Below are 144,179 nucleotides of genomic sequence, written 5' to 3'. Positions count from 1 at the left end.
AGGCTCCTAGTGAGGATTGTATGCAGAAGTTCTGACTTTTGATTTCACTGTGCTGAGAGAGAAATAATAAATTACTGTGTGTAACAAATTATAAAAGTGAAATGAGATTTTAACTATAATTGTGCCAAAGATTTGCAACAAAATCCAAAAGATCCGCATACAAAATTCACTGGGGTATTTTGTTAAAAACATGAAGACTTAGTAGGTTTTGCAAACTTTTTCCAGACAACCTGTGCCTGATTGTGAATCAACCTGGGAAGATTTATGGTTTCATGTTTCAAGTGGTTTTGACATGATACCAGCTGAAACTCAGTGGTTTAGATGAAATGTTGTGGCTTTGTTTAAAAAAAAGTTCAAACCAGTTAATTAATTTGCAGTAAAGAATAAGTGGGTTTTTGTTTGAACCCAAAACTCAATGTGAAACCCCATGAGAATCGAAACTGAAAAATAATTGTTCTCATGAACCTTGGTGAATGGAAACTGCCAAGTTTCCCACAGCTCTAGAGCTCTCACTTTAACTCTTGTGAAATATGAATATAATATATATAAATATCATGGGACCTGCCATCCACTGATATCTCATAACAGGTTCATTTGCCAGGCTTCCCTTTTATTAGTTAGGCATCTGAAATCTGGATTTTGCTGCATATAGTGCTGTAGTTAAGGAGTGCCAAACCAAAAGACCAATGGTCTCTTTAGTCTAGTATCCTGTCTCTGACAGCAAATGAGGACCCTACTCAACTTCTAGAAAAGACAGTGGAAATGGACAGACTTCCCACTTCAGAGTGGCTGGATCAGGCCCTTAAAGGCATAACCAAAACCCTCCTCTTCCTTCTGCCTCTCTATAGTTTACCTCTTGTGCAACACTGTTAATGAAGGGGAGTGGGGTGGAATTCTTCCTGACCTGCATCTGGTGATCAGCTTATGGCCTGAAGCAGAAGGACTGAGAGCCCCTTGTAACTTTAATCCTAGCTAAGTGTAACTTCATATGCTGTTCTCATTCACATAAAAGCCTCCTGTAGAAGTGTGCTTCTGGGTTTGATTAATAATATACTTCTTTGCCTCGTTATGAATCAGCAGCAGCACTTACAAATCCTGGAGGTGAAAACTTCAGCTGTTTAGATGGCTGCAGACAAAGCCTTGGTCTTTACTACTCACGGCACAGAGTCAACAGTTAAACGCGATGAAGACTGTGCTGACTGAGGCTATGTCTACACTACAGACCTTACAGTGGCACAGCTGTACTGCTGCAACTACATTTCTGTAAGGTCTCCCGTGTAGCCGTTCTGGGCAAGGGTGACCAGATGTCCCGATTTTATAGGGACAGTCCTGATATTTGGGGCTTTGTCTTATATAGGTGCCTATTACCCGCCCATCCCCGTCCTGATTTTTCACACTTGCTATCTGGTCACCCTACTCTATGCTGATGGGAGAGAGCTCTCCCGGCAGCATAATTAAACCACCCCACAATGAGCAGCGGTAGCTATGTTGCCGGGAGAGCATCTCCTGCTGACATAGCAGTGTCTACACCGACGCTTTTCTTGGTGCAACATATGTTTTTTCATGCCCCTGACTGACAAAAGTTTTACTGTCAAAAGTGCTAGTGTAGACATAGCCCAAGACTCAGGATGGTATTGCTGGGGCAGAGGGAAGCGACTTGAATTGGGAAGGGGTAACTTCTCTATCAAGCCGTGGCGTATGTCCTCTCCTTGCCAAAGAGGTTCACAGTTGTTGGGTACTGTTGAATCCCTGATGGCTGTCATTTTCCCAAGTAGCAACAATGATTCCTGCTACTTAAAAATTTGCAGCTAGGTAAGGAGCCCTTGCCACAGTCCTCCACGCTTTGTCTGCCCCTGGTTGTATGAATGCAATGCAATGCATGCAGCCATTGAAGACCACTTGCTAGCATTATGGTAGCCCACCTGCTTAACAGAGCAGTCAGTGAGAGGCCTGGTACACCTGTGCTCCATGAATTGCAATGTCATCCCTATCTGTTTCTGGGTGCTATTCAACGTGTTGATTCTAATCTATGTAACCCTATATACTTTGGAGCATGGCTGCCTTAGGGAACACTTCTCTCCCCATGTTCTACCATGTTGGTGGTGGTGCTTTTGCTGACAGTCCCTCGGTGCACTTTTGGGGATTGCAAGTACTACAGTTAGTGGAGTCCCTTGCTGAGGAACAAAGGTTTACAGCTCAGAGAGCTGAGTGAGGCACACCTCTTTGATCAGTCAATAGCTTGACCATGGGAGATTGCTGAATTTGTGCTTATTCTGGGGTAGTACAGCCTGGGTAAGGAGCTGTTTGGGCTTTCCTATGGCGCTGTATTTTCTCCAGGTAATATGGATGCTATGCAATAGCTGCACACCCACAAAAATGAATCAATAACAACTTAACCTTTTCTATCCAGTGCTCTCTTGGTACGGTCATTTGAGTGAGTAGGATTTGGCTGCGTAATAAAAAGAGAAGTGACCTTTGTACAGAAAGAAAGGCTTTTTATTACATTTGATAAAATTAACCAGGTGCTGTTTTGTAAATGCCTTAGTTTGGTAATTTTTTACCCTGTAATTAAGATAAAAGAAAACCATTAGTTCCTACTAACTGCAGCAGTACACAATTGCTTCCTTATTATGAAAGCCAGTAAGTAACACAGTTAAGCACAGTTAAACTTCTTTTGCTTAATTCCAGTTTAGGTTTTGCATAATTATTGCATGATCAAACATAAATAGTAGTTAGAGCCTGGCCATTTCCCATCTGAGTAGTAAAGAATTAAGAGTGTGCCCTAATACATCTGCTGGTTTACTGTTACATTTCTTTTTCTGGGTTGTGTTTGTTTTCCTATAGTAGCTGAATACTGGTTTTTTTTTTTAATACACCATGCTCTTGAACCTGCTGAAGGACCAGTTTATTGCAGTACAAGCATAGCTTAGCTTAGCACAGACTTGTCCTTATTCAACATGGCATTTTAACTATTATTCTGCAAAAGCAACATCGAAGGGTCATTAAAAAACAAATCATCCAATAAGCAGATACCTTTGCTGAGGTAGTGCAGATCCAATTTGAACCCTGCATATTGCTCATAAATCAAGACTCCTGTCTACTCACATTCGGATCCTGGTATATTTGCTACTTGTTTTTTTTTTTTTTTTAAAGTGGAACTCGAACGACTTGCTCACGTATCAAATTACGCTCCCATTCAGACAGCGAACTGTTACATCCATTCTTAAACATGAAACAAGAAAAACTGTTGTTTTTCTAAAATACAAGCAGTGAGGATTAGCTTCTATCAGACGGGAAAAGCCACAGGCGTAATGGCAAGAATGTGGTCAGTGTGAGTAGTGGAATCTCAGCTGCAAAAAAGAAACTGTAAAGTGGGAGTTAAGTGAGGTTTCATGCTCCATCACCACTATGGCACCATCTGATCTATAGGCAATCTGTGACTTTAGTAACTGAAATAACAGCACTCAAAGGCAGGTTGTGTGAAACATGCTTCTCCCCCCTCCCTTCCCCCTGCCCGGCAGCATTTCACTTCATTTTTCAGACTGGGGAAAGATGGCGCAATCTCTCTCATTAACTCATGACATTTATTACATGTAGGGTGGCAGAAGGCAGAGTTAATGCAATTTGGGCTGGATCCTACCAGCCTTACTTAGACTGCAGTCAGTGGGAGAACTCATTTGCTCTGTCAGGCCAAGAAGGCTCTTTGTTCGAATGTTCTTAGAAGGCAAACAGACTACGGGCAGAGAGCAAAATCCAGCCCCGTGCATAGGGTCAGCCCAAAGCTTCTGCACCAGTGAAGTCCCCCTTACTGCCAATGTTGACGTGTTAAATATTGATAGGCCTTGTACTGACCATCTGCACAGCGATGAATTCCACCTGGAGAAAGAAAGAGGGCCTTCTTTTCTGGGTAGGATGCTTTTCTAGAACCAGCATCATTGTTTTATAGGAATTTGTTGTAGGTTGTCATGAATTTGATGGAACGAAGTGAGTTGCATTTACTACAAAATCTATGTAAAGGGTTGTGGACTAGCTTGTTGAGAACACTGCTTCCATTAGCCCTTTAGCAGCAGTTCTGGTTTTTCATCAAATGGGGGAGATTAGCCATAGCACAAGGCCTTCTGTGCCATTTAAATCCAGCATTGGACCCTCTGTACGGGACTGAATTTTACCCATAAAGTTTGTCCAAAATTTAGTCCAGAGAAACAAGTTTTGGCTGCATTTTACTTTAATACAGAGATGTGGCCCATAGAAACGACAGGCCCCAGCATGCTTGGATGTATGTATCAACATAGAGTAGTGGGAGCTGTAGGCTGCAGCTCTGCATTGTGGAGACGGGTGACTGCAGTCTGTTGCATGTTATGCTATTTCATTGCATCCTTCAAGCTACTGGCAATTTGTCATGGTGACCCTCCATCAGGTAAAGTTTGGACACACTGTCTAGTTGCACTGTCTAGTTAGCAAGAACAGTTTTTTTGTTTTTTTCTTTAGGAAATGTGACTCTTGAGGGATTGTTGTTGGTGGTGGTGGTGGGGTGATTTTAAAGACTGAAAGCCAAAATCTGGTCTCACTTATACCAGTGTCAGTCAAGGAGTAACGCCTTTAGACTTGACTTCAATGGAATTACTCCTGATTGACCATGGAGATTCGGATCTGGCCCAGAGTTTTTAAGAGTCCATGAGAAACTCAGAGAAGAGAGTTTTGTACAATAGCCCATTTACTCATGCAGAGATTAGTCTTTGCTTTGTTAGGACCATAACTGAGGATATCTTACTTTAAATATTTACAAACGATAACTCCAGACTGCTTGTTTTTCAGCATGAGCAGTAGCATTAATATAGTCAGCAATAAACAGACGTGGCAACAGAGTTGAATGGATGACAGGGACCCAACTGAGAATGATTGTGTAAAGCATGCATGCATGTGGTCTTTTAGATTTTAGACTCGGCAGCAGTGGACCTAGGGCCGGTGCTACCATTTAGGCAAACTAGACGGTTGCCTAGGGCGCCAAGATTGGGGGCGCCAAAAAGCGGTGCCCCCAATTTTTTTTACAGCGTTCCTACGCCCCCTCCTTGAGCGCGCGGTCGCCGCTCCACTTCTCCTGCCTCCCAGGCTTGCAGCACCAATCAGCTGTTTGGCGCTGCAAGCCCGGGAGGAGAGGAGAATTAGAGCAGGGGTGGCATGCTCAGGGAGGAGGCGGAGCAGAGGTGAGCTGGGGTGGGGAGCTGCCGCACGGCTTCCCGGGCTGGGGGGGTGGGGAGCTGCCACGGGGGTGCCTCAGGGCGGGGGGGGGGGGAGCTGCCGCAGGGCTCCCCACCCCAGCTCACCTCTGCTATGCCCCCTCCCCGAGCATGCCGTTGCTGCTCCAATTCTTCCGCCTCCCACGCTTGTGGAGCCAATCAGCTGTTTGGTGCCACAAGCCTGGGAGGGGAGGAGAATTAGAGCGGGGGAGGTGTGCTCGGGGAGGAGGCGAAGCAGAGGTGAGCTGGGGTGGGGAGCTGCCGCACGGTTCCCCGAGGGGCGGAGCTGCTGCGGGGGGGGGGGGGGGGGCGCCTCAGGGTGGGGGTTGGGAGGTGGGGAGCTGCCGCAGGGCTGCGGGGGACACAAGGTGGAAGTTTCGCCTAAGGCGCGAAACTTCCTTGCACCGGTCCTGAGTGGACCCCAAACCCTTTATGTCACGCCTCCCCCTTACCTATAATGTAATCTGTCCATGCCCAGCCTGGGCCGGGAGTGAGGTTGGGGCCAGGAGCTGAGATTGGGACTGGAGCCAGAGTCATGGCCAGGAGTGGAGCCGTGGCCACAGTCAGGGCCGGAGTTGCAGCTGGGGTCAGAGCCGGGAGCTGAAGCTGAGGCCTCGCTTGGGGCTGGGGCTGGAGCCAGAGCGGAGCTGGGGGCAGAGCGGGGCTGGGTGGTGCTCCCTCCCCACCCCTCATGGGGGCTGGCCTGGGCCCTGCCACACCCCCCAAATGTTCCTTTGCATCCCTGTACGGGGGACACACCCCACAGTTTGGGGACCATTGCTGTACAGTGAGAAATGATCACCCTGTGTATCTGGTGGTCATGTTCTTCAGCACTTTTTGATTGAAATTGATTTCTCTCCACTCTAGATCTCTCATAACCTATTGCCAAAGCATTACAAAAGGCTACTTAACTGGAAAAGACTGTGTAATTGACAGGAGAATTGGGACATTGATTTTTAATTTTGTACAGTCCATCCAACATTTCAATAATTTCTAAACACCCTTGTTTTTCCAAGAATCCACTAAAATGTATACAGTAGACCAACCGTAACTATGAATGTGGCAGTGAAGCCCAGGAACAAAATAATATGCAATATTTGATATTTCCTGCTTCACAGAAACTTACCTGGCAGTGCAAACAGGAAGTAGCTGTGTGCGTATTAGTTTAGACCTCACCCTGACTTGTTTCAGCCAATCTGTGCATGAAGTTTAGGAGTATTTGCATGCTATGCCCTGTTGTGAATGACTTACGAAAACAGCACTTTTCTTCACACCCACACAGGCATAACAAAAATGTTTACAAAAGGAGGATTGCTATTAGTAATCACTCCAGATTTTGAAGTGCAGAAATATGATAGCTCTGAACGCCTGGCTTTGGTCACCTCACTGTGCTCTGCCTTTCTTCAGTGTTTGCATATTGCCATCAAGACAGGTGGGTGGGTTATTTCCCCCCCCCCCCCCCCCCCCGTTCAGTATGCTTTTTTTATTTTCTTGTTTTCTGGGGATTCCTTTAGGCAGAGTCATACTCCCTCTGGTTAACAACTTTGGGACTTCTCATATGTTCTAGGCTTTTAACAATTGGAAAGATACTGCAGTTGTAAGCACCCATGATCTTTCATGTGACAATGCAAAGCTTCTGGCCCCCAGACACCCAGAAGCTGCCTGATCACCTGGCAAATCTCACAAGCCCCCTGGCGAGAGCTAACAAGAGAATTTGCTTCTTGTACAGAAGGCAGAAAAAGTTTCCCACTAATATGCTCACCGGCCATTGTATATATTTCACCACTGCACACTAAATACCCCGTGTATCCAGTCTAAGTGATCACTCAGCACACAAGCAACAAAAAAGGAACTCTCAAAAACTTCCTTGCGATTCCCTCGTGCCCAGCTTTGCCACATGTCCCAGAAAACATCGATCTGGGAGCAAACTCTGGGGTATAAATACACTCCGTGAGGCTTGGAGGGGCAGGGTTTCCCCTCCATATATGGCTCTGTTTTCAGTACAGACTGTGGCGTATGTGGAAAAAAAAACAAATAAACAGGATTGCTTGATCTCTTGTGGCCTAAGTTCCTGCTCCAGTGGCATTTGGGGGTAGCTGTGTTAGGGCTTGTCTACACTACAGGTTACGTCGGTATACCTTATGTTGCTTGGGGTGTGAATAAGCCACCCTCAGAGCGACGTAAGTTACACCAACCTAACCGCCGGTTTGGAAAGCACCATGTCAGCAGGAGAGCGTTTCCCTCTCGTTTCACAGAGGTGGTTTCATTAGGCCAACGGAAGAGCTCTCTCCCATTGGCATAGAGTCTTCACCCGATGTGCTGCATTGGCGCAGCTGTAGCGCTTCTAGTGTAGACTAGCTCCTAGTGCCACAGCACGTTGCATTGTGGGTCCCCAGCTGGCCGGTGGTCTGCAGGACTAACAGCTGTTTTTGAAATTTGTACACTGAATTTCCCATTTAGCCTGGGTAATGAGCGCGTTCAGCCCAGCTTGGGGAGATGCGTGCAATTTACCATTCGGCTTTGCACGTAATCTTTGACAGGCAGCAAGAGTGCAGCTCCCCCCACCCAGCCCTCCGCACATGCACACACAAACACCTGCTGTTCTTAATGAGGTGGCATTGCTTTGAACGCTTCTGCTCACAGAAGTTAGAAACTTCAGTTTCCTGTTTGTTAACAGGCCAAGCCCAGTGAACAAAGCCAGCCAGCCACAGGGCAAGATTCTCCACCCTGCCCCAAAGGTGACCTCAACTCTGACTTACGGCGAGGAAGTCTCATGACTATCCATTCTGGTGCAGCCCTGATTTCCTCCCAAGCAGTGACTGTCAGCTGCACTAGTAACTTTTCTATCAACAGTTGCCTGGGTTTGGTTTGGTTTCAGTTTTTTCTTTTCAATTGCTTCCTTTTCTAATCAGTGATGAACTGGGCCCTCATTTCTCTGCAGAGCTCAAACTGAACTTACTTTCACTCTCGTTTGAGAAGTGGTCACGTTGGAATATGTGTCCACTGAGTCAGAGGTGACATGGCGGGAGGGATGGGGGGAGCGATACGCGGGATCATGTACCCCCCCAATTTGCTGCTTGGCTTGTACTGAGCATGCTCACATGCTCTGCTGAAGCTGCTCCCCTCACTGTATCCCCCCCATGATCATCAGGCACGGGTCGTCTCTGCACTGAGCTATCTGGACCAAGAGGCCCCAACCAAGATCAGGGCCCCATTGTGCTAGCTCCATAGTAAGAAACAGTCTGTGCTCCAAAGAGCTTACTAACTAAGCAGACAAGATAAAGAGTAGGAGAAAGAGACTATCCTGGGGAACTCAGGCAGAGAAAGGTTAAGTGACTTGCGCCCAAGGTCACAATGGGAGTTTGTGGCCAGGGGTGCTGAAAAAATTTGTATAGTGGGGGTGCTGAGAGCCATTGAACCAAACTGTAAACCCTGTATATGATGGAAACCACTTCAAGCCAGGAGGTGTGGCAGCACCCCTAATTCCAGCACCTATGTCTGTAGCAAAGCCAGGATTGAACCCAGATCTCCTGAGTCCCAGTCCAGTGCTTTAACCAAAAGAGAGTCCCTCCTCTCTTATTCTAAAATAATGTTTGCTTTTAAAACTCATACTGTTACAATAGTGAATTGCTGAAATCAAGGATAAAAAATAAGAATTTGTTTACATGACCCTAAAGACTTTATTCTTATTTTAAGATGGGATGGGCCAAAGAGGCTGTATTTAGATCTAGGTTAGGCTAGATTTCAGGGTCCCAGGCCAAATGAGGACTAGGATATGAGTTCAAGGTATGATGGTGCACAAATGTGACAAGGACTTTTGCTCCCATGAGACTTCTACCATTCTGAGTGGCAGAAATCCCATGAGATCAACTGTATGCATGAGAGTCTCATTGTCTTGGCCCAAATCCTGTGGCCAAGGTATTTTTTAAGAGAAACAGTATGAACCTTTCCAAAAATAGGAGAATCTTGAGTGGATTTTGTACAATAGGTAGTTTTTAAAAGAAATATGTAGGTTTTAAGAGACTTTTTGCAACTGTTTTTAAAAAAATGAAAGTTTATCTGTCAGCAAATCCATTTTAAGGTATTTCTTCCACATTCGAAATGGAAATTAAGCCCTTTCCAGTATGACATATGACTTAGAATCAAAACCATAAGGGACAGTCGTGGATCCAAAGACTGGGACTGAAAGCCTCCTGGAATTTGAAGGAGTTTGGATTTGAGGTTCTGGTCCTGACCCATCATTAATTTTAATATTGTTTTGCCACTGTGCATAAGCTTCCCCCCCCACCTCAGTTTAAGATTGCTTACTATGAATTGAATAGTAGATTACAGTACTGGTATGAGGCAGGGAGAAGTGTCAATATCAGCTATAACAACAGCCAGTCATATTTGAAGTTGTGCCAAGCTATAGGGCCCTAGCCTTGAAATTGTTAAAACAAAGAAGTTCATTACATTTAACAATCAAGTGTCCTTCAGATTTCTGAGGAGCATTTATGTTAACCATTTATATTATTCAACTCTAATATAAACTGCAAACCAAAGGAAAATCCTTTTAAAATTAAATTGGAAAGGGTTTTTTGGTTGTATCTGTATAGTTATTTTGCTTCAAGGAAGTATCTGCTTTCCAGACATCTCTTCAAACAAATCATGTCTGAACAGAAAAAATAAACAAGAAGTAGCTGACACGACAAGGTTTTGCCATGTGGAAGAGCAGAACGAGGGTTTTGGTTTGTGTTTTTAAAGATGAATTTCCTGAAGGAAAAAAAATGGGGAGGGGATTGCTTATGCCATTCAGATTTCGTGTTTCTGTCAACAAAGTGGAGCCTGAGACACTGCTCAAATGTAGCAACTTCTTGAGGTAACCTGGGATTGATTTGCTACTTTGGAAATAGTAGAGAGAATTTGGATGCGTTGCAATAGGTATAAAGCAATTTGAGGCAGCCGTGCATACAGTTCTCTTGTGTACCACCTAGCTTACTAAACAAACTCTCTTAGCTAGGAAATGCTGTTGGGTTTTCACCAATGTAAAAGAAAAAATAAATGTTGATGAGTAATTCCTCCTGTCAGCAGTGAATCACCGGTTATTGACTAAAAGCAAAATTGTTTACAAAACCTAGTAGTAGGAAAATAAAACTGCCCACCCTCTTCTCTCACCCAATGCAGCCCACCAGAACGTCTGTGGAAAAGAGAATCTGCATGCCCTTGAATCATTCCCTCCAAGGCAAGCTGTAAAAATTAGAAAAGTCATAATTAACTTTCAGTGGTTACCCCAAACCATTCAGTTTCAGCTTATATTGATGGTGATTATAAGTAATCGGGCTAGAATCCAAACGTGATTTTTTTTGGACAGATGCTAATAGGATTATTGATGTTTTCCTTCTTGGATCACTTTCTCAGTGCTGAAAACGCTTCTGTTTAATGTTGAAACTGGATATCAGCTTGACAGATGTGGCCATCAACTTTAGTTCTCCTTCCCTCCCCAAAAAGCCAGTTTTAAGTTCAGATGCAGCATTAAAAAAAGAAAAGAAAAAGAAAAGCAACCCCAAAACAAAAAGCCACACACTGAGGATGTTAACACAGTTCTGAGCTGCTGGTGGGATGCTTTCTTAGGATTGGACAAGAGAGTATGGGAATTTATGGAAGACTGGCCACATAATTTTAAATTCTGCTTGCTACTGCTTTAGAAATTCAGAGGAAATGCTTTGTTCTGCACTATGCATTTCCCGCCATATTATTTTCCAAGGTGAAAAACTCAGAGCCAGGGAGAAGGGAAGGATGCTGGGAGTTCTTGTTTGTCAGGCATTCTCATTCTTCATGACATCCATGTGCTTAGATTCTATAATGCCATTCTCATTGAGTAAGCTGCTGGTGTCCCTAAATCTTTTCATTTCTTTTTTAATTTTCTCTTTTTGTTTTGTTTTTAGACCCCAGACAGGCACAATCATCCCCTCCATGGTCATATGACCAGTCTTACCCATCCTACTTGAGCCAGATGACTTCACCATCCATTCATTCCACAACTCCCCTGTCCTCTTCACGAGGCACAGGCCTTCCTGCCATCACCGATGTGCCCAGACGCCTCTCAGGTAAAGACCATGCTTCAGCTAAAATACTTATGCAGACAGGAACAGGAAAGGTTGAGGCTGCTTATGCAGAAGCTATCTGCCCTCAAATGCAGCTTAGCAGCAAAAGTGAAGATCTGTCTGTGGTACCAGAGTTTCTGAACTGTGAAGGGGTCAAAATTTCCTTCTTTTTAAGGTTTTGATTCACAAATTAAAGTGCTACTGTGTTATTCTGAGCATGTAGTTTGAGTGTCTGAAGGTCCATTTTAGGTCAGGTTATCTTTAACTGTCTGATTCAACTACTGAATCACACTGTTGTCAACAGGGGGCCATTTGTCTATCTGCTGTGAAGCAACTATGATAATTTCTCCATATTTTTGATATTTTAATTTTGTTTACTTCTATCTCCTAAATTAGATTTGACTTACTGGCAAGGGCCTCTGTTTCTTTAATATTTAGGTTTAAGGCTCACTCTTGCTTATTTCAATGCAGTAGCTCAAGATAGCCAGTTCTCTTATTTAATGTGTGATTGAGATCTCTATCAGAAACTGGTTGAGTCACTTCAGGGTACAGAGCAGTCCTGGGAAGACTGGACAAATTGTGCCTTGGAATGATGAAGGAGAGAGGAAATCTTTTTAGGCACACACACTAGACAGCACTGACACTTATCAAACAAAGACGCATGCAGCCATTTAGTTCAAGTGGTCACAAAGGTAAATTCAGCTGTGTAAAGTAAGCCGGTTGTCCCACTATAACATACAACATGGAACGGCAGAAAATTGCCTTGTGTATTTTGTTAGTCTGGGGAACCGTAGGGGAAGGTGTCTTAGCTGGAGCATTAAAATTCTAAACAGACAGGTGTGGAAATATTGGTGAGGTATCTGCCCAAAGCATGTGTAATATAAAGAAAACTTTTACAATTCATTAGTAAAGCATGAAGAATTGGTCTTATTCTTTATTTCCATGTTTGTAAGACACTGTTACAGTCTCAAGATTCTAGCCCCATACACCTGTTTGACTTGCAGCCAGGTGAATTTCTTTCTGTCTTGTTTTCTCCCTTCTACAAAGCTCAGAGTACTGTAAACGCTATTCACTTCACTGAGCTGCATCATGGACAAACTGAATGTCAGCCAACAGGCATGTAGGATTTGATTAGTTTAGACTCCTTCATTTCTTTCATCTTGGAGGGGGGAAGCTTTGTTTCTCAAACAAATAGCAGCAAAGATCTCTCTGGCCCTAGTGCTCTCTGGGTTTTCAGAGAATGCAGCATTTCCATATGGGTCAACAGTTCTGGCAAAGCCCGACAGGTCCTTCTGGCCTTTCCTTGTGATGCTCATTTGGTTTAAAAACAAAATTAACTTTATTTTGAGGAAATGATGTGTTTGGCTTTAGATTGATTTTTCTTTAGTTTGAGTCTCCTAATGGTCTGCACAGCCCTGTGTGGTCAAAGCAGTTATTTTTGCAATTTTGCCCCCAGCAATACCTGCAGTGAAAGGCCCAGACTGGGACTGCCGCATCTGTATAAGTTACTTGCCCTGAAGCCCTTGCTTGTTAGTGTGTATTCAAACGTGAGTGCCTAGCATATGGGGTGCATGCACAATGGCTAAAAGACCTAACTATGTACATCATAGGGCCATATGCGGTACTTTTCTATTTTATTCCACAGCAAGCTATCCCCACTTCTCCTGTCCTTCACCTTTTGGTGAACCACCTCTCTCTCTCTGTTTTTGTCTTTTCCAAACATAGGAAGCTGGCTTTATCACTTAGTTCTGAATCTACCAAAGAGCAGTTTGATCTGCCACGAATATCTGAGACTGTCCGCAATACTGCGTGTTAACTCACTACCATTTAGAATGACTGCCAGTGGCTTCTTAGGTTGAGGACTAGGTTTGACTCTCAAACAGCAAGGAGACATATTGTAGCACCATTTGAAAACTCTGGCACCCTGCTTGCATGCCCCTACAACGCAGCGAATTCCACTGCACTGTGGCAAACGAGCGAGGGCTGGATCTGGCCTGTATTGTTTATAATGTGTGGAGTGGAATGTTAAAGTGCAGTTTTGTGACTGCAAAAATTGCCACCTTCTGACCCAAGAGATGTGATTTCCTTGGGTGTATTCCAGCTCCTATTTACTGGCTTTTGTGAACAAAATAAGTTGTACTGTTTTTTACTCCACTTAGCCCAGCGGAACCAACATAGCTCTGGGAGGGGAGTTTGATTCTAGTCCTTCTCACATATTGTCAACCCCATTGTTAACTAAGTCCCAACCTTGGGGCCTCAGTCACACTTGTCCAACCACACAGAAGGGTGAGATAAGAAAGGACGGTTTTGTGGATAGAGCACTGGACTGGGATTCAAGAGAATTGGCCTCAATTCCTGCCCCAGCCACAAATTCCCTGTATTACCTTGGGCAGGTCAGTTAATCTATTCTGTGCCTCATTTTGCCATCTGTAAAATGGGGCTAAAGCGTCCCCATGAGACGGGGTGTAAAATCACTAATGATTGCACGGTGCCTAGATATAAGATTTGTCCCTCAGCACAAATACAGATAGCCAGAAACACTTATGCAACACCACTGAATGCAGTGGGAATGCACAGGTGTAACTGAGCGCGAAAACTGGGCTGCACTTCATTACTGGCGGAGGGATATCAGAAGGAAAGAACCTAGCTCGAGTCTGCTGGGTTGGCAGTTACAACAACCAACGTATCACTTGTAAACTGAGAAAACTGGATCCTCATCCATTTGATCCATTTTTACAGAGTCATTTTGCAGAGTAGAACCAGGCTTTTGAGAAGAAAAATTACATTCCTGGGAGCACAAAAAAACTTCAGGCACCCTCCTGCATGAGGGAGAAATTACTTTATTTAGAATCAAAGCATTACAAGGCCTTGAAGAGAAAAATAATTGTTTCTCAGTACAGTGGCAGAGAACTGATTAGCACCTTTGCTAGAAATATACGCAGGCATTTTAATGAATGCCTATTGCTTATCAACAAATGGGAAGACAAATGGTAATACTTCAGATTCAGGCCTCACATGCCACACCCACAGTCCCAGAATTCCCTGCTGGCCACATTCACAGTTATGTCATGCTTATATCAACATTATATCACCCTAGTCCCTGCTGCCTGCCTACATGGCTTTGTCTAGACGGATATTTAAGCTTGAGAAGGTGTTGGGTACCACATGCCAGCTAACACATTTTAAGGGTATGTCTACCCAACAGCTGGTGTAATTCGCAGCACAAGTAGACATACACACGCTCACTCTGCTCTAGCTAATGCCTAAAAGTAGCAGTGTGGCCGCAGTGGTGCAGACAACGACTCAGGCTAACTGCCCGAGTACAATCCTGCAGACCACACGAGGACTTTTAGAATCAAGGCCTTCAGCAATTGCAGGCTTTGGCCAATACGTGTTAAAAGAGTAGTAACATTAATACACAAGAACTTAGTCATGAAACATTTACGGTACCTGACACAAAAGCAAGGAAGTAAGTAAGCCAACTAACAGTACAAACCACAGGCACACCCATCCGCCGCTTCACCCTGCCACTGCCACAGCTACCATACCTCACAGATCACAAACTTAACTCTGTCTGCTGGGGGATGCTAGCCTTCCAGCACCCCTGTTTACCAACGTATCCCCTACCACACCAGACTACTGCTCAGCCTTCCCTTCTTCACCACACTGCCCCTCTTAGCATTGTGAACTGTAGCAGTTTGATGTGTGGCCTCAGTCTCCAGACCTAGAGAATGATGGGAGATGGCATCCATTTTGAATTTCTCTGAATGAGAAGATTTTATGTCACCCTCTGCTGACAGATAAACTTTCATATTTTTAAAAACAGTTGCAAAAAGTCTCTTAAAACCTATATATTTCTTTTAAAAACTACCTATTGTACAAAATCCACTCAAGATTCTCCTATTTTTGGAAAGGTTCATACTGTTTCTCTTAAAAGATACCTGGCAAAAAGCAGGGACAAATTTTATCTAGAGCCCCAGTTTCACACAGTACTGAGAACGGGCATAAAAATTTTGCATTGAAGGGTCACCTGCCTGTAAAGAAAAAGAATGTATGCCCCATTTTAAGCCCATTTCAGAACTTAGACCTTAGTTCCTGCTGTACCATTGGGCAGTCTAGTTCCTCCACTAATGACGATTACTTGCTAGTTGTGGTATGTCTTCCCAGGTGACACCAGCACATTCAATCTCCTCTGTCACTGCCTTCTGCCAGTTCTTCCTTGGTCACCTCACTTTCTTTTCCCTCTCTTAGGTCCATCGGGGGTTAGGTTGGGTTAAGTATATCGCTACTAACTATATGGCTTTTTCACACACCCGAACAACATGGCTGGGTCCACTTAGCTCTTTAGTGTATGCCTGGTCTTCCGCTTTTTTTTAAATGAAAGCTGAGGCTCAAGAGTAAGTGAGAGGTTTGTCTGTTTCCCCACTTCTCCTGGCTATTCCTTTGCACACCTCACTTTGGGAAACACTGAGCTAAACAGACAAAGGGAACTTCTGAAAGCTCAAGGGATTCTATAAGTAGAACCATAGAAGGGTAGACATGTAGGACTGGGATCTCAAGAAGTCATCAGGTCCAGCCCCCTGTTCTGTGGCAGGACCCAGTGAAGTGAGATCATCCCTGAAAGGTATTTGTCGAACCTGTTCTTAACATCCAGTGGCAGGGATTCCACAACCTACCTTGGAAGCTTATTCCAGAGCTTAACTACCCTTGTAGTTAGAAAGCTTTTTCTAATGTCTAACCTAAATCTTCCTTGCTGCAGATTAAGCCCATTGCTTCTTTTTGTACCTTCCGTGGACATGGAGAACAATTGATCACTGTCCTCTTTAAGGCAACCCTTAATATATTTGAATACTGTTATTAGTTCCCCCCCGGAGTCTTCTTTTTTCAAGGTACAGATGCCCAGTTTTTAAAATTATTCCTCATAGGTCAGGTTTTCTAAACCGTTTGTCATTTTTGTTGCTCTCCTCTGGACTCTCTCCAGTTTGTTAACATCTTTCCGAAAGTGTGGGGCCCAGAATTGGATGCAGTACTCCTGCTAAGGCCTCACCAGTGATGAGTAGAGGGGGACAGTTACTTCCCATGTCTTAAAAATGATACTCCTGTTAATACACCCCAGAATGATAATAGCGTTTTTTGCAGCTGCGTCACATTGTTGACTCATATTCAGTTTGTGATCCACTATAACGCTGAGATTGTTTTCAGCAGTACAACCACCTAGCTGGTTATTCCCCATTTTGTAGTTGTGTATTTGATTTTTTCCTTCCTAAATGAAGTATTTGCATTTGTCTTTATTGAATTTCATCTTATTGAATTCAAACCAATTTTCCAATTTGTCAGTCATTTTGAATTCTAATCCTATCCTTCAAAGAGCTTTCAAGCCCTCCCAGCTTGGTGTCATCTGCAAATTTTATAAGCATACTCTCCACTCCATTATATAAGACATAAATGAAAATATTGACTAGTACCGGACTCAGGACTAACCCCAGCAGGATCCCACTAAATATGTCTCCCAGTTTGAAAGCAAACCATTGAAAGATCATACTCAAAGAGTAATTATCAACCAGTTGTGGACCTACCTTATAGTAATTTTTTCTAGACCACATTTCCTAGTTTGCTTATAAGAATGTCACGTGGGACTCAAAAGCTTTACTAAAAATCAAGATAAATTTGTGCTGTTCAGAAACAACTCTGTCATTTGCAGTTTGTACCTAAACCTGTGACTCATCGTATTTTTTTTTTAAAAACGGCACTATTTATTTTGCAAACCAAAGTTTGTCCATTTTTAGCCTCCTGCCCATTTAATCCCACCTAGGCATTATAGTCCCTTGGCACTGGCATGTAGAACATCAATGGGAGCTTCTCTCTACCACGGAATCTCTCATTGGAGCTATTGTCCAGAAGCTGGGTTGCATGATCCCTGCCTTTAGGATATAGGCCCAATTTTTCAAATGTGGGTGGCCTAAAATTAGGCAACTACATCCATATTTAGACATTGAAATAAATGGCCTGATTTTCAGAACCCAACTGAATTGAAGGACCCAATCCTTGTCCTTATTAAAACCCCATTTAATTTATTTTAAATTACGGTTGAGAAAGGAAATAAACAGGATAAATTGGGGCAGAGGGAAAGAGTTTTTATTTCAGAAGTATGGGATTTGTAAACAACAGAAAAGAAAGAAACAAGTGGAACTTGAAGTGGAATGAATTTGTTGCTGATACAGACAGGAAATAGCACACTCAAATATATGGGTATGTAGAGATATATTTTTATCTGAGTTTTCTTTGCAATGTGTTTTCTATTTAGGAAGTGTATCTAGATTTGCATCTGTTTCCAGAACTTGCTGCTAACAGTTAATAATGATGCCAAAACATACTTTAGTTCCAGCTTGAGACCAAATGATATTCATTTTTTGATTACTAATTTAGCATCTGATATTAATTAAGGATATTTTCCATAAGTACCAGGCCTTTTCTGAAGAGCTAATTAAAATTATATGAACTTAAACCGGAATAAGTCTCATAGTCTGAACATTTCTGTAATGATTATTCTTACCAGCCTCTACTGGTTTTTCTAAATAGAATGGTAACTACTTGTAGGGACAATGGAGCAGCCAGAGTCCAGAAACTTAAAGACCTTATCCTGCAACTCTTAGTTATGAGAGTAGTATCACTAAAGTCAATGAACTACTCATGCGATGGCTCTAGGATTGGGCCCTCTTATCTTTTGTATGTAGGCACATGTCCATGTCTGTGTCCTCCTAGTGATTGACACGGCAGGCCTGATCCTGTGCAGAACTGAGCTACACTAAGCGACACTTCCTTCCATTTAATTCAGCGGAACAAGGAGGGTGCTTGGCACCACAGGAGAGGCAGACAGCACTTTGTAAAATGGGAGCTGTTATTATGTGTGCACCCACAGTTACTGGGCTTGAGAGCACTCACATCTGTGATAAGGAAGAATAATTCCCTCCAGTGCAGGAATCACAAGATGAAATCTCCTGGCCTGTGTTACGCAGAAGTTCAGACGAGATTATCATCATATTCTCTTCTTGGCCTTAGAATCTATGGGCCCTGCACCTTGTTTAATCATTTACATCAGCTTGCACTGGTAGAAATGATTCCACAAGGTGCAGGGCAGTGGAGAATCACTCCTCTGAAAGTATGAGTATGCTTGGTGCTGTGCAGAATACGCCGAAGACAATGCTCTTGTCTCCAAAAGCTTTACACTCTAAAGGGCACAACTCTGCAACCCTGACTCACATGCAGTAATGCCAACTCAATAGACCAAATCCTCTCTTGGTGTAAACAGGTGCAACTCCATTGACTTTCAGTGCAATTTTACCCATTGACACCAGTGCAAAATTTGGCCTTTGATGAAGGTTGCAGAATTGGAACCTAACAAACCATCCCAACACCCTTCTGAGGTGGATGTGCTAGTATTTTTTATCTCCATTTTACAGATGGGGCAAGTGAAGTACCATAGAGACTAGACACTCTCCCACCCCCTGGTTCAGAGTAGAACTTTTCAGATGAAAAGCAAAACTAGAAAGGTGTTGGCTGAGAGATTAAAAAGAATGACTGATATTTGTGATAGAAATGGAAGATAAGAGCTGAAACAATGATTCACACTTCCTCTGGCAGAAAAAAGGACAGAACCTAGTCAGAGAGGAAGATAGGAGGGTACAGATGGAGGAGACTACCCCAAACTCCATTTTAAAGAGCAAGAGTAATAGGAGAGAAGCATTTTACACAAAAAAGGGAGACCTTCCGTGCCTAATAATATAGGTTTTAGGGCTGACACAAAAGGAAGAGTCAGAAGGAAGATAAAAGCAGGTGATGGCCTTTTGTTGGTCACTTGTGACTAGATCCACTCTACAGTAGGTGCAGAGTTTTTAAATTCTGCAGACATTCTGGTAAGTACTAAATGCAAAATTATTAGCATATTTGAAAAGCAAGGGGTTTTAGCGGCAATGGATTCTAGGGAGCAAATTGCAGTCGAGACCACTTTAATATTTGGAACGTTTAAGTTTATTACTGCAGAGACTGAGACACAGGAGAGAGGTATGTGAAAGAGCCAGTTTCTATAGTGGGTCTTAGGGATATAACAGAAGCTATAGAAAAAATTAAGATTGGGGTTAAAATCAGATTAGAGAGCTGAATTCAACAATTTAAATTTGCCAAAAGGCCAGAGCAGTGGTGTGCAAAACCATTCTACTCAGACCTCAGTACCTGGATTCAGCCCCACTTCATCTCACACCCTCCCAGTGTTTCATCAGAACTGTTTTGGGGGTGTATGCAAACTATCCACTGGAGCTTTTGGGGAAATTATTTTTCTCTACTTGGCTGCTCACAGATTTTTTTCAAGCTGCTGTTCAAAGTGTAATTCAAGTTTGAGCTGTATTCCATTGGGATGCATCACATGGTGGAAGTCACATGCCATTTCTCTGTCCCTATCTGGCTATGCCTTTCTGATGAGATCAGGAAGGTCAGCTCAACAGGAATTATTTTCATCTGAGGCTATATTTTTTGTCCATTTGAAAAACTCCATTGAAAAACATTTTCACCCAGTCCTAGACCATGTCTTGCAGGTGTTAGGCTAATACAGTAATTACCTTCTGAAATTCCTATGGGAATGGTTATGTTTTTATACTTATCCTGACCTAAGTATCACTCACTTTTACAAAGGAAAACTTATTTGTTTCACTGATATTAGACCTGTCTTGTTGTATCAGACTGAGGTGGAGGAATATTATTCCTGGACAGAGGCACAGACATTCTCCTGCACTTTTTGCACTATGTTTGGCCATTCCCTTTGAAAAACAATCACAGTCAGCAAGGTCTTCAAAATTCAGGGCAAGGGGACATCATGAGTAAGCAAAAAGAAAAGAATTCTCTAACTTGGGATTGCTTGGGCAAAAACAAAAATTCACAGTGTCAGCACAAACGTTGTGATACAAGACATCTGCTCTGCCAAACAAACTGTGGAAATAGAGAATGATTTCATCTATTGAGGCAGTAAATTGTCATCCGATGGGTGCAGCCAACCAGGCATCCTAAGAAGAATCGGTTTAGCAGCCTCAGCCGTGAAAGACCTGCTTAGGGTCTGGAGCAAAAAGAAGGTGAAATTATATACAAAAATACAGATTGATCAAACCTGTGTACTTCCAACACTCTTACACGGCTCTGAAACATGGACGTTGCTTAAACAAGACATAAAGAGGCTGGAAGCATTTCATATGCATTGCCAGCGGTGACTACTGGGCATAAGGTGGTTTGATTTTTATCAGTAATAGGGATGTATTTTTGAGAACTGGCCTTGAGAGGACTGAAGTCATCATTGGTCACTGCTGGTTGGTCCTTTTTGGTCATATAACCTGCCTCGGAGATGAAGTCCCTGCACATCAAGCCCTGAAGATTGGATGTGATCATACCTGATTAACTTGGGTGTATCAGGTCAGTAATAATCCTGTGGAGCTTTTAAACACCTGGCATAAAGCCAGACAATGTGGCCATGGACATTCAGCACTACAGACCCTCGCATACTGCTGTTGGGGTTCAAACCACTCCTACAGCCTTTGAATTTAGAGCCCAGCCTCTCCAAAGCATCCTCCCTCTGTCTCTCAAACACCACGTGTATAGCCATTGGTGCCAGGGGGAGAGGCAGCGGAGCTGAACTTAACCCCTTGCTCACTGGGGAGTAGGTAATGCCCCTGCCACACAAAGAAGTTCTCCTTCAGAAGCAGAGACGTCATTTGCACCAAACCATTTCTGCAGTGTTTTCAAAGGGCTGTAGCTGCACACAGAGGAGGCAGCTGCAGGGTGTGCTTTACTTCGTCAACATTGTCCACCTTCCAGGCAGGCACTTCCACCTGCAAGCCTCATGGTACGATTGCTCAAAACTTTCTTTAATTGAACAAGCTCAACTGGGACCAAGCAGGAATCAGAGAGCCCCATGTCAGGGCTGAAGGCTGGAGTCCAGATCCCTGCAGGAAATGCAGACGCTGTTGCCAATTGCAGAGTGTAAGATGCTTTGTCAGGTACTGAGATTGAGGATGCTGAAATGGCAGCCATTACTGAGGATGATGGGGAGGGGGAATGCCATGCTTAGATATCCCAGTGATGAGATGGACGGGTGAGGGGGTTGAACTGAGGGATAGCCAAACTGAGGCAGAGAGTCAACGACATCTTTGAGACTAGGAAGAGGAAGCACAGTCTGATTCTTCGCACTGTGGTGCCTATAGACGTGGAGCTCCCACTTTCATGTGCTAATTGGACTGTGGCATACATGAAATACTCCTGCTTTCTGTACAGCATATTGGCACTGGCAGTAGAGGGGCCACTGGAAGCTGATTCTCCTCTCAGGAGTACTTATGTTGAAGTCAGTGGACTAACACCTGTGTTTAAACAGCATACAGTAATTAAGAGGAAGTTATGTGGAAGGTCCTTCTCTTGGTTGTCTTTGCCAATTGGCATCACATGCTTGTTACTGGAGGAGGTGCAACATGGAATGTCAGTATCAGCATCTGCACCAACAATGTGTCTCTCTCGGTTGGCAAGGGACTAAAGAAAGCGGTCACCGTCTGGGAAGTTGTTCATGACGCCACATGAACAATTTGCACTGTATGTCATTGATGGGTTAGCTGGGATATCACTCTCAAACGCCTGGGCACCTCTGCTTTATGGCATCACCTTCCGAACAAGTATTGTGTTTAATACAAAAAACACCTCTTAACATCTGGACCTGTGGCGGCAGAACGTTGTGAAGGGTGTGGGTGGAGGGAAACCACCTCATGTGAATTCATGCTGTGAGGCCAAGTGCCTGTGTTGTTCTGAAAACAGAGCAACATCGGCCCCAGCAATGTCCCCAGGAAAAAGTAGTGTATGGGGCCTAGGAGACTCTTGGGAGATGATAGCATGATGCACTGAGAAACACATGGCCTAGCCCAGGGCTGTTTTAATTCGATGCCTGATGAAATTCTGGCACGTGCTGCTCTTTTCAGTTGTGGACGCAGAGGGGTTCCAAGAGTGGATGTTGGTTACAGCTTTGTATTTGCAAGTTCCAAGTGTGCACTGCTTTCCCAGAGCAGTGCACACTGCCTGGACCAGCTGTGGAGGTACACACACTGGTTTGCCTTACTAGAGACATGGGGCTAACGATCAAAGCAATGATTACGTTTGAGAGGGGCTGCTAAGCCATCTTTGGATTTGTCATCCAGCCACCTACCATTGCCATATTGTAGTCACTTATCATTTGTATTGTGGTAGCACCTAGGAGCCACATCATAGACCAGGACCCATCGTGCTTGGTGCTGTACAAACATGAGCAGGGCAGGAAGGGGTCACAGGCGAAGGCTCTGCCCCAGAGAGCTTACAATCTAAATGCAAGATGGATACACAGTGGGTGAGGTAATATCTTTTGTTGGACCAATTTCTGTTTGAGAGACAAGCTTTAGAGCTGACACAGAGATCATCTTCAGCTCTGGGAAACTTACTCAGAGTGTCACAGCTCAATACAAAGTGGAATAGATTGTTTAGCTATGACACTCTGAGTAAGTTTCCCAGAGCTGAAGAAGAGCTCTGTGTCAGCTCGAAAGCTTGTCTCTCTCACCAAAGTTGGTCCAATAAAAGTTATTGCTTCACCCCCCTTTTCTCTCTAATGTTCTGGGACCAACACGGCTACAATAACACCTCATACAAAGATGGATACAGACAGACAGATGGAACACAAGGAAACTGTGAGGCAGTATCAGTCAGCATGATAAGCAGCACGCCAGCAGTCTACCCATTGTCAAGTTTTTTTAGGTGTCATGACAAAGAAGAGTTTGAAGGAGGACAGTGGCATAGCCCTGTGGATGTGTACATCTTCCCAAGAGTGAGGGGAAGCATGGGAGAAAGCACAGAGTGCTTGTTTGAAAAAATGTAACAAGTAGACAATGGAAACTGGTGATTGGTCCTGCTTTGAGCAGGGGGTTGGACTAGATGACCTCCTGAGGTCTCTTCTAACCCTGATATTCTATGACATAGGCCGATTGTAGCTGGGGGTCAACATTTCAGTAGTGAAAAAGAGACAATGGGGAGGGTGAGCCATGAAGGGCCTGGAAAGAAGACAAGTAGCTTATGTTTGAAGCGATGGAGAAAGGGGCCACTCAGTGCAGGTAGCCTTCTGAGCAAAATTCAGGGGGGCAGCAGCCTAGCAGACTGATTGACCAACACTTCTCTTTCCTCTTGATTCATGATGTTATATGGGGTGGTTCAAGTGTACAATGGCAGCTTTCTCCATGTATCCTGCTTCATTATTGTTAAAATATATTCATATTACAGTAGTACCTAGAGATTTCAACTGAGATCAGGCCACATTTTGCTAGGCTTTACAATCTAAACAAACACAGGAAGTAGCAGAATTATCAGCCTCCCAGTTCTACAGATGGGGCACTGAAGTGCCGAAAGGCCAAATGACTAGTCCAAAGTCACACAAGGAGTCAGTGACAGAACAGGGTATTGAATCCAGACCTTCTGAGTCAAGGGCCAGAGCCTTTACTCCCAGAACATCCTTTCTCTCATAATACAGATGTGGTATCTCCCTGTGCACAGCTACCCTCAGCTGTTTTTATGTGGCAGAACAACTGGTGTATTCAGATGTTGCTTTGTGCACAAAGATCATTTTCACCTGGGCAAATGGGAGTGGCCCCCATGACTCCCATAGTACACATGTTCCTACATAGAAAACTCACTTTATTCTCTGAAACATCTGTGGTACCCTGCTGTGGAAAAGGCTATATTTTGCAGCTCACGTGTGAGTTTCTTAACATGGCGAGACCTTAGTGTCTCCAGAACTGAGGCCAAGTCACTGCACATGATGCAATTGGGGAACCCCACTGGAACTGCTGCGTCTGCTAGACCTTACAGGGTGATAACAGCACAGTCTAGTGGTGTGAGCAGAGGACTGGGAGCCAAGATCTCCCAGGTTATATTCCAGATCCACTGCCACAATGCATGTGCTTCATGATAGTTTTTATACTGCGGTGGTAACTTTCAGCTGAGTACTGTACAAACATAAATTCTGCCTCAAACTCTCTTTCCTTCCTGTCAGGTAGGTTTCTCTCATCTGCCATTGGCAGCACTTCGGCTTGGAGAGATTAAGGCCAACATTTAAAAGTGTGGGAGCTTACAGTCAAGTATGTATAATCCACGTATAGGCACCTAAACAGGTGGTCTGATTTTCATTTTCCCATTCATGGCACCCAGGTTTGACAACAGTGACCCAAGTGATTTGCCCAAGGCCACCCAGTGAGTTAGTGGCAAACAGTATCAGAACTCAGGCTTTTGACTCCCAGTTGCCCTGTATTATAGCTCTGCTGCCTTCGGTGCATCTAGGAGGACCCTCGACCCAACAAGCAAAACCCAGACAGAGTGAAAGATGCTTAGGTGGAAGGGTTGAGTAGCACTAGTGAGAGTTCCCTTTGGCTTTTGTCTAGCTGAAAGGTGGTAACCCTGGCTAGCCAGCATAGAGCTGCCAAGCCAATAGGTACATACACTAGATCAAGAAGCCAATGAAGTATACGTATTTAAAACAAAGCCTTGCCTCAAAACAAAGACAATTCCCAACCAAAAGCTTTGTTAAGATGGAGGTCGGGTTTAAATGTATCACTAATTTATGTGGGGTTAGGAGGAGGAAACCATACTGGAATGCTGCAGTTTAAAAAAAAATCTGGAAACCATGGATGTCTAATGTAAGATTCAGTTTTTTTTAAAAAAGGAGACTGCACTAAAAGTGCTTGAGAAGCAATGAGTGTTTTAGGAATACAGCTGAACAGTAGGAACTGGAGCTGCTGACCATGAATTGGGAGCCGAAACAATTTTCACAGTGTACAAGGGTTTCAGAATGCTGAATAGCCCCACAATAGACATAAGAGGCAGGCGAGGGGTTGTGGAACTCCATGAGAAGGAACATAGAAGATTAAGCAGCCTCTAGGACACAGCTTGCACAAAATGACAAATGGACCATGAGATAGGACTCAGAATTTAGAACTGGTGGTTAGAGGAATAGTCTATTGACTAGGATAAGGTGTCAGATGCCCGAGGAGCACAAGGAGATCTTCTGACATAAAATCTGCAGTGAGATAGATGATCTAAGAAAGTGAGATTTAGGGGCAGCAGAAACACGAGATAGGAATTGTTGAAAGAATCATCTAGAGCACTAGAGACCTGTGATGTGGATCCTGGCAGGTCGGGAGAAGCCACAGAGGAATCCTGGGTGGGGGGATAGGGGGCAGGAGAAGGCAACTCCCCCCCCCCTTTAAACATATATTCTTTAAGGGTTTTTTTGTCTTCCTTTTGATTCATGCTAAAAGGCAGCCTACAATTTTTATGGGTGAAAAGGAGGGCAGAAAAAACTCTCGGTACCATAAAACTCTATGAGTCAGCAGTGTGCCCTTGTTGCCAAGAAGGCTAATGGCATATTGGGCTGCATTAGTAGGAACATTGCCAGCAAAACGAGGGAAGTGATTATTCCCCTCTATTCGACACTGGTGAGGCCACATCTGGAGTACTGCATCTAGTTCTGGGCCCCCCATGACAGAAATGATGTGGACAAATTGGAGAGTCCAGCTGAGGGCAACAAAAATGATTAGGGGGCTGGGGCACATGACTTACGAGGGGAGGCTAAGGTAAGTGGGCTTATTTAGTCTGCGGAAGAGAAGAATGAGGGGGGATTTGATAGCAGCCTTCAACTACCTGAAGGGGGGTTCCAAAGAGGATGAAGCTCAGCTGTTCTCAGTGGTGGCAGATGACAGAACAAGGAGCGGTGGTCTCAAGTTGCAGTGCGGGAGGTCTAGGTTGGACATTAGGAAAAACTATTTCACGAGGAGGGTGGTGAAGCACTGGAATGGGTTACCTAGGGAGGTGGTGGAATCTCCATCCTTAGAGGTTTTTAAGGCCCGTCTTGACAAAGCCCTGGCTGGGATGATTTAGTTGGGGATTGGTCCTGCTTTGAGCAGGGGGTTGGACTAGATGACCTCCTGAGGTCTCTTCCAACCCAATGAGTCTACGATTCTAATTAGGATCCATCCGTACTGGGCTCCAAAATGAGCTAAGAAACTGGGTTGAAATATGATCCCAGCCCAACTTGTTCCTAGTTTGGCCCAGCCAGTGCAGATGTGCCAAACTGGGTTGGAACAGTGTTTAATAAAAGGCCTCTAGCCACAGTTCCACATTAGGCCATGGCTACTTGGTGAGTTACTACGTGGCAAGCCAGGGTGTGAATCTACAGCACACCAGCTCATCACGCAGTAACATCCCATGTGCTACAGTGCATTGAAAGTCTCGGAGTGCAGCTTAGCCTGCTACTCCTTGAAAGCACAGTTGGCTAAGCTGCACTCCAGAACTTTCAGTGTGCTATAAGCAGCGTTCAGCCCGGACACGGCTGCACAACAAGCTGGTGCACTGCAGATTCACAGCATATCTTCCTGCAGTCACTCACTGTGTAGACAAGGTCTTCGAAACGGAGTTTAAACTCACTGCCTTAGGGCTGCTCGTGGCCAACTTCTGAATTTCTTAGCCCCTTTCTGTTGTGCATATGAACTGGAGAAGTTTGGTTTAAGACCGCTTTAGCTCTATCGCTGAGAGCAGTTGAAGGCCACGGAAGATAATACGGATTGATCACTGTTACCTTTCACATCTAAAATGTTCTTTATATATTGTCACTGAACGTGAAAGTTTATTTTAAGCAGAGTTCTCCCCAAGCTCTCTGTTTCCCACATTTTGTTCAACTTAATCTGCTGAAGAGCTTTTCTAAGATATTATTGGCTTGGTTTTGCCTCTTTCTACCTCTAGCACTTTCCGTGAGAAAATCTCAAAGCAGTTCACAAACATTAATTAATTAAACCTTGTCAGGCAGGTAACATACTAGAATGCCATGTGACAGGTGGCAAAACATAGGCAGAGAAATTAAGTGATTTGCTGAATGTCACACAGCAGGTCAGTGCCAGAGCCAGAAAATAACTCTGCTGTAAGGACTGTGTTGCATTCCCCCTCTGTAAGCAGCTGCAGCGATTGGATGAGAAGAGGATGCTTTCAAAACCTCCCTCTCTCCTCCCTTGCAGTCATCCTGAACAATATTTCCATGACACTCCCATCTCCAACTGGCCTGGGAAGGAGACATCCCAAGGCCTCTTGACATTGGGCCAATTCAGCTAATGTTTTCTTAGAGAATAATGATTCAGCCCAGTAGTGCTGTAGTAACTAAGTACTATGCAGGCTAAAAACCCAGTCCCCTTCTTCCTCATCACTGATCTCTGGGAGGATAAAAGCCAAATGCAAAAGCTCCCCTGCGGAGCAGGAAAAACTATTTTGAGGCTTTCTCTATATTCAAAGTTGAAACTGGTTAAAACTTTAAATCAGTTTAAAAACTGATCTCATTAAACTGGTGCAAAACCGTGCATGGATGCTCTGCATCCAATTTAAATTTGGCTTATAGTGGTTTAGCTGAATTCAGCAAGGAATAGAGTTCAGGTTTGTGTCAAATGAAGAATGTCCGTTCATGGATTTGCATCAGTTTAACTAAATTGGTTGAACAATCACACCTTTCATTGCACCGGGACGGCTTTGAATACAGACACAGGGTAACATTTTCAGAAGTGACTTAGGCACTTTGGAGCCTACAGCTTTGGTCCACACACACTTTTGTATGTTGGTTAAGGGTGTGACTTTTTACCAATATAGTTATATGGGTACAATCCCTAGTATAGACATGCTTATACTGACATAAAGGTGCTTTATATTGCTATAGGTTCTTTCCCTTCCCATACTGGAATAATCTATATCATAATAAACTCATTTATACTGCTATAACTGCTTCCACACATGGGGAGGTTGTATTGCTTTAATTATATTGATATAGATAAAATTAACTGTACTGATATAGTTAAAGTGGTACAACTTTTGCGTGTAGACAAGACATAAGTCTGATTGAATGGCAGTGGGACATAGGCTCCTAAGGCCCAGATCCTCAAAGATAATTTAAGCTCCCATTAGGAGTTAGGTGTTTACCTACCTCTGAGGATCTGGGCCTAAGTGTCTAAGACCATTTTGAAAATGGAGGTTCCTAAGTCAGTTAGGCACTTTTGAAAATTTTACCCAAAGCATGCTGCCAATAACAAGATGGTTTGGGCATCACTTAGGAAAATCACTTTATGCTCACCATCATCAAGATAAAGGGGAAAAATTAACTTAGCTCGCTCTGCTTTGCCAGTAGAGTTTTCTTTCCATTGTTTGAGCTGCAGCTGTGTATTTTGCCCTGCACGAGATGGCCTGACCTAAGATAAACAACAAGGAGTCTGGTGGCACCTTAAAGACTAACAGATTTATTTGGGCATAAGCTTTCGTGAGTAAAAACCTCACTTCTTCGGATGCAGCATCCGAAGAAGTGAGGTTTTTACTCACGAAAGCTTATGCCCAAATAAATCTGTTAGTCTTTAAGGTGCCACCAGACTCCTTGTTGTTTTTGTAGATACAGACTAACACGGCTACCCCCTGATACTTGACCTAAGATAGTCATATCATTTTCCATGAAATTCACAAGCAGTCTACATGTTAAACTCCCCACTCAGCACAGTAGCTGCAGCTCCTGCTTCTACAGCTTCAGTCTTGTTGTCTTCCGCACAGTTCTTTCTCTGAAACCAAGGAGTTGCTCTCAGACACCTTAGTACAGAATTAGGTGTGTCTGTTTACATTCAGGAGACAGAGAACTTCATACCAGGGGGAAGAAAAAAAACAAGGGCATTGGAAATGGAAAGAGATGGAGGTTGAAAATGTATGTTTAAGAGACCAAGATTATTTCAGTACTAGAACGGTATGTTTTTATTTGTTTACATTAGACATGAAGTCCTTTTATATATGCATGGAACAAAGAGGTACCTTTTCTACCCTTTTGTACTATACTGTTTAGCTAGAATAAGGAGAAACTTGTACTGAGTTGGGAGTTTAAGTTTTTGCCAAAAGCATAACAATTTGTAGGGTTTGATTTTTCCCTGAAAAAAAAACCCCAAATGCTTTAAGAACAAGGCCCTCAGTAACCAAAATATGTTTGTTTTTGTTTAAATCACTCAGCAGAGAAATCATCTCTTGTCCATTGTTAAAAGGGAGGTTTAAATCAAAGGAAAATTCTACATATTCTAAAATATACAGACAGCTCTTTGAAAGCAAAGCCAAACAAAACTTTAAGAGAGACCTTTTCCTTGATGCAGAAGTTTTGAGTTAGTTTACTGTGCCGAGCTCTAGTGGAAAGAACAGTCTGAAAAACAAATCTCAGATCTAGTTTTGGAGACGGAAGTTGAGAAGCGCATTGTATTAATGGAGTACGAGACTCTTTCAGAGTTTCCAAGCTAAGTCTTAGCAGCAGCAGCAGTAGAAACAAGCTTTAAAATTCATTGGGATTTTATTTTCCAATTTCACTTTGGAGATCTAAGCACGGTCCATCCTGGCTACCCAAGAACTTGATTCTCTCACTCTTATGTTGGGTGATCCGTTTGTTTCACAAGTAGTCTTACTGAAAACACAGGGACTGTCTGTGGAATAAGTTACTACGCAGGGAGAGTAAAGGTGGCATGATCTGATCCAAATTAAGGGCTACTGCCAAATTCCCATCATATTTGCTAGTGAAAAAAATGTAAAATGGCTTTAATAAAAAATGCCCTCAACATCTCTTGTGTTCCTGTTTTAAATGTCCCTATTCACTCAGTGCATGATTCCTCCATGTTCCCTACATCCTCGGCCAGCCAATTATTTGACTTAAGACTCAGATTGGGATGTGGGTTGCTGCTCTGTTCTTCCACCGGTAATTTTGCCTCCTAGTCCTTACTATGCTCTTGGTTGAACTGCAGTGCCGCCTCCATCTCAGTGTTTGGGGTCCATAATAAGTGGCTCATTCCTAAGGTAGATCCAGAACTACTCCTCCATCCCTCGTCACATGTAACTTTCAGCAAGGCAGGCTCAGGTCTGCTCCTGAACTTTAAGTCTCCTGCCACTGGAGCACATCAGCCCTGCCAGCTCATAACCCCTGCTTTCCGTATGCCCGTTACAACCAATATGGGCCAAAGGAAACCATAAGGCTGTCCCATCTGAATGCACCTTTTCTGGAGAGATTTACTTAACCAACCATTTATCATTTAACTACAATTTTGAAAACTATCTTAATTGACCACACGTTATCAAACCAGAGGCTGCCTCCTGACCCCATACACACACTTCGCTCACCCCTCACCTCCACAGTGTTTTTAGCAACACTTCAGAAAGAGCTAATTAAGCACCTGCAAACCAATGCCGTGACAGAAATAGTTCTTTCTGATTGATAAGAACATCAGTAAAAAAGCTATATTGAGGAGGGTAAGGTTTTCCCCTTTTTTTTTTTTTTTTTTTTTTTTGTGGCTTCATGTTTTGGTAGCCATAAGTCATTAGTGGTTTTTAATTTTTTTTCTGAAACTGAAATAAGGGCTGAAAGGGTGGATTTGTCTTTTTTTTTTTTTTTTTTGGCTAATCTGAGGCATGCCGCCACATCTGAAGCCACTTGGCTCATTATGGATTTCATGGAAACTGATTCCCTGAAAGTGTTTCCATGTGTGTGTTCCCAATATATCCCATCCTCTTCTAAATGGGAGTACAAACTCGCGCACGAGCTGGAAATGGCTTCAGGATGTGACAGAAAAGTCATATGACTGCAGTGGCACTGTGTGTGGCCTTTTCTAAAAGACACCATGTCTTGTGTGTTGGCTTCCGTCCTACAGTAGATCCAGTTTCAAAGAGTCTCTTCCTTCTCGGTTTCTTAAAAGTTCTTAATCAAGAACCAGCAAGGAATCCTCTGTCTTTCTTTCCACAAAAGGGAAGTATATTATTTGAACAGGATACTAATAGAAAATTTGGCAAGGGAGAAAAAAAGAGGGGGTTTAAAGGTTGAAGTTACAGTGAAATGCCAAGATTTATTTTCCTCTTTGCACAGCATAGTTTCATTGCCTGTGCTTGAGGATCAGATGGAATTTGAGAGTTGCTAGCATGCAGTGGAAAAGTACAATTCATGACAACATGGGAAACAAATATTTATATTGGATTGTTAAGGCACATTTGTCTGCAATAATAATAATAAACTAGACTCCTAACCCCCATTGTATATTATCTTCCCATTCATGGGAATTGCACAAAATTATTACACAGAGACTCTCTATTACTGTACATTAAAGATCTCAGCCCTGTGGCTTCATTCTCCTGGTGTATACAGCTCTGTTTAGATTGCGATCCAAGAAACCCTCAAACATTCCCTGTAGTCCATTGTAGCTGGGGCTGGTGAAAAACTGCAGCAACTAAAATTCAAGTGGGGAAACTTTTGGGAAACTGAACAGAGTGTGCGTGTTTCATGTGTGAGTGACATCACAAAGTATTGCCCCCCCCCTTTTTTTTTTGCACAGCATTGTAGATTTGTCACACTTCTTGTGATATTTCCAAGAAGTATTATATATGTACTGCTTCCATCATACTGCACTGATTGCCTCCATTAATAGATAGGTCCAAGTACTGGTGAGCCCTTGTGTAAGAACTTAGTTTCAAGAGGGTTTGATGATCTTCTGCACTTCCTGCCTTTAACTGCTGTGAATGTTGCTGTGCACAGTTAACTGTTAAAGAGTTGGTGCATTTCACAGCAGAAGCTGATATACTATGTTATTACAGTAACACAGGGGTAGCCGTATTAGTCTGGATCTGTAAAAAGCAACAAAGAGTCCTGTAGCACCTTATAGACTAACAAATGTATTTGAGCATGAGCTTTCGTGGGTGAATACCCACTTCGTCAGATGCCCTATGTTATTACAGTGGTGGGAGAAGTGCTTTATATGACAGACTCCATGTTATATATCTATAAGATCACATCATCCAGTGCAAAAATAGTGGGGAATAGTTATTTGTGGAGGTATGTTATATAAAAAAGACTAACAAATAACTTTTTGATGCATAAAGGTGTCAAAGCTTTTAAATTCTATTGTCTCAGCAGCCAGCTCTGTCCCCACATTAGAGAACATTGAAATTTCTAACAAGTCGAGCTGGCTGAGACTGAATCCCTCTCATCCCCAAAATATAACCAGTTCCTTCTCTCCACCATGATCACACAGGGCCAACATGTGGATTGTGGGGAAGATTACCAAGATGGGATAGTGAAAACTAGAGAAGACAGCAAGGAGCCTAATCAAGCGAGTTGAATGGGCAGCATTTGATGGCAGATGAAATTCATTCTTGACAAATGCAAGTGTAAACTACATTTACACAGTGTGCACTCTGTCCCCCTCTAGGGGCTGGGCCTGTATAGAAAGATTTAGGAGTCTGCTATAGCCTTCGCACCAAGGTACTTTGAGTGTCTACCACCTGAGCTACAGACCCATACTTTTAGAACCAGCGATCCCTGTTTCGATCCCTGCTGTCAGCAGCCGGGCCAGGGGTGTTGTGCTGTACAAGGCATTGAATGTTAGAAGGAATTTCTACTCATTCAAGTTGCTGGGTCCTAAATTAACTAAACACCCAGGAAAAAGTCCTTGGTGTCATTGTGGACAGCTCAGTGAAAACCAGTGCACAGATATGCAAAAGGGGCCAAAATAATTAAAATACATAAAGAGCTAGGAGTTCCTCTCTTCTTCCTGTGCAGCCACTGTAGCAGAAACATCCTGTTAAGGGAATGGGGTGGGTAATGATAGAGCCTATGCTGGATAAAATGGGAAAGTGAAAAGAGACACCACTTTACCTGCTAAGCAACCTGACAGATATCCCTGGGAATCACTCTCCTTTGTTGTATACTTGATACTTTGACGGTTGATATTAGATGAACCAAAGTGCTTGGGGGCTACACAAAAAATTCAAAGATAACGTCTATCTAATCTATCTATATAACTAAAGAATAGATTGTATTTTAATGTGCCACTCAGCATGCCTAAGCACCAAAACACACAAGTCAGTGTTAAAAAAAAGTGAAATATCATTAAAATTCACATGCAAATAGAGGAAGTGCAAGGCCAGGAAGACGCTATGCAATGGAACAGCTGTGAAGGAGTTAAAAGGTTCAGTTGAGTTTTGTTAGACTGCTGTGCTCAATAATATTACAGTTTAAATGGTCCCACCTAGGCTTTGAAGTTTACACCTCGTTGAAGCGAATGGGAAAGCAGTTCACACCTCTACTGCTGCTATTGTTTGCCTGGAGACAGAGTTTTGGTGTACAAAACAGATTTAAAAATGCAATTTGAAAATATTTAACACGTGTTAAGTAAAAAAATATATATATTTTTTGAATGCCTCAAACAACAAGGAGGTATTTGGCGCAGTTTGTTTAAACTAAGCTTTTCATGCACACAGGATAACTACAGTGTAACCCTAAGGAGTTTTCCCCTAAAACCCCAATCTTGTAATCCCACTTGTGCGGATGGAACATTTTGCATTTCAATGGAATTCCATGCCAGTTCACTTGTGGGGATCTAATTTCAGAATTGGGGTCTGTATTAAACAAGATACAAAAAGTGAGTAAAACAGAGGGCTTGCAGAAAGGAGGACAAAGCTGGTTTTGTTTTGTTACGGTATCAATAAAACGAGATATTTCATTAAATCAGTATTCCATGCCGGACACCTTCCTAACCATTATCAGTGAGCAGTTTATCATGGGCATCTCTGCAGAAGTATGTTTTAAGAAGGGCAGGGAGGTAACCTTAGATTTTAGTTTGGAGAATACATTCCATGCATAGGGAGCAGCATGGAAGACACAATGATGGTAATCCCAAAGCCAGGGCTTGATCCCACTCTCATTGACTTTAATGGGATTTGGCTCAAACCCCAAGTGAGTTCCATGTGAATTGGGGTTTTTTAATGAAAATTGTGTACAGCTCCAATAAAAATAAATGCACTTCATTAGTATTGTTATTAAAATATTTTCAGCTCATCTATAACAAGGCAGCTATACATCGATGTACACTGTCTCCATATTGGAGAAGGCTAAAAATGTCATTTAAAAAAAGTCTCTGGTTCTATAAAAGATGGGTTCTCAATTTGGAGGTTTCAAACAGGTCTCAGGGGGTCACAACAACCTTCCCTTTCTTTATGACTAGATGGAAAGGGGAATCCCAGAACTTTACTTTGTTGTCAATTGGGTGTCACAGTATAGAAAAGGATGGAACACAGCAAAAAAAATTGGGGGGAGCATCTTTCCCCAATTCACTTTTTTAAAAAACGATGTTCCTGATCTTCTGGCCTTGCTCAGAATATATAGTTTTGTGACAGCATAGCTTGCTGAGAAATCCTTAATTACAGATGTACTTGGTTGGTGATAGAAAGTAATAGCTATACAGGCTTTAAAGTATTTTAAAAAACAAAATCCCAGACCTCACAGAATGTTACTTTCATGAAGTAAAAATGATGAGGATCATTTGTGTGAGTAATGACATTAATAATTACTGACAATTTGCGTTTCTCTACCATGAGGCAGCTATGAAGTGCTTTACAAACGTAGACCCAGGATTTCGTAAGAATTAGCACAAGTGGTAGGAAATTATTATTCTCCCTTCAAAATGGAGAATCTGAGGCACTGAGAAAAGACAAAATGATGATGATAATTATTTCCATAGCACCAAAAATCCCCAATCTAGCAAACATTCACACACATGCTCAACTGTATGCATGCAAGTCGTCACGTTGAGCTCATGCAGAAAGTTAAGCTTATGTGTAAGCGTGTCTAGGATCAGAGCCTAAGGGTGCATGCCAATTAACAGACATAAAAGGAGGCAGCCTGTGCCACATGGAAATTACAGTCCGAGGAAGAGACGACCTGGGCCTGCTGATAGTGTGTGTGTATGGGGGGAGAGGGGGACAGAGTGAGGGCAGCTGGCTTCAGCAGTGTTACTGAGCATGCTCAGTACAAGCCAGGCTGTAAATCTGGGGTAGAGGGGCATATGACCCCACAGCGCCCCCCCCCCCCCACGCATCACCTCAGGCCCCAGTCCTGCAGTTGGATCCACTCAGGCACCCCTTGTGCCTGTATGCAGCCTCCTTGAAGTCAAGGGTCTACCTGTAGGAATCCAATTGCAGCGTCAGGGTCTGGTTCTATAAATACTATTAGATGCAGTAGAAGAAAAATTAAAATAAAGAGTGATGAAAGTAAAATAAAATGATACAGTAAAGGTTTTTACTCACGAAAGCTTATGCCCAAATAAATCTGTTAGTCTTTAAGGTGCCACCAGACTCCTTGTTGTTTTTGTAGATACAGACTAACACGGCTACCCCCTGATACTTGACAGTAATGCAAAAGTGTGTTTGTGGAAAAAGTCAAATATAAACGGCACACAAAAAACCCTGTATTAAAAAAAATTAAGGTGGCAAAGTCAAGCATTTGAAAGTTAGGAAATGCCAAAATTAAGGCTGCCGTGCAACCTTAATTCAGCCTGCTTGTGTGTATGCATCATGATACATTCTTTAATTATATGTTCACCTAACTATTTTTCCCACAGGACTGCTGCCTCATTCAGTGCCCAAGATGAACATTGCTCACTGAATGAGCAGTTTATTCTCCTCACTGTTCAGTGTGTGGCCCCAGACCTTATTTACTGCACACTATACAAACTCTGCTCTGAAGACACAATTACTGATTTCCTCATGGGCCTGTCTTTGGTGCTCCTCACCACAGCCTCTGAGTGCTTCACAGACATCAACAAGTTGCAGGGAGTGGTGTTATCCCCATTTTACAATTGGGGAACGGAGGCACACAAAAATTAGGGTCAGAAGTATCCATTAATTTTGAGTGCCAAATCTGACATACCTAGGGAGCTGATTTTTCAGAGTACTTAACATTATATAGCATTTGATATGTTCAAAGCATAGCTCCCATTGACTTCAGTTGTACCTGACAGTGCTCAGCACTTTTGAAAATCAGACCCCAGAGTATCAAGTCAGGCACCCAAAAAAGAGGAATACATAACTAGTGACCTCCCCTGAGAAGTCTGGTTGAAATGACATGCCCAGCATCACATTGGAACTCTGGAGCAGAAGAAAGGATAGAATTCAGTTCTCCAGCACAGCATTCAGCTGCCTTAACCACAAGACCATCCTTTCTCTTCATGCAGTCTTCTGCTTCATTCACCACACACCTTCCAATGTCGGCAACAAATGAGACAAGGGTCCTACAGACAACCTCCTTCACTATGCAGCCCTTATTCATCTGCAGAGAAGTCCATTTTGTGCACTGAATGAGCCAAGATCGTGTGGGGAAAAAATAGTATGCAATCATGTAATCAAGAATTGTATCATAATGCACATGGGGTCCAAGTTAAGATTCAACAGGCAACCTTAATTCTCACGTATCCTGACTTTTGAGTGCTTGATTTAATAAGGCTCTTTTAGCATAGTTTTTTGTGTTCAAGTTCCTAGGTTTAAAAAAAAACAAACTGAAAATCAAATAGAAATTCCATCATGTGACATCATATTGACAGCCACATGGATCCTCAGCAAGGTTGGAACTTTTAGATACACCGCACAGACCTGCCACTTGTCCTAGAGAAGTAACTGACGGCAATACTAGGTTGTTGTTCTCTGTGTGGACCAGCACTAAAGGGTTATGGAACATTATGCCAGTGGGTTGCACAGATATTTGCGGACAGAGGAGGAATAGTGATATTCAGGAATCTTGGGTTCCATTCTGGGCTCTTGAGGGACAGTGCTCTAGTGGACACCAACTCTTGTGCCAATTATGCCCCAAGCATGACATCTTCTCTGTTCCTTCCAATCTGTCCTGGACCCAGCCCTACTCCCCACAAGGCTAAACAATTATTTTCCACGTGCCTCGTTCTCAGAAACAACAGAACTGTTTTGGCTGAAATAATAATAATCATAAATAAATAAAAGCCTGAGGCAGACACTCAACATGGAAAATTTCAGCTGAAATGGTTAAAAATTTGGCAAAGTTATAAAAATCTGAAAACTGGATCTTATAATGGGAAGAGTCAGGCAACCGCAATTAATAGATGTGCTACCACCCCTATTTATATGCTAAACTGCACAAGTAAATCGTAGACATTAGGGGAAAAAAAAGCCATAACAAATCAATTAGTCCCACATCCAGGCCTATTCAGGATAGAATAATTACTGCAATCTTTAAACAGTGCAAGGCATAACAGCAATCCTAAATGCGGTGAGTGCACCATTTAGGTGAAATATAATTAATTAAAATAGTCCCTAGTGATTGTTATAAGTATGCCAAGCTGAGGTTCCTTGGGTCCGTCTGTTCAATTGTTTTCTAATATAGCACAGCAGAGACAGACACCATTGTATTTTCTCATACATTTTTTTAATGATTATACGCTGCACTGGATTGTTAAAAATCCCTTCCACAGCAGACATATGCAATACATTTAGGGAATGTTTCTTCAGTAACGTCCCAATAACAAAAAATGACTAAGCACATTCCAGCAAATTGCAATGTTTGTAAGTTATAAATTTATCCCATAATCCTTTTAAAGTCCACATCAGCTTGCTGTACCCAGAAGGAGTTAATATACCCACAGTCCATTGCAGTCTATAATAATTGGAAGTGATTGGCCAAAGTGCTGAAACCAGGCGGAAATTTGTTGCATTATTCTCTATAAACTACAAGCAGAGCTCATTAATTGAAAAATGAATGTCAACTGGCATTAGCTGGCATCTGTAAACTGAAATGGAGAAATGACCGTGGCATACGCTGTGCTGTAAACAATATATCAGCGAAGCTGCAACAGGTAAAAAAAAAAAAAAAAAAAAAAAAAAGCTCGTGCAAAACCAATCCTAGACTGTTATTGGCAAGCTCCCAAGTCTAGGGTTTTTAATGAGGCTTCTGCATCAAAATAAGTGAAACCACATGGAATTTTAATTGTTCTTATTTTAAATACAAAACACAAGAGCAGTATGGTCTGCAGGAAAGAAAGTTCGTACTAACCTACTGCTTTAGTGTAGAGATGGACGTTTTAACATTACTTCATTTCTGTTCTAAATTTATATCTCACGGACGATTTGTATGCCAAACTACATTTGTGCAGACTTACCTAGTAAATTTAAGTACAGTTCACCTAAACTCTCTGAGATGTAAATCCTCTGGGTAAAGAGATAAACTCTGATTTGATTTTTCTTTTATGTTGTTAATTAAGCTCCATAAAATCATATCATAGAAGACAGAAATTGCATTAGAGATGCCTATTTCCATTTCTGTCTTTGCAACAGCAGTGGAGGAAACACTGTTTTCACTAAACAAGTGTAGCTTGGGCAAAGCTTTCAGCCCTGAAATAGGCTGCAGGTTGCATGTGTCACTTGTGTGAAAAGTGACACTTTGTGAGACTGGGAGGCCTCAAATTCAAACTACTTTCAACCACTGGTATATCAGAAAAATCAATGTATATCTTTAATTGTGGATTGGGATGTGGGGGAGGGGTGGTATTTCAAGACACATGCTTTGCTGCACTTTCAAATTATTATACTATCAACCAGGGGTGGCCAACCTCAGCCTGAGAAGGAGCCAGAATTTACCAATGTACATTGCCAAAGAGCGACAGTAATATTTCAGCAGCTCCTCATAAGCTCCACCCTCCACCCCCATGCTCCCAGCACCTCCTACCCACTGGCAGCCCCGCAGATCAGCGCCTCCCCCTCCCTCCCCACACCTCCCAATCAGCTGTTTCATGGCATGCAGGAGGCTCTGGGAGGGAGAGGCGAGGAGCGAGGGCACGGCAGGCTCAGGGGAGGGGGCAGAAAGAGGTGGAGTGGGGGCAAGGCCTGTGGCAGAGCCAGGGGTTGAGCAGTGAGCACCCTCCGGCACATTGGAAATTTGGCACCTGTAGCTCCAGCCCTGGAGTCAGTGCCTACACAAGGAGCCGCATATTAACTTCTGAAGAGCCGCATGTGGCTCCGGAGCCACAGGTTGGCCACCCCTGCTATCAACCATCATCATTACTTATGTGCATAGCACAAATACAAATAAAGATAGACTCCATGCCCAGAAGGGCTTACCATCTAAGATCCCAATCCTGCAAACAGTTATGCACATGTTTCAATTTACACGCATAAAGTGGTTGCAGGATCAGGGCCCAAGTTAAAACAAAAGCAGTAGAAGTAGCTAAGACAAGGAGGGAAGTGGGAGGGCCTACGGCAAAGTGAGGTCAATAAAATGACATGGGCACAGGAGAGCCTAGAGCATGCGTCTCCAGGGTTACAGTTTTTAAAAGCTGTGATAGCAATGGTTGGATGCAGTGAGACTTAGAGTTTCCAAGTAAGCCTGAAAAAGTGGGGTTTGAGACGAAAAACAAGGCATGGCAGACATTTGTTTTCCCATTAAGAACTCCCTGCAACCCAGCACTTTTCTGATCAACCCTGAAAATAATATGCTTGCACAAGGGCAGTACAGAAATATTGGTAAGGAAACACATTGCAACTTAATCCAAAAAGTTAAAGATGTGGCTAAAAGGGAATTTGGCGAATTGGGCAGTGACCGAATTGCAAGTAGGAGCAGTGCAGACATAACCCTATAAGAAGAAATTACATTTATTCAGTGTTTGGGTAAACAGGACTCTGTGCTTTATAAGCAACAGTGAAAAAACATCAAAAGCATCTTGGGCTTTTTAAAAAGAATTGTACTTATTGCAAAGAAACAAAGTATAAATACTTAACAGCGTACCAATTCCACATCTACCTTTGACTTCAACTTGCACCCGTGTAAATTAGGAGCAACTTAGTTCAAGTCAGTCGAGTTGCATTAATTGAGAGCATCGTAAGCACTAACAGATTCAGAACTCAGCATCTCAAGCAGCTGGAGAAACTGTTCAATAACCTTACATTTCCCGATACGTATCAGACCTTTTCACAGTATAAAAGGAGCAACATGATAGCGTTCCAAAATAACAGCTTTGTTTCTGGGTGGTATGGCCTCTGGCTGCTGTTTGTAGTTAGGAACTTTGCATGCAGTGACACAGTGTTTGTTATAAAAGTACAGTAGAACCTCAGAGTTACAAACACCTCGGGAGTGGAGGCTGTTTGTAACTCTGAGCAAAATGTTATGGTTGTTTTCAGAAGTTCACAACTGAACTTTAACTTAATACAGTTTTGAAACTTTACTATGCAGAAGAAAAATGCTGCTTTTAACCATCTTAATTGAAATGAAACAAGCACAGGAACAGTTTCCTTACGGTGTCAATTTAAAAAAAAAAACTTTCCCTTTTTTTAGTAGCTTATGTTTAACACAGTACGTGTATTTTTTTTTTTTAAATCTCTGTTGCTGCCTGATTGCGTACTTCTGGTTTCAGATGAGGTGCGTGGTTGACTGGTTAGTTCCTAACAATGAGGTTCTACTGTACAAGCTATATTACATTCAATAGTTCTGGGGTTTAGTGGGCTGGTAAATGGATATGGAGTCATTCACTTCTAGGTCACTGATTCAACTCCAGATCAGGTAGTAGTAATCATATAATGATCACTCCTAGAAACAGCCCCACACTGGAACTTTAAATCTAGCTCTCTTTAAATTTCTGAAGAGGTTGGATTAGAATCCTTCACTTTCAATCAGACCTTGTGATTTTATCCTATGCCAGGAGTCGGCAACCTCTGGCACACGGCTCGCCAGGGTAAGCACCCTGGCGGGCCGGGCCAGTTTGTTTACCTGCCGCATCGGCAGGTTCGGCCAATCGCAGCTCCCACTGGCCGTGGTTCACCGCTCCAGGCCAATGGGGGCGGCGGAAAGCCGCGGCCAGCACATCCCTCGGCCCGCGCCGCTTCCCTGGCGAGCCACATGCAAGAACTTGACAACCCTGCCCTACGCCTACTTTGGTTCTGAACATTGCCTTTCGGCATATTTCTAATCACCACCTGGCAGCAATTCAACTGCTTATGTCAAATGAGTTAGTGGTCTTGATGCAGTTTCTAATGGTCAGGCGTCGAAATCATAAAAGCCACCATGCCAGCTGATGGCACTCAACAGAATCTTTCTGCCTTAGGGCTTTCATTCATGCTCATCATTGTCTCTAGCCATCAAGGCCAAGGACAGGAATGGACCAACCTACCCCCTCACTAGATGGGAATGTTTTCAGGTCAGGTTTGAGGTGAATTGCTGCCATGGTGTGGGAAAGCACCACTGCTATCCTTTGTGCAGCTTATGCTGTGGATAAGCAGAGAAATTCAGTGTTCAGTGCAGTCATCTGGCACCTGACAGGAGCCCTAAATTCCCTTTTAAATATAACAGATTTGGTGGTTTTGGGAGAAGAGATGGGTGAATTCATGAAGTTTTGCAAAGCTGCTAAGTTCTCAAACCATGCAGCACAGGGCCAAAGCAGTTTTAGCTCATGAACACTCTCCCTGCAATTTAAACCAGTGCTCCCTCCACACACACACACACACACACACACACACAAACACACACTTCATATGAGGAAAAAGTGAGCACACACTCTAAAGGGTTGTGCACTAGGGAAATATATCCTTCCTACCTTTAAAGGTAGGGCGGCACAAGTGAGTGCCCCTACGCTGCATTCTATTTTTTCATTAGACTTCTTCTTTGCCCTCTCTCTGTTCCCCCTCCCCAATTTTCATTCTACCAGCTCTCTAATCCAACTTCCACCATCCCTGTTTCTACTCCCCCCCCCCCCCCGTTTCCTAAGCAGAACACCCAACCTATTATTTTCAAACCTAGAATGTTTGAAGGGAATTGGAAATTGGGCTAAATGAGTTCACCCATCCCTGCTTCATGTCAGAGACTAACTTATTGTAGAGTGTTACCACCAAGAACATTAGAGTAAGCATGTGCTGTGGGGTCTATAGACAACCAGATGGAAGAGACACTATAAGCAGACAGCTTCTGTGAATAATGAGTGTTGGGCTTGCAACTTGCCGTGCACTGTGCTGAAAATTAAAACATGCAGACTTCCTTGCAGCTTGGTGGCTCACCCGGTTTTAAAACTCTTGACATGGAGCCAATAACCTTTTTCATAGAAGAAAACCTTGTCCAGTGGATCATGACCTGAGATATATTGAGTGATAAGAGCGGTGGGGGCATATTCATCCCTGGTTTAACTCTGTTGATGTCACTAGCATGACTAACTCAGTGTGGCCAGCTCTTGTGATTTTACTGTAAGTCTCGGGATAATTACTGTTGTTCTTAAAGCCCCAGCTTTTGAAGACAAGTGCTCACATGAGACTCAGGCTTTCTTTTAAAACAAAAGGTTTCTAGCACTCATGGCTGCAGAGGAAAGCCTGTAAAGGTGACCCAAGTGCACCCTCTATGCTCAGAAACCAGAAGGCAAACAAAATATAATTCAGCATTTATTATTTTTTAAAGTCTCATGGGGGGTGGGACTGACCAGTGTTTTTTTCAGCGCTTGGAGTTGGCAATACTACTAACTCCATTGCCATCAGTGGAGTTACACCAGGGGTGCTTTTGGCCCAGCATTTGTATAAGACAGGTCTACGATTCTTTTCCTTGCAATGTATTATTTGATATGATTTGCTGTTCTTTGGGGGACCAAAAGAAGTGGGGTTTCTTTTAAAAAATATCACTTTATTATAAAAAAATGGATATTTACAGATTTTTTTCCCCCATCTTTTGTTATAATTTTTAGGTGCTTCAGAGCTGGGCCCATTTTCAGATCCCAGGCAGTTCACAAGCATTTCATCCCTCACTGAGAGCCGCTTCTCCAACCCACGAATGCACTATCCAGCTACCTTTACCTATACACCGCCAGTCACCTCAGGCATGTCACTGGGTATGTCAGCAACCACTCACTACCACACCTACTTACCACCGCCCTATCCAGGCTCTTCCCAAAACCAAAGTGGACCATTCCAGACCAGCAGCACTCCATATCTCTACTATGGCACTTCATCAGGATCATACCAGTTCCCCATGGTGCCGGGAGGAGACCGCTCCCCTTCCAGAATGCTTCCTCCCTGCACCACCACATCAAACGGCAGCACACTATTAAATCCTAACTTGCCTAACCAGAATGACGGTGTGGAGGCTGATGGAAGCCACAGCAGCTCCCCAACTGTTTTGAATTCTAGTGGCAGAATGGATGAGTCCGTTTGGAGGCCATATTGAAATTTTCTCTGCGCAGCCCAATCTCCGTGAGCCAAAAACAAATGGTCGACAAACTACAAAGTGCCTGTTTTTTAAATAGATTTTACTGATATGTGCAACTATTTAGATGAGATGGTAATGGCCATAAATAACTCAAGAGTGACCAACCAAGCACAATCCATGTTTCAGATTATGTGGATCAAAGCACATATTTTTCTTGGAAACATTTTACACCTTGTTTTATATTTAAAGTGTACTTTTTACACACAAAAATAACCCAATATTTTTTTTTGTCTAGACTGTTGTCATAAATAGTGAGTTCGTTTGCCAATAAGGAGAAAACAGACTCCCCAGTTATCAGGAAAAACATGGTGAAGCAAGGCAAAGGTTGCGCTCCATTTTATTTTTTAAAAACCTTGAGCTCCAGATACAGTTGCAATCATACAATGTATGGGACCCTGTTCACTCACATAGTGCAATTCAACTGGCTTGTATTGGTGCACATGAAAGGGAAAGCACAGATCAAGTTGCTTCCATTTTGCTATAATACATTCAGATCATGGTAGATGTTCAACATTTCTATCCAAGCCTTGTTGCACATAAAAGTTGGAACTTTTCGGTTCATTGCTTTTTTTTCTTTTTGGTACTTAAAGAGAAAGAGTCTTCAAGGTTCCAATCTGAATAGACAATCTTGGGGTTTCCTCTTTGTTTTTCCTATAATTATTTTTGCCTTTGTCCAATTAACCAAAAATAAACCCCAACCCTCCAAAATTAAAGCAAAATCTTATTACTTATGCAAAAAATAAAAATGGCAATATATGATTCTCAAGCCAAAATGGTATAGGTAGTACTTGTGTTTGGCTGTGGTTTTTTTTTCTTTTTAAATTATAAATGTGTGAAATTTGAAATTATTTGCTAACATAAATCATCATATAACTTTAAAGAAATATTTATAATTATTTAATGACATTTGGACCCTTTAAACGTCTCTTAATGTAATGCTATGTTGACTTCGGTCTCTAAAAGTGGGTTGTTTTTTAAAAAAATAATTAAATTTCTTCAGGGGTGTGAACCTCAGACCGGTACCTGAACTCTGAAAAACAGTTCCAGTGTGAGCTGGTTACAATGTGATTAACCCTCTCCCCAGACCAAAATGCATCCATATCAAATTATTTTGGATGTATCTTTTTAAAAAAATAACCTATGAAGGAAATATTGTGTTTAAAATGTTATTAGCTATCTGGTTGCCTTCAACGCAGTCTTGTCTTTTAATCCGTAATAACTGAGCTGGTTGAAAAACAGGAAGGAAAAATGAGTGCTTCCCCCCGTGATTTTTCTTTCTCCCTGTTTTTTCATCAGCATTTGAAAAATGTTAAATTCAAAACATTGTCAATTTTGACAACGTGTTTCTAATTTTGAAATGTTGACAAAAATTTTGTCAGCGTCTCAAAATTTATAAAAATTTCAACTAGCCGTTGTCAGAAATGGGAGACAGGGAGAAATTGTGATTAATGTTTCTTTCATTGAAATTTCAACCAGCTGTATATAATAATTAGGTTTATGAAACAAAACCAATAGTATTTAGCCTCTTGATGTGATTTAGTCACAATTCACTAGCATCAAATGCTAGAGCAATGAGGATTCTTTTTTTGTTTACTTTTTAATAGATATGGCAGTTGTCATATTGCAGAGACAAGCACAAGGGAAGAACTGCTCTGCAGACCAATGCTCTGCCAGTCCGGTGTTCAGCAATAGTCAGATCTTCAAACTTAATACTGAAGATGAAAGTCACCTTAAAGCCCACTCCTGGCTATTAAGCATGGTACACTAATACAGGGATATGAAATTGCACCCGATACCCTTAATCAACATGTCTGCTACCAAACTGTAAACCCAAATTTTGCAAACCAAGGGCTGCATTGGCAAGTTCTCAGGAATCTGATCCTGATACAAACCCCTCTGAAGTTAGCGGGAATCTTTCCATTGATTTCAATGGGTTTTTGGATCAGGCTCCTACTGTACATATTAACCTCTGATTCAGCAGTCCATCCATATTCAGCAAAACACTTACGCACGTGCTTAACTTTAGGCACATGCTTAATTCCCATGGTCTTCAGTGGGACTTGAGAACACGCTTAAGTGCTTTGCTGAATCAGGGCCATAGAGTAGATCAGATTGCAGCCACCCTGGCTTTTAACAAGAAGTGCAGCCTGCCTAGGCTTCATGCTCCCAGCATGCAGTGCTCTCTGTTGACCCAGCTAGCCTTAATTGTGTCCAGTAACCAGTATTCTCCTTGGGCTGCAACTCTGTTGAAAATGAGGGATGTAACCCTCACACTAAATAAATGGCGAACAGTCATCCAGTATAATAATTTATTTGGACAATATAGACATTGTCAACATCAGTCAATGGTTTAGCCAGTCAGCTACAGAGATGACCATGGTACGTTCCTCATAATTTGGTGTGATTACTTGCTCTTAAAAAAACAAAACAAAAAGTCTTTGCCTTCTAAAGGTTGTATACTAAGTATGCTTAAATAAGTAAGACACTTTTCTAATACTTAGTTTTCCTTCAAAGATGGAAGCTGTAATTGATTCTATTTATTGTTTGTGGTAGCTTGAAGCATACCACTGTCCATTTATTTGTAACTGTAAAATACGTTTGCTAATTTCAGCAGCACTTAAAAAGCCAGTGTCTGGTTACACATTTCAGTTGTGTGTTTTGTGTAGTAAGCAAAAGAAAAAAATGTACTGCCAGTGCAAGCTGTTTCCTATTTAATAAAAGGTACTATATTTGTACATTATTTGTTATTGCTGAGAAGGGCTTTTTAAAGATTTACTGTATGCATATGAAGTCATTTTTTAGGGATGCTTTTGTATTGCAATGTTATTAGAGTGGCTGCAGGCAGCAACCCAGAAATTTTTGTCTCCTTAAAGATTTTGTTGTACAAGTCAAGCACTTCATTTTATTTCTGGATAAATCCATCATAGACCTGATTTCTGTTTTGCTCAGTACCTACATAACTCTGTTTGTGTCACCCCATTGTTCAACTGGACCATTAGGGACAGACTTGCAAATAGCTTAAGCATGCAATTATGCAATGCAAAATGCATGCCTAATTTGTTGCACTTGCGCTGTGGCAGACCAGGTCGTTTGGGGGTGGGGGTGGGGGTGGCTCATGCTACTGCGCTAAAAATAGATGCATAGACATTGCAGTTGGGCCCTAAAGCCCATCCTCCTCTCTAGGCTTTAGAGCCTGAACTACAGCCTAAGCTGCAACTTCAAAGCACTGTCTACACAGCTATTTTAAGCACAAGTATCATGAGCCCCCCGGTCCAGAGTCTGTTGACCAGGGTTGGGTGGTTTGCTGCCATGGTTTATGTGGATATGCCCTCAGCTTCCAGGATCACTCAGGCAAATGGCTAATTCTGCTCATGTGAGCAGGCAAATACTAAGAAGGAGACATCAAAAGCACCCAAAGATTTAGGAGCACAAGCCCCATGGACTTTTAATAGAATGTGTGCTCCTATATCCCTTTGGCACTTTTGAAAAATCTCTTCCTATGTTTGCACGGGTGATTGAGGGTAACTGCACAAACACGTCAGTGCACAATTGCATGTCTGAGCTTTTGGAAAATGCTTCCAAGTGCATTTGGAAATGTTCTTGATTCAGGAAAATATTATGTTATGGAGTTAATCTTAGAGTATCATTTACATTATGATTATTATGAGGATTATTTCCTCAGAGGTACAAGAGCCCTTTTCCTTCGGGGAGTGGAAGTGTTGGTGCAGTTCATGGATTTAGAAATAAAGAAATGCCTTTGTTAATCTCCAGCTCTCTCAGATTCTACCAAAGATGTACTTACATCAGAACAGGTATGATGTCCTTTACACAAAATAGAGCAGTAAATCCAGCTTTCCGTACTCATATAAGTAGGCCTACTGAAGTCAATAGGACCACATGTATGAACTGAGTTGGATTTGACCTAAAATGTCATTAGAGTGGCATTTATGGATTCTTTTACCAGACCAGCTGCTGTGTACTTCTTAGTCTTGAACTTCCTGCCAGCAGTCCCCCAGCAAAGATTTATCAGTCAACAGGTGCCATTTTGAGTGGGGAAACTTTTGCACTGTCATACTTATCGGAATACGGCTCTGCCTTGATTACTGGAGCCTGCCATGGAATCCAGGTTATACGATGTACCAGGATTCAGACAGACAACAAGCCATGAACTAAAGCAATAATTATAACCTGTACCAGCCATGAGTACAAGATCAAAGAAGCCCAATTCTCTGAACCCCTGAATTTCTTACTGTTTTTTAATATAATGCATTTCATTTTAACATTTTCTGAGAACTTTTTTAGATGTTTGTTTACTTCCACGTTTACAGATAACTCTTTGCTTTTTTTTTTTTTTAATGCAGTACTTTTAAGTATATCAGCCAAAACCATACTTTTACAGTAACTTTGTTTTAGGTAATACAAGTGACATTCCTTTTTGTTGTTGTTGTTAAATATGTTTTACCAGTCTTGAATTTCTGCTGGAACAAAACATTTGTAGCATTTCTTGTAAATACAAGCTTTATTTTTTTTATTTTTTCAAATACCGTTGCCCAAGATTTGCTTTTCATGCACATATTGTACAAACACATTCTGCTTTGTGCCACAGACAGCGATTGTGGACGAGTTTACTTTAAGTTCAAAGGGACTATCTGTATTGTATGTTGCAACTGTAAATTGAATTGTTTGGCATTTTCTCATGATTGTAATATTAATTTGAAGTTTGAATTTCATTTTCAATAAAATGGCTTTTTTTTGTTAATGTTCTTCATTGCTTCTTCTCCTCTGCTGTCTCTTTAATTATCCAAGTCACACACCTGAACAGTCAAGGACTGGATAGAGCTAATATACCATGGGCTACTATACCAAAATTTCATCGGTTGTTTCTTCATTTTCTGCAGTGTTTAAGCTTTCATCTAAACATCAAGATAAATTTCCAGTCTGGATGGCTGCAAAGAAAACCTTCCAGACCTGACCCTCCTCCCACCCCAAATACTGCTTTCTTCTTGAGTTTGCAGCCAAACTACTTTAAACAGAATTTTTCAGAGGGATGTGAACAGCCCTGTTCATTTTAATGGAGTGATAACTCTGAAACCTAATGGTGAATTTTAACAGAAACAGCCAGTTCACGAGGCATTGTGAGCAGAGCTTAGGATTTTGGGGAGACCTTGAGTAGATTTCAGCACTCTCACTTCTACCTGACTGACCCCTGCACCTGGTCAGACTAATTGAGGAGAGGAGACCTGGGAGAAGTTAATTTTTTTTCCTCTCCCCATGGCACCGGCAGCAGGAGATCAGCCTGGTGTGTGAGCTGCTGAGTTGCCAGAGGACCATGTGGAGGAATAGAGTGAATAGCTGTTTGCATTGCTTGTGTTTAAGAGTATCCCTGGTAGAGCATTCCCACAAAATGCCTTAGCCTCATGGTATCACTTTGCATTATTTTTTTTACCTTGTGAATATAGAAAACTACTTCACATTTATAGCAGCTCTTAGGTGTGGGTCTGAGACAGGAGTAATGTATCTGCTGCCTGCAGCTGAAGGCATATGGATAGGAGTTAATAGCTCTTTTTCTTTCCATCAGTCAGACTGCAGCTCTAGTAACAAAGGACAAAAAAGTAGAGGTGCGGTTTTGATGTACTGTACTTTACTCAGGATTGAGGATCCAGTGATAACACCAAATGATCACTTCTCTAGAAGCCCCATCAGTTTCTGCAAAATATAGTTAAAGCAATTAAGTTTCTGCCCTTTGTAGTGATGAAGATAACCTTCCTGACATGAACCAAAGCAGTGCTTCCAAAGAGAAACAAAAGCTCAGGGACCTGAGATAGGCACCATTCGTCTCAAGAGATCTTTAATGCTGAAGTCTAATGATGAAAATGTAAACGGCAATTTAATAGTTGCTTGTTTTAATACAAACATACAGTCCTCAGATTGTGGGTGAAGATGGTACCAGTTTGGCCCCTGACTTTAGGAAAACTTTGCCTGGGAAGCAAGAACCACCAGTGTACTAGGCAACATACTTCATTCTCTAATGTTTCAATATATTCCAAGTCTTATTGTTAATGAGTTTGGTAAGCGCTTATACCATAAACTATAAAAATCATTAGTGCATAGACCTCTTAGTCAATCAGAGCACAGGGATGGCTGCAGTCACTGATTCAAAACTGCGGTCATTTTCAGGAATCGTAGAGCATACAACTCTGCACTCTGATTTGCTGCTGCCCTGAGAACTCATCATTCACATGCCCTCAGCAAACATGGCTGCCTCAACTTTTTGTTTTGTTTAGTATACAAAAGAAGAAAAATGTAAAACAGTGCATTCGTATAAATTAGTGGAGGGATTTTCAAAAGCACACAAACACTATGGCCTTTAGTCTCAGACTCCAGACCAGATTTTGGTTATAACCTCAGAGAGAAAGCACCCTTGTATCTTATCTGCTCCATTCTGATCTCAGAGCAGTTCCACTTCATGCCTTCAGCGAAATTTCTCCTGATTTACACAGGTGTGAGAACACAGGCAAGCCCACCAAACAAAAGGGACACTTGTACTTTCAGGGTGTGAAAATGTAAGGGAAGGGGAAAATATCAGCGTATTTCAAGCTGATCTACAGCACATCAGCAGTTTGTTTTGCATAAGAAATAGTTTCTTTCTAATTGGATGATGAGCATGAAGGTGGGCTTCATAGATAGCTGAAGGAACAAAGGATCTGAACTGAAAGCTCAGGTGCTTTCCTAGAAGAAAACATAGGAATTACCAGACTGGATCAGACCAGTGGCCCATTTAGACCAGTATTCTGTCTCCGAAAGTGGCCAAAGGTGCAAGAACCCCACAATAGGCAGATGTGAGATAATCTTCCCCACAAAAGTCTCATTCTAATTCCTAGTAGTTAGAGACCATCTTAAACCCTGAAGCATGATCATTGGTGCTGGAACAAGGAGTGCTGGGGGTGCTGCTGCACCCCTTGGCTTGAAGTGGTTTCCATTATATACAGGGTTTATAGTTTGTTTCAATAGCTCTCAGCACCCCCCACTATAAAAATTGTTCCAGCATCCCTGAGCACGAGCTTTTTATCTCTTCTAAAACTTTGTTTGCATTAATTGTTAAATCTCTGGATATTTTTATTATCCATATTAACAACTTAGCCTCAACAACATCATGTGGCAGCAAGTTCCACAGTCTAATTCTGCACTGAATGAAAAAGCATTTCCTTTTATCCATTTTGAATTTGCTATCTTTCTATTTCATTTACTATCCTATGCTGTGAGAGGGAGAACAGAAGCTCTAAATCTACTTTCTCAGTGTCCTAAAACAAGCTCTTTGGGACAGCATCTGTCTTTATGTTCAACACTGAGCTCGCTGTTAACATCAAACAAACAATAAATTATAAAATGTTTTTACAGGAGGAAAAGATAGAGTCCTATATTCAAGCAGCTGATATGCAGATTTTGGTCAAATTCTGCAAGCTTCCAAGCACTAGATCTAGGCAATTAATGGGGAAATTATTCAAATGTTTTTGGGTGGAGTTCACCCCTGGGCAGAGTGTTGGCACTACTTAAACCATAGGACTGAACTGGTATACAATCAGGGAATAGAAACAATGCCATGTGACTCAAGTAACCAGTTGTACTGCTCATGTAGCCAAACTTGAATTAATTCTTATAGGGAACAGTTTGAGAAGAATGCAGAGGCTGAAATTCGTTCGCAAAAAGTATGTTGGACAATTTCAAATAACAAACAAATTTATTAAAAACTTGTGGGCTGTTCACAGACGATTTGTGAATAGAGGCTGAGTCCGGGAGATAAAGGGGTTTGCATGAATAGTTTGAGCAGCTCAACTCAGCACCTATAAGTAAACAGCCCTTAGCACATCATGAACTAAGAGGAAAAACTACATGAAAGAAATATAGAATACAAGATTCACTCTTGTGAAGGTACCCAATCATTATAAATCGTTCTCCATTGCTGTAGTATCTGAACAGGACTTCTCTCCAAAACACCGCTATCTCTCTGTAGTATGGCCCCCATTTACTGTGGTATCTGAGCTCCTCACAATCTTTCATTTATTGATCCTCACAGCACCCTCTGTGAACAGTGAGTTGTTATCCCTATTTAACAGATAGGTGCAGAGAGCTTAATGCCTAAATTCTCGTTGACTGCATCAACTTTTGGGTGCCTAAATTGAGTCACCTTAAAAGGGTCTGATTTTCAGAGGGCATGTGGCTCAGCTCTTTTCAAAAAACAGTTCCCTCCATTTGAGCACCCTCCAAACCAGCACCAAAAATCACTAGCCATTTGCAAATTTAAGGTTAAATGACTTGCCTCCAAAACATCTTTCTCTGGGTTGCTAATGATCCCCTACATAACCTCAGTTTCCCCAAATGTAAAATAGAGAGATTAATACTTCTTTACTTTGCGGGTTATTTGAGGATTAGTTAATATTTACTGAGTGCTTCGAACATGCGATTTGTTATTTTAATTTCCATTTTTATTACAAGTTTGGTGTTTGGGTCTAAGCCACTGGCCAGTAACTCTTTAAACAGTGCGTTTCTAAACCACACGTTTACAGAAAGTTAACCCAGTTTGCAAGTTGCTGAGCAGGCCAGTAACAATGCAGACGTAAGGCCAAATACTGCTCTGTCAACAGATTCACCCTGGATTTACAAAGATATAGCTAAGAGCAGGATACAATTTGATCTGCACTTACTGAACATAATTCTCAGCCTCTCCTTTTCAAATAGAAAGAATCATTAAGATATAGCGTAAACGTTGAAAGAATAATCCAACATTTGAAAAAAAAATGGCAAAGTTTAAATGTGACATTATGTAGCAAGTTGTCAGTGTTTCTATGGTTAACTGGGCTGGATTCTGATTGTCATTACATCAGTGTACATCAGCAGGAACTCAGCTGACATCACTCAATAGCTTAATGCTTTATCACTCCATCAGTTTTTTTACGCAGAATTTTTCTTTGACTTCAACGGTGACTTCTTAAAAATTGATGGCACCATATGGCCATTTGGGGGCCAGCTTCTCACAGGCACAGAGAAGAAAGGGGCCCAAATTCCATAGAAAGTCAATGGGAATTGGGTGCTAAACTAGTTTTGAAATTGTCCCCCTTCATTTTTATTCCTACAGACTCTGGCATTTGTGCACTTAAACATACACACATTGGAGCATAAATACTGATGTTTACTTTTTCCTTTCACAGTTGTTTAAAAAAAAAAAAAAACCCCACACGAAAAATAAAAAACAAGTCCTTGGTAGCTTGAACTCATCCTACTGCATCAAACTGCTCCGAGATCAACTCCTCTGTGCAGCTGCTCCCAAAAAAGAGAACGATCCTGATCCCGAATTCTAGGAAATCAGGAGCACAACGCATGTGAAGGAAATGTCAGGGAATAAGAAAGGCAAGCAGGGGGCTCTGTTCATTGAGGGAGAAGTGGAAAGAAAGAATAATTCAAGCAGGTCTCTGGAATCTTGAATGATCTTTGCTGTTTTATTGCCAGTGGTGGTGTTCTCCTAACAGAGCAGGATGTTCTCATTTTTTAACACTAGCCAGACCAGATGCTAAATTCTATCCTGCAACATACTGGCTAAGTGGGAAGGGGAACAGCTGATTTCTGTTAAGATGAACACCAGGAGAATAAGCCAAGAAGTATGAGAAATCTTCCAGAGGCCTTTGCTTTGCAAACCCCTGTTTGGCAGCAAGATCACAGAATCAGGACTGAAAATCCAGTTCATACTTCTGCTTGCATCCCTGTTCAAACCGGTTGCTGTGTGAGTTACATTACTCTCCATGCCTTTTAGGATTTTTTGCACAGCATAGAGTCACTGGCTTGAATTTTCCCCTATAGTTTAAAGGTCTTAAAAACCAATGGCCCCTTGGCTTTTATGGGACTGTACAAGATACCAGTTAACATGGCATTTACGTGACTTATTCCTTGCCATAGAAAAGAGTAAAATCCTGAACTGAAGCCAGTAATTTAAAACAGCATCTTTGAGCCATTCTTATTTATTTCCCCTCTCCTGCCCCCTTTGTTTTCCTTAGTCTATTATATTTATCTGCTTATTATATTGTAGTAGAGTAATTCTAATAGATGGAAGAAGGATGGTCTTCTGGTTAAAGAGGAGGTCTGGATGTCAGGAGACATGTTCAATTCCCAGCTCTTCGACAGATTCTCTGGAAGACCTTGTGTCTCATTTAACTTTGCTGTACTTCAGGTCCCTCATCTGCATCACTGATACCACAATATCTCCCTGGCATGGATGTGGGGGGATGGCAGTAAAACCATTGATGTTTGCAATGAGCTGTCACATGCTTGGATGGAAGGTGCTAGAGAAGTGCGGAGTATTGTTCCTGAGCAGGGTTACATCATATCTTGTACTACTATGGTTTGACACCCTGACCAGGAGAAAAAGCTGATGTAGGTTATTGTGCCTCACAATTACATGTTTCATCTATGAGTGATGTTCACCGATGACAGCTCTGGTGGATTAATGATCTTTGTGACATGATGGAAAGATTGCATCTGATTTTTAGAACTGCAGACTCTTAACTGCAGCTATACAAATGTGCATGCAGAATTTATGCACCCATTTACTATGACTGCATGAGCATACAGTTTTGCATGTGCAATTCTAAAGCAACCCTTAGATTACCTTACTTAGCGCTGGGGACCAGACTGGCCTCCCAATTACCTCAGGATCAGGGGAACATGCAGGTGATGTAAAGCCACCTTTGCCTCCCCTTAAGCCATGTGCCCATTTGGCTGTACCCAAGGATCAGGGCCCATATATTAAAAATATGCATGTAGATACTCACACAGCACCTGTTGCTGAATTCTCCAAGTGCCATTTAGTCCCATAAAAGCTAAATATGAGTCAACAGTGTAACATGGTTGCAAAAAAGCGAACATCATTTTGGGATGTATTAACAGGAGAGTTGTAAGCAAGACACGAGAAGTAATTCCGCTCTGCTCCGCGCTGATTAGGCCTCAACTGAAGTATTGTGTCCAGTTCTGGGTGCCACAATTCAGGAAAGATTTGGACAAATTGGAGAAAGTCCAGAGAAAAGCAACAAAAATGATTAAAGGTCTAGAAAACATGACCTACGAGGAAAGATTGAAAAAAATGGTTTTGTTTAGTCTGGAAAAGAGAAGACGGAGAGGGGACATGATAACCTTTTATGTAGTTGAAAACTGTTGTTACAAGGAGGAGGGAGAAGAATTGTTCTTCTTAACCTCTGAGAATAGGACAAGAAGCAATGGGCTTAAATTGCAGCAAGGGCGGTTTAGGTTGGACATTAGGAAAAACTTCTTAACTATCAGGGTGGTTAAGCACTGGAATAAATTGCCTGGGGGGTTGTGGAATCTCCATCATTGGAGATTTTAAAGAGCAGGTTAGACAAACACCCATCAGGGATGGTCTAGATAATACTTAGTCCTGCCATGAGTGCAGGGGACTGGACTAGATGATGTCTCGATGTCCCTTCCAGTCCTAGAATTCCATGATTTAAGAATAGAAATAATAACCTCTCACAACACAACGCCATCAACAGCCTCAGGAACAACTCTGACATCATAATCAAAAAGGCTGACAACGGAAGTCCTGTTGTCATCAGGAATAAGTTGGAATATGAACAAGAGGCTGCTAGGCAGCTCTCTAACTCCATCTTCTATAGCCCATTATCCTCTGATCCCACTGAGAATTACCAAAAGAAACTACACCATCTGCTCAAGAAACTCCCTGAAAAAGCATAGGAACATATCTGTACAGACACATGCCTAGAACCCCGACCAGGGGTATTCTATTTGCTACCCTAGATCCACAAACCTGGAAATCCTGGATGCCCCATCATCTCAGGCACTGGCACCCTAACAGCAGGATTGTCTGGCTATGTGGACTCTCTCCTCAGGCTCTAAACTACCAGCACTCCCAGCTATCTTCAAGACACCACTGACTTCCTGAGGAAACTACAATCCATCGGTGATCTTCCAGAAAACACCATCCTGGCCACTATGGATGTAGAAGCCCTCTACACCAATATTCCACACAAAGATGGACTACAAGCTATCAGACACAGTATCCCCGATAATTTCACAGCAAATCTGGTGGCTGAACTTTGTGACTTTGTCCTTACCCACAACTATTTCACATTTTGGGACAATATATACCTTCAAGTCAGCGGCACTGCTATGGGTACCTGCATGGCCCCACAGCATGCCAACATTTTTATGGCTGACTTAGAACAACGCTTCCTCAGCTCTCGTCCCCTAATGCCCCTACTCTACTTGCGCTACATTGATGACATCTTCATCATCTGGACCCATGGAAAAGAAGCTCTTGTGGAATTCCACCATGATTTCAACAATTTCCATCCCACCATCAACCTCAGCCTAGACCAATCCACACAAGCGGTCCATTTTCTGGACACTACTGTGCTAATAAGCGATGGTCACATAAACACCACCCTATACCAGAAACCTACTGACCACTATACTTACCTACATGCCTCCAGATTCCATCCAGAACACACCACATGATCCATTGTCTACAGCTAAGCTCTAAGATACAACCGCATTTGCTCCAATCCCTCAGACAGATACAACCATCTACGAGATCTCTATCAAGCATTCTTAAAACTACAATACCCACCTGCTGAAGTGAAAAAACAGATTCACAGAGCCAGAAGAGTACCCAGAAGTCACCTACTACAGGACAGGCCCAACAAAGAAAATAACAGAACGCCACTAGCCGTCACCTACAGCCCCCCAACTAAAACCTCTCCAGCGCACCGTCAAAGATCTGCAACCTATCCTGAAAGATGATCCCTCACTCTCACAGATCTTGGGAGACAGACTAGTCCTCACTTACAGACAGTCCTCCAACCTGAAGCAAATACTCACCAGCAACCACACACCACACAACAAAAACACTAACCCAGGAACCTATCCTTGCAACAAAGCCCGATGCCAATTCTGTCTACATATCTATTCAAGTGACACCATCAAAGGACATAATCACATCAGCCACACCATCAGGGGCTCATTCACCTGCACATCTACCAATGTGATATATACCATCATGTGCCAGCAATGCCCCTCTGCTTCAACCTCTCTGGTCACTCAGTAACAGACTTGAAGGTGGCAATTGTGCAATAGAAAAGCTTCAAAAACAGACTCCAGTGAGAAACTGCTGAACTTGAATTAACATGCAAACTAGATACCATTAATTTAGGCTTGAATTGAGACCAGGAATGGCTTAATCATTACAAAGATTGAATTTATTTCCCCATGTTAAGTATCCTCACACCTCTTGTCAACTGTCTAAAATGGGCCATCTTGATTATACTACAAAAGTTTTTTTTTCTCCTGCTGAAAATACCTCATCTTAATTAATTAGCCTCTCAGAGTTGATATGGCTACTTCCACCTTTTCATGTTCTGTATGTGTGTGTATATATATCTCCTTACTATATGTTCCAGTCTATGCATCCGAAGAAGTGGGCTGTAGCCCACCAAAGCTTATGCTCAGATAAATTTGTTAGTCTCTAAGGTGCCACAAGTACCACGACTGCTACTCTGAAACCTCTCACACTCTTGTTTCCTTCCCATCCTGGGGAGAAATAGTCTGATTAGTTTACACAGTATTTGGGGGTTTTTGTTTCTGTTTTTTTGGGGGTCTTTATGTTTCGGTGTGAAAGTGAACCTGAGTTTCAGTGTGAAAGTGAACCTGAGTGTTGTAGAACTGTGAGAGTGTGAAACATGTATTGTGGGAGAGCTATGTTGAAGAAATGAGTTTTGCATTGAGGTCTGAATGCAGATGCCATTATTTTCTGTTGCACGAGTAAGTTCCTTACTCCAGGAACAGATCTCCTAACAATTTTTCACTCAGAATCATAGATTTTAAGGCCAGAACGGTCCATTAGATCATTAAGTCTGAACTCCTGTATAATATGGGCCATAGAATGTCACCCAGTTACCCCTGTATTGAGACCAATAACCTGTGTTTGGCTAAAGCACATCTTCCAGGAAGGCATCCAGTCCTGGTCTGGAGACTTCAAGAGATGGCGACTCAGAAGGCTTCCCCTTATTGCTCAGCAGTTCCATTAAGCCAGTGCAATGTTGTTGTGGGAGGTCACAGTTGCAGGGAGACAGACGATTTCACTGATAGCTGGGGTTGATGTTAAGGAGGGCTTTGACGATCAGGAGAGAGGCCTTGAATTAGACTTCGGATTCAATGGGCAGCCTGTGCACGGAGTGGAGCACCAGGGTGATGTGATCATAGCAGCTGGTGGTGCCTCCCGCATTGGCTGCTGCTCTTTGTACAAGAGGAAGCTTTTTCAGAGGTGCGGCTTCAACCCTAGATAAAATGACTTGCAATAATCAAACCTAGAGATCACAAATGCACGGATCACTGTGGCGATGTGTTTGCATGCGTATGGGGGCATAATCTTCTGCCACACGCAGAGGGATACAGACTTTTTTGGGGGGGAGGGGATACCAGAGCTATTTGAACATCTGGCAACAATGAGGAGTTCAAACGGCTCTCAAGGTGGTGAACCAGATTAAGAGTCAGAGGGCAGATGCCATCAGTACTGGGATGTTATAGAGGTGACACATTTTCTCAGTCTCGTCGGGGTTTCGTTTTTGCCACTTGCCTGCACCCAACTGCCGATTTTGTCTAAGGAGATCGTGCTGTTGACATCTGATGTAAAGGAGATATACTGCCTGAGTGCCATCGATGTATTGCTGGCACTGTAGCCTCCGTTGTTTCACCAGCTGCCAAACAGCTTCGCAAAGATGTTGAATAGCAAGGGGGTAGAGGACTAAGCCACACGAGTCTGCCCTCATTATTTGCTTTTATGTTCTCAGTTTGCACTTCCCCATCTTGGGCAGTGGGTCTGAACTCCTTTGTTTCACGTTGGTATAGAATGGGTTCCTATAAGCATTGTCATTGCTATTCATTTATACAGTGCCACAGGTAAGACTAGTGCTTCACAAACAAAATGTAGGTAAAGTGGCTTGGTTTACAGGGAAAAACAATGCGGTTTGGTGTGAGTTCAGAGCAAGGGAACAGTTACAGTTTTTGTTTTTAATTCATTGAAACTTTTCTACTCATTTCGTATTTTACAGAACCTAAACTAAGGCCTAAACTAAGGTGACATGGACTCTGTGAGGTTCACCCCTATCATTTCTGTCCCACTGATTCAACTGAAAGTTTCTTATTGCTTCAACTTGCACTACTGCCACTCGACACTCCTCACTGAGTTATGGGACTGAGGAAAGGGGGGCAGTTTAGGTTTAGCTATCTCTAGATAGTAACCTCACCCGAGGATCCAAAGTGCACACTGTCTTTCTCAATATAAAGCCATCCAGAAGTTTAATTATTTTCAAATGGCTAGTGATAATAAAAGCTTTCCTCTATTTAGCTTCCAAATGTTGACTTATCTACAAAGCCTTAGAAATGGGTTTAGAAGCATGTGGTAATTCTACCCTGAGCTTCTCAGGGAAGCTTAGTCTGTGGAGAGCTAACTTTCCAAACGCTTTGGAACTCCGAGTACTTGGACCTATTGGATGACCCATGTATCATTTCCTTCCAAGGACATTGTCATGTTGATCATGACCTCTGCCAAGTATTAGTTTAGTTCTTGAAATCAAACAACTGGCGATAAGCTTGAACCAAAATCTGTGACTCACCGAAGGTCCTACAATAAGTCTCTTGTAGATATTGGAAGATAACTTAGGAGTCTCCTGATTCCCAGTCCCATGTTCTTACCACTACAATAAATCCCCTCCCACAGAACTATATACTATTAGAGAGATGTGGATTCTGTGGCGCAAAGTCTAAAACATTTATCAGATTTGCTGTAGACTTAGTCTCAGTTTTAAGATGGCAGTCTTGTTTTGTTACCAATAAACTCAGGAGGTGATGGATAAACCCTGAAAAGATGGAGTTTTGCAAAAAAAGAAAAGAAAAAAAAGTTAGCCCCATCAAATGCCCCAGAAACCAGAAACGAGGAGGATTACGAATTTGGTGTGACAGTCCAGACAGTGACAAAGCAAGGCAGTAAGAGACTCCATTTTAAAAGCGGTGAGTAACAAAGAGATTTCAGCAAAAAAAAAACCAACAACGACGAGTCCTTGTGGTACCTTAGAGACTAACAAATTTATTTGGGCATAAGCTTTCGTGGGCTAGAACCCACTTCATCAGATGTATGAGGTAAAAAATACAGGAGCAGATATAAATATATGAAAGGATGGGGGTGTTTTACCAAGTGTTAGGTCAGTCTAACGCGATAAATCAATTAACAGCAGGATATCAAGGGAGGAAAAATAACTTTTGAAGTGGTAAGAGAGTGGCCCATTACAGACAGTTGACAAGAAAGTGTGAGTAACAGTAGGGAGAAATTAATATTGGGGAAATTAAGTTTAGGTTTTGTAATGACCCTACCACTCCCAGTCTTTATTCAGGCCTAATCTGATGGTATCCAGTTTGCAAATTAATTCCAGTTCTGCAGCTTCACTTTGGAACCTGTTTTTGAAGTTTTTTTGTTGAAGAATTGCCACTTTGAGGTCTGTTATTGAGTGACCAGAGAGACTGAAGTGTTCTTCTCAAAGTGGCAATTCTGTTTTTATACCTGCTCCTGTATTTTTTACTTCATACATCTGATGAAGTGGGTTCTAGCCCATGAAAGCTTATGCCCAAATAAATTAGTTAGTCTCTAAGGTGCCACAAGGACTCCTCGTTTTTTTGCTGATACAGACTAACATGGCTACCATTGAAAAGACACTTCATTTGATTCCAGGAGCTCAGGGTGATACCTTTCCACAGGAAATGCCATACTCATGTCCCGGCTACAGTAAACAGCTAACTGATAAACCAGGCACTGTACAGAAACCAGAGTAGGCTATTCCCCAAAGGGTTTTGCAGCATCCTAACGTTAGAGATAGAAGAGGCAATACCCAGCTAGGACTATGAGGCAAGCCCGTCACATGTATGTACAATATCTAGCCCTGAACAGGGCCTTTAGATACTACCAGAATACAAATAAATAATACTACTATACCATATGAGCCTGGGTGACTATTTTGAGGTGAAAAAAGTATACATTTCCTGTGGAGCTCATGATGGCAAAAAGTCTTAGACGCATGAAAGGAACAAATATTGTCTCGGTGGGTTTTGATTTGTATAAAAGTGAAGTTAGTGCTGGCAAGAAGTGCCAACTGGAACTGAAAACCTCTCCTTATCCACATAATAGGTACAACTCAGACACCAGCACAGTGGAAACTTTCTTATATCAACCCTTCTCCAACCAGCATATCTAAACACTGATCTGGGGAGGCAACCTCTTGGCGTTACGGTGTTGTTGGGTCTCCATAGCCCATTCCATTTTTGTCTTGTCAAGAGTAACAACAAAGAGTGTTTGTTATGCTACTATCTTTTGGTAATGTGGACATCTGTCCACTAGGAAAGGGACCAAGAACATCTCTCTCATTTAATTGAAGGCACTGTACAGCCATCATATGGTAACTACTTTGCTACAGTTCTCTGGATGGAGATTTAACAAATACCCATGCCTTGAAGCATTAGCACTCCTGCACTGGGTGTCAAGGTTTTCCTTTCACTGGTAGATAAAAGGCTGCTTCGAGGAGTCAAATGAGAAGGAAGGGGGAGGGGCAGTTTCTTCTGCACTGGGGCAGGTGGCAATCCCCTCTACCTTATGGTATGCAAATAAACAATGTGACCATGTTCATTAAAAATTAAGTAATTATTTAAATTGTGACTATGTAGTAGAGACAGTTGAACCTCAAAGAACTCTAAGGTTCAGGTTAAACAAGCCCCCCACTCCCTTGGAGAGTTGCCCAAAATGTAGATGAACATCAGTGGTAATTCCCATGAAGGCCGTAGAGTGAGATCACAATCAGGCCCCATGAGAACAGTCTCTTCAGTTCTATTTTGACACTTCCACTCTCTGTCCTGACCAGAATCAAGAATTGAAAAGCTGAGCAAAAATAGCGGGAGGAAAAATACTTTTGTTTTAACTTCAGAGATTTGTAGATTCCAAGGCCATAAGGGACCATTATGATCATCTCATCTGACCTCAAAATAGAACTTCCCCAAAATACTTTAAAAGAAGGGGCTTGATTTGAGTTCAGTTAGGGTGTTGGAGAAAGGTTAAATAAAGCTAGTTTGTGAAAGCCAGTGGAGAGAATGTGAATTGAAAAAGAACGAAAAAAACAACAACCACCACCCCAAACAAGTGGCCTACTTGAGGAATTAAAAAAACCCAACCTGAAACATTACAATCAAAATTGAACAAGGAGAGAAAGCCCAGGAAGGGATAAGATGTCACAAAAGAGAGGAGACAAGAAGGCTAAAGGAAGTAATAGGAGACACATGAACACAGAGCTGCAATGTGACAACTCACAAGCTAAGATAAACATAAGAGGATCAAAAACTCAGGAAAACATAGAAAGGGAAGCAAACTGTATCTCAAACAGGAGAAGTGGATGCTGAAATGACAAAAGAGCTGAAATCTAAAAAGAGGGTTAAATTATGAGCCAATTAATAATGTAAGAAACTAGACCATAAGTACTGGTAAGGATGATGTATAATGGAAACATGGTGGCACCTAAAACAAAGGCCAATTTCCATACTGCACATTTCCATAAGCAGCAGAAGGCAAAGAAATCAACCAACCAAGAAAGCATATCAGATTTGGAGTAAATGACAAACTACAGGCTCAGTTCTTAAACGGAGTCCGTACCTTGTAGCAGGCCACTTGTCGCCAGGTGGGCATTTTGCATTAGTAGGCCAGGTTGCGTACTTTGATCCCCACAATCAAAGACAGAGCATGCACATTCCATGGAGAGATTTCCACAGGCAGTACTCAATGATATGAGGCACTGCTGGCTGAGATTCTTGAGGTGAGGTGACAGCGCTGAAACAAAGACAGGAAAAGAGAAGCCAGCCTGATAGATTTTTGAGAATTAGCCATCCCTAGCGGCTGGAGAAGGTGCTGGTCCACAAATCGCCTTCCCTTCTGGTCTGCTAACAAAATGGAGTGGAAGCTGGGCCGTGGGTTGTTCGGTGCAGATTGTCATTGTTTTACTTGTCTGTACAGTGCTTATCACAATCTTGCCCTGATTCCTGATTGAGGCCATTAAGCACTACTGCTCCACAAATAGAAGTTCTGTAGCCAGAAGCTAAGATTTGATGGGGAGCTTAATTCCCACCCACTGCTCTCAATGGCAGAAAAGGCAAATCAGACAGCCCCAGTCAGAGCACAATTGCAGCAGCCAAGTAGATACTTGTGTCTAAGGCCAGCCCTGTGGAAACAGGTGGGACACTGAACTGAGGATGGAAATAACGTTCTGCATTGAACCATGAGCTCAGCTGTTCCAAAACTAAACCACACACACACACACACACACACCAAATCACTGCTGAAGTTACAGTCCTACGCATACCTATATTGTAATAATTGATCATCAAAACTGCAGGTAAAAAAGGCCTATTAGGTCAGCTTGTCCACTCCCCAGTCCAAGCCAGGACTGCTCTCCACAACATATACACAGCTACACACACTGCACCATCTAGTGTAGCACAGAGATTTTTGTGCAGCGCACACTATAAAGTTTATTTTTTCAGACATCATCCTGATATGAAAATGCATTACAATAGTTGCCATCAATACAATACAATTCTTTCCATGGGAAAACCACAGAATGGTTATTGCATATGATACTTGAATGCCTGAAATACAGGAACAGGAAAGTGAACAAAGGGAAACTTCATAAATGATGCCAAGTTTAAAAACAAAAAGGCTGGATAGCAATACTGAGGGGTTTATAGAATTTAGTTCTTTTGTATATTAAAAAAAAATCAGGGGGGAAATCAGGATGAACTGAATAGGGGAGATAAAAATAAGGGGGGAAAACCAGCTTCACAGATGAATGAGTAACTGAGAAGGCTGAAAAGCAGTGAATGAATGTGCATCAGGAATGGATTCCATGCCTCTATGTCACTGGATCAAATCTAGCCCAAGTCAGTAGTGACCAAGCTGTTTGGTGCTCTCATCTGGTCCCTGCACAACACAGAAACCCACACTATAATTAGAATCCCTGGTTGAACATTCCAAAAAAGAGCCCAGCGGCTGATTGGGCCATTAAGTTCTTCTCGCATTTCCTCCAGGTCAGAGTTGAGGACATTAGTGGCACATTGTGTGGGAAGCCTGCACTGCCTTACCTGTTCTATGGCTGTATCATAGCGCCTGATTGAAAGTAAAAAGCAACTAACAAAATCATCCAAAGCCCAAGATTTGGTGGTGATGGGGGACTTCAACTATCCAGATATATGTTGGGAAAATAACACAGCGGGGCACAGACTATCCAACAAATTTTTGGACTGCATTGGAGACAACTTTTTATTTCAGAAGGTTGAAAAAGCTACTAGGGGGGAAGCTGTTCTAGACTTGATTTTAACAAATAGGGAGGAACTCGTTGAGAATGTGAAAGTAGAAGGCAGCCTGGGTGAAAGTGATCATGAAATCATAGAGTTTGCAATTCTAAGGAAGGGTAGAAGGGAGAAGAGCAAAATAGAGACAATGGATTTCAGGAAGGCAGATTTCGGGAAGCTCAGAGAGCTGATAGGTAAGGTCCCATGGGAATCAAGACTGAGGGGAAAAACAACTGAGGAGAGTTGGCAGTTTTTCAAAGGGACACTATTAAGGGCCCAAAAGCAAGCTATTCCGCTGGTTAGGAAAGATAGAAAATGTGGCAAAAGACCACCTTGGCTTAACCACGAGATCTTGCATGATCTAAAAAATAAAAAGGAGTCATATAAAAAATGGAAACTAGGACAGATTACAAAGGATGAATATAGGCAAACAACACAGGAATGCAGGGGCAAGATTAGAAAGGCAAAGGCACAAAATGAGCTCAAACTAGCTACGGGAATAAAAGGAAACAAGAAGACTTTTTATCAATACATTAGAAGCAAGAGGAAGACCAAAGACAGGGTAGGCCCACTGCTTAGTGAAGAGGGAGAAACAGTAACAGGAAACTTGGAAATGGCAGAGATGCTTAATGACTTCTTTGTTTCGGTCTTCACCGAGAAGTCTGAAGGAATGCCTAACATAGTGAATGCTAATGGGAAGGGGGTAGGTTTAGCGGATAAAATAAAAAAAGAACAAGTTAAAAATCACTTAGAAAAGTTAGATGCCTGCAAGTCACCCGGGCCTGATGAAATGCATCCTAGAATACTCAAGGAGCTAATAGAGGAGGTATCTGAGCCTCTAGCTATTATCTTTGGAAAGTCATGGGAGACGGGAGAGATTCCAGAAGACTGGAAAAGGGCAAATATAGTGCCCATCTATAAAAAGGGAAATAAAAACAACCCAGGTAACTACAGACCAGTTAGTTTAACTTCTGTGCCAGGGAAGATAATGGAGCAAGTAATTAAGGAAATCATCTGCAAACACTTGGAAGGTGGTAAGGTGATAGGGAACAGCCAGCATGGATTTGTGAAGAACAAATCACGTCAAACCAATCTGATAGCTTTCTTTGATAGGATAACGAGCCTTGTGGATAAGGGTGAAGCGGTGGATGTGGTATACCTAGACTTTAGTACGGCATTTGATACGGTCTCGCATGATATTCTTATCGATAAACTAGGCAAATACAAATTAGATGGGGCTACTATAAGGTGGGTGCATAACTGGCTGGATAACCGTACTCAGAGAGTTGTTATTAATGGTTCCCAATCCTGCTGGAAAGGCGTAACGAGTGGGGTTCCGCAGGGGTCTGTTTTGGGACCGGCTCTGTTCAATATCTTCATCAACGACTTAGATATTGGCATAGAAAGTACGCTTATTAAGTTTGCGGATGATACCAAACTGGGAGGGATTGCAACTACTTTGGAGGACAGGGTCATAATTCAAAATGATCTGGACAAATTGGAGAAATGGTCTGAGTTAAACAGGATGAAGTTTAACAAAGACAAATGCAAAGTGCTCCACTTAGGAAGGAAAAATCAATTTCACACATACAGAATGGGAAAAGACTGTCTAGGAAGGAGTACGGCAGAAAGGGATCTAGGGGTTATAGTGGACCACAAGCTAAATATGAGTCAACAGTGTGATGCTGTTGCAAAAAAAGCAAACATGATTCTGGGATGCATTAACAGGTGTGTTGTGAGCAAGACACGAGAAGTCATTCTTCCGCTCTACTCTGCTCTGGTTAGGCCTCAGCTGGAGTATTGTGTCCAGTTCTGGGCGCCGCATTTTAAAAAAGATGTGGAGAAATTGGAAAGGGTCCAAAGAAGAGCAACAAGAATGATTAAAGGTCTTGAGAACATGACCTATGAAGGAAGGCTGAAAGAACTGGGTTTGTTTAGTTTGGAAAAGAGAAGACTGAGAGGGGACATGATAGCAGTTTTCAGGTATCTAAAAGGGTGTCATAAGGAGGAGGGAGAGAACTTGTTCACCTTAGCTTCTAAGGATAGAACCAGAAACAATGGGTTTAAACTGCAGCAAGGGCGGTCTAGGTTGGACATTAGGAAAAAGTTCCTAACTGTCAGGGTGGTTAAACACTGGAACAAATTGCCTAGGGAGGTTGTGGAATCTCCGTCTCTGGAGATATTTAAGAGTAGGTTAGATAAATGTCTATCAGGGATGGTCTAGACAGTATTTGGTCCTGCCATACGAGCAGGGGACTGGACTCGATGACCTCTCGAGGTCCCTTCCAGTCCTATAATCTATGAATCTATGAATGACTTGCATTAACGTCAGTGGGACTCTGGATCAGGCTCTCAGCCTGAAAGGCTGCCAAGTCTGCATCCGTCCACCAGCACTGAATACACTCTTTAAGAAAATATTCCCCCATTAGCACCAAAATAAATGTTAGTTGTGTTTTGATTTCAGCAGAAGGTTAAGCCTCAACTAAAAACAGGCTAATTACATCATTAACCAAACCCATCAAGCATGCATCTTCAAATTCATAAGAAAGTAGAGTGAATCACCACCCTTGGGTTCCCAAGAAGCAAGTCAAGTTACTTGACTCTGGAATGCATAAACATTTAGTGGAAGAAATTGTGACTTCAGAGAAAGAACAAACAAAGCAGCTTGTTTGTTTGTGTAATGGCCTCCTCGCAGGAGAACAACTAAGGAACATGGAAAGACTTGAGAGATTCTTCCACGGTTCATGTTTGTAGCTATGATCCAAAGGGTACAGAACAAAGACTCTCCTATTTATAGCTGAGAGGCTACAGGCAAAAAGGAACTCAGTGATGAGAAGACACAATCTACCACTGTCTTTATTTATATATTTAATATCCTGCATGGAAAATTAGTGGTGCCTTCCAATTCAGCCCACCACCTCCACTAAACACCTCCCTTTCCCTCCCCCCCTCCCCGGAATGATTGCACTTCAGCATGACAGGGACTATTATTTTAGTGTGTGTGCTCATGTACGTACATACATTGCCTAGCACAATGAGGCCTTGATCCCTGATTGGGGCTTCTACATTCCATTTGAACATACGCTGTATTTGGGAAGATTACTATTCTGTAGGATCCATTATGAACAGCCTCAACATCAATGGACCTGTGCCCATTGACACCAGCCCTGGATCTAGCCCTTAGATCATAGGGTGGCATTCCCCAAAGTGCTCAGTTTTGGTTGTACTCAGTGGGAGAAGAATTAGGCCCATGCTAAACACTTCTGAACAGGCCATCCCCAGCTCTTACATGCATCAAACTTTTGAGGACACATTTGGAGGTGGACAATTTGGGGCTGGACGACATGTGAGGACATTTTAAGTATGTGCACTCTTTAAAAATAATGTTTTCTTTTCCTAGACAGAGGAACTGTGTTACAGAGGGCCTTCACCTTAACTAAAACTAACTGAAGAGTGACAGACACATTGAGTTCCCTGCAAAACATGCCTCGACATACCAACAGTACATGTATATTACACACAATGCAGTGCACACTTCATTCCCAGATCTCCGGAGGGGTTTGTGCAGGAGCACATTTCCAAAGGGATGCAATTGTGTGAATGGCTCAGAATGAAGCCAAGGTGAGATAAAAGGATGCTGCAGTCTTAAGGGACCTCACTACCTAGACAAGCAAACAGCCTAACCAGATGACAAACCCAGAGGCAACTTCTAAAAAGCCAAGATAACGGCTAGAGAAGCCTGCCAAAGAGACAGATCACACCAAGGACAAATTTTACTAAAGTGAAGAAAACCCTAGCACAGTGTTCTTCAAAGAGTATCAGTGCACTGAAACTAAAATGTTTCTAATAAATAAGCCAATTTATTATTAAAATCAAGAGAAGATATACAAAGAGTTCAATACGCCACCCTGATTTACATTCCATAGAACTCCACTGAAGTCAATGTAAGTCAGGTCTGGATTTGGTCCAAAAAGACACTATACGTCCAGCCTGTGTTACCCTGATGGATATAATTTGGAGGCGAGAGACTCACTATTGCTCTGCACCTTGTGCAGTCCTTTACCCCCGTGCAAAGCGGGGGGAAAATGCTATCAACTCAGAATGGCCAGGTTAAAAACTCTGCTGGAGTAAGGGGGCATAGCTGCATTGACTTCAATGGAGTTGTGTCATTTACATCAGAAGAGAATTCAGCCAGACTGTTGTGCTCCAATCTTGCACTGGAATCAGTGACTACACGGAGCAATGATGAATCTGGCCCAAAGGGTGTAACATATATGCATACAGATTCTTCTATGGCAATCACTGTTTTTGTTAAATTGAAGAGGGGGGGTAAGTATGTGCCATATGTTTTAATGAGAGAAGGTGCAAAGTTGTTCATCACACACAACATACACACACACTGCTTCTAAATCTCCATGTTACATAGCAGCAACAGACAAATAAGATGACTGATTAAAATCATTTTTAAAAACCAATGTAATCTACATAGTGACAGCTACAGAGAAAGAGTGTTTACTTTATTATTTATCAAAAGTTCTTATATACCCTGCCATTACTATAGTATCCGAGCACCTTATAATCTTTAATGTATTTATTTTTTCAACACCCCAATTGTAAGGCACTGTTGTTATATTCCCATTTTACTGATGAGGACCTTAGGCTCAGCAAGACTAAGGAGCAATTTTTAAAGGTATTTAAGTACCTAACTCCCTTTGAAATCAATGGGAATTAGGTGCCTAGGTACTTCTAAAGATTTGGCTCTAAGTGATTTGACTGGGTCACACAGGAAGTTTATGGTGGAGCCAGGGTAGTGAGCAGAGATCTCCCATATCCGAGGCTAACACCCTGAACACCAAACCTTCCTTCTCAAGTTAGTTAGTATGATTATTAACTAATATATTTGTTAAGCACCGTCAGTGTGCTCAGTGCTATTAAAAATATAGCAAGAGGTCTGCCTTAATGCTGCCCTACACCAGTGTCAGTCAGGAGCAACTCCCCTGAAAACAAGAACTGCCTGTTTTCCCCCCAACTGCAAACCCTGCAACAGTTCCAAAGGTAGAGGAATTTTTTTTTGCTCAGGGCCCGATTCTCCCAGTGAGAGGAAAGTCAGTCCCTTTACTGATTGCAGATCTGGTGCATGCACCCTAAGGCTTGGTCTACACTACCCCCCCTAATTCGAACTAAGGTACGCAACTTCAGCTACGTGAATAACGTAGCTGAAGTCGAAGTACCTTAGTTCGAACTTACCTTGGTCCACACGCGGCAGGCAGGCTCCCCCGTCGACTCCGCGGTACTCCTCTCGCCGAGCTGGAGTACCGCAGTCGACGGCGAGCACTTCCGGGTTCGACTTATCGCGTCCAGACTAGACGCGATAAGTCGAACCCAGAACTTCGATTTCCAGCCGTCGAACTAGCTGGTAAGTGTAGCCAAGGCCTAAATGTATTGGGAAAGTTGTCATGTTAGCAGCACCCATCCATTCCTGCCTGCCCTCACCATACTCCAAGCTAAAAAAAAAACAACAAATCCAGCAATTAAACTCCTTTTCCTCCAGCAAAACTAGCCTCCCCGCTTTGCTGCTCGTGAACGGCTTGCTGAGTTAGCTATAATTTGGAAAATTAATTGACTCAGAGCCTGCTGCTGAAGCAGCCTCAAATACAGAACACCCAAGACGCAGCAGCAGCAGCAAAGTCAGAGGAGGTGGGAAATTTTGCAACAAATGTAGCGAGCAAGAAGCAGAGCGGAATAGGGGCAGCAGTGAGGAAACAAAAACAGGAAAGCATTCAGATCCGACACAGCAAGGAGAGGCAAGTCAGAGACCTCAGGAGAACTGGGAGAAGGGGATGCAGGCTGGATATGTCTTTAACTGGGAATGCCTCTGGCTCACCATGGGACACATGTGCCTGGAGATGCCCCTTTTCTCTCTCCGGGCATGCAAAGAGCACATCAAAGATTATCTTTGTGAATCCAGTGAGCAAATCCACAGCATCCTCGTCCCGTAAAGAAATCTTAAATTATGTAGCTCGTTCACAGACATGCCATCTGTTTGGGAATAAGCCCCTTGGCAATCATTCTGGTCATAAAAAGGAACAACAGTTAGGTATCTGTCATCACCATTTTTCTCCTGTGGCTTCAGTAATTTTATTTACCACCCATCAGTCTCTCCAAATAAAATCAGCTCCCTTATTTTCGGTTATTATTTGTTATGGACAGAACCCCTGAGTGTACAAGATCCTTTACACGCATAAGGAAGACAGCCCCTGCCCCTGCTTTCTTCGGGCCTGAGTGTGTGTGGCAGCCGGCAAGTCACTCAGCTTCTCCATGCCTGTCAATTGGGGCTAAAGAAGCTAACCCAACCTACCTGCTCAAGGTGTGTGTGTGTGTGATGATTAGTTAATGTTTGCGAAGCCGTCTAAAAGTGCTAGTCATTATTATCCCAAGTGCTGCGGGTGTCAGGAAAAGCAGCATCAGACAAAGTGAGAGTAAACAACAATAGTCTATCATGTTGGTTTAATCTGAATTGCAGTAGTTTTTGCTTTCAGCCCTTGTTGAAGCAGATACCCTGCCTGCTACAAAACTGACATGCTATGTACAGGTGCAGTTGTCCAGCATGCAGACTGGGAAAGGGCTATTTGCCCCAATAAAAAAAAAATTGATTCCAATATATTTGCAACATTGTATGTATTTGGCGGCTTTTCTATGACCATGATGTCTGAGCACCTTGAAATGTCCATCAGTTTAGCCTCACACCATCTGTATGTAGTAAATTTCATTATCCCCATTTCACAGATGGGAAACTGAGGCACAGAGCAGGGACGTGATTTGCCCAAAGTCTCACACTGGGATTTTGTGGCAAGGTTAGCAATTATGTAGCACTTTCATGTCTAGCTCTCAAAGCACATCACAAAGGAGGGGAGGTATCATCCTCCCCATGTTAGAGATGGGGAAACGGATGCCTGGGAAGATTAAGTGACTTGCCCTGAGAATAAAGGTCCATGTGTGAAGCAGCTGTTGTTGGGCAGGGATGCTGGGAGGCAGCTGACTAAAGGCAGCCAGAGCCTTTTCCTCTACCTCAGCCAGTGAGCAAGGGGGCAGCCAAAGCTAGTCAGCAGCTAGGGGCTGCCAGCCCAGCCAGATCCCCCTTCCATCCCAGGGCAAGCAGCAACCCATACCGTGGGCCACCGACTCAACCACAGGCCCCCTACACACTGCCGGGACAAGGAGCAACCAAGGGCAGACCCCACAGAGCCACCAGAGTTACCTGGACCTCAACCCAGGGAGCCTGTCAGAGGCACAGCAAGTCCTGTGTTCATAAAGTTCATTCCATGCTGGAGAGAGCCTTACCAGGCTTCATTTCAAGTAATCGGGACACTTGTTATCATCTCAACTGGGAAAATAAGTTAAATTAATCAAATATGCAAATTAGGGCATTCAGGCACCAGATTTCTAAAATTTAACGGACCAAGGCCACGCAGCAAGCCAGTGGCAGAGAAATACAACCCAGATTTCCAGACTACCGGTCTAGCGTCTATTCACTAAGCCGTGCTGCTGTTTGCTTGCAGTAATGAATAGCAGAGCTGGGGGGTTCTGCTTGTTTGCTGCAAGAGGCTTTTATTTAAAAAAAAAAAAAACACGCCAGCCTCCTGTCTACTCCCGGTCTCTCTACAGCATCCGCACTGAGAAGATTATTCCTGATTCATTGCACCTTGCAAGCTTGCTTTAGTGTATTTCCACAATTGCTTTGCACTAGGTGTCCTAGCGTACATCTAAATTTTAAAGCAATTACTGTCAAGAAAATAAATCTGTCTACTCAGTTTTTCCTCACTGTCACATCGACAATAGTGGCAGGTAATGGGCTAATGAATGGGGCCGTTTGCCTGAACAAATAGCCTCTTATATTTCCAGAAAGATCTTCCTCTTGTGTTTCTCCTCTTGCTTTCCTCATAAGCAATCTATGCCCAAAGCCTTTATGAAATTCAAGCCCAGTTTCACATTTCATTGAAAAACCTTTAAGAAAAGCCATTTTTCATACTTAAGACTTTTTCAAATCTCCTCTAACCAGTTACATTCTGCATTGTATCTTTTGGATCTGGCCACTGTCCAACGACAATCCTTAAAATCCCTTTACAGTTTTAAAGGAAAATACAAGCCCTCATTTACCACTGGATTCAGCCTGAAAATAAAAGCTTAATGCCTTGACAGGCCTGGATATTTTTTTGCATTCTAAGTCTGATTTATGGTAGTAGCCAGCAAACCAGGCTGGTGAAATATTTGCTGCTGCTCGCAGGGATCTGGAAAAATGAAGTGTGAAGTTCTGAAGAGAGCAGGCAACAGTTCTCCAGTCACTAAACACTTCCAACAAGTTGGCAGTGGAACAGAGCTGTGGTCTGAAAGATGAACCTCAAAGGAATAGGGGGTGGAGAGAGAGCAGTACTGTGCACAGTGTCAAAATACTGCTGCAGCTTAAAGCTTTCCATACATTCATTACATTGGGAGGGGAAAGAGAAACATTTTCTTCATTATTTATTTATTCTCTCTCTCTCTTTTTCCCCCTGTGCAGTTCCCCCTTCAGGGGTTTCACCCAAAGTAGGAAAAAATTAAAAGCAACAACAGGAACATAGGAAGTCGCTTAAGCCTACCATAAAAATGTTCAGATTGAAAAATACGATCCGGATGGGGAAAGCGTTGCGTTTGCTGCAAGGCTGATTAGTCTCTGTAGCCTTTCGAAGGGCCAAGGCCCTGAAATCTGTGGGCGTGGGAGCTGTGATTTTCATTCCCATGAAAAGGGAATTTCCTAGAGGTAAAAGGGAGGTGGGGATTTTTCAGAGTGTTCTTGGAATGAGTCACCCTGAATACATTTGCCAGGTAAAACATGTGGCTGCTTCAACTGTCTTTGAAGAAAATTAATATTCATCTATATTATATATAGCATAAAGTGGCTCGACTTTGTGGAAATGCCATAATCTCACTGAGGTCTGGCCTTCCTCCAATTACCCACTAAATTCAAAAGCAGCACTGCATGCTCTGCAGCCGTATCACCAGGATGGACAAAAACACACATCATGCTCTCAAACTCTGTCGACATGCAAAGGGGTGCACGCCTCGACCCTACCTGCATCGCCCATGGGGCCGTCCCAGATATTTGTGGATTCGTCGGATTGAGCCAGATCTGGGAACTTCACTCTACAATGCCTGGTATGATGCTATGATTCTCAATAAAGTATGTGTGTGTGTCTATTAGAGAGGGAGAGAATTCAGAATTAAGGGACCATATGCTGCTTCTGTGCACAAAGCTATGCCCTATCACTCGACCTCCATAATGTGGCTGGACACTGGTGAGGTCAATAGGGGGAAGGGATGGGAAGTAGGAAAGAATCTTTCCTATGAGCAGGGAGAACAATATGGAGCTGCTCCAAGGAAGCTACTCCTACCTTACAGCATTAGTGGCCTCTGAGATCTACCGCAATCCCTGTGCAGGTGAAAGCACAGAGAGATTGAACAACTAGCCTAAAGTCAGGGGCAGAACTGGGAATTGAACCCAGGTGTCCGGTATCCCAGCCCTGTGCTTTAACTAGACTATCAAACATAACATAAGAACACAAGAATGGCCATACTGGGTCAGACCAAGGGTCCATCTAGCCAAGTATCCTGTCTTCTGACAGTGGCCAATGCCAGGTGCTCCAGAGGGAATGAACAGAACAGGTAATCATCTAGTGATCCATCCCTTGTCGCTCATTCCCAGCTTCTGGCAAACAGAGGCTAGGGACATCATCCTTGCCCATCCTGGCTAATAGCCATTGATGGACCTATCCTCCATGAACTTATCTAGTTCTTTTTGAACCCTGTTATAGTTTTGGCCTTCACAACATCCTCTGGCAAGGAGTTCCACAGGTTGACTGTTTGTTGTGTGAAAAACTACCTACTTGTGTTTGTTTTAAACTTGCCGCCTATTAATTTCATTTGGTGACCCCTAGTTCTTGTGTTACAAGAAGGAGTACATAATATTTCCTCATTTACTTTCTTCACGCCAGTCATGATTTTATAAACCTCTATCATATCCCCCCCATTGTCTCTTTTCCAAGCTGAAAATTCCCAGTCTTATTAATGTCTCCTCATACAGAAGCCATTCCATACCCCTAATAATTTTTGTTGTGTTTTTCTGAACCTTTTCCAATTCCAATATATCTTTTTTGAGATGGGGCGACCACAACTGCATGCAGTATTCAAGATGTGGGCGTACCATGGATTTATATAGAGGCAATATGATATTTTCTGTCTTATTCTCTATCCCTTTCTTAATGATTCCCAACATTCTGTTTGCTTCTTTGACTGCCGCTGCACACTGAGTGGATGTTTTCAGAGAACTATCCAGGATGATTCCAAGATCTCTTTCTTGAGTGGTAACAGCTAATTTAGACCCCATCATTTTATATGTATAGTTGGGATTATGTTTTCCAGTGTGCATTACTTTGCACTTAGCAACATTCAGTTTCATTTGTCATTTTGTTGCCCAGTCACCCGGTTCTGAGAGATCCTTCTGTAGCTCTTCACAGTCTGTCTGGGACTTAACTATCTCGAGTAGCTTTGTATCATCTGCAAATTTTGCCACCTCACTGTTTACCCCCTTTTCCAGATAATTTATGAATATGTTGAATAGGACTGGTCCCAATACAAACCCCTGGGGACACCACTATTTACCTCTCTCCATTTTGAAAACTGATAAGAACAAGAATCCTAGATGAGAACAAGCAATTTCGTACCACTTTTCATCCACAGCTCTTCTCTATCCCAACCTTGTCTCAAACTACTGCTTCAGATGCAGCTCCCAAGGAACTGGCCTCTGCCCTTTCCAGATGTACACCCTAGGGCAGCCTAAATCCTGCCCCCCATGCATAGCAGAACAGCAGTGGTTCTGCTGGCACAGGGCCTAGGGAAGATAGAATGGAATTCACCGATTAGTTGCAACATTATAAATCCAAGCAACACCATTGACTTCAGTGGAGTTACTTAAGGTTTACAACCGTAAATGAAACAAGAATTTGTCCCAGCATATGTAGAAATAATGAGGTTTTCTTTAAGCAAAAAATACACTAAAATTTTGCTTTTGATTCAGTGTTTAAAACTGTCAAAGGTCAGAAGCTGAAATGATACAACAAAGTTTTTGTTTTGTTTTAAACACAAGCTTTTGGTTTTGGAGGAGCAACTGCATGTTCCAATTCTATTGAAAGTTTTGAAGTGTTCAGTTTCTTCAGGACAACAGAAGAAACCGAGCTGGGGTGCTGTCTGAACAAGAGCATGGAGCCTTGTAATGGGAACACATGAATCTTTTTTGTTACACGACAGCTTAAGAATCCTCTTTAACAGTAGAAGCGTTTACGGGACATGCTCTCGCACAAACTCACACATCTCACAGTCACACAGCCTCAAACCACATTGTCTGTCACACATGCACACGCTATGCCACCCACTCTCATAAACAAGATACATGCAAATACTTCTCACCATGCTCACACAAACTGAAACCCATATTCTGTACTATACACCCACACAAACAGACAAACATACGCACACTCAGTTATACACACACACAACTTTAGTTACTGTTCTGCCAGCATCCCGGCATCACAAGTCTGAAAAATAAGTTGAACTATTTTCAGATCTGAAGGGCTATTCTCACCCAGAGACAATGGATCAAATAAGAGGGAGCAGCACCCACTTATACCATGGCAATGTTGGGTCCATTGTCTGTATTTTGGAGAGACCAGCAAACATTAGATGGACCCTCACCCAGCAAAAGATGATATTTTCTAGTCACTGGTATTGTACATACTGCTTGTCTCAGACTTGGCAGTGGGATACGGAGCCTTTTTACCCCTACGTCACCAGCTCAAATGTGACTCAGGTTGGTGGTTAGCAGAAGTCGTTACTGTCTGATTATTACTGTTCCGTGGTTTCTGTGAAATGAGATGGCTTTTCAGTTGCTAGCGAACAGGTGTCTGCATCACAGTGGGCATCCTTGTGAATAGTCTCCACGACGAAGCAAGGAGTGAGGCAAGTGGGTGGGTGAAGCCATGCTATCAAACACAGAAATCACCTTGCAGGACAGGGTGGAGGCATTTGCCTAGGGCAGTGGAGGTGAAGCTGCTATAGAGTCATAGAATCATAGGACTGGAAGGGATGTCAAGGGGCCATCTAGTCAGTCCCCTGCACTCATGGCAGGACTAAGTATTATCTAGACCATCCCTAACAGGTGTTTGTTTAACCTCCTCTTAAAAATCTCCAATGATGGAGATTCCACAACCGCCCTTGGCAATTTATTCCAGTGCTTAACCACCCTGACAGTTAGGAAGATTTTCCTAATGTCCAACCTAAACATCCATTGCTGCAATTTAAGCCCATTGCTTCTTGTCCTATCCTCAGAGGTTAGGACAAGAAGCCTAGGAGCTGAGGAAGGGGGGGATGTTGCTACTTCCGGGGGGGTGCCAGGTAGGGAGCCTGATGCCCCGCCAACCCCCCCCAGCACCAGCAGGGGTTCCCAGTCACGTGCCAGCACCACCCACCCCAACACCAGTGGGGGTCCCAGGCCACGCACTGCTGCCTGTCCCCCGCCTCCCCCAGCACCAATGGGGGTCCTGGGCTGCCGCCCCGAGCACACATGGCGCCTCCCGGGCTGCCCCCCCAAGCACATGCAGCACTCCTTAGACTGCCCCCCAGTACACACAGCACCCCCTGCCCCCCCAAGATTTAGTCAGGGGTATATAGTACAAGTCATGGACAGGTCACAGGCCATGAATTTTTGTTTACTGCCCGTGATCTGTCCATGACTTTTATTAAAAATACCCATGACTAAAACGTAGCCTTAACTATGACCCCCAGATCCCTTTCTCCAGTTGTCCTTCCTAGGCAGCCATTTCACATTTTGTATGTGTGCAACTGATCATTCCTGGAGTACTTTGCATTGTCCTTATTGAATTTCATCCTATTTACTTCAGACCATTTCTCCAGTTGGTCCAGATCATTTTGAATTTTAATCCTATCCTCCAAAGCACTTGCAACCCCTCTCAGCTTGGTATGGTCCTCAAACTTCATAAGTGTACTCTCTATGCCATTATCATATCACTGATGAAGATATCGAACAGAACCAGATCCAGGACCCCGATCCCTGCATGACCTCACTTGATATGCCCTTCCAGCTTGACTGTGAACCACTGATAACTACTCTCTGGGAACGGTTTTCCAACCAGTTATGCATCCGTCTTACCATAGCTCCATCTAGGTTGTATTTCCCTAGTTTTTTTATGAGAAGGTCATGCGAGACAGTATCAAAAGGCTTACCAAAGTCAAGATATGCCACATCTACCACTTCCCCCCATCCACAAGGCTTGTTACCCTGTCAAAGAAAGCTGTTGGTTTGACATGATTTGTTCTTGACAAGTCGATGCTGACTTACTTATCACCTTATTATCTTCTAGTTGTCTGCAAAATGATTACTTGATTATTTGCTGCATTATCTTTCCGGTTACTGAAGTTAAGCTGACTGGTCCGTAATTCCCCGGGTTGTCCTTATTCCTCTTTTTATAGATTGGCACTATATTTGCTCTTTTCCCAGTCTTCTGGAATCTCTCCCATTTTCCTTGACTTTTTGAAGATAATCGCTAATGGCTCAGATAGCTCCTCAGTCAGGTCCTTGCACATTCTAGGATGTATTTCATCAGGCCTTGGTGACTTGAAGATCTCTAACTTGTCTAAGTAATTTTTAACTTGTTGTTTTCCTATTTTAGCCTCTGATCCTACCTCATTTTCATTAGATATTGCCCGTGCTGAGCCTGTTCTGCATGAAAGGGATTTCGTCTTTCTATGCTGTCAACATAATTTTTCACAAGCCCTAAACTTAAAAGAGAACCACCTTTTGTTTGTTACACACCACAGGCCAGATGCTCTCCAGGCAGAGACTGACTGTAATTGCCCAGCTGCCATTAGCCCTAGTGTAGGCGAGTCCCTGTGGGCATTGAGAGCCAGCACAGCCAGCTCCTACACCTTCTGCCTCAGCCCAAATACGAGGCATGTCAGGGCCAGGAGAATCGGTGAAGAGGAATGGCTGGAAAACAATGCACTCCGGCTCTCCCCAGTTGGCAGACAATCCACGGGAATCTGCCGCCAGCTGCTCCAAGGCTGCTCTTTGCCCATCCGATTCAAAATTGCCATCTTAGTTTTAAAAGCTCTCCATGGACTTGCTCCATCCTTTGTCTCTGACCTTCTATCCATCTACCTGTATTTCACCCCACTCATCCACTTTGCTGCTTCAGCCGGGGCTTCCTCTCTTTGATCCAGTTTCCAGTGATGCCCCACAAAGGGGGAGTTTCAGTAACTCTTACAGTTGGGCTGCCCCATCTACCCTCTCTCCAACTCACTTATTTTCTTCAAAACTTGCCTTACAATCTTCTTGTTTGATTTTAACCTCTGACTCGATACACACTTTTTATTCTTCCATTACTATCACACCCTCCTGTCTCACCTCTCTGTACCTAGTTTGTGAGAATTCTTGTCTCTGTTTCACTGCCTTTGAGTTGCAGGGTCATTTCTCTCAGGTGTGATAGCTACAGATGAAGGAATGTCCCAGTGGTTAGAAAGCTAGCTTGGGCAGTGGAAGAAAGGGGCTCAGTTCCTGTTTTGTCACAGACGCCCTGTGTGGTCTTAGGCAAGTCACTTGGGGACTAATTTTTTAAGGTATTTAAACACCTAAAGATGCAGATGATTTCAAAGGGAGTTAGGCACCTAGGCACTTTTGAAAATCCCACTGCTTCTTTAGGCATCTAAATATGTTTTAAAATCTACCCCTTAGTTTCTGTGTGTCTGAGTTCCCCTTCTGTGACATGGAAATAATAGCACTACCTCACCTCATAGAGGAGTTGGGGGAATATAAATAGATGAAAGACTATGAAGTGCTCAGACAGTATAGCGTTAGGGGTCAAATAAATACCATCAAGAGAAAATCCAACTCTGAAGGATTCACTTTCTACATTATCCCTTTCTATAAAGTATTTTTGTGATGCTGTATGTTATATTAAAAAGCATTGTAATTATAATCTCTTTATATTGATCTAGAATTTTGAAAGTTCATATCCAAAGCCTGCAAACTTTTGAATTGCCCCTTTCCTCCAGTAGGATCCAACGTGCCTTTTAAACGTTGCCAGTTCAGAAGGAATATGTTCACCAAACACTGAAATGTAGCCATCTCTGGGGTAGAATACAGCCGAAGTTTAAGAGTACACAAGGACACCACACAGCAGCTCCAGAGAGGAAGTAGAGAATACCATGTACAATTGAAACGGAATTCAGATAGGGAGATTACTGAGTGATTTGGTCAGCCTTGTATCGGTGTGTTCGCTTTTTCTTGCTTTTTGTTTAGTTTATTGAGTTAGTGTGGGGGGTTTTCTATCTTGCTGTGGTTATTTTTAAATTAGATTTTGTTGCAGAGGTATTAGGTTAACTAATAATATGCACAAATACTTTTGTTCAATACCGCTGTACCTTTGCTTTGCAGATTTTGTTTAACCAAAATGAATTATATAAATAGCATCAGCGCAGGTGCAATCCTTCTGTTTTGTGCTTGTACACCCACCTAGGCTCAGGTGATCCATGACTGGGAGCTGGACGGTCTACCACAATACTAATAAAACAATGTCAATGTAGACAAACAACATTTAATTTCTTAAAATGCATCAAAGCCAGACCCTGCAGCTGACACCCTGATCATGGGAAAAAGACACCAGGTATTTTAGGATTAGAACTGATCAGGACTAGAGCTGGTAGGAAAATATAGCTCATTACCAGTGAAAATGTTGAAGGAAAAAAAAAAAAGATTTTTCATGTTTGTTGAATTTTTCAGGATTTCATCAAAAAGCAAAATCAGAAATATTTTTGGTTTTCAAAAGTTTAAGTTTTAAAACAAAAACCTGAAAATTTCATTTAAAATGGAATTTTTCAAACCAAAACCATAGAATATCAAGGTTGGAAGGGACCTCAGAAAGTCATCTAGTCCAACCCCCTGCTCAAAGCAGGACCAATCCCAAGTACTGATTTTGCCCCAGATCCCTAAGTGGCCTTCTCAAGGATTGAACTTACAACCCTGGGTTTAGCAGGCCAATGCTCAAACCACTGAGCTATCCCTCCATTTAAAAGTTGAAAGGGCATTTTTCTCTGCCAATAATTTTTGACAATTCCCCCCCCCCCCATCTCTTATCAGGACTTCATTGTATCCCAAAGACAGTATTTCCATTGTGCAGCACCATGCACCCTAACAAGGGGAGTGGGTCAGTTCTGACCCAAAGGACGAGCGCTTCCTACTGAATCGCTTATGTTTTCTGTGGGCTTTCCCATCCCAGTAGTGACCAAGTGCTAGCCTGTTTTGTTGGTGATATTTTATACAATTATCTCCTAAAGACTGCATGGTTCTGAGCACTCTTTTGGTTACTAAACTCATAAGAACCAGCTGTGTGTCTGACTCTTATATTAGGTTCTAAGCCCTTGGGGTGGTTTACATGTGTGTGTACAGTCAGTGCCTACCTTAGCTGGGTCTAGATCCCTGAGTAGGGTTTTTAGATGCTACTACTATACAAATAAATAATAATCCTGTCCACTCTGAATTTTTAATAAGGGCCAGTCCCTAACCCAGAATAAAGTCTACAAGAGTATTCAATTGTAACCCACACACCTCCTGGGTGTAGTGTTCTGTCCCATTTAGTGGCAGAGACCACTTAGAGAGAGAGAGATTAATGAGTTTGCTCTATAGGCTTAGCTAACAGGAAGTTGGTTTTTAGCTCATGTGGTAGAGGCTCATGCACTAAGCTCCAGAAGTCCCTGGTTTGATCCCACCTGCTGACAATCGGGGGTCTGTCGGTATTCACAATCATATTAATAAGAGCAGTATTGGGCCCATAATGAACACATGGAATTATTTGATCAGCACTGAAAAATACATTCAAATTGCACAATCCAGCAGTTCCAAGTAATCCAAAAAAAGAAGAACAGGAGTACTTGTGGCACCTTAGAGACTAACAAATTTATTAGCGCATAAGCTTTTGTGGACTACAGCCCACTTCTTCGGATGCATATAGAGTGGAACATATATTGAGGAGATATATATACACACATACAGAGAGCATAAACAGGTGGGAGTTGTCTTACCAACTCTGAGAGGCCAATTAATTAAGAGAAAAAAAAACTTTTGAAGTGATAATCAAGATAGCCTAGTACAGACGGTTTGATAAGAAGTGTGAGCATACTTACAAGGGGAGATAGATTCAATGTTTGTAATGGCTCAGCCATTCCAAGTAATCCACTTGTTTAAATGGGATTAAAAATAGTAATAAAAATTTCCACCCCAATGAGTGTATATTAACATAGCTTTATCTAGCATATTCACTTAAAATTGCTGTGTATGTTATCACCACTAGGCAACTCTATCCTTCGAGTCTCTCTGATGCACAGCAGATTGAAGACTATTTATTAGTCCTTTTAAAGAGATGATTATTGCCAAATGCACATTCTCAGTGGCTCAGATCCATGCAGGACTTTGTGCTTATGAATTTGAGGCTATCACTGTATAGAACAAAATGCTAAATATTTACTGGCGAGCCAAGCCACAAGTATAAATATTTATACCAAGGCACAGTAAAGAAAGTACCATACAACTGATACATTTTAAAGAATATATATGTTGAAATGACCATAACTGTTACAGAAGATGTGCTATTTCATGATTATATTAGATGCAGAGACTTCTGTATTTAGGTGTTTAATATACTGCTATCTGGCCTTTGCTGCTCCACTCATTAATCTGTCAGATGAATGGGTCCTAATTATACTTCTTGTAGCATGGTAAACTACAGAGAATCACGCTCATAAGGGGAATAGATCTTGAAGATTTACTGTGCTGTTGCTAATGATCCCATAGGGCTAGAAAATGGAAAAAGTATTCACAAGAGCAGAAAATGTTTATAAGGGGACTCTGTCTTCCTAATTATTCTACTGAATGTATTCTATTGTACCAAGATAAGAGATGAGTAAACAGTGGTTTATGTAAAACTATGTTCAAGACACCTTTGAGCTGGTAATTGAATACACCATGTACATATCACTAAACACATCCAGAACCATGCTAAAATAAAATGCTATTTTTTGTTTATATAGTACAGCACTATAGAAACAATAATGTTCTGCACTTACATATAATACCAACCACTACCGCTTTGTATTTAAATTGCACTTAATGTTGATGGGTAAGTATTAGTACACCCTTTATTCGCATGAGTTAATGAAGGCACAGAGCTGAAGTGACTTGGCCACCGTTACATAGTGAGTTAACATGAATGATTCAGGAATACAATCCAAGGCTCCTGATTCCTAGCCCATGATCAATCCACTAGTCCACCACCATGCTTAGACTGAAATCTTCAGATGGAAAGTACTACAAAAGGCATTACAAATATTGGCTCTGATTCAACAAGGTATTTGCGCATGTTCTCAGTCACATTGAAATCAATGGGACTACTCATGTGCTTAATGCTAGGCATGTGCTTAAGTATGTTACTGAATTGGGGCCATTAATTGGTTAATCCTCACAAAACCTCCGTGAGAGGGAATTATTCCTGTTTTGTGCATTCATAAACTGAGGCAGAGAGAGGATAAGTGACCTGGCCAAGTCACTATCACTTGGCCATGGTTGTTATCACTCCTGTTCATTAGCCACCAGACCATCCTTCCCGGGTTCTTGTTTAATATATTGATTAGAGCTGGGTAAGTGATGGATTTTGGTTCACTGGCAATCCCAGCAAAAAAATCAAAATCAAAATAGTGTTTTGTGTCAAACCAAAAAATTATATTTTTCAAAACTTTTGTCAAATAAAAAGTTGAAAAAAAAATAGTTTCAGATCAGACAACACATCTGGTTGAACCTGAAATGAATCATTTTGTTTAATTATTTTTATAATGTTTTAATTTTTTAAAATAAAATTAAATGACATTTCAAAACAAAAAGCTATTTCACATAAAAAAAGAAACATTTTGTTGCAAAAAATGTCAAAACAAAAGATTTTGACATTTTCAGATTTTGTTGAGGTTGTGTTTTTTGTTTTATTGACAAACAATTTGGTGAAATGTTTTGGCGTAGTAGCTGAATCTGCATTTTTTCACTGAAAAGAAGTTTCAGTTGTAACATTTCACTCAGCTCTAATATTGATTGATATTCTGGACACATCGAAACTGTCTTTAGGATTACAATTTCACAGACCACAAAGTACAGTAGATAGATAGCTACTCTGGTGATAGACTGATAACAGAAAGATAAATAGTGGGATATATTTATCACACATCAATGAAATGGAGACACCTTTGAAGTGGAATATATTAGCTTTTTAGCAGGGCATAGCACGACCATGCAACATTGCTGTATCTAAACGAAAGGGCAGGCTGACTATAGACAGACAGAATGTAGCCATTACCCAAATGGAACTTTAGCCAGGACATCAGGATTAATACCCCAGATCTTGAGAAAATTGCCATCAGATCTTTAACAACTACAAGGGGTTTGAACCTTGGTTTTACATTTTGTTGTAAAGACAGCACTAATAGCAGCAGAGTGCCCTCTCCAACTAAGAGTTGGGATATAGGTTCAATAAACTGTACACTCAGCAACAGGGATCATTATTCCGGAGACTGGATAACCTATTATTTATTCTGTATCCTAAGGTTATTTATTTAGCAAATATCCCCACTGCAGACAAGTGCAAAAGTCTCTGCCCCAAAGACCTTACTATCTAAATACTTTACCATAATGTAAATTGGGGCGTTGAATTTTTCATTGCCCAGGACAAGTATTCAGCCAAATTGCTGTCTCTATAAAGCCAGATACTCAGCCAGATATTCGGCTGATGTAAATCAAAGGTAGCTCTACTGGGCTTCTCCAGTTTACATCAGCAGAGGATCTGTTGGCATAATTCTATCTTTTCAGATAATTTAATCCATGTTTTACTTGGACTCATCATTTGATTAATATGCTGGGCTAGCCCATAAAATAGACTTCAGGATTGCGAAATGTGAGTTGTTGAATCTATATGTCAGTTTTATTGTGAATGAATAAACTGCATATTTATCGATTTAATATGGTTTGCCTCCTATTCCCAGAAAGGCATGAATAAATAACATGTCCGATCCATATAGGGTAGGAAGAGTGTTATCACCTTCTCCGGAATCAATTCACCCGGGGGGGATTTTAAAGTGTAGTATCAGTTGTTAAGTTCCTCTGAACATTTTAAATGAAATCTACAGTAAAACATCATTAATATGAAAACAAATGTAGAAACATATGCTTACATTTACGTAAGATGAGTCTCTGGGACTCCATCATATCATGTTGGCTTTCACAGATGTTTAAAGATAGGAACATTTATCCAAGGTCAAATTCTGATAACCTATGCTAGTGTCAATCTGAAATAACTGCATAGACTTCAGAAGAATTATTCCAAATGTATACCTCTGTAAACAAGAGTAGGCTTTGACTCCAGGCTTCACGTCTGCCTCATTGCTTTTGTACTCGGGATAAGGGAACTTGCTAGATATAGGAGGAATTCTCTGTTAACCTGTAACTGGCATGACCATTCTCTTCTGAGTGAACCTGTGTTAAAACTAATAGATTGCAAGGGGCTGACTCAATGCCTATTTTAAGGACAAATAAATAGATAAATTCATGGAGGACAGGTCCATCAATGGCTATTAGCCAGGATGGGCCGGGATGGTGTCCCTAGCCTCTGTTTGCCAGAAACTGGGAATGGGCGACAAGGGATGGATCACATGATGATTACCTGTTTTGTTCATTCCCTCTGAAGCACCTGGCATTGGCCACTGTCAGAAGACAGGATGCTGGGCTAGATGGACATTTGGTCTAACCCAGTATGGCTGTTTATATGTTCTTATGTTCTTAGGACAGGGCTGGGCATGAGTCTGGGAACCTGGTGCTCCTAAATAGAGAGGTGTGAAAAAAATCACATTGAAAGAGAAACTGAATGAAACTGGAGAGGCAGTGTTGCCTCCTGGATAGGGCACAGAAATGAGGCCTTGTCTACACAACAAGGTTGCACCAGCCTCTGGAGGAGTAGACTGACCAATTGGTGTGCCCCTCATGGCTGAGCATGGCATAGCAGGCCTCTTTGTCTGGTACCGCCTGTTGACAGCTACTCTGGCTCTATAATGGACTGCTTCTTTTCGGGTCTTAACCCTCTGGCCAGGTCACTTCTAGTTCCTCCCTTCCACAGTAACAGAGTCCAACAAACAGCCTCATGCCAAGTCTTTGATCAGAGTCTAGACTCACCAGTCCTTCTCCCCTGGTCTCCAGGGTGTTCGCACCACCTTTCTCAATAGGCCTGCAGGGGAACGCAGGCCCTCCTTCTCCTCTGAGTTCCAGCCCTGTGACACTAGGAAATAGGCAAGGTCTGTCTATTCAGACTCCCCATCCCGCTTCCTCCCTGAACTTCTTCCTACCTCAGGCCTGTCCCACATCCCCTTCTTGGGCACACAGTGTACCCATACTCTTCCCAGGCTTCACCACCTTTCTAAGTTCGCCTGTCTTTCCAGGCAGGGGCTCACGTGGCTCCACTCTGATGTTCCCCCAACAAATCCCAAATGAAAATATAAATTAAACCACTTTTGCTCTCTTACATTTCCCTTGTGCTTTATTCCTCAGTTGAACACCTCCCTTGGCTTCCTCCCCCGAAGGTCTGATGCAGTCCTTTTATTAAGGCTCACCGCCAGAGCTTGCAGAGGCTTTTCCATGTCTGTCCTGGCCTCTTGCCAGAATTCTCTGCTCAGGAAAGCTCCCAAGGCCAACACTGCCCCTTCAGCCCCCTTCTACCCTGGGCTGCCTCGCTACACTAACCACAACTCCTCCCTCATCTTCAGTTGGGCCTGGCCCACCCTTGAGATGCAACCCACATGCCCTAATGGAGCTCTCCAGCTCCACTTCTCTCTCTCAGTGCCAGTGTCAGGTATACATCCCACCCCACAGCCTTAACAGAAGGTATTGATTACCCGATCAGAAGGTAAATTGATTTAGTTAAACCAATGTAAAGCATGTGCAGACATTTTGTTTTAAACTAGACTTATTTCAGTTTAAGTTGATTAAGAATCAATTTAAGCTAAACCGAAACAAGCTATTCTCAAACCAAAATAAAGGTGTCTGCTCGGGTTAGCCCTGGTTTACCATTTAGTTAAATTAAACGATATATTTTGTAGATTCCAAGGCCAGAAGGGACCATTGTGATCATCTAGTTCGACCTGCCGTATAACAGAGGCCACAGAACTTCCCCCAAATAATTCCTGAAGTGCTGCTTTCTCTGAAGACAGGGCCTGAGTCTTGTGAGATCTGAGCTTTGTTCCTGGTTCTACCACTGACCTGCTCTGGGACTGTGGGAAGACACTTCGCCTCTCTCTGTTTCTCTCTCCTACCCTTTGCCTGTTTTATCTATTTATTCTGTGAGATCTTTGGGACAGGGACTATCTCTTGCTATGCATCTGCAAAGTACCAAACGCAATGGGACTCTGGTCATAGGCACCACAATAAGATAAATAATAGCAATGACATGAAAGAGGAGGAGTTGGTCTAGTGGTTATGCTGCTTGCCTGGGACTTAGGAAACCTGGGTTCAAATCCCTACTCACCCACAGGTCTGTGATTTAGTTAAATCAGCAGTCACTAGTGTGGGTGCAGGTATATTGGCATAGAAGTATTTACAGCTCGTACCAGAACAATCTATCCTGACATGAACACCTTTATACCCACGTAGCTGTGTCTATACTTGGGGGTTACTGAAATAATTTAGGCTATGTTGGCATGACTTATATTGCTCAGGAGTATGAATAACCCTCTCCCTCCCTCCCTCCCCCTGCGACATAAGTTACACTGACATAAGCATTCGTGTGCACAGTGCTGTGTTGGTGGGAGAGCTTCCCCCACCAACATAGCTTCAGCCACTTGCAGAGGTGGTTTTTTTTTTTTATGCTAACGGGTGAGCTCTTTCCCATCAGCATAGAGCGTCTTCCCCGCACACGCTGCAGCGGCGCAGCTGTATCGGTAAAAATGCACCGTTGCTGTGCTGTACATGTAAATATGGCCTAAATCAGTTAAAACTGTGTAAAAACTGTGAAGACAAGCTCTAAATCTCTGTGCCTCGGTTTCCCACCTGTAAAATGGGGATAATCACATTTCCCTACTTCTCAGGGGTGTTGTGAGGATAAATAGATTAAAGAATGAGAGTGGCTACCACACTACAGTGATAAAGGGGCCCATATAAATACAGTAGGTAGATAGAAAATTACTTGAGCTCTCAATTTTATTTGCTTTTAGTTGTACATCAGAAAAATGGCATATTTTGCCTCAGATTTTCCCCATTTTGTTTTTGTATGAAGATGGGCCGCTTTTCCATTGACCATGAACCCATTTCTATGTGAAGACCACCCCCTACCAAACCAAACATGTCTTTGGAGCTCAGAATTCAGTGATCCGATTTCACACACTTGCATGTTATTCACGCAGAGATGGACATTTTGTTGAGTTTCATAGGGAAAAAAAAGTTAAATTTGAGAGATGTCAAATATCCCAAATGGCAAAAATTTATGTGTAAAGTTTTTCCACTAGTTTCACTCTACTCCATGAGTTCTCATCTCAGTTTTCTCTGTGACCACAGGCAAATAATCTCTCAGCCGCTATTTCTCCATCTGTAAAGCAGAGATATTTTTTACCTCCTTTACAGGTATGCTACCAGCATTAATTAAAACCCTAAAATCTATGAATCTATGTATCAGCCAATGTCCATAGATTGCTTTGGAGATGAAAAGTGCTTTTTATAACTAAGTATTATCATCATCCTGCAGGGCCTTTCCATTCAAAGCTCCTATTTCCCTCCAATGGTAGTTCCTCAAGCTAAACTATTCCAAAGCAAACTCAGAAATAAACCAGGCACTTGGAAGCACAATTGCTATACTTTTATTGCCTTTAACTCCTGCCTGTTCTACTCATACAATTTCTTTCCCCTTTGGACTGCACCTTAATTTATGGCTGAAATTATTGAACAATCACTGATTCATGAAACTGGAATAAATCTTCCTCTGTAACTGCTCAACTTTGCTAAGTTTCGTTTACTTAATGTGTTCACTTATTTTCAAAGATCAGCAAATATTCCAGGGAGGAATACTGGTGTCTAGTCAAGAAATACCTAGAAATGGATAGTGCTAGTGTCAACAGGGTGCTACGCTACAACTCTGGGAAAGAGTTTTGGCCAATGTAACTGTAACTGTATTGTTTTAGTAAAGAAGATAAATTGCTGGCTGATGATAAAATATTATATGCGGACTCATTTGCTTTGTGTGCATTGTAAGTTGATACTCTATTAAAAAACACGGTGTGTCTAGAATACGTGATCATGTGGTTGTTACAAAGATCTTCTGGCCACTTATTTGGGACAACTGCATCAACAACATGGTCATCCCAGACTAATGGCAACAGAAGCGTCACAGAGCCCCACCCTATTGCATATTTGGCTTATGCCGCTGATTTTGTTCGTTTCATAATCACTCTTTGAAGTACCAAAGGCTAACAGGTCCTGCAGCCCTTACTCACAAGAGTAGTCCTCCTCACTTACATGCTTCTACTGAAGTCAGAGGGACTACTTCAGAATAAGGATTGCTGAAGTTCTGCAAGATCAGATGCTTCATTATTGTGGAATGAATGTTGTTGTGAACTAAATGACTTCCAAAAGTGTAATTTAAAGTCAATATATAATTTGAAGTTTATAACATAGGTTCGGAAACACAGGAATTTGTGCGATGACTTCTTGGCCACCATGTGATACAAGTGCATAGCCTGATCCTGCAGTCTTTACACATTGGATGGGTTCTTACTCACATGAGCAGCCACAATGAAACAATGGGGCTCAGTGTAAGTAAGGGTTTGCAGCTTCATGTCCACAATGGAGGCAGTCAATTGCTGTTGAATATTGCCCTCACTGGTGTAGGGTTTTGGGACATTTCATTGTGTGGTGCTCTTGTCTCTGGGGAGAAGGTATTGTGCTCAAAGGAAGAATGGGAAATTCAGAGTGTTATGATGCTGATGCAGAACAAGCAGGGCACAATTATGGGAATCATCAATTTGACAAAGCAGGCGATAATCTTTCAGGAGATCAGACTAGATCATCCCTTCTGGCCTTAAAAATCCATTCATCTGGAGCCTATGTTACCAAAAGAAGGAAAGGGAACTGAAAGTTAAAGGGATGGACACCACGTCTCTAATCCATAAAATGACATTCCAAAATTTTAGAGTCCTCTGGGTATGTTGACTCATCTCTTGAGTCGTCAGGTACTTCTCTGTAAATGATCCCACCATTTCTATTTCTAGCAAATACCTTCTTTCACTGAGCCCTTCATCTACCTTTCACATAGCCCTTTATTTAATAGGAAGATTTTCCAAATGCAGCAGGTAAACATACACTTCCTACATCTCCCTCTCACAAGGACGCTTGCTTCCTTAGTACTGAATGGAAGTCATGTCCTAGAGGCCTAGGTCTCCAAAGCCATACCATGCTCTTCCTTCTATACCAGGAGGCTCCAATGAGGGGGATCACTCCAGCATCTTCATCTTTGTTAGTCAAGGTTTAATAAGTCAGGCCCTCAGGACAGATTCACCTTGGTTTCAGTGCCACGGGAAATCCTGGCATACGACACTGGCAGCAGAAAGTCTAGCAGAGGAGTTGGCTATGGCAGTGAGAAGCAGCCACAACCTCTTCTCTGGCAAAGAGGCAACACAGAACAAATAGCAGGTGGTGCTGTCTGTGAAGGATTTCTGGATGATTCAGGACATCCCCTCAGCAGTTTATATTGATCAATGGAGTTATGGCCCTGTCAGGGAGCCGGAGTGCAAGATGGTGGCAGCAAGATGGTTAAGTGACTGCTCACCCTCAGGACACTTGGGGCTCAGTTGCTTGGGTTGGGAGGGAATGTGTACTCTCCTGTGCCAACTTCAGTGAATCAGGCTCCTGATGTTTGCTGATTCACAGCCTTCCTTATATTTCCTGGCAGTGAAAGAAGATGCAGACAGCTTTCTGCAAAAACGATCCAATTTCCCATTGTTGTAAGGCAGGTAGAGCAGGATATAATTGGCTTGGCTTAGAATCCTTTTCATTTTTAATGGAGGAGGGTGTGCCTGGTTTCTCCACTATCAACAAAGACGCAATTGTCAATCTAGTGTAGCGTGTTTGTCCTATCAGGATGTTTATGAGGGGGTCTATAGTGGATGGAGAATATTTACAAATGTTGTTCCAAGATCCAAGTGGGGGGGAGGGATAGCTCAGTGGTTTGAGCATTGGCCTGCTAAACCCAGGGTTGTGAGTTCAATCCTTGAGGGGGCCACTTGGGGATCTGGGGCAAAATCAGTACTTGGTCCTGCTAGTGAAGGCAGGGGGCTGGACTCGATGACCTTTCGGGGGGAGGGATAGCTCAGTGGTTTGAGCATTGGCCTGCTAAACCCAGGGTTGTGAGTTCAATCCTTGAGGGGGCCACTTGGGAATCTGGGGCAAAATCAGTACTTGGTCCTGCTAGTGAAGGCAGGGGGCTGGACTCGATGACCTTTCAAGGTCCCTTCCAGTTCTAGGAGATGGGATGGGATATCGTAAGGTGTAAGCTGTATTACTCACTACTGGAAATGGTTCCAGCTGTTCTGGAATACCTGGTATTATTGTGTATTTTATCCTGTTCATGCAGCTTCCCCTTTCTCTTCATTAAATCTGCTACCTATTTCACATGATTGAATTAAAAAAAGGGCTTATTTCACAAATTTCCTGGAAATCATAATAAAATTATGATTAAAGTGGAAACTGGGTCAAATTACAATGGATGAATATAAACAACACCAATAATTAGGGACAAAATTAGAAAGGCCAAGGCACAAAACAAGATTAAACTAGCTAGAGATGTAAAGGGTAACAAGAAAACATTCTACAAATACATTAGAAACAAGAGGAAGACCAAGGACAGGATAGGCCCATTACTCAATGAGGGGGAAAAAATAATAACAGAAAATGTGGAAGTGTCAGAAGTGCTAAAAGCATTTTTTTCTTTCAGTTTTCAGCAAAATACCTTTCTTCGACAGGGTAAAAGTTTTGTGGATAGGAGGAAAGCGATACACGTTGTATATCTTGACTTGAGTAAGGTTTTAGATACTGTCTCGCATGATCTTCTCATAAACAAACTAGGGAAATACAACCTAGATGGAGCTACTATAAGGTGGGTGCATATCTTGTTGGAAAACCGTTCCCAGAGAGTAGTTCTGAGTGGTTCACAGCCATGCTGGACGGGCATAACGAGTGGGGTCCCATAGGGATCAGTTCTGTGTCCAGTTCTGTTCAGTACCTTCATCAATTATTTAGATAATGGCATACAGAATACACTTACGATATTTCTGGACAATACCAAGCTGGAAGGGCTTGCAAGTGCTTTGGAGGATAGGATTAAAATACAAAATGATCTGGACAAACTGGAGAAATGGTCTGAAGCAAATAGGATGAAATTCAATAAGGACAAATGCAAAATACTCCACTTAAGAAGGAACAATCAGTTGCACACATACAAAATGAGAAATGACTGCCTAAGAAGGAGTACTGTGGAAAGGGATCTGGGGGGGTAATAGTGACCCACAAGCTAAATATGAGTCAACAGTGTAACACTGTTGCAAAAAAAAAAAAAAAAAAAAAAAAAAAAAAAAAAAGCAGCAAACATTAAACATTATTCTGGGATGTATTCGCAGGAATGTTGTAAGCACGACATAAGAAGTAATTCTTCTGTCTACTCCAGGAGTATTGTGTCCAGTTCTGGGTGCCACATTTCAGGAAAGATGTGGATAAATTGGGGGAAGCCAGATAAGAGCAACAAAAATGATTAAAGGTCTAGAAAACATGACCTCTGAGGGAAGATTGAAAAAAAATTGTTTTGTTTAGTCTGGAAAAGAGAAGACTGAGAGGGGACATGATAACAGTTTTCAACTACATAAAAGGTTGTTACAAGGAGGAGGGAGAAGAATTGTTCTACTTAACCTCTGAGAATAGGACAAGAAGCAATTGCTTAAATTGCAGCAAGGACGGTTTAGGTTGCTATTAGGGAAAATGTCCTGTCAGGGTGGTTAAGCACTGAAATAAAGTGCCTAGGGAAGTTGTGCAATCTCGATCATTGGAGATTTTTAAGAGCAGGTTAGACAAACACCTGTTAGGAATGGTCTAGATAACGCTTCGTCCTGCCATGAGTGCAGGGGACTGGACTAAATGACCTCTTGAGATCCCTTCCAGTCCTAGAATTCTGTGATTATCATCGTTTGCACCAAACTTACACCTTTCAACAGAGCATCCCAAAGCACTTTATAAATATTCATTAATGAAACCTCACAAGACCCCTGGGAGATTGGTATCAGAAAACACTTCCTTTTTGTTGGTGGCAAAACTGATGTTTGTTACACCTCAACTCAGGCCTGTTCAAAATGAGAAAAACAACTTGAGACACAGGAAATGCTTAGTCATTTCATCTTAGCCACCCCACCACAGTAAATTATCCTTCTGATGCAATTTAATACTAATCGTATGAACACCATCAGTTTAAGGTCTTGCACTATTTTTTTTATCTTGTTTTGGGTCTCTATCACATGTTGTTTAGACCTCAACTGATTGAGAGGTGAGAGAACCACAGGGCAGTTCCCACCCAACGTAGTCCTTGCAGTTTACAAGAATATAATAAAAATATCCTCGTGAAAATAGAGCTTTTTCAGTTACTCTGCAAGCCTGCTGCTCTAGAAATGCCATTGGTTTCAATAATTGTGTTAAAATTGGGTGGCCAAAATGTGGCTTGCAGGCAAAGGACTTGATTCTGCTAAGTGCTGAGCAACTCCTGACTTCATTCGGCATTAAGGGCGATCAGCACATCCAGGAGTTACTTAGTACCTTGCAGGATTGACCCCTGACTTGCAAACTGGTATCTGATGTCTCCACAGGATGCACCTCTATCTATCTAGGTTCTTATGTGGCCTTCATAACTGTAATATCACAGTGATTCTGTATTGATGATGATGATGATGGCGGCTGCAAAGTTGTGGCTCTCCTGTGCTAAGACTTTCACAGAACTCTCATACTTTGCTACTCTGTGCAAACGTTTTGCTTGCATAAGTGAAGTGCAGAGCTGAGGAATATTTATTTATCTACCTGAAGTACTTGCAGGCACAATGGTACCACTCTTTCAAATCAACACCATCTCTTGCAAAGATGTGTTAGAGTCGATTCCTCTCCTGAAATTTGGAGAATTATTTATTGAATAACTTTGGGTCACATCATTTCACACTGAAAAGGTTATCTATACAGCATCATATATTTCGTCAACAGCCACAGAAACCTTAACAGTTAGTTGGGATCAGAGGCGTGCATAAGGAGGGTGGGCAAGTAGGGGCGCGCCCTCTCCCAATAATCGGCAAGGGCACAGAACTTCTCTGGCCCTGGGGCTGCAGCAGGAACAGCGAGTGAGTTCCTCCAACCCTGGGGCTGTGGTGGGTGCACAAAGGATGCCCTCCAAAAGCGGTCAAATTTAAATTTCTGGTTGGGATTTTCAGAGCTTACTAAAGGATTTCATCTCCCAACTCTTGTTAATTTCAGTGGAAGCCATGTGGTTAAATCTCTTAGTCAGCTCTGAAAATTGTAACCAATTGTAAATATAGGGGATCAGATTCTGATATCAGTGAAGTCAGTGGAACTCATCTATCATCAACAAGATCATATTGTGGCATTACTCACCACAATAATGGACTGATTCAAGACTCCCATTCTTAAATTCCAGACATTTATGGAAAGGCGACATTCCAGTCACAATTGTATAGGAAATAGTCAAGAAATTCTCCTCTTACACTGTTTTTACTCCACTGGCTTGAATTAATTTACTTTTAATTTATGCTAGCTTTAGTGAGGAAAATCAAGCCCACACATTATATGCAGCTCAGCTCCATGTTTATGAGAAAAAAACAGTATTAATTGAATTAAAAGAATGTTAATAAAACACAGCACAGACTGCATTCATACCAATGTGCAATTTAGAAGTGAATCACTCAATGGCATCAAAGCAAATGTGGCTACTACCTTTATGATCTTCTCATAAACAAACTAGGCAAATGCAACCTAGATGGAGCTACTATAAGGTGGGTGCAAAACTGGTTGGAAAACCATTCCCGGAGACAGGGCTGGTGCAAGGATATTTCGCACCCTAGGCAAAACTTCCACCTTGCACCCCCACCCCTCCGGCCTGGGGAGCCAGGGCCATCCCTAGCTATTTTGGTGCCCTACGCGGCCCCAGGCCCCTACGGCTTCCAGCCACACCGCCAGCAAGTGTGGGGGGACGGTTTCCCCCCTACCCCCAAGCCTGGGAGCCAGGGGAGTGGAGCAGGCTGGGACCAGGTCACTCCACTTCCCGCAGAAAGTAGCCAGCCCCCCGCCCTCCCCTCCACCCGTGGAGTCCTCTCTGTGGCAGCTCCCCGCCCCAGCTCACCTCCGCTCTGCCTTCTCCCCTGAGCACGCTGGCGCCGCTCCACTTCTCCCGCCTCCCAGGCTTGCCGCGCCAATCAGCTGTTTGGCACGGCAAGCCTGGGAGGGGAGGAGAATTATAGCGGGGGCGGCATGCTCAGGGGAGAAGGCAGAGCGGAGGTGAGCTGGGGTGGGGAGCGGTTCCCATACACATGCCCCCCTGCAGCAGCTCCCCACCCCCGCTCACCTCCACTCCACTGCCTCCCCTGAGCATGCTTTTTGGTGCCCCCAACCACTTGGCGCCCTAGGCAGCCACCTAGTTCGCCTAGTGGTTGCAATGGCCCTGCCCGGAGAGTAGTTATCAGTGGCTCAGTGTCATCCTAGAAGAGCATGACAAGTGGGGTCCCTCAGGGATCAGTTCTGGGTCTCGTTCTGTTCAATATTTTCATCAATGATTTAGATAATGGCATAGAGAGTGCACTTATAAAGTTTGAGTATGATACCAAGCTGGGAGGGGTTGCAAGTACTTTGGAGGATAGGATTATAATTCAAGATGATCTGGAAAAACTGGAGAAATGGTCTGAAGTAAATAGGATGAAATTCAATAAGGACAAATGCAAAGTACTCCACTTAAGAAGGAACAATCAGCTGCACACATACAAAATGGGAAATGACTGCCTAGGCAGGAGTACTGCGGAAAGAGATATGGGGGTCATAGTGGACCACAAGCTAAATATGAGTCAATAATATAACACTGTTGCAAAAAAAGCAAACATCATTCTGGGATGAATTAGCAGGAGTGTTGTAAGCAAGACATGAGAAATAATTCTTCCACTCTACTCCGTGCTGATTAGGCTTTAACTGGAGTATTGTGACCAGTTCTGGGCGCCACATTTAAAGAAAGATGTGGACAAATTGGAGAAAGTCCAGAGAAGAGCAACAAAAATGACTAAAGATCTAGAAAACATGACCTATGAGTGAAGATTGAAAAAATTGGGTTTGTTTAGTCTGGAAAAGAGAAGACTGAGAGGGGACATGAGAACAGTTTTCAAGTACATAAAAAAGGTTGTTACAAGGAGGAGGGAGAAGAATTGTTCTACTTAACCTCTGAGGATAGGACAAGAAGCAAGGGAGGTTTAGGTTGGACAGTAGGAAAAACTTCCTAACTGTCAGGGTGGTTAAGCACTGGAATAAATTGCCTAGGGAGGTTGTGGAATCTCCATCATTGGAGATTTTTAAGAGCAGGTTAGACAAACACCTGTCAGGGATGGCCTAGATAATACTTAGTCCTGCTATGAGTGCAGGGGACTGGACTATATGACCTCTCAAGGTCCCTTCCAGTTCTGTGTTTCTATAAAGCAATAATATTAACTGACATTTATAAAGCATATTTCATCCAGAAGTGCTGTACAATGATGGGCTCAGTTCACTCCTGCTGGGCCAGACAGACGCAACTCCTGCCCCCCAGCAGGTACAGCTACATCCAACAGGGGTATTCACCCCCAGAGAAGGACTGGTAGGGAGGCTGCCCCAGAGATGAACTGAATCAGCAAATCCTCGAGATATGTCAGACATACTTTTTCCCAGTCAGCAGCACCCAGGTTTCAAGCTGGATGCAGGGAGTCTCATGGATACTTTACTTTGAGGTGGACATTCCACGACTAAGGGTCCCGTGTACTGGGACATGACAGCAGGAACTAGTGTGCCCCAGCGCAGAATCATGTCCTATATCTGTACAGCTTCAGAGCTTCCAACCTAGTGATCCAAGGAGAATTGGCTACTCACTTGGTATTGATTTCCTCTCCTCTTTTCTAGCTGTAACACTGCATTACAAGACCACTAAAAAAACACATTAAATGCATTCCTAATGTGATTTTTTCACAGAAGTAATTGCGGTCATTGCCACATGCACGGGAGGTGGGTCAATGGGAGAAGTACTGTTGGAAAGAAATGGTCTGCATGATGGACAAGCTGGCGAACCCCTGGAACCACATCACCAGCTTCTGTTCGGTGGAAGTTAGAAGCTGATTAATAGACTGCAGCAGCACTACAAAAGCTCAGGATGGAAAGTGAATGTTATTGCCATATCTGTTTGAAATTACCCAGGGATAGGGATTAATCACAGAATGTAATCACAGAATTGGAATTTGGCAGGACACCAGGGTTAACAGTAACACCCTTTTTCTTGCAAAGAGCATCAGTATCTTAAATATCTCTCAGTTGAAAATAAGCCGTTCCAGAAGCACAGTGCCCCAAATTGCATCATGCGAGGACAAATACATTAAAGACTGTGAGGTGCTCAGATTCCCTGGCCATAGAGGCCACATCAGTACCTAAGATAAATACAGAGCCATCATGAATCTGGCTCCATGGGACTTACACAGCTCTTTAATATGGCAGCCTCCCCTTCCCTTTACATATACAGGGCAAATTTCCACAGTTCTGCAATTCTCTACATAGATTTTGCAAGGGAAAATTCCAAACCCTGTCCCTCCACCCCCAAAGAAAACAAGAATATGCATATACCCAAGGCACCCGAGGTGAAGGCTGTGCCTTTGCAGAAGAGGAATTCCCTTCTTTCTAAACAAAACATATGCGCCAATGAATTTCAGTGAGGGATTGGGCACTTATTGCCATTTGTGTCTGGAACTCTCCCCATAAATCTATTAGCTTTGTCATTCTGTGATTTACGATTATTTCAGATACACCTCTACCCCGATATAACACGACCCGATATAACACGAATTCGGATATAACGTGGTAAAGCAGTGATCTGGGGGGGCGGGGCTGTGCACTCCGGCAGATCAAAGCAAGTTCAATATAACGCGGTTTCACCTAGAACGCGGTAAGATTTTTTGGCTCCCGAGAACAGCGTTATATCGGGGTAGAGGTGTACTTAATAAAAATACTTTGGTCCCATGCTTCATTGTTTGAGATACAAAATGGGACCAATCTTGAGCTGCCGACTGTTATGCAGGAGCTTGTTAATGGCTGCCTCCAACAGACTCCTTTGATCCAAATACAGTCACAAACCTGGTTAAAGTTGATGGCTGTGCTAAATACTCTTGTTTCTGGCTAAATGGGAGGAGCAATTAAGCCCCTTCAAGTAGTGAGACAGCTGAAAACAATAGAAGCTACCACCTAAGGCAATTGGCCCAATGGTGAGGCCTAAGCAAAAAATTAACCCTGAGATTAACAGAGGTTTAACAAAGGCAGGGAATGAGATTTTAGTTGGGGTGCCTCTGTGTGTGTTAGAAGGGGAATGCCAGCAGAAAGCAAGAGAAGCAAGGGTGAGCACCTGGCTGAGCAAAAGCAGAGACCGATCTTCTTGGGCACAGAACTTGCTGGAGAGGCAGGCCTAGGGGCTTCTGAGCATGGAAGCTGTCTGCTGCTATTTGTTTCTACTGTGTTAAGGGAAACAAGACTGTGTATGGTAGAATACACAGGTAGAAACGCAACAAAGAACATATTGATTCGTATAATCAATTTCCCCTCCCAGTGGAAATGACCCTGCGAGGCCCTGAATATTGGCTCACTGATTGGGCCAAAGGAGAAATGTTATTTTTTCACATACAGCTGTTGGGCCTGATTTTTGAACAGCTGAGAATCATAGAATCACAGAATATCAGGGTTGGAAGGGACCTCAGGAGGTCATCTAGTCCAACCCCCTGCTCAAAGCAGGACCAATTGCCAACTAAATCATCCCAGCCAGGGCTTTGTCAAGCCCTGAGCACCCACACCTCCCATTTAATTCAACTGGCCTTTTGGGAGCTTTTGGGTTTGAACATTTATATGGATAAAGAGTATCCAGAGTTATAATTAATTACAACAGACATTTTGGAAGGGATATTAAATCTAATGCTTAAAGGATCGAGGCAATCTTTAATTGTTAGAGACCAGGATGAGAGCTAATGTGGGGTGCAGATTATCCCAGTAGGCCTACTGTGGGGTTCTTATACCTTCCTCTAAAGCATCTATTGCCAACCTCTGTCAGAGACAGGACACTCGACTAGATGGACCTCGGGTCTGATCCAGTCTGGTGATTCTTATGTTCCTAAAATGAGGTTGCACGTGCCACATATGTAGACAAACAAATGGGGAGTATATTGTTTTCCTCGAGAGGAATTTTCAATGGAAAGAACGCCTCCTGCCATACTGCTAACCTTCCTTTCAGCAGATATGCTCAGAAATACTATGACTCCCCAGATAATCAGCCATTCCAGTCTGGAATTCTTTTGTACTTATAGCCTCAATTATAGATCCCAGTAGTAATCAGAGTAGAAAAGTTCACACCTAAGAGTGCTAATATTCCATAGTGAAAATAACTCTGTGGGAACAATCTCTCTCTTCAGCCAGTGCCTGTGATTCCCACTGTATCCTGCCTCACTCAGGAGCTTTTAGGATAATCTATGGTACCTCACTCAAGCATGCTGTCTCTGAGAGTGCCAGCTCAGCATACACCAGAGGTGTCCCAGTTATATCATTTGTTCAGGACGCATCATGTGACAGCCCTTCATCATAGCAACACATTCCTATTGGTTGATAAGGAGCAGATGTGGGGTGGCCTCATTGTCCTTTCCTTGCCCCACCTATTTCTGCTGCTATCTTCTTACATCCCCCACCTTTCTGCATCTGCCCTGAATTTTTAACTTTACTTGAGTCTGTAAAATGTATGCCTTGCTGCTAACCAGCATGTATATGGACTTTGGGAGGGGAGCAGTGGGGTGCTGCAGGGATTAGTGTTAGGGGTAGTGTTATTTCATACTTTAATTAATGACCTGGAAGGAGGTGTAAAAAGTATGTGAACTAAATCTATAGATGACACTAGACTGGAAAGTATTGTGAAGACAGAAAAATTACCCAAATGGAACCAGAGGTTAGAAATATGAGTAGGAAACAGAATGACTTTCTGTCTGGAAAAGTGCAAACTAATAAATCTGGGACCAATAATCCAAAACACAGACATTTAATGGGACAGATTTGGAAAGCAGGAATGTTGAAAAGACCTAGGAATGGTGGTTGAGAGCAAATAGGAGATGACTATACTCCATGGCATGGCTGAAGAAAGCAGCATTTTGGTTCTATAGTGTAGGCAAAGGCATCTTGTCATGCCACAGAGAGATCTTATTCTCTCTATGGGTCTGATCCTGCAAAGTGTTCAGCCCCCTCATTTCCCATTGAAGCCCTAGCTGTTGGCTGGTGAAACCACAGCTAGAATACAGCATCCAGTTCTGACACTTCAAAGACGAGAGCAGAAATATGTTGACAAACAGAAGATAACTCAGATAAGATCAACAAAGACTAATAAGATGAATGGAGGCTGTGATTTACACAGCAAGATTCAAAGAAGACAATGGACCCAATCTTAGCCCCAATAAAAATCAATAGGAGTTTTGCCACTGATTTAATAGGGACCAAGATTAGGCTAAATAGGATGGATTCTCATCTCTTATATACCAGTGCAAATCCACTACATTGCTTAAACTGAAATCAGAATCTGTCTCTCTCTATCTATCTAGAGAATGCATCTATAGAAGCGAGTGAGCTTGGTCAAAAACAATGACTAGGAGGAGAAATGATAACAGTATATTTGTATTTAAAGAATGTAAATACCAAAAAGGAGAAAATTTGCCTAAGGTGGTCCATGAAAACATTGCTAGGAATGTTGGGGTAAAGCTAAGCAAAGGAAACCATGTGCTGAACATTAGGAAAAGTTTCCTAATGGTGATCTCTGCTAGACTACGAATGGTCTCCCAAGAGATGATGGGAGCCCTAATGCTTTAGGTCCCAATCTGAGCCATGTGATTAACTTCAAATATTTGATGAAATCCCACTGAAGACTTATATTCCTGCTGCAGCAACTAATTTCTCCTTGGAAGTCTCTCATCCACTTACTCACATAAGACCTACCTTGCTTGGCTTGTGAGAGCTGATGAAATTGCAGCCTAGTGTGGTATCACTGCAGAGAAAAGCATTAACCACAAAGGGAAGCATATTCTTCATGCTGGAGTAACTGACTGTCACACGCACTAATGCTTCACAGCTTGAGAGACGGCCCTGGAAATGGGGATTCAATCCTTCAAAAAGGCAACAATGTTCTCAATATCAATTTTCATATGGACATCTGTTGTGAAGTTATTTATTGTACACAGGAAGAGAGGTTGGGTTCGCTGCTTTGATCTTCTCTGATGTTTATCTGGAACAAGTTAACCTCTTCAGTAAATATTGCCTTCAATTATCTTATTGTTGAGGTGCCCAGAGGCCACAAGGCATCATCGCCAATAAAATAAAACTGAATTATTATTATTCCAGAGTGGGGAAGGCGATCTGCTTAAAACACAGGAGTGAGCATCAGGACTCTTGGGTCCTAGCCTTACCTCTGACAGGGACTGCTTGTGCAACACTGGGCAGTTTATCCATCTATAAAATGGGGATAATACCAGACAGCAAGGGAATTTTATATCAGTTTAAAATTTCAGAGATTGACAACGTATTAGAAGTTACGAAGTCCTACTTTATGGAGAACACATGGCCAGATTCTGTGTTCTGCTTTGGGGCCTCTTACAGAATCATAGAGTCATAGAAATGTGAGGCTGGAAGGGAACTTGAGAAGTCATCAAGTCCAACCACCTGTCTAGAGCTTCTCTGACAGGTGTTTGTCCAATCTGTCCTTAATAGCCTCCAGTAATGGGGATTCCACAACCTCCCTTGGAAGGCTATCCCAGAGCTTAACTACCCTTAGAGTTAGAAAGTTTTTCCTCATCTCTAACCTAAATTGCTCTTGCTGCGGATTAAGCCCATTTCTTCTTTTCCCCTTCAGTGCACATGGAGAACAATTGCACAGTTCTCATTAGAACAGCCCTTAACCTATTTGAAAACAGTTATCAGGATCCACCCTCAGTCTTCTTTCTCAAAACTAAACATGCCCAGTTGTTTTAACCATTCCTCACAGGTTAGGCTTTCTAAATCTTTATCATTTTTGTTGCTGTCCTCTGAACTCTCTCCAATTTCCTGATGTGTGTTGCCCAGAATTGGATGCAGTACTCCAGCTGAGATCTCACCAGTGCCCAGCAGAATGGGACAATTACTTCTCATGCCTGACATCCAACACTCCTGTTAATACACCCGTGAGAGAGTGCAGGGAGTGATTAGGTGAGCCTGCACTTGGATCACTCAGACCCCAATTAGTTCCCCTGGAGAAAGCTGACTGAGCTAATTAGATAATCAGGTGGGCAGGCAGGGTGAGATAAAGAGTAAATGTGTCCATCATCCCAGAAGGACAAAGAGACACAGGAAGGAAGTGTAGGGGGGGGAACAGGGTTAGCTGAGCCCAGTTTCACAGGGTATGGCTACACTGCAATTAAAAACCCACGGCTAGCCCATGCCAGCCAACGCAGGCTCGCAGCTCAAGGGCTGTTTAATTGCAGTGTAAACATTCAGGCTCAGGCTGGAGCCCGGGCTCTAGGACCCCACGAGGTGGGAGGGTCCCTGAGCTTGGCCTACAGCCTGAGCCGGAATATCTACACTGCAGTTAAACAGCCCCTGAGCTGCGAGTCTGAGCTGGCTGGCATGGGCTAGCCGTGGGTTTTTAATTGCCATGTAGACATACCCACAGAGGCCTCAGGGAAGGGAGACCTCTCACATCCTGAGGGGAGGGCTGAAAGAACAGAGATTATTGTAAATAGACGGTTGTACCAGGGATGGAGGGAACTCAAATAAATGGCCCTGGGAATTCACACCCAATGGAGTCTGTGATGTTTCCATGGGGCAAGAAGACAGGAGCGAAGGTGCTCCTTCTTGATAGTATGATAGTAGCCTTTTTTGCAATTGTATCACATGGTTGACTCATATTCAATTTGTGATCCACTGTCACCCCCAGATTCTTTTCAGTAGTACTACCACCTACCTGGTTATCCCCAGTTTTGTAGCTATGGATTTGATTTTTCCTTCTAGGTGAAGTACTTTGCACCTGTCTTTATTGAATTCAGAACAATTCTCCAATTTATCAGTCATTTTTGAATTCTAACCCTGTCCTTCAAAGAGCTTTCAAGCCCTCCCAGTTTGATGTCACCTGCAAACATTATAAGCATACTCTCCACTCCATTATCCAAGTCACTAACGAAAATATTGAGTAGTGCAGGAGAAGGACTGACCCTGCTGGACCCCGTTAGATACACCCTCCCGGTTTGACAGCAAACCATTGAGAATTCCTCTTTCAGTGCGGTCTTTCAACCAGTTGTACACCTGCCTTACAGTAATTTATTTAGACCACATTTACCTAGTTTGCTTATGTGGGACTATGGCAAAAGCCTTACTAAAATAAAGATATATCATGTATTCTTCTTCCCCACTATCTACTAAGCCAGTGACTCTATCAGGTAACACAAAGGGGTCTTATTCCTGGCACACAGGAAATATTCTCTGTATAAGTTGGTTCCTCTGGTGGCCTAGAACTGCCAGAACAGCTCTGTGCTGCCCCTCAGTCTCTCTTGTAGTCCCTGGTGTAGGGGCATACCAAGCGAGGGAGGGTCGTGGCTAGAGCACGCTGCACTCCAGCTATTTTCAGCTTCCACAAATGCCCCTAGAAGACTGTTGGAATCAAGAGGAGGTTAGAACAGTTCTGAGGCTGCTGTAGTTTACGCCGATGGCCAAGAGGACCATAGAAGAAAAGGCACAATTCTGGCTTAAACACCAACTTCGTCCTAACCTCTCATAGTTGTTAAATAGAATACAAATGTATTTTGGCCAATAAAAATTGATAGAAAAGCCAAGCTGTAATAAAAAATAATATTTCTATACTGTGTTCCTCCATTCAACCTGAAAGTCCTTTGCAGTCTGTTGGCCAGTTATAGTAACCAAACCCAGAGTAACTCATTTGAAGTAAGTGGAATTACTCCAGAAGGCGATCAGAATCTGGCCCAAATATACATAAATCACTCACACGGTGGAAATGCAGCTACCTCTAGGGTGGAACACTGCAGCCATCCTGTGCCAGAAACCTTATGTAATATGCTCTCAAGGTCAGAACTTTTCATAGCATCAATTCACTAACTTACTAGTAAAAAAACTCACTTAAGGTGTATGGAGCTGTAGGAGTTATATAATGCAATTGCCTGTACAGGAAAGCCTTTGTTAGAACATTTTCCGTCAGTCAAACTTCTTTATTCCTAAATGTAACCCTTCCAATGCCATTTGCAATTAGGTTATCATTTCTGATTAAAAAGCCCTCACTTTTCTCCACCTGAATAAGCAACAATATTAAGCAACAGAATTTATAATATTAACATTTATCACTTTTTATTGAACCATTTCAGTCTGCTGAAAACCTGAAAACAAGATTGGTCAGAAGCAAACAAGTTTAGTGGTCCAGTATTTTAACTCAATAATCACCTACACTGGTTTCACTGTAGGTTCTTTTTAAAAGGGTGTGTGTGAAAGATCTGAACGTGAAAGATCTGAACAAGAAAGTGAAACGCATAAGGAAAATGAACAGGATCTCATAATATTCTGCTGGCATCGGAAGACGGGATGAAGTGATTGGCAGGGGTATGTTTATATCTGTAACATGGGAACCACTAATCACTGTTAAATCTCCTGAGACGCAGCCAATCATCACAACATCACACAAGTCAATGGCGTCGGACTGGAAATACAGTAACCAGGAAGCTGCAGCATAAGAAAATCTTGAACCATATCCTATGAACTAATAAAATCCTATTTTCAAGATTCCTTTTCCCCAGAAGTCCATTTTCACTACTGAAAAGGAATCCATCTCAAATACAGCTACCTGGACAGTGTGAGAACCCATTCCTGCCAATACTTATGCAGATGAGTAACTTGATGCACATTCAGGTGCTGAGCACCCTCTACTCCCATGAAGCTAATGGGAGGGTAATCATTAAACCTTAGCACCTTGCAGGATAAAGCCCATGAGTGGTCCTATTGGGACTGTTCACGTGAATAAAGTGAGTGGGCGTTTGCACAATCAGGGCCTAATTTTGTAGCTACTGGGCATAGAATCATAGAATCTCAGGGTTGGAAGAGACCTCAGGAGGTCATCTAGTCCAACCCCCTGCTCAAAGCAGGACCAACACCAACTAAATCATCCCAGGCAGGGCATTGTCAAGTTGGGCCTTAAAAACCTCTGAGGATGGAGATTCCACCACCTCCCTAGATAACCCAGTCCAGTGCTTCACCACCATCCTATTGAAATAGTGTTTCGTAACATCCAACCTAGACCTCCCCCACTGCAATTTGAGACCATTGCGTCTTGTTCTGTCATCTGCCACCACTGAGAACAGCCTAGCTCCCTCCTCTTTGGAATCCCCCTTCAGGTAGTTGAAATCCCCCCTCATTCTTCTCTTCTGCAGACTAAATAACCTCAGTTCCCTCAGCCTCTCCTCATAAATCATGTGTCCCAGCTCCTTAATCATTTTTGTTGCTCTCCGCTGGACTTTCTCCAATTTGTCCACATCCCTTCTGTAGTGGAACAAAACTGGACTCAATACTCCAGGTGTGGCCTCACCAGTGCCAAATAGAGGGGAATAATCACTTCCCTTGATCTGCTGGCAATGCTCCTAATAATGCAGCCCAGAATGCCATTAGCCTTCTTGGCAACAAGGGCACACTGCTGACTCATATCCAGCTTCTTGTCCACTGTAATCCCCAGGTCTTTTCTGCAGAACTGCTGCTTAGCCAGTCAGTCCCCAGCCTGTAGCGGTGAATGGGATTCTTCCTTCTAAGCATAGGACTCTGCACTTGTCCTTGTTGAACCTCATCAGATTTCTTTTGGCCCAATCCTCCAATTTGTCTAGGTCACTCTGGACCCTATCCCTACCCTCCAGCATATCTACCTCTCCCCCACAACTTAGTGTCATCTGCGAACTTGCTGAGGTGCAATCCATCCCATCATCCAGATCATTAATAAAGATGTTGAACAAAACTGGCCCCAGGACCGACTCCTGGGGCACTCCCCTTGATACGGGCTGTCAACTAGACATCAAACCGTTGATCACTACCCGTTGAGCCTAACGATCTAGCCAGCTTTCTATCCACCTTATAGTTCATTCATTCAATCCATACTTCTTTAACTTGATGTCAAGAATACTGTAGGATATTAGGCATATTTCCTAATGATTAATAATAGTTTGTATTAAAGTAGCCTCCAGAGGCCCCGTTATGCTAGGCATTGTACAAACACATAATAAGAGCCTGTCCCTGCCCTGAATAGCTTGCTATCTAAATAGAGAAGACAGACAAAGAGTGGGAGGGAGAGAGGCACAGAGGGAGAAGTAATTTGTCCAAAGTCAGTACAGAGTCAGAAACAGTACTTGGGTCCAAGTCCTAGTGCAGTGCTCTATCCACTGGACCACATTCCCTCTTGACAAATCAAATCATGCCTGTCAATTAAATGTTCTGCTTTGCTTGTGTGTGCATGTGCATGGAATTACTTTGCAGTAAAAGACGAGCAGATGCTCTGGCATGGACCAGGTTATTGGGACCTGTTGCCTTGACTTTACAAAAAGTATCTTTCTTGATTTTGTGTGTTCCTGGAGAGTGGGTGGCTTCACGGACCTCTAGTCTAAAGCCCCAAAGAACAGATGCAGCCTGGGCAGTGATAATGGAAGCATTCCTACAAACAGCATGCCTGATGGGACTAGTTTCAGGAGTAGTTTCAGGCGTTCAGCAAGGCTGCATTTTTTATTATGTGGACATCTGTCTGCTAAGAACTGGACTGAGAATGTTAACTCAGTTCCCCTAGGTTCTCGGGAACGGTCATAATTCCAGACTGTAACAACTCTCACTTTCACCCACTACTGACCTGGGCTGGATTCAAACAGGAGACATTGAGGTCAAAACCTTTACCCTCCCCTTCAGCCACCCAATGTACCATAATCACAATGGGCCAAATACTGAGGTCCTTGATCAGTCCTTTTTGAGGGGAAAGTCCTACTGAAGCCCAACGAGAGTTCAATCCGAGCAGGGATTGACAATAAGGACTTCAAGATGTGGAGCTCCATAATAGCAATCGCCACTTATGGGGGGACAAATTTTCAGAAGAGCTCAGGGTCAGCATGCAAAAGTTCAGCATCCACAACTGGGTCTATATTTTAAAAAGAGCTCAGCTCCCATTTTAAGCCCCTACCCAATGGATACAGATTTCAGAGGGGTAGCCATGTTAGTCTGTATCAGCAGAAATAACGAGGAGTCCTTGTGGCACCTTAGAGACCAACACATTTATTTATTTATTTAGCCCACAAAAGCTTATGCCCAAATAAATGTGTTAGTCTCTAAGGTGCCACAAGTACGCCTTGCTCTTTTTACCCAATGGATAGATTTTTCAGAAGTGCTCCGCACCCAGCTGCTCCCATTGGATACTTATGACCAGATTTTCAAAGGCTGTAGCACCCAGTATGCTCATGTCTTTTTAATATGTGCCCACTGATTTTGATCCCTAGATGGGTACTAAGAGCTTTTGAAAAACTGGCCCTGGGGCTGGGGGCTGCGCTCTTTTGAAAATTCTGGTCATAACACTTTACATCTTCACGATGTTGTACAAGCACGGACCAATCTGTCCTCTCGATATTCCAGTAAGGAGTATGTAAGTTAGCCTTATTATCACCAGACTGCAGATGCAGAAAGAGACACAGAAAGCTGGATTCCAATTCAGAATCTACACTGTTGTAAATTCAGAGTAAAACCACTTAAGTCAAGGAGATCAGTATCTCAGGCAAGTAAATGACTTGGCACATTAAATATATATAGGTGCAACACAGGCTGTCCTGAAGGGTAGAGTAGCCTTTTCTGTAGAACTTCTAGTCTCTCCAAGACTCCCTCTTCCTGGTCTTTTGATGCCTGAAACCCCCTGAATGCCTTAAGTCCAATGCAAGCCCCTGAGGAATCCCGGTGGGCCAGCCTATATTCCACCTTAGTCCCACGGCCTGCAGGGGATATTGGTTGGCAGCTCCCCTGAGCATGAGTGTGTAGTTGGCACGGTTCACCTCTGTCCCTGCTGCCTGTCCCTTTTACAGCATGAGGGAGACCCTGGCACATGTTTACCTAGAGCAACCTCTTTTCCAGCTCCTCCTTGACTTACTGCTGCATTTTTGGCTGCACTTCTGCCCCCCACCTTCTCATATACACACACCCTATCCAAAGTCACGGGACCTTCTCCTCAACCTCCTCCTGGCGATGGCCAAGGTGGCCATCTACAACACCAGGGAGAGGATGTTGGCTGTGGGGGTTCTCTGCAACCCTAGGGCCTATTTCTGATCCTCCCTCTATTCACACATCCAGGCAAAGTTCCTCTGGGCGGCATCTACTAGCTCCCTTGACACCTTCGAGGAGCAGTGGGCGCTGTCCGGGGTTCTCTGCTCAGTGTCCCCTTCAGGTTCCCTTTTTTTGACCTCCACACCTGCCCTTGTTATATTTTCTGTTGTCCTCCATAATTACAGGCTGGGGGAGGACACATGCCTGCCATGTGTCCTACAACACAAATCCAGTGGCCATGGCCCTGTTGAAAGTATGGGGCCTACCCTAAAAAGCCTGTCTGTGGTTGGCTTCCAAGCAGGGGGAAAATTCCAGGCCAAATTCTGTGGACCTTAGTTCAACAAAACTTCCATTTAGGACAGTAGAATTTGGTGTATAACCACCATCCTGACGATCTGTAAACTGGGGAAGAATGAAGTGGATTCTGCTTGCTACCGGGATTAGCTTTTTCATTAGAGCTCAGTCGGACTCCATGCTAGAGTCTTTGCAAGACTGGCTGGCCCAAGAAGCATCAAGATATATGTCTAGCCCAAATAGGATTCACACCCAGGTCAGGTAGGTAGGGGAAACCCAGGTTTGATTGTCCACTGTCCCCAACAGTGCAGCCAAGAATAGCACCTGCACCAGTACTGGCCTCAAAATATGTGCCACTGGGAAAGCACGGCTGTTCTTCACATAGACTTTCACTGTAGTCATTCACTGCATTGCTCATTTTAATAGGAATTAAATAATAAAAAGCATATGGTGTTGAACAAATGGAAAATAAAGCTCAATACAGCATTATTGGGCTTCATAATCTTTCAGGCTCCCTTTATTATTATTATTATTATTCCACTGCTAAATCTGATACAACAACATAGGGGAGTCACCTCATACTTCCTGCAGAGATGACTACGTAGGGAAAGAACTTTGTAGCTTGTCATCAAAGACATGGGCAGACAGCTGGAGAACATCCACAGACTCATATGTGTGTACTATTGTTTATTGCATGTTGCATTCCATATAAATTCCATATGGAGCCTGAATCATTGCAGAACTGCTATCTCCTCTTAAGTCAGCCGTTTTATTGAGACTTTTTTGCTTTGGTTTGTTGTTTTCCTGAAGGAGAGCTGCAATCCAAGCACACTCTTATAGGTTTAAATTTCTATGCTGTTTGTGCTTTGTGAATCTCAGGGCTTTTGTTTCACTTTGGCCTTTTCTGGAGGGGAGGAGAGAGATTTGCTCCGTAAATACAATAGTTGCAAAATGTCTCTCCAATAAAAAAACAAAGCGGATAAACTGGAGCCTGTTGTGAATTCAACACTAGAGGAAGTTAAAAAAAAAAAAAATCTGTGTAGTAAACCAAAAAAAGGCTACAAATCAGATAGTGGTAAAGTCCCACATAAAGTAGCTAGATATCTTCAAGTTGTTCCACACCCACTCACTCTTTTAAATTCATAGTCTAGTGGCCAGATCCTGCATTCCTCTAACAATGTGTCACGTGCTCAAAAATAAGAAAGGGAAAACTCCACAGGAGTTAAGAACACTTACCAGGAGGACATGTTGCAAGGGGCAGCTAGTTACAAACTGGTCACATTAGGGGGACAGCTGTTGATTTCTGCCAGATTTAAAAGGCCAGCCCCTTTTTCCCAGCTGAGAAAAATTTCCTATTATAGGGCAAATCTATAGTGTGAAGTGTCAGTAAGGTGTTTGGGGGCTGCTGCTGATTGCTGCAGATCACCACAGGATTACAATTCCTTAGTGGGGGCTAACTGCCACTGAAGCTAGTAGAAGTTCTGCTTGAATAAGGCTTCTGTAAAATTTCTGCATCTGAAGTTTAGTTCCTCCAGTCTAAACTACAACTGGTAGTTTACACTGGTAAAGCTAATGCTCTCTGGTGTAGCTTGGAGTCTAAGCCTTTGTCCTGCAGAGCTTGTGTCAATAGCAAAACTCACTCCCACTTATGAGCCTGACCCTGCAAGCTCTTGCTCACATGAGCAGCTGTTAAAGCGAACAAACCTTGGCTGACTCTGCAAAAACTGATGATGTAACAGCTACCTTTTCCTCTTACTTGGATTTTATTTATTTATTGCTTTCACAGCTTGTCCCTGCCACCTCATCCCATTTTCTTCCTGCAGCAGAGAGCCCAGCAAGAACTTTTTGCTCACTCTTCCTTTCTAAAAACCAAGCCCAGCCAGTAGCTATTTAGTCTAAGAAACAGAATAATACAGTTAGCTATAAAGAAAAGAAATTAAGAAGGAAAAGTTGGAGATAGGGCCAAAGGATCCCCAGATCCAAAATTCGCTGCAAACCCAGATCAGAGTTCAAATTTTGCATGTGGCCTCTGCCCTTCCAGTGGGTTGAATGAAACCTATCTTCAGCTCAAGAAAGTTGGGGGTTTTTAGAATCCACACCTGAATTTGATTATTATTTATACTACATTACAATAGCACTCAGAGGATGAACTGAATATGGAGCTTAGTTGTGGTGGGGGATGTACATACATACACCAAGAGACAGTCCTTACCCAGAGAGCTTACACTTTGAATAGACAAGACACATAAATGATGGGGAAAAGGGAGTATATTTATCCTGACATTAGAGATGAGGAACAGATAGACTATGTCACTTGCCCAAGGTCACACAGGAAGTCCATGGCAGCGATTGGAATTAAACCCGAATGCCCTGAGTTCTAGCCCATGCATTAAACACGATTATCCTTCCTCTCTGGAAAATTCAGGTGACTATCATGCACAGCCTTCTGACAGTGAGTTCTATTAGCCTATGGACTAATCTTCTAAAGGAAGTGATGGGCATGGCATTTAAATAGAGCTGGTTGGAAAATAATGAGGGGATGGAGAAAAAAATCCACAGAAAATGTTGGTTCGAGGCCATTTTCAACTGATATTTTTGTTTGTTTGTTTTCAGGCTACACTTTTCCATCAAAAGTTTTGTTTACTCAAAAGCCCAATTTTCCATTGACAAAAGGATTCAACAGAAAATGTTCAGCCAGGACTAATTTTAAGATGAGACAAAACTCTGGGGAAAATAGGAAGGGAGAGTTGGAAGGGTGATAAACTAGCTGAATTAGCGCATATGAAAATGTCTTTTTCGACCCTAGATTCTCTACAAGGTGTGTATTTATATGGGCCCCATTATCTGAGTGTCTCACAATCTTTGATGTACTTATCTTCACAACACCCTGTGAGGCAGGGAAGTGCTATTGTCCCATTTTACAGATGGGTAACTGAGGCACAGAGAGACTAAGGACCAGATATTTAGGTGTTGCTGTGACTAACTGATTTGGGAACCCAGGTCTCATTTTCAAAAGGGGTTTAGGCACTTAGGAGCCAAAATCTCATTGGCAGTCAGGGGGATTTAGGCCCACATCACTTTTCAAAATGAGAGTAAGGCATTACAATGCTGAGTGTAGCAACGCCTAAATACCTTTCAAAACTCTTGGCCTGCATCACTTATATGTAGGGTCACACAGCCAGCCTGTGTCAGGACAGAGAACTGAACTTCAGTTTCCTGAGCCCCAAGTTAATACCTTTAGCCACTTGGCCATCTGTGCTGTCATGCAGCTGTGTTGATATGGGTGCAGCACCTTCCTGTACATATTTGGCTGATACAAAAGCTAAATTGTCATGGTTTTCCATGCACAAAGACCATATACTTCCAGTCTAAATTACCTTTATGACAGCTTAAAGGAACCACAGCAGGAAACAGGAAAAAACAAAAGGAAAAAGCATGAGGGGTTTGACTCCATCGCAGCATACTGTATCATGTCTGCATCCTTAATGGCAGCTGCTCCTGAAATTTAAGGCTGCAGAAGAGAGCAAATAAAATGATCATAATTGCATAGCACCATATACACAGAAACTAATACAAGGCTGGATTATTGCACAGGGGACTAATGGAAGTAGAAGGGCACAAGGATACCCTCCCTCCCCCTATTGCAACCCTGTGCAGGGGCCGGACGTAATTGCAGCCTTTGAACTCCCTGAATTCAAGACCTGTGGTTGCCCTGTGTTTTGAATCTGCCAGCTGAGTTAGTGCAGGCTGGGAGTGCATACTAGATGGTTTGAAAGCGTACAGCAGGGGTCTGCCTGCTGCTGCTCAGGCTTCGGCCTGTTTTTTGTGGGGTTTCCTCCGGACTCTCAGGAGTTTCTGCTGTGGAGGCATCAGCGCTGCAAGCCCCACAAAGGGGAAAGTGATGTGGGGTGAAGAGATGGGGCCACCAAAAGGAGAGCCCCAAACATGGCCTCTTCATGACAGGTATGCCGCCCCAGCAGAAGTACAAAGAACCACTCCCAAGAATGACGTACAAAATTTCCATTCTGAAAATTTACAAGGGCTGTGTAGTCCGGGAAGACTCTTGTTTGCTTATGAACCAAATCCTCATGCCAGCGCCCAATTTGAGTAGCTGGACTGAGCTCTGGGTAGATGCACAGATGGTGGGAAGATGGAGAGTTACTTGTAATCCCTCCCCCCATATAATTTTTTTAAGCAGGACCACCCGGAAACCAAGTTCCTCCTTAGTTTGAGGCTTATAACTCCCCACAGTAAAGCTTGGGTATAATGAATGTAACTGGGAAGAATCATTATTTAGAAACAACAATAAAGACAAAAATCACAACTTGCAGATGGAGGGAGGGAAAATCCCCTCTATAATTTATTTTGCTCCTTTGGGTGCAGCTTGGTGATCTTGTTCATATATATTGTATATATGTGATCACATAGCTAGCTATGCCCTGGTCATATGCTATAGAAATGAGATCCTGGAAAACTTTTCAACATAGGCATATGTCTGCCTTTACCAGGAAAGTGGCAATGAAATGCTGGTTGGTCTATAATTTAAATACGCCGCACACTTTAGGCACCACACATTTACTTGTAACCATCTTTAAGGCCACGGAAAATCTGACGAGTGGTATTCTGTGGGGAGATAAAAATGCAATAGGGAAATTACTAAGCTCCATTTTCTTTAAGGGCCATTCATTAATTCAATTAACCTTATATCTAATAATGCAGTATCTTGTTGAGAGATGACATAAAACAAGTTTGTTAGTTACAGAGACACGTTGATTGGCTCCACATTGGGTGTGATTAGAGGAAGATATCTAGACTCTCTTTAATCCACAGTGACTTTCTAAATCAATCAAGAAACTTAATAATAAGGTTAATCTGGGTTTTACTCATTCAAGAGAGAAAGGCAGAGATGTGGATCTAATTAGAGCAACGTTGTAAAGTCAGTCTGCATTTAGCTCCTTGCACATCTCCCTGGTACAGCCCTGGTTTCGAATATATAAGGCAGTCCTTTCTTGCTCTGAATGATTTCAATCGGGGTCTAAAACCATTCAAGATTTGTTTGAACAAGAAAATCCTGTTTTCTTTGGAGCATTTTGAAGTAGGCATAATTACAGAGTTGCAAATGCGATGCTCTGCTTAAGGAGCTGTCAGCATTTCCATAATAAACCTCTATTTTCAGGGGTTAACTGTGTTGCCAGAAAAAGGGGAACAAAAACACCCTTATGGGTTGTAACTTGGCATTTAGATTTTTAATCCAGGAGGGAGCTTTCCTAATGAAATAATGCAAAATTAATTAACAAATGTACCTTTGCAAAACTGATTTTTGAACAAGAACGAAAAGCAACAGTTGATTTTGACTGCTTCTACCACACACTCCTCTTTAAAAGGGATCTGAATTTTATACAATGACTCCAATATACTATGCCTTAGAGGAGGCAGCATAGATTGCATAAGTGAGGAGAAGCCAGGGTCTCCTGAGTTATGAGATTCCAGTCACTGACTCACTGCGTGGCCTTGGGCAAATCATTTAACTCTCCTGTCCACATTTATGGTATGGACTTAGTTTACCATTGTGTTTCACAGTGGGTAAGCCGCTATGCCTGTGTACAGTGGGTGTGTAACCCATGGTGAGTGTGTATTACAGGGCCCCCCAATGTGGCAATCAACAGAGGATATGAGTGTTACAACCCCAACTAGCTCTGGAGAACCCCAGTGTGACTGTCAAGCTGGTGGCTGTCACCGGGGGCACCCACTCTGAGGTAATCCTCTCCTCACCACACACACAATGGGTGTGGCTTAGCCAAGAAGGAACATGGAGTGCAAAATTCTAGTGTACTCATTCTCAGGTGGGGCGTCTGGAAAAAAGTTGGCATGCGGGACTAATGTAAGGAGGTCAGACTAGATGATCACAGTGGTCCCTTCTGGTCTTAGAGTCGATGAATGTAAAAGCAGAAGAGTGGTGGGGCTGCTCTAAACTAATGTGCACAGCTGCTGTACAGACAGTCCACTCAGTAGCAACATCTAACAATGCCAACCACAGTGTCTCTCCCTCGGCCGATATCCCCTCATGAGCCCTGTGTCCTTTTATGTGCTTCCTTCTCTCTGCTGCCTTTTTTTGTACTAGAGTTTTGCTAGGTAGCCTGTTTGCCTTTGTGTAACATGGTGGGTCACCCTAACGGAACATGTTTGCCTGGGCACACTGCGTGAAAGCCAGCTGGCATAGGCAGGAGTTGTGAGAGACAGGGAAGAGAGTGGCAAAGCATCTGGGAAGAATAGCAGCTGGTAAGGTGGGCCCCTCAACCTCCAGCTGGTGCTTGTCAAACATGGAGAAGGGCCCTTTTGAAGACTTCGTAAACACTGCACTGGAGCAGACCTTGGGGGGAACTTTACAGTATTTGTGCAATGACAGTGACAGCTTATCTAGAGGGGCATTTTTCTCTACAGATGTATTCAGGATTTGCCTTAGAAACAGCTTATGCCTATTTTCACATGCAGCCAACAGAGATCTTTTCTCCCTTGTGCTACTCTCCAAATTCCCCAAGCTGCAGTGACAGAGGCATCAGCTCAGGGATGCTAATATCCTTAAAGAGAACAGGAGTACTTGTGGCACCTTAGAGACTAACAAATTTATTAGAGTATAAGCTTTCGTGGGCTACAGCCCACTTCATCGGATGCATCCTTTGGGTGCAGCTTGGTGATCTTGTTCATATATATTGTATATATGTGATCACATAGCTAGCTATGCCCTGGTCATATGCTATAGAAATGAGATCCTGGAAAACTTTTCAGCATAGGCATATGTCTGCCTTTACCATCCGAAGAAGTGGGCTGTAGCCCACGGAAGCTTATGCTCTAATAAATTTGTTAGTCTCTAAGGTGCCACAAGTACTCCTGTTCTTTTTGCAGATACAGACTAACACGGCTGCTACTCTGAAACCTGCTAATATCCTTTGTGAACTGCAGCGGCTGCAGAGACAATGGGCTGAGCAGAGGGGAAGAGGTGTGTGCCTGCAGGCTCACACCCAAAAGAGCTCCGGTTTGCGGTTATACTTTGCTGGTGTAAAAAAATACTGGGTGATTTGGATGGCTAGCTTAGTCACTTACACCCTCATTACCCATGCAAGGGCAGCCACAGCCTTCATTTACACATGCAGCCCAGAATCGAGGCCTATGTTTCTCCCCTGGTTAGGAACTTACTTTTAAAAAAACTGTTTCCACAAATACAAGTTAACGATAGTTATGCAGGCTGGTGTGGATGGCAGAAAACTGTATTAAAACTGTTTTTTTCAAAATCACTTTAATCTTTCTTTGCAAAAACCAAAAAGCTATTATATTCCTATGTTCTAAGATAGCCTCCTAATGGGGAGAAACTCATGTAGGTGAGGTCTGAGTCAGTTTCCTCATCTATGAAATGAGGCTGATAATATTTAATATCTAATCTCTGCATGGTCCAATACTCCCTATCAGCCAACAGAGTTAGCTTTAGGCATAAGAATAGACTTGTCACTAGAGCTGATTGAAAATTGGAATTTCTGTCCTGCAGGACATTCTGATATTTTGACCTTTGTTTTCATCCTAAATTGGGCCCCCAAGTCAAAATATCAAAACATGACACAGAATAAAAAGTTCTAAAAAAAATCTGATTTTGAAACGTTGAAATATGTCAACATTTCTGAATCAAAATGTTTATTTTCTGGTTAATTCAACACTTAACTGCAGATTCATGAACTGCCGCAGCTTGTCGGAGTTGTACTTCCAGTGCATTTAGGCCCCCATTTCTCTGCAGTGGTCGAGCTCCCTGTCCAGACATCTCCCATGATGCACAGCAGCCATGGGACTTCTCTGATGCATTGTGATAGCCTAGGTGGATGCAGGTTAATGTTGAACCTAGGGTGACCAGATGGCAAATGTGATGGGGGTGGGGTGTAATCGGTGCCTATATAAGAAAAAGCCTCAAATATTGCAACTGTCCTTATAAAATCGGGACATCTGGTCACCCTAGTCGAACCTCACAGGAAATGAAACATTTTCAGTTTGGGAAGACTCAACCTGAACTGTTTTCAGTTTGGATTGATCCAAAACTAAATGCTTTGCTTCCATTTTCCAGATGGAAAATTGAAAAGTCTCAGCACAATGAACATTTTCCGATGGAAAGTACCAATTTTGCAGAAGCTGCATTTTATATCACAGACATTTTTTGTTGGAAAGTTCCTGACCAGCTCTGGTTGCTACCTTTCCTGATATTATGACGTGTGTCACAAAGTTGTGTTGCTGCATCAAAACGTCATAGATTGCGACCCCTGTGGTATGATTAGGGCCCTACCAAATCCATGGTCCAGTTTGGTCAATTTCACGGTCATAGGATTTAAAAAATCATAAATTTCATGGTTTCAGCTATTTAAATCTGAATTTTGATGGTATTATAAATGTGGAGATCCCAACCCCAAAATGGGCTGGGGGTGTGGGAGTTGCAAGGCTATTGTAGAGGGCTCACGTTATTACCATTATTATGTGCTGTCAGTGGCACTCTCTTCAGAGCTAGGCTTCCAGCCAGCAGCCACAGAGCTTCCTGCAGCTGGGGGAAGTTCCCAGCGATGGGTCTGACCTGGCCCTGGGAGCAGCCCCTGCAGGGGAAGAGGAAGTCCCATTCCTCCCCAGCTGGCTGGGACTAGCATCTGGAGCCTGGCACATGGTAAGAGCCCCCAGCCCTTCCCTCCCCTACACTACTAGATTTCATGAGTGAGACCAGACTTCACAGTCCATGCCATGTTTTTCATGGCTGTGAATTTGGTAGGGCCCTCGATATGATATTTTAACTCAGTGTTACCAAGTCACCAAACAAAGGATTTTCTTGTGCCAACTCGTCTAATGGGGTCTGAGACAAGCCTTGTAAAATCAGGAGTGTCTTACAACAGTCAGGGTGGATGTCAACCCTAATAAGCAATACACACAAGTGCATGGCCCACCACACAGCCGGGTGGCCAATGGAAACAATAGTCAGGCTTCTTGCTGCTGGAAAACGTGTAAAATTGACACTATTTACCAGATGTTCCAGTAGTTTTATGGGATCTACAAGGCCTACCCTAAGTAACACTATAAATGCACAACATGAATGTTTTGCAATGGAAAAGGCTTTCCTGAACTCTGGAACACCTGTCCTGGATGAGGCCTAGTACTTTCCAAGGGCAGCGATCTTGGATGCTTTGACTGGAGCTCTGCAGAAAGTACAGTCAGTTCTGATTTGCCAAAGGCAATGGCATGGAGAACACAGGCTTTAATAGGTTTATACATAAATACACCTGGTGTGGGGAGAGAGGCTTTAAGGTTCAAATTCTCATGGATATAATCCTGGGAAGAGCTGAAAGACTGTGAAGCTAAAGTACGGGGACTCTAAACCATCAATGGCCTGATCCAAAGCCCACTGAAGTCAGTGCAGACTCCCATTGTGGTCAATGGGCTTTGGAGCAGTCCCAAATGAATACCTCTGCTGGTTGACTCATAGAGTTTATTTATATAAGAGCAGATTTCTTTTCTGTGTTAATTTCCACCCATATTGGGGTCACATATCAATCTCACCTCACTCTGACCAAAGGCATTTCCAGACAGGACCCCTGAATCTTTCCTTCAAGCAGAGAGATCACCATGATTAATCCCAAATTAAACTCTACACTTCCTCTCCCGTGGATGCACATAAACACCATGCAAATCCTCCAGTGTCTATGTTCCGTTGCTAGCATTTCTTTGGGTACCAGCTGGCTGGAGGTGCTGATGCCGGAAGCATTGCTCTTCTACCACCGTGGCATCGAGTGCTCTGCCTTTGTGACATGTCTGAACTCCGCCAATCTGGCAGTGACGAGAACCAAAGGTGCTGCCGGACCGGAGCCTCTCTCGTGGCCGCATGGCTGCCGCCAAGCCACCTGGCTGGCTATGAAAAAGAAGACTTTCTCTTTAATAACAGATGGTGGTAGTGAGACATGAAAATTAGGACATATTTTCATTTGATATTGGAATATGATGAGCATCAGTTATTTTGGGAAAGAGTCCAAAGAATACTTGGAGAGAGTCTAAAACTGCAGATGAATCCACAGGTTTATTTTATTGGGTGATTTCAGTTCTGCCAAATATTTGTAGTGTAAAGAAATCATAAAAAATTGCTGGTGGTCCTAGCCTGGCGGGTACTTTGCACATATTTGAGACAGTTGTACGAACTGTTACAAGAATGTTTGATCTATTAGCTTAAAAACAAATTAGAGTCTTCAAGAGAAATAAATGAAGTATAGACGGTAGAAATACATTTCTCTTATCTTAGGGAGACCAGGAATTTTCACCCCAGGGTTTATTTGCATTTAATTATCGCAGTTTGGATTTCCTCTACTGTATGCATGGAGCTTTAGTCTGTCTTGCTCCATTCTCTGTGCTGAAATAACATTAGTACCTGTTAATGATTATCATTGTCAGTTATGCATTCTGGTTACATGCACATTATAAGACAGATCAGTTTGTTTTAATAAATCTTCAAAAGGCAGCCTAAGCCTGTGCCTTATCTCCATTTTGCCTTGCAATTTTTTTATGGTTATGATATATGAAAAATATCACATGTTTCCTGTGATCAAGAACGGGCATCTCTGAAGCACTTGAATATTCTTACAGTAGATAACAGACAGAAGGGTTTTGACACAACTTTCTTAATGAACCAAGAAGGCTACATAACTAGACTGCTCAAAAGAACATGAACAGATAGGAAGAAATTTTATATAGGTCCAGTCTATAAGAACAGATCCATAACATTTTGTTCTGAGTGTGGTCATGTATCATGAATGTAAAAGAGGGTAACCTCTGTATAGTGACCCTGATTATCTGGTTTATTGTGAAATATATTGAAAGTCCCAGATTTTTTCACTGCAATGTATAAATTACATTTCTGGCAGGTTTTTTTGTTTGTTTGGAAACTTTATTAAGGCAGAGTTATAATAAACCATTAACATATAAAATCTTATATTACTTATTAAGGATTAAGTTAAATAAAAAAAAAACCTGGCTAAAGATTTTGGCTTGCTTGCTGGTGAGCCCTCCTCTTCTGAGAATGCTAAAAAGGGTGACCAAATTTCTAAACACCTACCCTCTTTTTGGCGCTTCTCTTGTACTTGGCGTGAAAGTTTTTCCCATTACAAGAACGCATAGACATATTTTACTATACCACAATTCCATGGGAGGAGGAGTCACATTTTTCCAACAATATGCAATACAAAGTCTAGCTGCTAACAATAAAAGAGACATTAATTTGTCTCTCTGTTTAAAATGTAGATCCTTTTACATTTCTGTTTTTAAGGAACTTTTACCTCTAGGAAAATTATTTCAACATGGACCTGACCTCGTAAAGGTCTGAGTGCCCTCAACTCCTGTAGAACAGGCACAGACCCATATAAAAGGGTTCCATTGTACTTTTAAAGGAACTTTTGTTCTAAAGAGCTGTGCAAAATTTACGTTTGTACCTTTTGCTCATGCAAAATCTCAGAATTATTTCCATTCACTGGGCCTGCACTGAAATGCCGACTCAGAAAGGAACATTTTAACCAAGCATTCTTTATGTGGTCTTCAATTAATAAACAGGAATACGCCTTTCTAAACCTGTGGGAAATGATTTTTCTGTTTGCTGTACAGTATATAACCTAAATGAATGGGGGCATTTATATAGTACCCTTTCATCCTGGGATATCAAAGCCCTTTACAAACACTGATCAGTTGGGCTGATGTGCAACCACTGATCAGCGGCCACCTCTGAGGTGGCATGCGGTTGGCTGGCAGAGTGTATGAGAGTGTCAAAATTAGATTTTTCACATGGGATGTATGGTGAGATAAGCAGAATTCATTTCACATACACACATACCCCAGCTGTAATATGCAATTATATCACCTACTTAATATTCTTCCATCCATGCAATGCATAGCTTAGCATGATAAGCTCAAAACATCATCCACCACTACATCACCAGTTTGAATCCAGCCCCAGGTTGATCATGGGTGCAAGTCATTACCTTCTGAAGGCTTTTGAGTGGCCTTCGGGAAATGGGTCTGGTGATCTCGGCCCAGTTTCATGTGGACAGGTGTCTACACCACAAAAACCACCATCATAACTGGCACTAGTGAGGTTTCAGAAGAGAGGTCAAGGACTGAATGGGCTATAGGGAGTGAAGTCCTCTCATTTCTAGAACTGGTCTCTCTAGGTTAGAGTTAAGGGTGGTGTGGGGCAGGTCACTCTGGAGCTGTTCCACCTAGTCAGTGAAATAACAGAGGACTTCAGTTTCCAGAGTTGTCAGTTCAGAGCCTCCTTGTATTTCCAAAGCCCCTCAGGCTATCATTTATGTAATTCCTAGAGTGCTTCCTTCCTTTACTTATGGAGACAACTCCTTTTGACCTTATGAGGTAATTCTAGTCCTCTCCTGCTTCCGTCCATATCCCATTAAGTGGATGTCACAAATAATTTCAATGGGAAGTTTGTTTTGAGGGTATTAAATCTGGACCCTGCACAAGCAACCTTTAACTTCTCTGATATAATGTGGAATAGAGTCTAAGGATAGTGGTAAAATTCAAAAAGCTTTCTATATAATAAGGGTGGCAATAGTGTTTTGCAGTTCTAGAATACTGTCCATCCAAATATTTCAATAAGTCTTACAGACAATGAATTAAGCACCACACTCCTCCGTGACATACCATTTGTGACTCCTCTTAAGTATTCTGTTATATAGTCAGAGAAATGCATGGCATTGGTGTTTCAGTACCTAAGCATGTCTAGCTGAAGTAAGTATGTTTATGGGAAATGGATTTTCTCACCCTGTAGAAAAACAGAGCAAATAAATTGGAGTGACTTTTCCTGAACCAGAACACCAGAGCTGAATGCCCTTTATGTTGGGGAAGAGTAGAGCTGGAGTTAGATTAACTCTGCAAGCCCTAAAACATATTTGAATCAGAATAATATCTATAAAATGTATAAGAACCAGAATTTCATACTATCTGAACCATAAGAGAACTTTGAACTTCGCACATGCGTCTCCACTTTTACCAAGGGTGCGTATATTTCTACATTGTAAGAAAGCACTGTAAGCATTTGTCCTCAAATCAAGGAAAACACTAGATTCATTCCAGAGAAAGAAGGATTCCCAGGGGGCACATTGGTCTATCTGTATTAGTGAAACTTTTTGCTTTAAAGCTATGGAGCCAAATTCTGTTCTCAATTGCACACATGAAGCCCTCCTAACTTTTAACTGGATCTGACCTATCACGTTTGTTGACTCATTTATGATCTTGCATGTGTGTAACTGACAGCAACAGTTGGCCTAGGGTCTATATTTCTGTCAGCAGCTCTTGGTAGTGTTCCAAGGTCTATTAACATTAATAACAAAAGAAGAACCTAGTCTGATGGCATTAAAACCCAATACAAAAATTGCTTAGACACTGCTTCAGAGAATTATGGTAGGATTCTCTGGACTATAGAAAAAGGAGGGCTGCCGGAGGAGATGTGCTGTACAATATGCAATACAATAAAACCCTGATTCTGGTTGGGACCCCAGGACAATACCGCAACAAAAATAATAAATATTTATAAGCAAGTTGCTAAAAGGGCAACTTCTTAGAACATAAATCCAAGTGTGATCGAAGTATCACATGCACATTTCTTAAAATTTGGAAATGCAGGGTCCGATCCAACTCCCATTGAAGTCTTTTCACTGACTTTAAAAGGAGTTGGGTTAGGATCCAAGTCTGCTAAGAGGCTCACGGAATGGCCAGTATTTAAAGAAAAAATACATACAGTCCTCATTTCTTGTTCAGAAGAAGCTATATCAGTAAAGCTTTGTAAAACTATGCCAGTAAATTATATTGCAAAGTATTTGGACACAAGGTCAGTGCAGGGCGAGGGGGAGGGAGGGAAGGAGAATCCAGTGCAGAATAAAAAGTTCTACAGGCCAAATTTACCCCTGATGTACACCAGGGAAGACTTTGACCCCAGATGTCTTGGAGCAAGTGAGAAATCTGAAGGAAATATCCCCCTTTTCCCCTGGATGTGTCCCTGTTCAGAAAGGAAGAAAGAGAGGGAATGAGACACTGGCTATGGTGTCCATTTGGAACATGTTTATTCAGGCCACAGCTTCCTAGAACGACTCCTTTCATATATTATCTCTGCTGCGTGCACATAGGGGAAGACATAAAGCTGCGGATTCAGACCGAATTCAAGTCTGCCTCATCTAGTCAAGATAAACTGGCCTTTAATGGAACAACTCGTTGACAAATCCTGAGTAATGGTTTCCCATTTTGCTGAGGGGATTTCAGCAGTGACTCTCCCCAGCACACTCGGTACCATTCACCAGAATCCTAGGAATGAAAAGAAATGATTTGTAGAGAGTGGTGTCCCTTAACAATGTAATTGTTTGGCTCTGGATTGGTGCTTGGCAATCCCCTGGGCTTTTGGTTTCCCAAGGCAGCCCTGGCTTTGCGCTAACGCTTGAAACAGTGCTTCTCATTATAGTTTCCTCTGCCAGTCAGAGAGGATCTAGTATCACTCTATTTCATACCCTCAGCATCTGGCATTTTAACCTGGTTTCACGCTATTGCTATCCTGTTAGACCAGGTGAATATACTTTTTGGCTCTTCCCCGCACTCCTCTGTTCCTAAAACACCTTTCCTGCTCAGAATGCTAAATTACAGTACATGGCACAACCAATCAACACAAGCCAGGAAATTCCAAGTTAATGTTTCAATTCCTCACTGAATTCACCCTCCTGTACATCAGTACTGTAGGGGTATGAGAAATATGGGGAGTATTCTGTACAGTGTGTGCTGTACATAATAGGATTTGATGGAAAATTAGTATTTGCCTAATCCCCAAAAGTGCTGGGACTGTTCAGCTTAGAAAAGAGATGACTAAAGGGGGGATATGATGGAGGTCTCTAAAATCATGACTGGTGTAAAGAAAGTGAATAGAGAAGTGTTATTTACCCCTTCACATAACAAAAGGATCAAAGATCACTCAAAGAAATTAATAGGCAACAAGTTTAAAACAAATAAAAGGAAGTATTTCTTCACACAACAACAGTCAATCTACAGGACTCATTGCCAGGAGATGTTGTGAAGGTCAAACTATAACTGGGTTCAATCAAGAATTAGATAAATTCATGGAGGATAGGTCCATCAATGGCTGTTAGCCAAGATGGTGAGGGATGCAACCAAATGCATTGCATGTTCCTAAACCTCTGAGTGCTAGAAGCTGGGCCTGGACAACAGGGGATGGATGATTTGATAATTGCCCTGGTCTGTTCATTCCAGCTGAAGCTTCTGCCACAGATCACTCCTGGAAGAGAACATACTGGATTAGATGGACTGATCCACTATGGCCCTTCTTATGGATTTCCTGGTTCAAGTCACAGCTGGATCTTTCGAACATTTTCTTTTGTTTTGTTCAAGATTTTTGTTTTAATTGCAACAGATTCACTTTTCCTCTCCTCATCAAAACCATCATAATTAGAGATGGATCCAAGACATAAAGTTCAGACCAGGATTCAAACTTTCCCAACTTCAGGTCATGGCTGTTTGGCTCTGGGATTTTTGTTCAACCCCTTTTAAGCCCTGATTCTGCAGTCCATCCCTATTCATAAAACCACTTTGAGCCCAGGCTTCCCTTGACTTTGATGGGACTTAAGTATGTGTTTAAATACTTTATTGAATTGAGGGCCCTAGAGATTGGGGTCAATACCAAAGTTGGAATTGGCTCTCAATCCAGAGTTCAAGTGTCCCAAAGAATGAGGTGTTTCAGTTTCATTACAAAATATGAGGACTAAAGACAAAGTTCCAGTCTGGATCTGAACTGAGTCAGAGGGCTCGTCCACTTTTGGACTTTTCATTCAGGACCATCGCTAATTATAATATCAAAGGACGGACCCACTGCAGTTCTTGCATTTGATCTTAAACAGAGTGTTGTACTAAGCATTTTATTGCAAACCTCTTCTGTCAGTCTGTATTGGCAACATTAGGTGTAGGGAATGCTATACAGGGACTCTCTGGAGTCTTTTAGTCATTTGCTAACATGTATCTTCTTCCATAATGCCCGTTGACAACATAAATGGTAATGTTCTCTTGAAATATGTTCTCTGTGTCTCTGTCTTGTCTCTGTCTCTGCGTTGATGTAATGTATGTATGCAATACAGATGTATAGACAGACATTGGGGGTGGGAGGTTCTTTTTTGTCTTGGAAGACTTAATTCTCTCTCTTCTCTCATTGGATCTGGACTTAGTTTGCCTGTTGACTCATTAATGGACCTCAGCAGCTGCACCTCAGTTCTTCCACACAGCCACATCGTCAGACTGTCTCTCCTCACATTCCTGGTGGCGTCCTGGCTTTTTCTGACCTTGGTGTTCTAATATTCTTGGGTTAGCACAGACTACCCAGCTGGCTGAGTTCCTGACTCTCAGGCCTTGTTAAAGACAAAATGCCGTCTTTTTACAGTTCAGTTTCTTTCCATAAAGTTAATCATGCAGCCTTCTTTTTACAAGGGAGCTGACCCTTTGGTCTTTCTTCCTCTTGGCATGCTGAAGATTCCTCCTGCTGCCAGAATCATCCCCCTCTTCTTAAGGCAGTCTAGTAAGTAAAATGAGTGGTTCCCAAAGGCAAGAGAGAAGCTGCTTGGCTTGTGTAGGGATCAACCCCAATGGGATGCATTCATTGTACCCTTATACCCTCGTTTCATTAAAAGACATTACTGGACATTTGTATATATTTCTGGTATTAGAGATGGGTGCAAAACAAGACACTGGATTGAAATACATACAAACGTTGGGACTGTTCAGAGTCCAGATTGGGATCTGGATACACCCTTTTTGGCCAGAGCTCATTGCTTATTTGCATAGTTCAACACACAAATAGCATCGCGCGCCACTCAGAAAAGCTGCTGACATGACTAAGAATCCAAATGGTTACGTTTTCTAATATAAATCCCACAAACCTAAAGGCAAACTGGAACCTGGACCTATGAGTAATCATGGTCTCAGCCCATGTTACACAGAACACACTTTCTCTGTTCAATAATCATTATATTTTATTAAAGAAAACATCAATTTCAAATGAGACTCAAAACAAACTTTTCTAAAATCCTGTTTATTTTAAAAAATATTCCCTACCTTCTGACTTCATCTCAATGCCTCTCTCCAGTGTCTCACGCTATAGACTGTGGCCTTTTGTTTCATTAATCAACAAAAATCATCCCTTAAACATTTCCATGCAGTCATTTTCTTTTTCTCAGGTTTAGTCATGGTTCTCTCTGAGGTTTACATTTTCCCATGCTAGTTAGATCGAGATCTTCAGGCACTCACTGAGCCTAAACCTGTCTGTCTCACCCCATGTACTATGGCAGATTTTGATAGCATAATTCATAAACTGCTTCATTTTGCAAGGTCTTTGCTCTCTGCAGTCTCTCTTCACTACCCTAGTTTTTGCTATGTCACCCCTTCTTTCTGAGCAAACTGTCAATTTCCCAAATGCCACAGAACTTTCTGAGTTCCAACATTCCATTTGTCTCCTTTAAAGGGACTGATCCATCCTAAAGGGATTTTTTTCCCTTTGAAAATGATTTTACTGTGGTTTTATAGTCTGCTTCCCCAAATGACTGTGGGCCACTTTCTCTCCTCATACCATTATTACACTGACGGTAATGTCATTGACCTCAGCGGAGTTAGTCCTGGTTTACCCCAGTGTAAGTGAGAATTTGGTCCTGTCACTGAGTCACAGGATGGGATACATTGTAGCCCTTTACAAAACCATGGTAACAATAGAGTTGTACCTTCCATCTTTAATATCAAAGGCTCCAAATGTACTGTACAATCTTAAATATATATAAAACTATACACAGGATTCACTTCATCTGCCAGTGAAATGCAGCCAGCTCAGAGGTGAAACATGGCAAATAGTTAAGGCACAGCCACGCTATGCAGGTAAAGAATACAGTGTCCAATTGAAATTATTATTATTAGTAGTAGTGTTATGGCAGCGCCTAGGAACCTCATTCAAGGATCAGGAGGTGCCCACTGTGCTGGGCTACTAACAAAGAGGACACGCTCTGTGCCAGAGAACTTACTGTCCAAGCGTGAGGTAGGTGTCAAACAGGTGGAGAGTGAGAATTTTAGTTAGGTAGAATTAAATGATCTGAGCTAGAATGGAGCCACGTGAGATCCATGTTGTGTTTCACCATAAACAAAGAGGAAAAGGTGTTTTCAGCCTTGATGACTTTTATTTCTGATTAAGAAAAACTAGTAACAAATAAAAAGATCAACTCTCCAGCCCCAGGGAGAGAGAGAACACCGTGATTCACTCTGTGACATTCTGCAGCTCAAAATGGCTGCTGCCTCTGCTGCAGAGAAGGGGACTCCTTATATTTAAAGGTGCAGTACCCAGAAAACTGAATGCCATAATTTCAGCTGCAATGCTATAAACATCACCGTCAGGAAGATGATTTTTTTTTAACGTCTCACTTGAATAGCAGCTCCGTCCAGCTGCCCTCCACACACCATGACGAGACCTTGGTTCAATATTGACACGGAGAGGAAAGTGCTGCCTGTTGAATCATCACTTCCTACAGCATTGGAGGTTTCCCTTACCCACATGGTGACCAAGCCCATTCCATAAACTCAGAGGGGAATTAGGGTCACAGCACATGATGATGTAGTGACAACATTACTCAGAATTGAATGGACAGGCAGCAGTACTTCTGTCAGTCCTGTTGATCTAAAAAAGAAGGGTAACTCTTTCTCTCACCAAGTTAGTTGGCAGAGCAGGGGTGTGTGTAGGGGGGAAAGGGGAGTAGAACTAGGCAGACTACAGTCCTTTCATCCCAAACATCTTGCTCCCTCAATATGATTGGCTTTTGGCAGAACTCCCTCTCCATACCTCCCCGCTATACACACCTCAATACTGTTGCCAGTGGCATGTATTGCTAAATGCCTTGTGAAAGACCTAGTTTATACCAAAGCAGACCCTCGGATCAGTGGTATCTGGGCCCAAAGTTCCTCAATAGGACAGTGAGTTAGTGAGCACCAGGGGTCTCAACGTGGTAGCTGTCAGCTGTCCATCTGTTGCCAGTTTGGGACTCTGGCATGAGATCATGTACCCACTCAGGTCATACAGTAATGTAATCTGAGGGTGGGGGAACAGCTGGGAGCCAAATGATTATGGTTGATGGCTGTATCTATGGGTGGACGGTATAAAGTCTTGGTGGATATAGGCCACTATAGTCATAACCACGAAAAGAGGAATGATGATTTTAAGGTTCAGGCACAAGTCTGGGTGTTAGTGAGACCTGGCTTCTATCTGCCTGTCTACTGAAGAATTCCTTGGGTGAGTCTCTCTGCCTTTATTCTCCCAAACTGTAGCCTGGGGATGACATTGGCCTATTTCACTAGGGTGCTGAAAAGCTAAGTTCATGAAGGCCCAAAAATTGCATTGTGGTCCTCAAAGGGAAAGTGCTATAAAAGAGTGAGACAGTATTATTATTATGCTTTTATGTATGAGTTCTATATTGGAAAGTATATTGGCTACTATATTTATCTATTACAAAACTGGTCATTTTTTGGTTGCCTCTTCATGTCACAGTACAAATGCAAATGCATCTCAAGCACAGCAATGAAAATAACCAGGATTTTTCAAATATATCCAGGGTTCAATCTGCCTCATTATGATTGTTCATAAGCTCTTAAAGCAAAGCTCAGTGGTAGGCTTAGTGTGTTTCTCTGGGGAATGATATAAAACAGTAGCTCACCCAGTTTGCAGGATAAGAACATGTTGTTTCAATGGAACTGTAGCATCATTTAAGAAAAGGAACTCACCTCCGGGTAGGCCATGATGCAAAATGAAAATGTCAGTGGACCCACAGGCCTTTGTGCAGTGAGCAGTCCCATGGCTCTTGTGTTGCTGCATGGGCATATTCTGGGGATTAAGATGCAGACTCTAACTGGTTCTTCATCGTTACTGTAAACTGTGTGAATATGGGAAGAAGTTCCCCAGGTGTGCAATTCTGGGGAAGCCTCCTTACAGTGGCAGTGCTGTTCCTCTGGAAATGAAGCATGATGGGAAAGTTACACAAATTTCATGGGTTCCATGAGCCAGTTAGTGCTTTGCTTGCATTCTTAAGGCTACATCAGCCCCTGAGTGTCAGCAGGTGCCCCCAAGGGGCCACTCTACTGCATCCAGGTGCAATAGTAGCTGACAAGCAGACTTTGTCCTGTTGGCTCTCAGATAGAACATAACCATAGCAGCTACACTAACCTTGCAGAGGCTGTTGCATGCTCTCTCCTGCATTTAGCCATGGCCCTGCCCTCCATTTACTCCTTTTCAGGCTGCTAGTGCCCCCAGGGGCATTGGAAGAGAGCAGGGCCTGCACTCCCCAGCCAAGTTGTGGCCTGCACCTGCACAAAGGGGAGGGAGAGAGTTTGCTTGTCCTTGCACACCCCGTAGGGGCTGAGCACAGTCTGGCATTTGACATTATTTAATTACTTTCCTCATCTGTAAAACTGAGAGTAATTAAAAGTGTTTTGTGAGGATTAATTCATGTTGTGCAGTACTTTGAAGATGTAATGTCTGCATAAGCAGCTTGATTATTAATAATATAATTTTTATGTCTAGCAAAAGTCAATTTGGCACGCCTGTTTACTGCTTCCCTTATGATAAGAACCAGCAGACATTTAATGAATGAAATGAACAAGAATTTAAAATGGGGAAAAGGAAATATATTTGTGCTCAGTGTCCTTAGCTTTTGGAACCCACAACAAAGGGATATTATTGAGTGAAACAGTATCTACAATTGTACCGTCTAAGATAAAATAGATAAAACTATCAATTTTCATACTTCAGGGTAGAAACTGATCGTAAGTTAGAGTTAAGAAGACTTTCTCTCTGCCATATATTACATGTTTAGGTGCATTAGGAGCTCAATCTTTTTAATTTAATAAAGAGAAGGTTAAGGAGTGACTTGATTATGGGGTATCTACATGGGGAGCAAACATTTGATAAGGGGCTCTTCAGTCTAGTAGACAAAGATCAAACAAGATCCAATAGTTGGAAGTTGAAGCTAGACAAATTTAGATTGGAAATTAGCCATAAATTTAACAGTGAGGGTAATTAACCACTGGAACAATTGACCAAAGGTTGTGGTGGCATTTTTTAAATCACTGGCCATAAAATCGAGACTGAATTCATTTTAAAATATATGTTCTCATTCAAACAGGAATAATTTTTGGGCAGTTATACAGGAGGGCTGGCTAGATGATCACGCCTTGGTATCCGTGAATCTTTCTTTGATGTTTTGGTATCCACACTTTGAGACATGTTACTGGACAAGATGGACCACTATGCCATTGATCTGCTGTAGTAGCAAAATTGTGATGTACACTCTGTATGCATTAAAGATCACCTTACACTCATTCACTTGTCAGGTTCAAACCAGTGGAAACCAGGTTCAATTCCATTTAATTCCAGCTGCGATCATAGGACCATTCATCCCAAAGCCCAGTGAGAGATCATAGCCCATTGAGAGGGGTAGGATCATTTAAACCATAACACAACTTGGATTCAAGGTGACAAAGCCCAGATAGCAGTTTTCTTCAATAATCAATGCAAGAGCAGACAGAAGGAACTAGGTAGGGGAAGTAAACATGCATGTTACTGAGCAATGTCCCTGTCTGGCACTTTGTAAGGACCTGGAATCTCATTGACTCATAGATACTGTATTTCCAGACTTGACTCACTGGTTATTAAAACCATAAGATTGCACCATGTGTCTCATGCTTTCCTGGGGGAAAACAGCATATGAATATCATTAGATTTAGTTAATCAAAATCTTAATCTTCTTTGTTTGTTGAAAGTTCCAAAGAGAAGAAAGAAAGAAAGAAAGAAAGAAAGAAAGAAAGAAAGAAAGAAAGAAAGAAAGAATCCCATCTAAACTTTCAGGAGATGTTGCTGGTATAATCTGCTGCCTCAGTCTAAGGTGCTGTAGAAAAGGAATGAGCAGTCCCACCTTCTCTTTTTTGTGTCTGTTGTGTCCGTTGGATTTGTGTTGATCACTGAATTACTCTGGGGCAGTAGGTAGGTGACAGGGACATGCCTCCTTGGTGGCAGGATTCTATCACTGATGCTATTATAACAGATACAAAGAATGGACCCCAGAGGAGGTAAATTTGTCACAGTGGCCCATGTAAGAGAAGATTCCCTGTTGTCTCAGTTGGTAGAGGTACAGGATGAGCCCCAGTTGACATTGAGCTGAGGCAGCTTTTAGTACACCCTGACACATTTGGCCAAATTATTCCCTCTGCCCAGCAGCCCAATGAGAGCAGAATTTTGCCCACTGTGCACCTGGTCAGAAAGTAGCCAAGGACTTCCAGCTGTTTATGTCACCTGTAGAGTAGTCGGAGCCATGAATGGTGTGGGAGCAGTCAAACTTGGGGTGACACCCTACAGAAAGAACCACAGAGGGTCAGACATGGTGAGTTACCCTAATGCCGCTAACAATTCCATTTAACAAAGGATTAACAAAAGGAGATAGGAGTTTAAGTGATACCAAGTAGAAGGAATAAAGTTACAAATGGTTACAAACAAAAGTAAAAATATGCTTTCTAGTGACTAAGGCTTAACAAATCTACTGACTTGATTCAAGGTAAGATTCTTACCACACTTACTTCCAGCAAGATGGCTGACCACCCCCTTGTTCAGGATCTCCCACAAAGTCCAAAGTGCTCAGTTCCTTTGTCTTCTTAGGTAGAAGATCACTGAGGTTCTTTGCTCCTCTCTTTCATAGTCCAATTAACCTTTGAAACTGATTCTTTTGAAGGTTACCCCCCAAAATAAAGTTCATTCAAGCTCTGGGGAAGGAAACATGGAGTCTGGTGGTGGAGGAAGTTCCACACTGGTTTCTTCCCTCACTGGTGTTTGCTATAATGCAAACTGATCTCTTCCTGCCCTGTTCCCCCATCCCCACTCCAATGCAAATGAATGGTCACTTGACATGTGATTGCCAATCAACTTTCATGACACCTGGCTGGAGGCATCAGCTTGTCTGGGAGAAACCTGTTTACCCATTCCCCAGACTTGTGTAGTAAACATCTTTTAATCCCACATTTCCTTCACCATACATACACATTGCATTGATGACCAACTGATCACTGAATTTCTAATATTAATACATTTAATATATGAATTTATTATATTAATGAATTACTAAATTAATGGCCAAACTGGTCAGGTCACCTGAAACTCTATCAAATATCAGGGAGCTCTTTGCCCTCTAGCATTCGGATGTTCTTAGGTTACAGGGGGCCCCATTTAAATTTAGTGTCATAGAATCATAGAATATCTGGGTTGGAAGGGACCTCAGGAGGTCATCTAGTCCAACCCCCTGCTCAAAGCAGGACCAATACCCAACTAAAACATCCCAGCCAGGACTTTGTCAAGCCTAACCTTAAAAACCTCTAAGGAAGGAGATTCCACCACCTCCCTAGGTAACCCATTCCAGTGCTTCAATACCCTCCTAGTGAAAAAGTTTTCCTAATATCCAACCTAAACCTCCCCCACTGCAACTTGAGACCATTACTCCTTGTTCTGTCATCTGCTACCACTGAGAACAGTCTAGATCCATCCTCTTTGGAACCCCCTTTCAGGTGGTTGAAAGCAGCTATCAAATCCCCCCTCATTCTTCTCTTCTGCAGACTAAACAATCCCAGTTCCCTCAGCCTCTCCTCATAAGTCAGTTGGCTTTAACTTGGATCTTTAAATTATTTAAAGATTATGTGTTAAATACATACATATTCAGTCAGTTGTCTAACAAGTAAAGTATCCATTACATTGAATTTAGGCATTGCAACTGGATGCTTGTGTATTTTATTTTATTATCAGGCAAAAGCTTGAAACAATGTACTTTAAAGAGTACGTCTGGTTGAATATCAGCCATAGTTTTCCCCTCAAGTGCAGTGTAGGTAGCTATGTATGATATTTTCTGTGTGAGTTCAGGTCCCGTAGCCTGTTTGCAATTTAATCCCTATGAGTGACTCCCTCATACAAACTGTGATTTCTCATAGGGACTTTATATTGGTTCTTTCTTTCTTGTTTGCCTTTTTGCTTGCTTGCTTTCTTTGCTGTTTTTACTAATCTAAAACAAAAAACATACAGGCTGAAATCACATGGTTTCACATTATCCATGGCAAAACATAACAATAATCATGACTGACATAGGGGTTGTCTGTTTTAGGGATTACTTATTGATAGGCATACTTTAAATGTTAACATTTTCTGAATGCCGGTGTACAGTATTTTGTCATTTGGTAATATAGTCCATCCTTTTTCAACTTTGCACATGAATCCTGGTTTAGTAGATGTCATAATTATGGCATAGTTAGCGACCTCACCTAAGTAGACCATCTGACAAAATGGAACATGTACAATGAGATATATATGCATCCGAAGAAGTGGGCTGTAGTCCACGAAAGCTTATGCTCTAATAAATTTGTTAGTCTCTAAGGTGCCACAAGTACTCCTGTTCTTTTTGCTGATACAGACTAACACGGCTCTACTCTGAAATGAGATATAGGTCAGCCTGTCCTGTGAAGAATGGATAGTCCACCTTCATTCTCTTTCCAGTGGGCTCTTAAATGTCTACAGTGAAAGAGCTGTTTTTGATATTTTCCCCCTCAACAAATTCTCACAATGATCACAATATTTTGCCTTGAGTCAAAGCAGAGGGGGAAAAAATCTGGTTTTGTTTCCCACCTAATGAGGTGGCTCGGTGGCTCCGTTTTTCTCAACTCACCTTTCTGTAGCTACAGAGGAGAATTCTGTAAGTGAAAGTTATACTCTATGGTTGTGTTCATGTTTGTCTTGAAGCCATTTTACCCCTGTAGATTAGGACCATTTTACAGGGGCTTTACTTTGGTTGTGTGGAAACTGCTGCTACCTGGTTAATTGGGGTTAAAAGTCTGTTGTCAAAAAGGAAATACTTTTTCACACAAGGCAATGTTACTTTGAGGAAGTCATTGCCACAAGTTCTAATTCAGGCCCAAGAGCTTAGAGGGATTAAAAAAAAAAAAAAAACGGAGTGGACATTTATAGGCATAACGAGAACTTTCAAAGTTACTCTGAAACAAACAAACAAACAAACAAAATCTCCCTTACCCAAGAGTTTTTGAAGGGATATAAACTCCATACTTTGGGGCCTAAACCAATCTATTGGGCTTAATACTGGAGTAATTAGATAAAATTCTACATTGTACAGGTCAGAAGAGATATTGTAATGGCCTCTTCTGCCCTTAAAATCTGTGAACCTCTAATTAATGGGTATTAAGGAGAATTTCCCCTGGGGGCAGGTTATTCCATAACTGTCTAGTGCAGGCCTTCTTGTGCCTTTCTCTGTAGCATCTGGTACTGGCTGTCAAGCTGTCTGGAGTGGCTCACAAATGTGGGTGCCAACCTCAGGGCACAAACCCCAAATTGATTGTGTGTTCTATAATTAGATTTCACCAACCAAGTATCAAGTGTGAACTCCTCAAGCATTATAACAGCCTTGCCATGGAGTTACAGACACACCTCTTAGGTACCCTGATCTATCTTGTCAACCAGGCAAGTCTGCCTTTGTGATAAATGGTTCCTTACACCAAAAATCACAACACTATTCAGGTTATTCCCAGTCCCAAAGGACCAGTCACTGACCCCGGGTCAATGGCACCTCAGATCACCCTTGTAGCCAATTTTCTAATAAACTAACTAAAGGTTTATTAACTAGGCAAAGGCAACAAGAGAGTATTTTACAAGGTTAAAGCAGGTAAATACACACACATAAATGAGTTACAGCGTTAGGTTCCAAAAAATAGAAGCTGCTGTAATGTGCAAGTTCTGTATGTCCTTTAAGAATAACCCAACTAAACAGCGTGGGGATCTCTTGCTTATGCCTACAAATATTGCCCTCTCCAAATTCCAAGCCGCATAGTGATGACAATTTGTTCTAGACAGGGATTTTTATTCCCTTCCCCCGGAGTTCAAGCTATGATGGGATGAGCGTTTGTGCATGTCCCTTCTTCATGGGTGTGGGGGAAAAAATCAACAAAGTCTTTTGTCCACTGATGTTCCACTGTGGTTTGTCTGGTGTCTACGGGCCTTCTTTTGTTGGGCAGGAGATGACACCTCTTGTAGTAAACTAGTATTTCCAACTTTGTAATGCTTCTCTCCTGACTGGGGTGGGGGTGGGGTGTTCCAGTCTTAAAGTTACAGAGCAAACAATTAAATATTACCTTATTACATGGGATACAGATATTATAAGTGAGATTAACGCACACAGCAACTCACAAGCATTTCATAAAGTCCAAACACTGAACATATCTCTATAAATCTAATAGCTATTTTAACAATGCTAATACACATCTGAGCCAGATTGGTTTCCAGCTCTGCATTTGTTAGTGTTCAGTGAAGCCTAGGGGCCTTGAGATGAGCTGGAACCTGGTCTGTCAGTGTCACACTGGCCACTGTCAGAAACGAGATACTGGACTAGATGGACCATTGCTTTGATCCGGTCTGACATTTCCTATATGTGTTGATTTACTCTTTATAGCTGCTGATAGCTGTCCGGAAGTAACGAGCAAAGTTATTCGGATGTTAACTAGGCCTGAAGAATTTCTTCAGCCACTGACATACCTGTGTTGGCAATATGTTGGGAAAAAGTGCCAGACACAGGTTGACAGCATGTGCAGGGCCTATGCTGCTTTGCGCATACAGCTAGGCCTATGGCTTCCCTAAGCATAGGGAGGGTGTGTGCTCTGCCCTTATATTTGGACTGCCTTGAGGGGCTCTGGGGAAGGTTTCACCTTCCCTCCCTCTGAGATCTGCCTGCAATAGAGATGGGATGGTATAGAGATGGAAGGATGCCATAGGCAATTGGAAGGCTGTGACGGTAACCTCAGTGCATGCTGAAGCAGATGGAATAAGCACGGAAAGCAGTGTAGTGCAGCAGACCTAGGTTCTACTCCTGTCTCTGTCACAGACTTGCTGTTTGACTCTGAGCAAATCATTTCATCTCTCTATTCTTTAATTTCCCCTTCTATGACATGGGGCTAGTCAGACTCACCTTGCTTTGTAAAGTGTTTTGGGCTGAAGGGATGGAAAACTTGAGATAACAGTTCAGTTTGATTGTATAACAGGGAGTAGGGATTGTCTATCCAATACATCCATCTGTCTAGTACCTAGGTGACAATTCTCTTCTAAAGAAGAACAGGAGCTGCAGAGCACTTTGAAAATCTAGCCATTTCCAGTAGGTGCTAAACTGGGAGCTGAAGTAATTTTGAAAATGTGCCCCAAACTGGATAAAGACTCACACATGTCAATGAATGAATAAAAACTAATTGAAATTAAGCCAGGGACAAAAATGAAACCGTGGATTGCCCATGACAAACTGTGAGAACAAATTTGTTCGCATGACATGGGAATAAGTATTTACTCATAACTGACTATTACTCAAGAGATTTTGAAAGAGCACAACTCTGCAGGAGTCATAATGTGATTAGTCACCTAAAATACATCCCAGCTAGGCCTTGTATACTGTACCTGAAGAGAGAAAACCAGACAGTGGACCACAATTTGTAAGTGAGGAATTCAAACAGACTACTTACTCTGTCATGCAGAAATGCACAAGTAATGGTTTGTCTTTGAAGATAGACCAGATCATTAAAAGGCTACTTGAAAAAGTGAGAGCAGAGAAGAGTGAGCCTGTCTGAGGTACCGCAGCTAATAGACTCCTAGCTGTTTAAACAGTAGAAACATGGCAAGTTTGGTGTGGGGTCTTGGACTCCGGAGCATACGTCACCATTTGGTCCACCACAGCATGGATTTGGTGACCCTCATGTAACCCTACAAAGGTCATCTGTTTTCTCAGATTTTTTTCTTGTGGGTGTGATGAGAGAGTTTAGTTCAGAAGTAGGGTTGTGGGGGGTGTGTGTCATTTTTTAACATTTGTCCATCTGGTCCGGATTTTCTAATTAATATTTTGTACATGCCCCTATAGTTTTGAATGGGTGGATTGAAATATATAAATTATTTGATTAAATATCTCAGTATCTTGGAATATAGAAACATTTATTCAAAGGAAGATGGGTCCCCAGGTGAATAAATGGGGCGGGGGGGGGAGGCTGCCTTGATCAAAAACAAATGTTAATGCAAGCATACTTAACGCTAATGATATTGCACAGTTTATACACATTTCCAGTCCCCACGCCCAAACGTTTAAGAATATTCAGATCTCTGGTTTTGGTTTGATCCAACGTAGAGGTAGGAGCAAGATACAAAGTTTTGAATTAGATCCAAGTTGTGAAACCACACACACAAGTCCATGGATATTCACATCTGTGTGTTGATTCAGACATATTTTAATGTACAGGAATCACTTTGCACTCTGCTGAGCTGCAGCCACTTCTAAGGTGAAGCACAGTGACTGGCTAACAGTGTGACACAACACCTCACAACTTTCAAATGCCATATTTCAACTGAAACTGCAAGGGGATTGGAATGGATGGATTTAGAGAGGCAGAATGTAGATTCCATGTTGGGGTTCGGCCATGAAAATAGAACTGGAACTCTTGTGTCATGGGATTTTCAATTACCACAGTTAGGACTTTGGTTTCACTTCTCAACAGAAAGATGAGGCTGTAGTATAGGCAGGCTTTCTTGAGGAGCAGCTGCAGAGAGAGGCATACACACACAGTCTTAATCTAACTTTATAAACACAACTAGAAAACACAGGATACAATAACATCCTGCAACTTGCTATATCATTAGTGGGAGCTGTATTACTCATTCCAATACCTTGCGGAGACACGTCCAGCAGCAAAGCACCCCTTACCATTGTAATGAGGCATTGGTTCTGTACTGAGTCACCGGGGAGAACACCACCTACTGAACTTCCAACACACTTCTTACAGCACTCTAGGGGGCTGATTCGCCACTCTCTGTACATTGAGTCTGATTTTCCACTGCTTTATGCCTTCTGCCATCATTAATACCTATGCAAAGAGAATGAGAAAGGGGTATTAAAAGGCTAGTCTTCTGATGTGGAAGCAGTTTACCCATGATGCACATTTATACATGACTACACAAGTGCATGGCAGTGGAAAAATCAGGCCCAAGCTCTTTCCCCTAGAGGTTTCTCCTCCACCAGATCTAGCCCTGTTTAGTTTATGAGAGGCAAAGAGATCACAGCTTGACTCAGTTTGGCTGCAGGGTAGATAAAAGCAATGATCAAGCAAAGCAAACAAACAAATCAAAAAGCCCAAATGAGCGAAGACTTCTTGAAAGGTTAAATACAGGTGGTATTCCCTCAGACAACCTCCCTTAGATTAAAGATAGGTGAGTTAGTTCAGACAAAAGAACTCATCCATATTTTCACCATTCCTCACACCCTATCTTATTAACTTTTAGTTAACAGCTGCCATTTGTTCTGCTGCACCAAGGGAATCCTCTTCCTAGGGTCATACCTCCCAACAGTCCTAGGTTTCATGGGCTGGTCCCACAGTGATCCCCAAAGCCTCCTGTCCTGTGTCAGTGGGGCCCATGTAATGCCGACAGCCCCCAGTCCTTGTTGTCCAGGATCAAACCTGAAACCTCTGGAGCTTAACACAGGAGTTGCAAGACACATGTCTCTTAGCCAAGGCTCATCAAGCTCTAGTTGATCTAGCTGCCATTAGAGAGGCAGCTAGATCAGGCCTGGGTTACGCCCACAGCCGTACGCACATTATGCACCATTGGGAGAGCTAGGGAAGGCAGCAGCTTCATCTGCTTCTGAGCAGTTCAGGGATGGGGAATGACACTGCACCTGGGTGGGCTGGGCAGGGTGACAAGAACTGAATGTGGCACAGACTCCATGGGTAAGGGGCAAAGGCTGCAGCAAGGCTGACTCCAAAAGAATGAGCAGCGATGCCTAGGATCTGCTCAGCTCTCATGCACTGGGATTGGACGCCCCTTGGAGAGGAAAGTGATCAGGAACAGTCAGCATGGATTCACCAAGGGCAAATCATGCCTGACTAACCTAATTGCCTTCTGTGAGGAGATAACTGGCTCTGTGGATGAGGGGAAAGCAGTGGATGTGCTGTTCCTTGACTTTAGCAAAGCTTTTGATACGGTCTCCCACAGCATGCTTGCCAGCAAGTTAAAGCAGTATGGGCTGGATGAATGGACTATAAGGTGGATAGAAAGCTGGCTAGATCGTCGGGCTCAACAGGTAGTGATCAACGGCTCCATGTCTAGTTGGCAGCTGGTATCAAGCGGAGAGCTCCAAGGGTCGGTCCTGGGGCCGGTTTTTTTCAATATCTTCATTAATGATCTGGAGGATGGCGTGGACTGCACCCTCAGCAAGTTTGCAGATGACACTAAACTGGGAGGAGTGGTAGATACGCAGGAGGGTAGGGATCGGATACAGAGGGACCTAGACAAATTAGAGGATTGGGCCAAAAGAAACCTGATGAAGTTCAACAAGGACAAGTGCAGAGTCCTGCACTTAGGACGGAAGAATCCCATGCACTGCTACAGACTAGGAACTGAGTGGCTAGGCAGCAGTTCTGCAGAAAAGGACCTGGGGGTTACAGTGAAAGAGAAGCTGGATATGAGTCAACAGTGTGCCCTTGTTGCCAAGAAGGCTAACAACATATAAGTAGGAGCATTGCCAGCAGATCGAGAGATGTGATCGTTCCCCTCTATTCAGCATTGGTGAGGCCTCATCTGGAGTACTGTGTCCAGTTTTGGGCCCCACACTACAAGAAAGATGTGGAAAATTTTTTGAAAGAGTGGCAGCGGAGGGCGACAAAAATGATTAGGGAGCTGGAGCACATGATTTATGAGGAGAGGCTGAGGGAACTGGGATTATTTAGTCTGCAGAAGAGAAGAATGATGGGGGATTTGATAGCTGTTTTCAACTACCTGAAAGGGGGTTCCAAAGAGGATGGATCTAGACTGTTCTCAGTGGTAGCAGATGGCAGAACAAGGAGTAATGGTCTCAAGTTGCAGTGGGGGAGGTTTAGGTTGGATATTAGGAAAAACTTTTTCACTAGGAGGATGGTGAAGCACTGGAATGAGTTACCTAGGGAGGTGGTGGAATCTCCTTCCTTAGAGGTTTTTAAGGTCAGGCTTGACAAAGCCCTGGCTGGGATGTTTTAGTTGGGGATTGGTCCTGCTTTGAGCAGGGGATTGGACTAGATGACCTCCTGAGGTCCCTTCCAACCCTGATATTCTATGCACTCAGGAACCACGCTGTTCTTGGTGGGTGACTCCCTTGCATCCCACTTTAGCCACTTGAAATGTTGGCAGGTGTGCCTAAGATACTTACATGCCCCCACCTTCCCATTGCATATGCACATCTCACATTATTTTGTACCTTTATCCTCACACCATCCCTTATTTTATGGGTGGGGTAGTGAGGCTCAGAAAAGGTAAGTGACTTGCCCATGGAGTCAAAGGAAGTCTGTAGCAGAGCAGGGAATTAAACTCATGCTTTCTGAGTCCTGGGCTAGTTCCCTAACCACTGTACTATCCTGCCTCCAGAGGTAAAACCTACAGCTGAAGAGACAATCTCTGTAGCTGTGAGTTGTAACCGATTCATATCCTCTGTAAATTAGGCACAGAAGAGGAGGACACGTAACACTCACTGACCAGTGTATTACATTGTTATTGAAGGCTAATGTACTCATTCTGAGCATCTCTTCACTGATGTCTTCCTTCTCTCTAAAAGGAAACCCCACCCAACTCCTGTCCATCATAGCTCTCTCTGCTCCCTGCTAAAGAGTCCCCTAGCAGCATGTCTCTCGGTTATTACTATTATTTTTATCACACTAGCACCTAAAGGCTCCTGTTAAGAATCAGGCACCAGCTGTGATAGGTGCTGTACAGACAGGTAGAAAAAACAGCCCCTCTCTCTGCCCCGACCCCCCCCCCCCCGGAACTCACAATCTAAAGTCATGACAAGATGCAACAAATGGAAAACACAAACAAAAGATCGGTGAGGGAAGGATGAGGTAACTAAAATGACACTTCTGTGCATTAAAAAAACACATTAGTCTCAGCTTGCCACCTACTTAGTCATGGTCAGGCAGCAGGGTTTTTCAGGCATCATGGCAGAAATAAGTCTTAAGGAAGGTTTTGAAGGAAGACAAGATTTTGGCTTTCAATGAGGGAAGAGGCGTTACTTTTAAAAGTATTAATGGTGATGAGAAGCATAGTTGGTGACCAGATTTTTGTTTGTGCTACTTTTTATAAAAGGTTCGCTGTTAGCTTTTAAGGATCATTTGCAAATGCTTACTTGTCATAGGTCTAAACCAGATTTCCTCAAGGTTTGTTGAATCACTGCTCCCCAGTGTATGGAAAAACATCACACTTTGCATGGTTTCCTTGGCCAGTGTAGACAGGGATTAGCCAGGCTATCTATGGGTCTTCAACACTGTTCTGGCTGACACTAGAGTTGAGTCAAAATCTGCTTTTTATCCAAACCGCCACAAACTTTGGTGGTTTGGAGAGAAATGGAACCTGGATCTGAAATGCCTCTCATTTTTGTTTTGATTTTGTAAAACCAAAACCCAGCTACCTCATCTCATCTCTAGTTAACATGGTTTGAACTCTAGTATGGACAGAGCCTTTCTGTAATGAAAGAAGCCAATATGCAAAGGAAGGAAAAGTTTTCAAGAAAATTGTAGTAACTTTCCATGCAAATCTCAGGGACTTAAATGCATGTTGAATTGCTACATCTAGCTTCAGTCCACAGATCATTTCTTTAGGAAAAGGATGGCAATCTGATATGGGATGAAGATGGACTTGTGAAGAGCTGAGTGCCTGGGTGTTGATGTGCCACAGAAATGATAGTGAAAGCCTTGAGTTTCATTTGACTTGCAGTGTCAATTTGCTATCTGGGATACAAAACCTGCCCACAATGCAAACAGTTTTTCAACAACATCAGATTTTTCAGATGCCAGAAATAATGAAAGAGACAAGGTAGGTGAGGCAATATCTTTTATTGGTCCAGCTTCTGTTGGTCGAAGGTACAAATCAGTGCAGGTACAGCTCCTCAGACCTGAAGAACTCTGTGTAGCTTGAAAGCTTGCACCTTTCATCAACAAAAGTTGGCCCAATTAAATATATTACCTCACCTACCTTGTCACGCTAATATCCTGGACCAACATGACTACAACACTGCAAACAACTATGGAAGAAATAACAAGAGTATGGTGTTAATCCCCAGTTACTTGGATTTTCCCAGAATTGTTATTAAATTGGGTCTTTGTATCCATGTCAGTGCCTTAACATTTGCACTTATTTGCAGCTAAAGTAGTTATAAAATCTACCTTAGGGTTTTATATACGGCTGCCCGTCTCTATAGTTTCTCAGCACCGTCCATGTAATGTGTTCCCAAGGCTAAAATAAAGAGGTAGATGGGACAGATTAATGTCAGTTCTCCAAATCTTTGAGGCATAGAATCATAGAATCATAGAATATCAGAGTTGGAAGGGACCTCAAGAGGTCATCTAGTCCAACCCCCTGCTCAAAGCAGGACCAATTCCCAGCTAAATCATGAATCATGAGGCAGATGAAAGGGTAATGGTTTCTATAAGTTTCTTTCAGAATGTGTATAAAAAAATAGGGCCATCTTACAGTGAACAGCCATAGTCAGTGATGGGGGCAGTACTGGATACAGAGCCAGGAACCACAGCCTGGCTCTCTAGGTTCTTGTATTTTCCCCAGAGGTTGCTGCATCATAGTCTACTGTATATGTAGGGCTTATTCCAAACTGGAGTCTTCCTAATGATTTCAGTGGGCACTGGATCAGGCCCCCGGCTTGTATATTGCTTTCAGACTGGGGGTAGGTGTTAAGCCAGGATGCACAGCAGCATACTTGCCTGTTCAGTCTCTTTGTTGATTTTATGTCTGAAGCCACTTAACTATCTGCAGGCAGTAAACTCTTCAATCTGCCATGCCTCAGGGCAAAAAGTAAAGTCATTGAACAGCTAATTCAGGAACTGCTTTTTGCTGCTCCTGCTGCTGACTTCTTGTCCATTTAAGCCAGGGCTCCAAAAAACTGGAAATTTGTTTTAAATGTAGCAGCTCCAAAAACACAACCATCTGCCACTCAAATTTCCATAGGAGCTTAGCATGAGTAAGGACGTTATGATTTGGTTTCAAGACCGGCCAGAGATTCATGATGTCCAGGACAGGCAATTGTGTTCATTATTTCAAGCCACGTAATATATACCTTGGTGATGTTTACCAGGAAATGTTAGGACCAGAATGTGGGCTTCAGAAAGTCTGCTAAAGCAAGGTCACTCTCTCTCTATATTAGTCTGTGTTGTAAATGCTTGAACTATATACAGCAGATGTTCAAACTGGGTAAGTGATGCATTGACTAGTGCCCTTTAATGGCTGGCCTAAAGAGAATAAAAGCTCCCCTCCTGACAGCTAATGAACATTCTCTTTGAGCTCCGTTGGTACAGAGCTGTGGTTCTTGGAGCAAAGGATTCTGGTCCCACTGAACTCAATGGCAGTTTTGCCCCAGCAAGGGTTTGCCCATGTTGAACTCACTCTGGCAATTCATGTACACCACGTATGCAGTCACACATGTTTGTAAATGTAATGTGTAGCGTCACATGCTGTAGGATTGGTGACACATGACTTATCTCCCTTGCAGACTCGGAGCCTTGCACCCCTGACACCCCATCTGCCACTGCTTCACCATCATCCTCTGAAGAACATGGGCCTTCCACAGCTCCATCGTCACCATCCCCCTCTTGTGAGCCTGGCGCCTCGTCGTTTTCACCACCATTATCTGCCTGCATCTCAACCTTCCATCCTGAACTGCCTCCTATTCCACCACCAGCATCTGCCTCCCCTGCCACCCTGCACCCTGGACTTTCCCCTGTCCCACCACTGCCTGCTTCTAGCTCATCCCTACACCCTGGAATTTACTCACCAGCAGCTGTCTCACATGCCAATGCCACTCACCTTATTGATTGGTTGCCCTATCTTGCCTCAGGAACATCCGCCATCGTCCGGGGGACAGAGGAAGAGCTGCCGCACACAGGGACAGGCCCCACCGAGAATGTGAAAAGGTGTGGAAGTGTGCCTCTGCGTGTTTATGGGGAGGGAGATGATCAGGCGGGATGTGTGGAGGAGCTGCCTCCTGAGACTGTTTGCTCATCTCCGGCTGCCCACAGCAAGCCCTCCAGTTCTGAGCAGGCATCAGTGAGTGTAGGAGACATACTGTCAGAGTTGCGGATAATGAACAGTCACCTTTCTATCATAGCTCGAGCCCTCAGCCAGTTAGCATCATCCTTTGCACCCCAGCAGGATTCCACAGATGCCCCAGCTCCTTAGGGCACTCTTCACTGCACAGTTAACCCGAGCTCTTACCTGGGTTTGGAGGTGCTTCCAGCCTGGGCTAGCTTACCTGGCTGGGGGTGGGTTTGGGTCAGAGCCCAAGCTCTGCTTTAACTCAGGCTGAACAAACCCACCTTGCAATGAGGCAAAATCACTTGGATGCTGCTAGTCCTCCAATGGTCTTCTGATAATTCCTCCCGGAAGGGCAGACAAGTTCTCCCACAACTGACACAAGTGACTGGGAAAGAATCCTACAGCAGTGGCTCTCAACCTTTCCAGACTACTGTATCCCTTTCAGGAGCCTGAGTTGTCTTGCGTACCCCAAGTTTCACCTCACTTAAAAATGACTTGCTTACAAAATCAGACATAAAACTACAAAAGTGTCACAGTCCACTGTTACTGAAAAATTGCTGACTTTCTCATTTTTACCATATAATTATAAAATAAATCATCTGGAATATAAATATTGTACTTACATTTCAGTGTATAGTATATAGAGCAGCATAAACAAGTCATTGTATGAAATTTTAGTTGGTACTGACTTCGCTAGTGCTTTTTCCGTAGCCTGTTGCAAAACTAGGCAAACATCTAGATGAGTTCATGTACCCCTGGAAGACCTCTGCATACACCCAGAGGTAGAGCCCTGCGCAAATACAAATTTATACCCCTGGATGCAGATATCTGTGGGTATAAATCGGTATCC

The 144,179-nt window shown here is 42.7% G+C and overlaps 2 protein-coding genes across 4 annotated transcripts in view; both read left to right on the top strand.

Moving 5' to 3' along the window:
• RUNX2 (RUNX family transcription factor 2) overlaps nucleotides 1-45,293 on the top strand; it is a 192,361-nt gene extending 147,068 nt beyond the window's left edge. For 2 of the 3 annotated variants that reach the window (XM_054021898.1, XM_054021896.1), the window contains 2 exons: nucleotides 11,162-11,323; nucleotides 42,949-45,293. In XM_054021898.1, the coding sequence (XP_053877873.1) occupies nucleotides 11,162-11,323; nucleotides 42,949-43,427 (641 nt within the window). In that variant the 3' untranslated portion in view covers nucleotides 43,428-45,293. The remainder of the gene's footprint in view (nucleotides 1-11,161; nucleotides 11,324-42,948) is intronic. The other variant, XM_054021897.1, reaches the window with a different exon arrangement.
• Nucleotides 45,294-73,064: 27,771 nt separating this feature from the next.
• LOC128833775 (uncharacterized) lies at nucleotides 73,065-143,852 on the top strand. The gene is made up of 2 exons (XM_054021908.1): nucleotides 73,065-73,118; nucleotides 142,788-143,852. The coding sequence occupies exons 1-2, from the start codon at nucleotides 73,112-73,114 to the stop codon at nucleotides 143,471-143,473; spliced, it is 693 nt and encodes a 230-aa protein (XP_053877883.1). The 5' UTR covers nucleotides 73,065-73,111; the 3' UTR covers nucleotides 143,474-143,852.
• Nucleotides 143,853-144,179: the final 327 nt, after the last annotated feature.

Source organism: Malaclemys terrapin, chromosome 3 (assembly GCF_027887155.1).
Source record: "Malaclemys terrapin pileata isolate rMalTer1 chromosome 3, rMalTer1.hap1, whole genome shotgun sequence".
Taxonomy (NCBI): domain Eukaryota; kingdom Metazoa; phylum Chordata; order Testudines; family Emydidae; genus Malaclemys; species Malaclemys terrapin.
The sequence above is the reverse complement of the archived record's forward strand: the minus strand, read 5'-3'. Positions and strand labels throughout refer to the sequence as shown.